This window comes from Haemaphysalis longicornis, unplaced genomic scaffold (genome assembly GCF_048455015.1).
Source record: "Haemaphysalis longicornis isolate Haplotype H1 unplaced genomic scaffold, Haemaphysalis longicornis Haplotype H1 scaffold_75, whole genome shotgun sequence".
NCBI classification, from domain to species: domain Eukaryota; kingdom Metazoa; phylum Arthropoda; class Arachnida; order Ixodida; family Ixodidae; genus Haemaphysalis; species Haemaphysalis longicornis.
Window position 1 is genome coordinate 4,967 of NW_027526434.1, and position 144,179 is coordinate 149,145.

The 144,179-nt window shown below is 47.4% G+C and overlaps 2 protein-coding genes across 7 annotated transcripts; both read left to right on the forward strand.

The window, feature by feature from the left end:
• Positions 1 to 5,947: 5,947 nt before the first annotated feature.
• On the forward strand, positions 5,948 to 87,810 carry LOC144148072 (uncharacterized). Of its 6 annotated transcripts, none has more exons than XM_077679664.1 (21): positions 5,948 to 6,055; positions 9,959 to 10,047; positions 12,252 to 12,341; positions 14,588 to 14,715; positions 21,708 to 21,881; positions 25,161 to 25,216; positions 27,331 to 27,643; positions 28,414 to 28,540; positions 30,573 to 30,661; positions 31,480 to 31,697; positions 33,377 to 33,548; positions 34,941 to 35,119; positions 39,796 to 40,012; positions 41,260 to 41,460; positions 50,381 to 50,525; positions 63,599 to 63,640; positions 75,981 to 76,013; positions 79,383 to 80,337; positions 84,318 to 84,453; positions 85,420 to 85,649; positions 87,431 to 87,810. In XM_077679664.1, the coding sequence occupies exons 1-20, from the start codon at positions 5,994 to 5,996 to the stop codon at positions 85,591 to 85,593; spliced, it is 3,600 nt and encodes a 1,199-aa protein (XP_077535790.1). In that variant the 5' UTR covers positions 5,948 to 5,993; the 3' UTR covers positions 85,594 to 85,649; positions 87,431 to 87,810. The 6 variants fall into 6 exon arrangements, with proteins under 6 accessions (XP_077535790.1, XP_077535791.1, XP_077535793.1 ...); XM_077679665.1 differs by having other exon boundaries at positions 12,255 to 12,341; XM_077679669.1 differs by lacking the exon at positions 5,948 to 6,055 and adding an exon at positions 9,872 to 9,889 and having other exon boundaries at positions 12,255 to 12,341.
• A 29,008-nt stretch (positions 87,811 to 116,818) lies between these two features.
• Positions 116,819 to 135,607, forward strand: LOC144148056 (prolyl 4-hydroxylase subunit alpha-1-like). The gene is made up of 2 exons (XM_077679654.1): positions 116,819 to 117,886; positions 134,534 to 135,607. Exons 1-2 carry the CDS (start codon positions 116,819 to 116,821, stop codon positions 135,026 to 135,028), a joined length of 1,563 nt encoding a protein of 520 aa, XP_077535780.1. The 3' UTR covers positions 135,029 to 135,607.
• The last annotated feature ends 8,572 nt before the right edge of the window (positions 135,608 to 144,179 follow it).

Below are 144,179 nucleotides of genomic sequence, written 5' to 3' on the forward strand. Positions count from 1 at the left end.
GAGACGGTGCAATTGTTGCGTCTGCCTCGACTCCTTATCTTTTACTGGTATTCTGGCTTAGTTTAAAACGTACGTTACGGGTTAAAAAGTTGTGCATTCGACAGCTGGTTGAAGGACGGTGTGCTTATCGATGGGTGGCACTTAAGAGGAGAAATATGACATATCAGTTACATAAACAGTTTGCTGCGTCAATGTAACCCCTGACCTCTCAATTCACCTTAAACACCACTACGACGTTGTTGCTTCCTATTTTCACAGAAAGGCGGCAACCATACCATGAGATGTGGCAAGCAAGTGATGATAACCGGCAATGGTTGATGAGTTGCCTGTACCAACCCCACATAGCAGATTAAGTGCTGTGCATTAGAGATTTTCTTGTTACGTCTCCTGCAGCTGGTTCCCTCGACGCTGTAAACAGCCGGCCATTGTCTATGGGATCACACAACATCTATCACTGCTTCGTTTGCTATGTCCTTATTTATAACAATGTTGCATTGCCTAGGGACAGTTTTGCATGTGGTGCGTGTGAAGGAATGTAAAGCACACTTACAGGCTGGCATGGACACATTCTTTCATTAGTTGTCGATTTTAAAAGTTGTGCGTAAAAGTGGCGCATGATTTGTTTGCAGGTTTTAATTTTCGTGCAGCGACGCTTGCGACTGCGCAGACAGAGCTGAAGTTACGTTTGTGTTAGGCCTGTCGTTAGTACGACAGCACTGAGAAAGTTCAACAGCACGCATTAACTTTTTGATTCGCTACGGGAACTGGACGTGCAATTCCAGCAGTGAGCACCACTAGGATTGAGCAGCCTTTGGGACGTACACTAGGCCTTACAAGTCCACCGCTCCCCTTCCCATGATCTGAGTGGCCAGAACCAAAACTGATGACATGTGCGACAGTGTAATTATTCTTGTATAGTTTGTGGGCTAGCGCAGACTCATAAGAGGAAAAAAAAAAGTGTATTCAGTATTAGTACTCCTGAGAGATGAATGCAAATATGGCAATCGCAGCTGGTGTTAGAAGGGCATCTCACACTCCTGGCAGTCACCCTGAATCGTTCGGTGTGCTCCACAAAGTTTTGGCTGTTCTGTCACGAGGGAATGTCGACTGTCCACTCTGGGAGGGGAAACTAGACTAAGCTGCAGTTGACACAGCTGTCGATGTGCTGTAATGGGAAGGTAATGTTTTTCCTCGAACTTTTCAAATGGCCGAAAAAAATTCATCCAAGCATAAATGGCGGAGTAAACAAAAACACTGGTCTTAAACCAAAAGAACTTTTGTTTTTACAGTTATGAGGATGAAAATTGGGGGGCTTATGTAGTTTTTATTTTCTGATTGTACATACAAAATTTGTTTTTGTGTAACAACTACAGTAAAATTTATTTCGACATTTATATTTGATTTTTTGACAGCTTTTGCGAAAAAACTGCCGGAGGGATGCAGCTGAACAAGGTACCAGTGAACTGCGCACAAATCAAGGAGTGCAATAAGGCTAACATTGTCATTCTATCTGGTCTGTAGCAGAAGTTACGACCGTTTGAAGTTTGAACTTTAAATATGGGAATCAGAAAAACCGGTTTTGCCTCACAGGCCCAAACTTCAAACGGTCACAACTTCTGCTACAGACCAGATAGAATGATAATGTTAGCCTGCTGTCGCTTTAAAAAGCACAGTGTCAAAGAGAGTGTGTGTGTTTATTTTTCGACAGAAGAAAATATTGTGGGCCCATCTGTTAATTACAAGAGTGGCCAGTGGAGGAGATGTTTATTTTCTATCTTTGATTTTTGTTAATATGTAAGAATGAGATTGTAATATCCGGTATTACGATGATGTATGTGGAACTCAGCGCAGTCCTCGAGTAGTCTTAGTGGTCTAATGTTCTGCGACTTGCCCATTAGAGCACGAGTTGCGGAGATTTTGACGGAGGGTTGGCGAATAGCGCAGCCAAAGGTGAAGGACTGGAAGCACTCACACGGGCAGAGGATCCAGAAATGGATGATAAACACGCGTACTGGTTGAGCGTATTCGTTTGTTGCTTGTTGTTTTATGGTCCTTGATGTTGTCGTCAATAAACCGGTAGTTGAAAGTGTAGCACTCTCTCCGTGTCCTTCCTTCCTTGTATTCGCCTTTGACTGTGCTTTTCACCCCCCCCTTTCTTCAACATGCTCGGCCAACTATTTCAACATCGAACCGTATTAGAAAATTGGTGCTGTTGGAACGACGCCAATGCAAAGGTCAGGAAGGATCCCAGAAAAAGTAGCACACCCGGCTTCCCTGCGAAATGCACTTTGTGCGCTCCAGTTTTGAGCCGTGTGTTTGTATAGAATGGAGGGCGATCTCAACATGTGCGCAAATTCCCACTGCTCTCGTGTGTCTAAACTCCAGCTGCTGTGCTTCCCACAAGTCCAACTTTGCAACGTCGTATACCCCGGCTACACTACGGTCTGAATGTCATTTGAACCAAATGGTGTGCTTCAAACGCCATTCAGAATCCGTTGTGCCACACTACAGTTTCGAGGGCATTTGAAAGCTTTCACAATTGCTCGCCGTGCTGTAGTGGCGCTGTTGTCACCCCGTTCCATTTTCGTACAATAATACAACATTCAAATTTAGGAGCAGTCTAAGGCAGTAAAATGAAATCAGATTAGAAGAGAAACCAGTTTTGACTCTAAGGCGGTGGCTGTCTGCGTAGTTGTATTTTTTTTTTTTCGCAACTGACCCACTGGTTTTGAGAGTATGAAAATTAAATATGCTGATTTCATGTTTTAAGTGAATGAACAATGAACAAAGTTCCACACACAAAAATATTTTGTTTTACATATGGAAGTATTATATTTTTCATTGCCGATCGAAGACGCTGCATGCGAGAGGGCTAGAAATGACATTTGAAATCCCAAATGTCTCTCTCGGTGCTCATTTGGCTCGAATGTCATTTGAGCCGAACGGCATTTCAAAACCTAGTGTAGCAGCACAACTTGGCATTTGAGTCAAATGACATTTGGTTCAGATGACATTCGGATGCTAGTGTAGCAGGGGTACTAACAGCCCAGAAACATGGTTTCCACGATTCTCCAGAGGTGTCAGCACCAAGCCCAGTTTTCTCAAAGAAGGGGTGTAAAAAGGTAGCTTGTGGTGCTTCAATAGAACGTAATGTATCTCTGTACCACCTCTTGTTGCGAGGTTCGCGCTCGCGCATGCCGAAGATATGCTCTTCCATTAGAGGCACTGCTCTTAAAAAAACTTTTTTAATTTGTAAGTAAGCTTTGTGAAACTTGTCAGTCTTGCTCTTTTCCCACTGATTTCAAATCTGGCATTATTTTTTCATTTGGTCAATTAGTTACCGAGATAATTAGAGATAATTAGTCATTTCTGGAGGAAGAAATAGGCAAAATAGTGTTAGTCGTAGTACTGTAATCTTTACATTTTCCAACACTATGAACACTGGGGAGTTCAATTAGAGAATTGGTCTTTTGATGCACTGCTTGGAACTTATTTTGCAGCTCATTAAACTTCGGGGGCATCAGTGGCAAGGAACCGTTTCGAACGCCCATTTCGAACACCAGAATTTTGATGAGCTGTAAAATTAGTTCCAAGCGGTGCATCAAGAAACTGATCTTCCTCTTACACTCACCAGTTTTCATAGTGTTAGAAAATGTAAAGATTACAGTGCTATGACCAACACTGTTGTTTATTGTTCCTCCAAAAATGACTAATTATCTCTAATTATCTTGGGAACTGACTGACTTACTCAAAATGTAATGGCATATTTGAAATCAGTGTGGGAAAAGCAGTATGACTTGTGACAAGTTTCACAAAGTTTACTTAAAAATTAAAAGAAATAGTTTTAAGAGCCATGTCCCCCCTTAAGTTGCCAAATACCAGTGGAAACACCTGGTAATGTTTACCTGACAGCACAGTGATATAACAGTGAGATCTTCCGTCTTGGTGTCCAAAATCAGTGTGGAGAGTGCAGGATGTTTTCACACCACATTGTGCGGCTGCGGCAAATAGGCTGTAGTGTCTGTACTTCCATCTCGTATAGCAGCTGCATTGATGGTGCGACAGTACTCTGAATCTTCTCTCAGTGGAACTTAAATGCTAATCTGAACCCTGAAGTGAGCGCTTGCTGGCATATTTGCCGGGGTAATTATTTCAACCGTTTGATTGAATGATCGATGCCATTTTTGCTTGAGATGCAGGACTGGAAATCTCAGCAGTTCCTTTAGTGTTATAGAATCGTATGGAAGATTAGAGACAGGGGTAATTTTTTTTTACGGCTGCCTTTAATGTGTATGGAATAATTTATGCATCATACCCGCTGCGGTGGCTCAGTGGCTAGGGCGTTGTGCTGCTGAGCACGATGTCGCGGATTCGATTCCTGGCCGCGGCGGCCGCTTTTCTGATGGAGGTGAAAAGCAAAAACGCCCGTGTGTATGAGATTTCGGCGCACGTTAAAGATCCCCAGGTGGTCAAAATTAATCCGGAGCTGTCCACTACGGCGCGTCTCATCGCCTGCGTTGCGTCATCACGTTACACCCTACAATTAATCAATTGATTCATGTCACCTGAATGAGATGGCGGTGATGACAGTGGCATTCAAATGGGTTCACTTGACTTTAGGTGACGGTCACTTTTTATTGGCCCGCACTGCTTCAAGCGCATTGATTCTGACCGTAGCTCCGTTATTGTGAGATGCAGACAAATGAGGCAATTGTAAAAGTTGGGTGGGTTTCATCTGTGGCGATGTGGCGGTATACTTGTGATTTCTTTTGTCTCTATGGGGCGAGGCATGATTAGTCTGTTTGATTTTGCCCTTTCAAAAAAAGGTGACGCCTTTGATCTCACTGAGCGAAACTGGTGCTGCATTTAGCAGGCCTTTGTAGTACACTGGACACTTGGGCCAGGCGCAAGCCTTTCTGGAAGCATGGGTGGTGCTCTGGAGGGACTAGCAGTATTTTTCGGGCTTGCTCACTCATTGACAAAGCCTGCATTCACCCATCTTGTATATGTGGGACTCCTAGCAGATTTGCTGCTTGGACCAGACCTGTGGTGACATGTGCAGAATTCAGGGATAGTGTGAGAAGTTTCTGCTGTCACCGTATTCTCTGTTTTGTTAACCGGTTGGTGCAGATAAGTATCTGTTAGTACTGTATGTTCCTTTTAGTTTAGTAGCAAGTTTTTTAGCACAAAAGTGTTTTATGCCGGTGTCCACCAAGATCTAACTGACGTCATGTCCGTCATGGAAATGATATCGCCAGAAAAACTTCTGATTGACACGGCGGCGCCGGAATTCGAGCCGCGAACTCTTTCGCTGCAACGGGAGGTACGAAACGAGCTCCCGACTGCGCTGTGAACAGACACGTGAATAGGACGACAAATGCGCCTTATAGCCTTCCTTTCAGATGGTGCTGCCATCTAGGAGAGGCGAAGCGAAGTAGCGCATCATGACGCTAATGAGTGCCGACAGTTGGCGCCTCGATGCAAGCACCTACGTGTATGGGGGACGCGCAGCGTAAGCTGCGAAGACGCCGACTTGTGGATGTCGTGCTCGGGACATGGCCCGCTGCTCCTTTTGCTGCAGCGGACCGTGTGTTCACCAAACGATTCGCTGACAACCAGTTTGGTTTCGTTTGCACGGCATGCAGGTGCCTGTGTTTTCAGTCGGATTTGCGCGATGCTCCGACGCGTGCAATCCAGTGTCGAACATTGATGCGTCTAACGGTGACATACCGGCGAAATATAAATAGTGGCGTGCAAGTTCATATCGATGCCCAATCAACATTCAGCTGCTCCTGTGAAGGCACGTTTCACTTTCGTGTTTTACCGGTTCCTATGGAAGAGGGAACAACCACATTTCTTTTTATGGTTAAGACTGTTTATTCATTATGGTTGGCAGGGGGTCACTTGGAGCAATCTTGTTCTGTGACCTTCTGCTTCACCGTCAGTGGACTCTGTGATTGACCTGTCGTTTTTCTGTCGCAGATGCCAGTTGAATGGCAGCCATGCCAGGGGTGATGAAAGTGGACAGCTGGGAGGACAGGCACTCTGTGAACAGGTCAGTGCCTCTCCTCTTCGGGGAGAAAAACGCACTCTGGCTTCGCTTTGTGTTTAGTGTCGCTTCAACGCCTGCAGGCTCCACACAAACGTTAATTCATCCATTACCAGCTGTGGGCCTTTAAAGGAGCCATGAAGACAAAACACAAGTTTGAGTTATTCGAAAGATTTCGTGTTTTATAGTGCCCCCAGTGCTTGTCTGAATGTAAATGATGCTTTATTCACTGAGAAATGTATTATTTAAGTTAAATTTTGATATTCCCGCTATATCGTGCGTTTTCGTGGTCTGCAATGACATCAGAGGGCCTTGTTTACCGTTCGTGAACCTAGATGGCGCCACCACACCGTGGCAAGCCGTTTTCTGCCTTTGCTTTGTTTGTGAACGTATTGGTACCAGGCTTGTTTTGTTTATGGAGACAATCGTTTCGTGAAACATGGTGCTTGCTCGACAAATACAGTCATGTAAGATATTGATTGATTGATTGATTGTGGGGTTTTAACGCGCCGACACAACGCAGGTGATGAGGCGCGCCGTAGTGGAGGGCTCCGGATTAATTTTGACCACCTGGGGATCTTTATCGTGCGCCGAAATCTCGTACACACGGGCGTTTTTGCTTTTCGCCTCCATCAGAAAAGCGGCCGCCGCGGCCGGGAATCGAACCCGCGACCTTGTGCTCAGCAGCGCAACATGTAAGATATCGTCGCTTGTGTCAATCGGCCAGTGTCGTCTGAAACAACCCCAAAGCCCCGCAGTCCTGTGCAGCTAAACCAAGCATAGTGCGCGCAGTACCAACAGCAGTATACGCATTGGCACTTTAATGTTTACATGTGCTTTCGTAACTTCCACTGTTTGCCCCACCATTCTGGGGGCTTTAAAAAAAATGTGCCTTAAATTTAAGTGCTAATCGCTCGTTCGGCAAGCTTAAAAGCTCAGCCTAATTTGCGTTTGCTTTTGCTGCCCTCCACCAATCGCAGAGCTGTCTGGTATGACATCCTAGATTCTGTTGCGGGAAATGAGCTAGTGGGTCGCATGGCCATTCCCTTTTTTCCTAATTATGTAGCTTATTTGAGCGAAGTTTACGTTAAAATTGGAGTCAGCATGATTCTAACGAGGCAATCTTTTTAATGAACCAACTTGTGTTTTCTCTTCATGGCTCCTTTATGGGAAAGTGGGGAACGATTGGGCGTGGTTGAAATTCAAGTGTCATCTATTGTTGGCATTTTCAGGTGAATGATTGTGTTTTTCCGGGAGCTTTGATTCTCTTGCTGGTCAAACCAACGCGTGCTAAATCTTTTTCCTGCTTGGGGTAATGCATTGGTCAAGAGTCAGCCGTCTAGCCATGGCAAGCCTAAACTGTGTGGTCGTTTGCGCTCGCAATGTACTGAAAAAATTGTTTTCCAGACCATTCCATTTGGTGGTGAATATTGGCTGGGACGCTTTTTCAGCTGATACCTACTTAAACGGATTGCCAAGGGATTTCTCTGCATATTACAAAGTGTAGCTGCAGGGGAAGTTTTTCATTGCAAGAGAGGGGAGGTTTTGTATTTTTTACAAGAGGATTTATTTGTCACAAACTCTGCAGTAGATAAAACAAATCGTTGCAATCTCTGTACAAAAATCAAACATTAGCAACCTGACTGTTCATGCAGGAGGTTCTCATAGGTTTTTTTAAGGGAGACTTTAAGTGCTCGTCTTAGTGCATCGAGTTTATTTTGTTGGCGCTCCACTTCTCTCCTAAGTGTGCAACTCTTGTTTTTCCGCTTCCTTTAATGCTGCGGTGCTGTTTTGCTGGCAACAGCCTCGAGTGGGGAGAATTTTTTGCATGCCAGCAGAGAGATGACGTATACATTGATAAGCGTTTAGGTATGTCTTTCACTTTCAAAGCAGGAGCTAGAAAGTACCCGAATAACGCAGTGGAGCTTCGTTTTAATACGCGCCGTTATGACTTCATTGCAGACGTCAAAAAACACACAATTTGGCGGGAGAATCGAAATTTTAACCCAAATCGATTAAATTCTCAGTGATTACTGCATCATTTGCTGCTGGACAAGTGCTGGGGGCACTATACAACCCGAAATCTTTCGAATAAAACAAACTTGTATTTTGTCTTCATGTCCCCTTTAAGGATTTGAGTATATCTGCCGGTCACGCATCAACTGTGCTGTGCTTCTGCAGTGGACACTTAAGATTTTTCAGTGAGCTGTCCTTCCACAAGTGTCCTGCTGAACGGCTGTATTACCAGCACATAATCGATGCAGATTCAGAAGAGCTCACGGATCCCAGTCTCGTCATTGTTTTCGAGCATTTCATGCATTGCATGTGTATGCGCGGGTGGAGCCATCTCTTGTCAGTTACTGCTGCTACACCTTCACTCACACAGCGAGGTCACGGGGCGTACATTAATGCTAACGCATTTAAAATAGTTGGGCTTGCTTATTTGAGACACCTTCCTTGAAAGGCAGCGAGCAGTTGCAAGAGTTAACGGTGTACGGTAAAATGGTTTCATTGTCTATACAGTCAGAATAAAAGAAAACACCCTTTTAAAGGGCTTTTTATCATTAATTACACTCTGCACAGTGTTTTTTTTTTGTTTTTTGGTAAGGTGTATGGGTTTCAGTTAGTGCAAATCCATTTACATTGTAGGGTAGTGTGCCGAGCGAGGTCATGTGGCGTGTTGTAACAGCAGCCTTGGCAGAGTTGTCGAGAACAAAAGAGTAACGCTGCCCTCTGTTGTTTGCAAAAAACAACGGGTCGCTGATAGTGGCGATTGCAGCGTGTACTCTTTTTGTGTCACCCTTAGCCAACGTTGGCTTTGTGCGGACCAGTCTGGATACGGGCTATCAACAGAACAGCAGCGTAGGAGTCATGAGTTGTGCGATGTATAGTGGCTGCAGCATTAGAACGGAGTTGGCGTCTATTTTTATATTCTCAACCAAATTTACGGCTACTTTGTCTGTTTGGGGAGTGTCTCAACCAAAGTGCTGACGTTTCTTCTCTTCAAAGAAAGTAACGAGTTCAACACACATATCTAGTTCTTGGTGTCGGGCATTGGGCACTTATGCTTTGACTCAAATGAGCAAAAGGTCCCCATTGTAATGGAAGAATGTTGACGTTGCAGAATTGTTTCGCCTACCATTAAACGAAAAAAAATTTCATGGCCTGTTCTGTATTCTTTCCGGAGCATATCCACAAAGATGCGCTCACGGAAGGCCAAACTTGATTTCAGGAAAGTGCTGTATGAAGATTAATGCCGGAAAAATCAATACCAGAGCAACTTAGCAAGGTTCTTCATGATGCAAGAAACGAGGACGTGTGTGGCTTATTCATGTAGGAGTTCTTACAGTGGTTGTGTGGCTGTACTTTGAGTTCACTGCAGATTTTCCTTGTACGCCCGTTCCTTGACAGAGAAATACCGAATGCCTTTACAAGGCTAGAGTGCGATATACCCCACATCCTTTCACAACGGACACCTTTGGTGAAACAATAGCGTTTGATATCTTAGAGCGACACTCCTTTCAACGGGTGCACTCGAAGCTAACCTTTAGCGTCTTGTGCCCGCTATCTGCCCTGTTGCCCATTCCGGCATCGATGTTGCTCGCTTGGGGCAGTGGGTAATCAGTTGGCATCTCTGCAATGCCGATAAGATTCTTTGCAGGGGCAGACTTTTTGGGTTATCTTTACTCTCGAGCAGAGATAAGCGTCGTAGGAGCCCACAGGGGCGTGTTGCTGCCACACTTTCCTTGTCGGCGGTTTCTCCGACGGGAGGAGCCCGGATTCTTTGGTTTCTTCCCCACAAAGGCGAATTCCTTGCAGCTTTGGTGCAGTGGTGTAGTGGTTTGTGCGTGCCGGTTTACCTGACGGGGTGTCGGTGGCTATTTTGCCGTTGTTCTTGTACCCCCGCAGTGATTACGACCCCTATCTGGTGCACAAGGAACGGCCCGATCACGACATGCGGAGTTCAAGGTCGGCCTACTCCAATGGCTACAGCTCCGGTGGGTACATCGGGTATTTTAGCTTGATTCTGATGATGTGTGGTGTGGTAATACAGAGGTGTGTTGCAGAAGGTGGTAAAATTTATTGCATGGCTGAGGTTGGTGTTGCGAGTTTTGTTTTGTTGTGCTGTTTTTGTTGTTTTGCATTGGTATGGGGATTCGATGAAACAGGGCAGCCGAAACAGCCATTGTGTTGGAAGCAAAACAAAACGGCAACACTGTTTGTGTGGAGCGAGGCTGTCGTGACTTCTGGACAGTTTAGAGTAGCTTTCACGGATGGATACGTAACTGGCCGAGTGACGTCATTATCTCCATGCTGAAGCTTCAAGCAGTGCTTCCAAGGTTTCGCATTCATAAGGCACGAGGGGAGGCGGAGGACTGGCAACTCCTGGTTCTCGATATCAGCAGATAGTCTGCGCATATCTAGCAGCTTGACTTCACGGCGGTCGCACTTGCACGCTTTGCCTTTTCTTCTCGGCAATGTGTGCTTTGGCTAAGGACGCAGGTTTTAACCGAGTCGGGAGGGAATGTCCCCACCCAACTCTGCTTCGGCGGTCTTCCGTCGTATGTTCGCATGTGAGTGCCCTGACCCACTTTGAAAGTGGGCTCTGAATGGTCCGCATACATTGGGTGTAAGCCCAGCCCTGTGTAGTGGAATCGCTTCATACCTCTAAAAATCGAGAGGAAAAAAAAAGGTAACAAAAAAAAAAAACTTAAGGGTGGACACTGGTCTTAAACAACTTCTTTTAATTTTCAAGTAAACTTTGTGAAACTTGTCACTCTTGCTGCTGTTTTCCTGCTGATTTTGTATGTGGCATTATTTTTTCAGCTGGTCAATTAGTTCCCAAGATAATTAGCCATTATTGGTCATAGAATAGACAAAAACAGTGTTGGCCATAAAACTGCAATCTTTATATTTTCCAGTAGTACTGTCAACCCTGGTGAGTGCAATAGTCGAAGCAGTTTTTTGATGCGTCGCTTGGAACTAATTTTACAGCTCATTAAACTTTGGTGGCACCAGTGGCAAGGAACCATTTTGAGTTCCCATTTCAAACACCAAAGTTTAATTTATTTATAATGTGTTTATTTTTTCAATCAAGCATCTTAAGAACACGGACGTGGGCACTGCGCAGCTCTAGAGCAGGGAACAAGCAATGTAGGCTTCAAAGAATTATTAGGGAGCAGCAAAGAGCAGAGGAATGTTTTCCAGATATGCCGCAGGGGCCTTCAATTGGTCGCAGTTACGTTGAAAATTTAGTGAGGTGCTTTTAAATCTCCAAATTGATTTCTCTCAGTTTGCACTTTTTGGCCAACACTACTAGTTTTACAGGGGATTGGTGGATTGATAGTTTGTGTGAAACAAGTACCATGCTTGTTATTTCAATCTTTGTCCTTGTAAGACAAAAAGGTCCAATTTGTGGAATACAAGAAAAACGAGAAACTGTGGTGAGGTTTTGAAAAATTGACATTTCTTCTATAAAAACGACATGAAGCAGTGACTCATTACTCTTGTTTGGTACAACAGACTGTTGTGAGGCTACCTATGCGGAAAAAAAAATGTACGTCTCGTATTTTGGAAATCATAGTGTTTCTAAGCTGCGAATGGTGAGCTGCCCATTGAGTGGCTGCGTATTTATTCAATTATAAGGCGGTGACGATTATAAGGCGAGGGTGCAGTTTGGAGAGCCAAAACATCGCCATATATATGTCTGAGATTCGAATATAAGGCGGGGTATGACTTTGAGACGACGGATTTTGGAAAAAAATTCTTGCTTTATATTCGAATAAATATGTTATATATGTAACTTCATTCACAACTGCACTAAAAGAACTAAAATTTCCATGCATTTTTGTTGAAGTGAGCTGAATCATCGCTTAAAATTAAAAAAAAAAATCGTGCACTTGGTAAGGAATTGGCTCATGAGCTGCGCACCCCCTTTACCGTTGAGGGGGGAGCATTGGCCTGCTCAAAATGGACACCCGAAAGAGATAAAAATCGAAATTGCGCCTGTGGCTCAAAATCAAGGCGGAATTCAGCCAGCTTGTGACACCTTGGAGGTGTTCTGCATTTTGGTTTAGCTTACCTGAGAGGTCTATTCCAAAACCAGTGATTGTGTCCAACATGCATTCATGTTATCTTCAAATGGGATCGCTGCAGGGCTGTTGTGTTTCACTCCCTGACTTTCCCCGTCTTTCCCCCCCAGCAGACCAGCACAGTGACTTTGGGGGGCCTGAGGATGGACCGTCGTACCTCCTCGAGCACCTGGCCACCTTCTCCGTCGGGCAGCAGTACGGTAAGTCTCGGACCGGCGACCTGTCAGCCGTTGGTCGCTTTGCTTGGACGCAGTGTCTTGTTTGAAGCAGGCGCGTCACTGTTTGGGGATGTGAGAGCAGTCCCGGCTTCTCCTTTTTGCCACCTTTTTTCATCATCATCATCATCATCAGGACATCCTTCGGGTGGGAAGAGCAAGTTCACAGTCTCTGTTGCTGCCACTCGTCATTTCAAAAATGGCTGAAGTCCTTGCTGAAATGAAGTGGCCAACCCTGAATCTAATTTATTGGGCATCCAATTTAGGGGGCAGACTGCTCTTTGAGCTATTTTTTTTATTTGCTAATCAATTTTAATGAAACTGCACAGCATTATGGAGTTTTTTTGTGCTGATTTCAAATCCGCAATTAGATTTTTTGCAAGTTGAATATTTTTTGAAATAATTAATGATTAATTGCCATTATTTTGGTCCACAATTGTGAAATAACCACTCCATACAGAATGGTGATTACTCTGTGGCTAGGCAGACAAATGACTAAAGAATACAACGTTGGGAGAACTTTTTTGATTTAGCTATTTTTGGTCATTTTACAATGCACTGACCTTCACTCCTCCTACGCCATGCCTAAGATGGCCCAGAGGTGGTGTAAATTGAACACAGTAATAATTTTTCAAATCCCCCACTTGAAAAATTTGTTTCCAACATTGTATTCTCCACACATTTAGGTATCAGAAGCAAAAAGAAATTACAGTTGTACCTGCTCTCGCTGCCACGATATCCGAGGGCGAAATGCTAGCTTCGCATCGCAAGAAAAGTGCCGTTTCACCATTGAATTCTGCGCGAACTGAGTGTAGAGTGCACTATGAATTGCTGCTTACAATAAAATATGGTGCTTATGAAAAGGAAATTTGCAGACTGGTAGAAATGGCCTTGGATGCCGCAAATGCCATTTTCCAGAAAACGATTTTTTGACCGTTTTTCGGCCCCAAAGACCCATCTGCCCCCTTAAGTAGTCTGCCTTGGCAAAAGTGCTGGTGAGGCCAGGGACTGAAGAATTGATGTCTTTTGCGTTCATGCTGTCGGCTCTGCTATTTGCGTTTGTATTTTGAACCTATGTGCCATGGCATCTCGATGACTAGGCCACCTTCCTACGGCGATACTCACGATTGCAGATGTGGGTCCCTTCTGCAGTGACCGTCCCATTGAGGGAGACCAAATATGAGACATTGAACGCTGCTAAGAAATGAGAAAAGCGAGGAAGACAGCCGTAATTGTGGAAAAGCGTAAACCCACACCTTCCGCTCTAGTGCGTTTTAACCTTATGTCTGCAAACAAGGATGTTCTCATACAGCCATGATGCGTGCAGTGTTGCAGCCGTTGCTGTTTTGACAGGAGCGACTCCTGACACCAGTTGCACAGTATCTGTGACGTTGTACACTGTTGTTGAATCAGAATTGTGTTTCGTGATCTCCCCATCCTTATCCTTCTAAGTGGGTGGAGTGCATTCGGCAGCCATTCTCGGATAATGAACGGCAGTCTACCATTGTCTCTGAAGAAGAAAGTGTATGACAGCTGCATCTTACCGGTACTCACCTAAGGGGCAGAAACTTGGAGGCTCACTAAGAGGGTTCAACTTAAATTGAGGACGACTCAGCAAGCAATGGAGCGGAAAATGATAGGTGTAACATTAAGGGACAAGAAGAGAGCGGAGCGGGTCAGGGTACAAACGCGTGTTAAGGACATGTTAGTAGAGATTAAGAAGAAGAAATGAACGTGGGCAGGGCATGTAATGCGAAGGCAAGATAACCGCTGGTCATTAAGGTTAGCAGAGTGGATCCCTAGAGAAGGCAAGCGTTGTAGGGGGTGGCAGAAAGTTAGATGGGCAGATGAGATGAAGAAGTTTGCGGGGATAAATTGGTTACAGTCGGCACAGGACCGACGTAATTGGAGAATAATGGGAGAGGCCTTTGCCATGGAGTGGGTGTAGATAGGCTGGTGATGATGATGATGATAATCATGATCTTGGAAACAATAGCCTTAAGAAATTGGCTGCATGCAAGCGTGGCCAAACACTAGTAACTTCTTGCACTGCCCAATCGTAACCTCGACCACCTGTATGCTGGCCGTGTTTGTGCCTCTGGTAGTGTGCAAAGTTGTCCCCGTACAAGTTCCAATCAAATCAAATCAAATCGAATGAAGTTTATTATTAGTTCAGTTACTAGTATTATTAGTTTAGTCGCCCACTTGTTCGGCGTTGCCGTCTTGTGCAGCCCTGGAGAGCCCCAAGGACGGACTGCGCAAGCTCTTCCAGATGGAGAAGTCCAAGGGCATCTGGACGCAGAAGATGAAGATGAAGCTGGACCGCAAGTGGGTCATCATCATCGACTGCGAGAACGGGGTGAGCACCATCCTCCTCCTCCTTCGGAGAAACGGGGGCGGGAAACGGAGACTTTAGCTTGCACACTTCAGCTAGTATGATAAAGCCAACATTCAAAAAACATAATTTTTGTCCTTGTACGTAACCTCATTTGCCCTCCCCCTCTCCCTGTTCTCCATTTTTATTGATTCTGCCCTTTAAAAAGGCACAGGAGTGGTATACGTGATGTTCTACATGATCGGTTGCGTTTTATAACTGCGTACCTGTTTCCGGTGCAACCATTGCTTGGCAGCACCAGGTGAAGGTACACTTGGCTAGGTGAGTTCTTTTATTTGAATTTTAACCAAAGAGCCAAATTACTGATCTGTGGTATGACAACACTTCTGGAGTAGTTTGCAATCCCTAACCCGTCTAATGAAAACTGCATCTACCCCTGCTGCCATTCACAATGACCTTCTGATTGTCACTGTGGACGCTGTCGTATTGTAGCTGCTTTAAAATCTTGTAATGCGTAGTCGAGGTTATTGCGATTAATTAAGGGGGGGACATGGTTCTTAAAGCACTTTCCTTTATTTGCTAAGTAAACTTTGTGAAACTTGTCAGTCTTGCTGCCTTTTCCCCACTGGTTTCAAATATGCCATTATATTTGTAGTGGGTCAATGAGTTCCCAAGATTATTAGGGGTAATTAGCCATTTTTGGAGGACTGATAGGCAAAACAGTGTTAGTCATAAAACTGTAATCTTTGTATTTTCCAATGCTATGAACCCTGGTGAATGCAATAAGAGAATCGGTTTATTGATGCACAGCTTGGAGTTCATTTTACAGCTCATTAAACTCTGGTGTTTGAAATGGGCACTCGAAATGGTTCCTTGCCACTGTTGCCACCAAGGTTTAATGAGCCGTAAAATTAGTTCCAAGCGGTGCATCAAAAAAATCGCTTCTCTTATTGCACTCACCAGGTTTCATAGTATTGGAAAATGTAAAGATTACAGTTTTTTGACCAACACTGTTTTGTCTATCGTTCCTCCAAAAATGGCTAATTATCTCTAATCATCTTGGTAGCTGATTGACCAGCTGAAAAAATAACGCCATATGTGAAATCCCCCGCACGGGGCACCTTGAGTAATCTTGGTGACGGTGAGTGGCGACACCGCGTACCCCGAGCCCCCCATACTTAAGCTGTTACCTACCGTGGCGAGAAGTTGAAAGGTGAAGGGTTAGAAGCCGTGAACGGTGGCCGTCGGAGCCCTGGTCAAGCTCCGGCCGATGGGCTCCCTGTCTGTCTATCAGGCTGGGAGCTCCGGGACCTCTTTGACCATCAGGGTAACGTCAAAGAAGAAAGTACCCCAGTTCCCTGCTTTATACTATGCCGCATGGTACTTTCGAAATCCTCTCTTCCAAATGATCGGGCCCCAAAAAGGGCCCGCACCGATGTAATTTTCAAACCTCTGCCCAACATGAAATTTAACACCCCGGACAACTTTCCTCGCTTCTTAGTGATACAATCTAAGAACAAGGAATCTCCAGTTACCTGCAAGTCGGTCTTCTTAATTGCCAAGTTCATTGAGAGTGTAGTTGGCGCGAACTACAAGGCAAAGAAGCTGACATCGGGGGACGTGCTTGTAGAACTATCTACTAAAAAACAATCTGATAGTCTCTTGAACCAGACCGACCTACTTGGCCTTGAAGTAGCTGTAACGCCACACCGGAGCCTTAACAGCTCGCAGGGCGTCATATCTGAGATGGACCTGCTCAATGAAAGTGAGTCTGACCTCCTCGAGGGCATGCGTGACCAGGGCGTTACTGCGGTAAGAAGAATAATGATCAGACGCGATGGCAAAGAAGTAAAAACGAAACATGTGATCCTAACTTTTGACCGAAGTGTCCTACCGGAGTCTGTCACTGCAGGCTTCCTTCATTGCAACGTACGACCTTACATACCCAACCCACGCCGCTGCTTCAAGTGCCAGCGGTATGGGCACAGTACTACCACCTGCCGCGGAAAACTGACATGTGCCAAGTGCGCAGGACATCATGACCCTTCAGAGAACTGTGCTTCTAACGTATTGAAATGTGCGAACTGTGAACAACCCCACGCTGCATACTCTCGGTCATGTGCTAAATTCAAAGCCGAGAAAGAAATCATAAACATGAAGGTCACCCAGAACATTACCTATCAAGAAGCACGACAGAAACACTCAATGTTTTCTCAAAGGTATGCCGATGCAGCTCGCCGGGGGGCGGAGCGGCGTCTAGTCACGGCGGCCACCCAGTACTGCGAAGCAGACTTGGTGCCGTCCCAGCCCCCCCAGGTGCTGCCCAAGGCAGCCCAACCATCTGACACGACACCTGTGGCGCCCGCAAGTGTTGTGTTAGCTGCAAGTGTGAGGAGTGACGGCTCTGCCGTCAATCCTCCTCTTCCGGCTGCCAGACTGCAGGCGGCCATGGACGTAGATGTGGTCGGTCCCACGACCACTTCTGTGTCCAACAAACAGCCGGGGACGGCAGGGGCTCCTGCCTCCACTTCGAACATATCTCGAGGCGGAGCCCGCAAGGACTCCATCTCGTCACTGTCACACCACTCAGATGATGACATGGAGGTAACACCGTCTCTGCCAGTGCCAAAGGCGGAAAGAGAACAGCGCACCATGGCGGGGCGAGGCAAAAAGCCACCAGCCACCCGTGTCACAGGCCCAAGTCAGAACCGATAGATAGTATACATCCAGCCCGAGTCCTCATCTACACCAGGTAAAATCTCCTCCCTAAACATTTATGGTAGCACAAATAATTACACAGTGGAACTGCCGGGGCCTTATTAAAAACCTAGATGATATATATGAAATCCTACACAAAACGCAATCAGCCATCTTATGTTTACAGGAGACACACTTGAAACCTAAGCACACCAATTTCCTGAACCAATACTCAGTATTTAGGAGAGACAGAGATAGCTGCACGCACTGCTCTGGTGGCGTAGCTATAGTTACGCAAAAATCTATCCCTTGCCAATCTCTTCAATTGCGTACCGCCCTAGAAGCGGTTGCAATCCGGGCAATTATTTTCAACAGATTAACAACAATTTGCTCACTATACATTCCCCCTGAATATCGTTTATCTAGCTCAGAATTTGAGTCTCTCATAGATGAGCTGCCGGAACCGTTCCTACTCGTAGGTGACCTGAATGCACACAGCCCACTATGGGGATCTGAACGCACAGATTCCCGGGGCCGCTTGATAGAAAAATTCCTCTTCTCATCCGGAGCTTGTCTCTTTAACAAAAAAGAGCCGACATACTACAACACTACACACAATACATACTCACACATAGACCTGGCGATCGGCTCTTCTGTCCTCTTTCCGGCTGTTGAATGGGAAGTGGACAACCCCTATGGGAGCGACCACTTCCCTGTCATCTTGAAAGGCATTGATAAAGCCCGTAACAGTTCCATCTGCCATAAAAAGTTTAAGGAATCTGGTGCTGATTGGTTAAAATTTAAACAATTATCTCAGCTTTCATACACGTCCTTAAGCTATTTGGGCATTGACGAAGCCTGTGAACTGGTGACTGCACACATTCTTCATGCTGCCGAGAGCTCAATTCCGCAAACATCTGGTGCCACACCTAACACTAGGAGGCCGTGGTGGAATGAAGAGTGTAGGCTTGCACGGCAGGCTCAAAATAAGGCGTGGGGTGTCCTTCGCAGGTACCCCACTACGCAAAACTTGATTTCCTTCAAACGTGCAAAAGCACAAGGAAGACGCATTCGCCAGCAAGCAAAAAGAGATAGCTGGCGCTCTTTCGTGACTTCTATCAACTCGTACACAGATGCAGGCAAAGTATGGAACAGAATTAAAAAGTTTAATGGACGGAAAACACACACCCTACCTTTGGTCAACAGTACAGGCGATACCCTAGAGGACCAGGCAAACACACTTGCGAAATACTTTTCATATGTATCGAGTTCTGCTCATTACACGAATGCTTTCTTACGACACAAAACATCTATGGAGAAGAAACCGATTCGTGATAACAAAAGATCTGACGAACCATACAACACGGAATTTTCCATAACAGAGCTTTTGGTCGCCTTGGGAACATGTAAGGCTTCAGCGCCTGGGGCAGATAGTATATCATACACAATGATACAACATCTGCACCCAGAAACTCTCCGAACACTCTTGCACTTATTCAACAAAATATGGGCGGCGGGATACTTTCCGAGAGCTTGGAGAGAAGCAGTTGTAGTTGCCGTATTAAAACGGGAAAGATGCCTCACTACCTGCCAGTTACCGACCGATAGCTCTGACAAGTTGCTTAGGAAAGGTTTTTGAAAAAATGGTAAATAAGAGGCTAATCCATTTTCTTGAATATAACGGCATCCTGGACAGTTGTCAGGCTGGTTTCCGATCAGGTCGAAGCACAACTGACCAGCTAGTTGCCTTTGAGTCGTATGTCAAAGATGCTTTTATCCACAAACAGCACTGTCTTTCTGTTTTCTTTGACTTAGAAAAAGCATACGATACAACTTGGCGTTACGGCATACTGCTTGATCTCAAGGCATTCGGTGTGTCTGGACATATGCTAAACACTATTGAAAGTTATTTGTCGGAGCGGACATTTAGGGTAAGAGTAGGGACAGTGGTATCAAGAACATACACACAAGAAAATGGGGTTCCCCAGGGTGGAGTATTAAGCTGTACTCTGTTTATAATTAAAATGAATTCACTTGGGAAATCATTGCCACCCTCAATCTCCTACTCAATGTATGTTGACGACGTCCAAATAAGCTTTAGGTCATGCAATCAGTCCATATGTGAAAGGCAGATACAGTTAGGTGTGAACAGGCTTGCAAAATGGACGGAAGAAAATGGTTTTAAATTGAATCCTCACAAAAGTACATGTGTGTTATTCACAAGACAGCGTGGAATTCGTCGAGAACCCGATGTCACACTGAACGGAGAACGGATTGCTGTCAAGAAAGAACACAAGTTTTTAGGTGTTGTACTTGACGGAAAACTAACGTACGTACAGCACTTAAAGAAACTCAAACAAAAATGCCTAAAAACCATTAACATTTTAAAAGTGTTGTCACATCAGTCTTATGGTGCTGATAAAGACTGCCTTCTACGTCTCTTTGTGAGTTTAGTTAGGTCACGTATAGACTATGGAAGTGTAACATACGGGTCCGCGTCTAAAACTGCCTTAAAAATGTTAGACCCAGTACTACATTTGGGCCTTCGCCTTGCCTCTGGAGCCTTCAGGACAAGTCCAATCCAGAGTCTTTATGTAGAATGCGACCACTGGTGCCTAGAGCACCAGCGTGCTTATACAGCACTCCTCTATGCTATTAGGACAACGTCTATGACGAATCACCCATGCAATTCTATTGTGAATGACATCTCATCCGCCCATTTGTATTTAGCGCGCCCGTCGATCCCTGCCCCTGTAGCCTTGCGTGTCAAAGGCCTTGCAGAGGAGATAGGGGTGTCTTTAGATGATGGCATAAAAACCTGTATCGCCGATATAGTCCCACCTTGGGACATGTCAACTATTCATTGTGACACATCCTTTAAACAAATTGACAAGCGTCGTGCACCCCGCGAATTGATTTTACAGCATTTCTTAAGTTTACAACACAGATATCCATGCGCCTCTTTTTACACAGATGCTTCCAAGTCTTCTTCTTCTGTGTCCTGTGCTGCACATGGCCCGGACTTTGCCAGCACAAGGACATTGAACAGAAATTGTAGCATCTTTACAGCAGAAGCCTATGGTATTCTAATCACAGTGGAACACATTACACAGAACAAAATACAACAATCAGTCATCTACACAGACTCCCTAAGCGTAGTAACTGCATTGGATTCCTTTAAGCCCACAAAAAACGTTATTCTAAACCGCCTTTTTAAAGCTCTTATAACTGCCTATAAGTCAAAGCTAAAAATACTTGTTTGCTGGATCCCTGGACACAGTGGCATTCTGGGCAATGAAATTGCTGACCAGAACGCCACTTTGGCGGCCCTACGTAGTGGTGTTGATGTAGCGCAGGTCCCTCACCTCGATCTGAAACCAGTAATCCGGAGGGGAATCCGTAAATGCTGGCAGCACATGTGGGACACACACACAGACAACAAGCTCCACTCAGTAAAACCAAACCTAGGAAGATACACAACAGAAAAACAAAACAGATTCATTGAAGTATCCATTTGCAGACTGCGAATAGGCCACACTTACGCTACACACGCATATCTTTTGAATGGAACACTCCCACCTGTTTGTAACAAGTGTGGGGAACGGCTCACCGTCCTCCATGTATTAATTGAGTGCACATTCTGCAATGAAGCCAGAAAACGGCATTTCCCGAAAATATATACCTACAACATTCCACTACATCCTTCACTGTTTTTAGGAGATGAACCTATGTTTACAAACAAAAGTCTTTTAAGTTATCTTGCAGACATCAAGTTTTTAAAACTCATCTCGTACAGTGCGTGACCTCAGAGCCTACGAGCAGTGAGTGAGGCCCTCATGCTCCCTTTGTCCGCACGTGAAGCCCACTCACGTCGCATGCTCTTTGGCTCGAGGTGCATCACGTTGCACCCATAATCCATTTCAGCCACCATTATGAACATCTTCATGCTTTAGTGGACGGGCCCTCTACACCCATATATACAGTATTTTAAGATGTATCATACTCATTTCATACATATTTTAAGCACAAACATGACTATTGAAAGACCACGTAACATAGTTCTGGCGCTCTTTGGTCTTAGAAACCCTTGCGCCAATAAACCACAAACATACATACATGCATACATATGTGAAATCAGTGCGAAAAAAGCAGACTGACAAAGTTTACTTGAAAATTAAAAGTTGTTTCAAGACCAGTGTCCCCCCCCCCCCTTAAAAGAGCCCGCACAGTTCTTTGAGTCCCCCTCTTTCCTTTCTTTCCCTTGTTCCTGTGGAGTTGCCCGACGTTGCTGATCACCTCGTTCCCCTCTCCGATCACAGGACGTGGTGGAGCGGTTCCCCATGAGCCTGATCAGCGACCCGACGGCCTTCACCTCGGACGACCCGCGGGAGCTGTACAACAACATCCTGGTCTTCGTGGTACAGGACGACCCCGTCTCGGGGGGACAGCCCGAGCACGCCGAGATGCACATCTTCCAGTGCGTCCGCATCTCGGTGAGTCCGCTGCTGCCTCCTCTTTTAGCAACGATGATCTTTAAAGGGGCCATACAAGATTGTTTTATTCGAAAGATTTCATGTTTTATAGTTCCCCCAGCACTTGTACAGAAACAAACGATGCTTTATTCATCGAGAAATTAATCAATTTAAGCTAAAATTTTGATTCTCCCGCCAATCGTGTGTTTCAACACCATTTGCAATGACATCGTAAGAACAGGTCTTTCAGCTAAACTTGGTGTGGAGAAAAGACTTGCTTACGCTTAGTCAACCTAGATGGCGCCAGCACACCGCGGCAAGCCGTTTTCTGCCTTTGGTTCGTTTGTGACCGCATTTGTACCTCGCTTGTTTTTGTTAAGGTAGAAAATAATCATTTCGTGAAACATGGTGCTTGCTCGAAAAATATGGTCACGTAGGACACCGTCGCTTGCGTCAATCAGCCAGTGTCGTCTGAGACAACCCCAATGCCTCGCAGTGCTGTGCATCTAAGCCGAGCATAGCGCGCAATACCCACAGCAGTAAGCATCGGTACTTCTATGTTTACGTGTGCTTTCGTAACTTCCACTGTTTGTCCCACCATTCTTAGTGATATAAAAAGAATGTGCCCTAAATTTAAGCACAAATAGCTCGTTCGGCAAGCTTATAAGCTCTGCCTAATTTGCATTTGCTTTTGCTGGCCTCAGCCAATCCCACAGCTGGCGCGTATGACATCATAGGTTCTGTTGCAGGAAATGAGTGAGTGGGTCGCATAACCATTCCCTTTTTTCCTAATCATGCAGCTTATTTGAGCGCAGTTTACGTTAAAAGTGGTGTCAGTGTGATTCTAACGAGGCAATCTTTTGAATGAACCAAACTTGTGTTTTCTCTTCATGGCTCCTTTAATGACCAAGTGTTGATTGTTCATTGGGCGGCTTACCACGACACCATGCAGAAAACTTGGCCAAACCAATAATAAGCTAGGCGGGGCCGCCAGCTTCGCTGTTTGCCAAGTCTTCGTGCCACTAGTGGGAAAGCTTTTTTTGCACTGCCATCTGGGATTTGTTGCCACTGTGAATAATCGCTGTATGACTGAGAGACAAATGGAGAAAATCAAAGCCCCTTTCTTGAGAGAAAGACGCTAGAAATACAAAGCTTCTCCCCCGTGCAGCCTGAGTCAAAGTCAAAGTCCAACATCCAAACTGATGTTCAGCCATGTCGAAATAGCGCAGTGTGCATGCATGTCGGATTCTTAACACGAGGAACGTAGGTTTGATTCCCACTATGGGGGACGTTTTTTGTAGCGAGAGCTGCAGTGGCCGTATTCTCGCCTATTCGCTGTGACCGGTGGCCGCACCGCGAGCTGAGCTGTTCCTTAGCTGGCAGCAATCCCTAGGGAACCTGTGGCTGCTAGAGAACCTAGTGATTCCCTAGCTGCCACAGCTGGCAGTGCCGCCGAAAATGAAAAATAAACAAAGAAAAATAAATAAATAAAAATAAAAAGAAATAAAAATAAAAAAGAATAAAAATATTTAAAAAATAAAAAATCGTATAAATAGAAGGGGCGGCTCGGTGGTATTTGTCGTCAGATATGGAAAGGGAGTCGGAGAGACTGAAATAAGACAGGATTCATCGTCGGAACGAAATCAAGAGGAGGCAGCGAGCCAAGGAGACGGACGAAGAATGAGCCGCACACCTCGAGGAGCGTCGTAACCGCACAGAGAACCAAGCTTAACTATAACGTTAACCATACTTCTCGCTACGCACACCCCGGCATAACTGAGTTAAGCCACATCCATTTTTTTTCTCCTTTTAAGACGCTTGATGTGCCTTTGTAGAAACCAGGTGTGTAAGTTGGGGTTCGTGCAGTGCGTTTTGGGTGATGGACGACGCCAGCTGCCAGGCATAGAAAGCTTCGCTTTAAAATGGCTTTGGTGAGGTGTCCATCTGGCATCTTGTTGGCTGCTTTTCATGTGTCCACCATCTTTGTTAGCTGAACCGAGAGAATGGGTGTGTACAGTCTTTGTCAAAAGTTCCTGGGCCGTGCGAACCGTATCTGTGCCAGAAGGAATTCAAAGCGCTCAGGCATAACCGGATTATCTTGTGACAGGAAAGAAATAAGGGTGTGCTTGCCTCATTTGTGGCACAAAACATTTCAGTCTCATTCAAGGAGTAAGCCTAGGTAGAATTGTGAATTTTTAATGACCTGTTATCTCTTTTGGCGTGGCCTTGAAACTTTTTGACAAAGGTCGTACGTACTTGCCCTGTTTAAAAAAATGGCGCTGAAATAGTTAGCTGGGCGACAGCAACATACTCGTTTTTGGGTTAATCTTGAGATCAATAAGCTGGTTTCCTGTTGTCTTGGAATTCGTAAATCTGGGGCGATCCTAATCAAGAAATCACCCACATTAATAAGGGTCTTCATCAGGTGTTAATTTTTATGGGCTAGACGTCTGCTATGGGTCCAAATAAGGCCGCGAAAATTTGGAGTTAGCCTGCATGGTTTTATGGGTATAGCTAGCCAGTCGCTAAGGGTTCTGGCCCAAGAACAGAGCACCAGTTGTGTGTAGCAAAGAAGCTGGAGTTGGGCCTGTCCAAGAGAATCGTCGTTAATATTTCGGTGCTACACAAATGGGCTGAGCTGTGCGGAAATCACAAATTGCTCGATGCCTTTTTGACTGCTTTCCTAAGAAGTCACCACATGGCAAACTGGGGGAGGGGGTGTGTTGTTGGCGTAGCGTCGTGCAGAATGCCAGGTGTTTGTGCCATTCTCTAGAAGCAAAGCTTATGCTCGCTTGTTTAGCTTGCTTGCCATTCGTCCTGCGTGTCGAGATTCTTGATTTCACTGAGTTAGGATGCCAGTACAAGTGCCAGTTCACTTTGAAAGTTTCAGCTTCAGTGCTTGTCCCCCTATTGGTTGCCTACAATTTTCAGCGTGTAGGCAGTATGGCTTGCTATGAGGAGTTGGTGCCTGATTACTCTGTGTCTCGATTGTTGGGGCCCAGCCTTTGCTTTGTGTGAAGATTGTACTCGTTTTGGAAAAGACAAAAAAGAAAATTGTGGATGCGTTCGAGATTTTTTTGTCTTATACGGTAGGAAAGTGCATTGCCCTGGCAGTGTAGGACTTAAAAGTGTTCTGTATCTGCTACCCCTGTGTCAGTTTGCTGCTGCAACAGGTTCTCATTTTAGTTCGGTAAACTGCAATTCACGCCATGTCCACTGCAGGCTACGTTTTCGCGAAACATGTTACCTTTGGTTGCTGGGTGCAGCGTTTTTAAAAATCTGGGCTCTTTCTCCTTCCAGGCCAAGGAAGTGGTCGATGACATCAAGGCCTTCATCATGGGCAAGAGCAGGGCCCGGTGAGTGGTGGGCGGATGTGTTTGTGTTCCTCATTCTTATCACCTCTAAATTCACCTGAAAAAGAATTAATGCGTGGAAGTGTAGTTGTAACATGATGCTACTGTTGTGTACACAGAATAGGGTGGGGTGGTCACAGCGGGTGATCACAACGTTAGCTTACTCCTCCCTGCTTTGGTAGTACAGCGGGGATTATTACTGTCAACGGGAATACGCCATTCAGCGGGCTTTCTGTCCTAATCAAAAGTTGCAGGAAGGAAGGTGGTGGCTGAGGTGACCCTTTGCAATGACTGCTTCCATTATGTGTTGGTGGTAATCCCCCTCTGCGGATGAGAGGTGTTGAAGTTGCTATCAATGGCTGTTCAGGTGTCCGAGTGATTTAGAGTTGAGAATCGAGGAAAAGCTGGTGAAACTCGAAGGATGGCAAACGGGGTTGTAGCAGACTTGGCTGAGAACAACTTTTTTCACCAGTAGGGAGGCATCTGGGAATGGCAGCGACTTTGTGATGACGGGACAACGTAGCGATGTGATTCTTGTGGGAGTGTAAAAATTCACGCATCCCCACGAAGTGAAGCATGATGAGTGGGTGAAGCACTGGGGATCGTTCTTACCGTAAATCACCCGTGGCATTGCCCACTTGCGCATGTAAACAAGTGACAACGCATGTGTACAGTATATGCAGTTCCAATGCAATCCAATCCGATACAATTCAATTTAATCCAATCCAATCCAATCCAATCCAAATCCAATCCAGTCCAATGCTCCTCGCGCATGCGCAGCACTGTGCACACGGATGCCAAGAACCGGACACAGCGAGGTCCTAAGGTGCTTTGTCTGTAAAATGAATGCAGGACAAAACAAGGGACAAAGAGGGGTGCTGTCTTTGTCCCGTGGCACTCGTCTTTGTTGGGAACCAGAACCAACTGAAACCAGAACCGGAACCAGAACTTTGGTGGGAACCAGAAAAACTGTTTTTTCTGGTTTTTTCTGGTTCCCACCTTCCAGGCGCAAACTTTAAACGGTCGTAACTTCTGCTACAGACCAGATAGAATGATGGTGTTAGTATTATTGCACTCCTTGATTTGTACACAGTTCACTGGTACCTTGTTCAGCTGCATAACTCCAGCAGTTTTATTGCAAAGGCTGTCAAAAAATCAAATATAAAAATCCAAATATATTTTACGCAAGAACAAATTTTATATATCTAATCAGAATGAAAAGCTACATATGTCTTGCAATTTTTATCATCATGACTGTAAAAATAAAAATTTTTGGCTTAAGACCAGTGTGCTCCCTTAAAAGATCCCTTGCAGAGGTGGTGGAAATTATTCCTCCCAAACCATCTTTTGCCATGGGGCACCTCGTAACCCATGTGCAGTTTAGGCCCTTCAAGGGGGGACGACAGGGGTCTTAAAACAATTTCTTTTGATTTTTAACTATACTCTGTGATACTTGCCAGTCTTGTTGCTTTTTTCCCATGATTTCAAATATTCTATTGTTTTTTGAGCAAGTTAACTAGTTCCCAGGATAATTAGAGATAATTAGCCATTTCTGGAGGAACCATAGACAAAGCAGTGTTGGGGATGAAACTGTAATCTTCATATTTCCTAGGACTGCGAAGACTGGTGAATACACTATAGGAAGCGTTTTTTTAATGCATTGCTTGGAACTAATTTTACAGCTCATTAAACTTCAGTGTTTGAAATGGGCATTCAAAATGGTTCCTTGCCACTGGTTCCACCAAAGCTTTACTCAACTGTAAAATTAGTTTCAAGCGGTGCATCAAAAAACCGATTCTCTTATTGCACTCACCAGGGTTCATAGCATTGGAAAATACTATAAAGATTACAGGCTTATGGCTAATGCTGTTTTGTCTATTGTTACACCAAAAATGACTAATTATCTGCAGTTATCTTCAGAACTAATTGACTTACTCAAAAAATAGTGGCGTATTTTAAATAAGTGGGGGAAAAGCAGCAAGACTGACAAGTTTCACAGAGTTTACTTGAAAATTAAAGAAAGCTGTTTTAAGAGCACTGTCCCCCCATTAAACCCCCTGAAATGTGCATTTGGCAACCTCCTCCTCCTCCCCCTCCCCATCCTCCTCCGCTCACAGGCGCGGCAGCCACGACAGAGGCTCGGGCCTGCCCCCTCCTCCCAGCGTGGCCGCCCCCGAGCCCCCCGTGAATGGCGGCGGTGGTGGGGGCATCAACGTGCGCGAGCAGGTGAGCATCTTCAACGCGGTGTCCCAGGGCTCGCCCCCTCCGCCCTCGCACCTGCCCCCGCCCATGGTGCGGGGGGGAGGGCCGCCCCACGACAAGCTGGAGGCCGCACACCACCCGCGAGCGGCCGGGGGAGCAGGGTACGTGGCGAGGGAGTCCAACGACGAGACCAGCTCCACCACCAGCGAGAAGTACGAGCGCGACGTGGTGAGTGGCACATCTGCGTCGCATTGTCGGCACAAGGGTGGCAATGGAGTGTCGGGCGAGTTGGTATCAGATGACGGGAATTGGCTCGAACTTTCAGACAAACAGCAATGTCGTGTATTTGTTCATCCAAGTTCAAGCATATTCAAGTAGCATGAAGAACAACTGAAGCAGAAGGCTGTTGGGCAAGTTGGTTACTCACTAAGGAATTCATGTGTGTGGGAAACAGACTGGTATTGCCAGGAGCATGTGTTCTGTTTTGTTTATTTATTTGAGCTTTGTTTCGGCTGCGTTATCTGTGTTCAAAGCAAAGCGCGTACTACCTTCCCTTTCCTTTGTAGGCCGCGCAGGCTGTCTAATTTGATAGGGAGAGTGTATTGCTCTATCATCACTAGGGGGGATTGTTCTGCTTTGATCACCGGTGCTCGGGACTTAGTTCGAATGTTCCAGAGGAAATCGCGTGGAAAGATAAATGCCCGCTGGGCAAACACCGCGGCATGCAGTAAGCTGGCACCCGCCTGTGCACACCACATTTGTACAGTGCTTCGTTGCTGCTTGCATGATCTTTTGAGTTTTTAGCCGTGAACAAGTTCGCTCCAATAAACTTTGCCCCTGCAAGGAACTTGTGTCGTCCTCGGCTACTCGAAAATATTTTAGGGGGATGCCGAAGGAGTTGGGAGTAGCCTAGGGGCTCCTTTATCCTGGAGTGAGTAACTCGTCATTGAATAAAGTTATTCTTTCTCTCTCTCTCTCTCTCTCTCCCCCCCTGGCAGGCCATACTGAACCACTGCTTTGACGACATTGAGCGGTTCATCGCCCGCCTCCAACACGCAGCAGCTGCTTACCGGGAACTCGAACGCCGCCGCAAGTCGCGCAAGAACAAGAAGAAGGACCTCGGAGGTGAGATGAGCTGGAAGGTCGCGTGACTCTTCCGCTGCCGTCTGCAACAAAAGGTTCGAGAGTACAGTTGAGCCTCGTTATAATAAAGTAGTATCGGGGCAGCAAATTAGTTTGTTATATCTGATATTCGCTATAACAGTAGAGGTAGAAATCGCCTATAACAAATCAACAGTCTGGCTTGCGCAAAAATACTTGATACAGAAAGGCATTTTGTGAGGCTTCGAACCCACTAAACACTAGGTAAAACTTACCTTTCTTGTTGCATTTTGAGCTCAACGAGCCAGAACATGAGTGCGTGAAATTACAACAGAACAGAGTTCACTTGACAAAACAGGACTGCGTCCGTATTTATTGGATGAAGGATGTGATCTTCGTCTGCTGGCTGGCTACTCGCAGCATTGACCAGGATGAAGTTTTCCACAGTGTCCACTGACAAAAGGGCCTTTACACTTCTGCAGTTTAAGACTTCGGGGGGTTTTTCCAGTTACCTTCTCAGCCTCCTGGTCAAATATTGTTTCATTATATCCAACATCGCATGATTCTCGCAGTTTCAGTTTCGTTATAAAATAAGAAGCGCCATTGAAACAAAGCGCGACCGACCAAGGTCTGTATTTAGTTCGCTATAGCCGACAATGCGCCATATCAGTGTTCGTTATAACCAGCTTCAACCCGTAATACAAGGGTTTGCAGAACACTCATATGATAGGCAAGTCCGAATTGTAGAGGAAATTGAGAAATTAAGAGAGACGGTTCTGGGATTTGCAGCCTTTGAATGGAGCGAATTGGGCCTTTGTACCTGAGTTTACCATAACTACAGTGTAGACTGCTTATTACGTAGTCGTGGGAGCCGCGATACCGCACTATAAACAAAACATGCGTTAATCCAACCATATCGCAAGCTACCTTTCCATCATCCTTTGTTTCACGTCACTCAAGCTAACGCCACTTGAAAACAGAGGTAATGTTCTTTATTTTCGTTGTTGTTCTTTTTTGGCATCAGACGCTGTGGCATGGTCTTACAAACTGCGAGCGCGGGTTTAACTTATACTTTGTTTTGGGAATCTGCGGTTCTTAGCGTCTAGAAAGAGCAGATGCCACAGGGAGGGCAGGGAGGCTTACGTCGGTGAGACAACTTGATAAGAACGCAAGCCGGATTTTTTTGTCTCATCGCACCTTGCGTTTGCGATGCCAAAGGTGTTTGCTTATCGGCTCAACGTACAGACAGTGGAAACCTCTGGCGTCGCGGCTTGGCTCGCTATATCCAGATGTTCGAAAAGCAGATAAGGTGGTTGCTTGTCTGCAGAAGGTTCGAATTGCAGCAACTTACCGCGGCTGGGAAGGAGTGGGTGGCTTGCTATCTCCAGAAGTGTGCTGAGAGCAAGGGCAGTTGGGGTTTTATCACGCCAGTGGAATGTCGCACTCGAACTAAAAGATGCCTATTTTTTTTTTTTTTTTACTCTCTGTGTCTAGGTTAGAGGAAGGAAGGGAGCGCGGGCTGCGTCAAATGGCTGATTCCGTCGTTTTTTTTTCTTTCTCGTGACCCAAAATGATGCCCTAGCTGTGCCGGTCGATCAGCGGACCCACCAAAAAACTCCACTATAAACGGCATTGTGCTTTGCACAACCACGTTATAAGCGGTACGCTTATGCATCAAAAGTTGTATGGGAGGCCTACCGGTGGTAAGAAAAACCTGCGTTATGTCCGGTCCCGCACTGTAAGTGGTTCCGTTATAAATGGTCTAAACTTTATTTGCGTAGTGGGTGCAACTGAGTGTTTTACTTTTGCACACTGATATTGTGGGCAAGTGAGTGCACACAACTAAAAAAAAAATATGGAAATCCAAGAGCAAAGTGGGGGAAAGGCTTTCCCCATGCAATCGAACGCACCCTCAACCGTATGGAAATTTTCTGCCGGAAAAAGCTGTAGTCATTACGCGAGCAAATGCGGTACACTTTACTAGCGCGGAACTGATAGGCCTGCAGCGAAATTGCGTGTTTCCCCCCCTCACGTCACCCTCCTCTTAACACCGCAGACGGCATGCTGAGCATGAGGGCCAAGCCACCGCCTGAGCGGGAGTTTGTGGACATCCTGCAGAAGTTCAAGCTCTCCTTCAACCTCCTGGTGAGCCTTCTTTTTTGTCCCGCTCTTGTCTCTGCTTTTTGCTTCCGGGGACGGGGCCGTTTGTTGCGCTGCAACAACTGCCTTCCCGCAATCAAGCTTGTGAACTCGTGAAGGGGAGAGAATGGCCACCGGTTTTGATGGTTTTGTGGGGGTTGTGCGCACACAACCCTCCAGTTGTTTAAAGTGCATTTCTCTTTGATTTGAATGTGTTGTTTCAATGATCCGGGCTTCATTCAGTATGAGTGGAAGTTCTTTAAAGTTTTACTAACGAACGAGCTGCAGCGTTGTTCTAATCGACGTCGTAGGGAGGTAGCGTATTTTCGCGCATATAACCTGCCCCTGCATATAATCCGCATCCCCACTTTCAGCCCGCCGGGAAAAAAAAAAAAAAAAAAGAAAGAAATCGTCGCGTATGCCCGCACATTTGATACAGGAAAGACTGCACCAAAGCTACTGCTCAAGCAACGCATCACATACAGTGTAGGCAGAAAAAGTGCATATTTAGCAAGTAGAATACACTGACTGCAAAGCGAAAGTCACAATTCACTAATAAAATTCAGCTGTTGGAGTGCGCTCGTCCTTGTTTTTTCTTCGTTGTCCTTGCATGCTTTGCACAATTGCTGCCATGGTCAGTGTTGCTGCGTGGGAGCTTCTCGGCACCACGCGCATTGCCGCAAAGCCTCACTAAAGGAAAAACCCCGCATATTATCGGCAACCCTACTTTGCCACTGAAATTTTTGCGTTTCTTGTGCGGGTTATACGCGCGAAAATGCGGCGCTCTGAGCATTTCTTCCTTCCCCGCCACTGTTCCCCAACAGGCGAAGCTGAAGAACCACATCCACGAGCCCAACTCGCCCGAGCTGGTGCACTTCCTGTTCACGCCGCTGGCGGTGATCGTGGACGCGGCGCGGGACTGCGGCCGGCCGGGCACGGGGGCCACGCTGGCCGCGCGCGTGGTCAGCCCCCTGCTGAGCCGCGACGCCCTCGAGCTGCTGGCCAACTGCTGCACCTCCAAGGAGAGCGACCTCTGGCACAGGTGCGGCCGCGGGGGGGAAAATCCGAGCCTGGGTCACCAAAGGGGCACACTCGCCTTAAAGGAGCCATGAAGACAAAATAAAAGTTGGGTTTATTAGAAAGACTGCTTAGCCCCGATAACAATGATACCATTATCATCGCATTCTTCGAACAAATAACGGAGACATTGAAGAAAACATGTGAAGCAGTCGCGACCCCCTAGCCGATTCCCCGCAACTTTTCTATGACGTCACAGAACCTTGTTTGTGCGATTGGCGGCCGCCTAACTGACCTGTCGTGACAACACATGACTGGACATCTGTAATGGGGCCTCTATAGTTCCATTTGACTGCATCACTTGAATGCCGAAGTGCAGTTCACGCACTGAAAATTATGTTTTATTGTTGGCCCGTATGACGTCATTCTTGCTCATAACACGTCACTGTGGCGCAAAATTTGAAAGTTTTTAAATACTTCTTGCTTTTTTTTTTGTTAAAAAAACATCTTTTGTGGCTCTAATGGAGCTGAGTGAGATACTGAATCCTAGTTCTTTCAAATTGATTGATTGATTGATTGTGGGGTTTAACACGCCGACGCAACGCAGGCGATGAGGCGCGCCGTTGTGGAGGGCTCCGGATTAATTTTGACCACCTGGGGATCTTTAACGTGCGCCGAAATCTCGTACACACGGGCGTTTTTGCTTTTCGCCTCCATCAGAAAAGCGGCCGCCGCGGCCGGGAATCGAACCCGCGACCTCGTGCTCAGCAGCGCAACACCTTAGCCACTGAGCAGTTCTTTCAAATTACACCACGAAGTTGTATTTTCTCTTCATGGCTCCTTTAAACCAAAAAAGTTTATTTTTGCAGTTATGATGATGAAAACTGAGGGGCACGTGTAGATATAAAATTTGTTTTTGTGTAAAACGAATATATTCAAGTTAATTTCATTTTTTCTATTTGATTTTTCTACAGCGTTTGTGAAATAACTGCTGGAGTGGTGCAGCTGAACAAGGTACCAGTGAACTGTGCACAAATCAAGGAGTGCAATAAGGCTAACATCACCATCCTACGTGGTCTGTAGCAGAAGTTACGACCATGTGAAGTTCGGGCTTGGAAGGCAAAGTCAGTTTTTCTGGTTCCCACATTTAAAGCTCAAACTTCAAACTGTCGGAACTTCTGCTACAGACCAGATAGAATGACAGTGTTAGTCTTATTGCACTCCTTGATTTGTGCACAGTTCACTGGTACCTTGTTCAGCTGCATCCCTGCAGCAGTTTTTTCACAAAAGCTGTCGAAAAATAAAATAGAAAAAGTGAGAGTAGCTTGAATGTATTCATTTTACACAAAGAAAAATTTTATATCTACAATTAGAATGAAAAACTTCTCATGTACTCTAATTTTTATCACATCGCGGAAAGGCTTTAGCCCCGCAAGAAAAAAATCACACGTTTGAAATGACGCAAAACAGCTCCAGCATACGAAATTAAAGCAAGCACAAAGAGAACAGAACTCCCGCTGGCGCAGTTTCAGGCAGGGAGCACACAAGCACAGCCAAGGTGGGAAATTCGAATGGCATGGGGTGGTAGCAGTGAGCGGATGACGGCGCTACAGCCCATTGTGGCGAATCACTGCTCTGCACTTACCGACGGCTTTTACGTTAAGTGGAACGGCTTTCATTTCCGTTGTGCCTCTGCCCTTGCAGCCTGGGCGATGCGTGGGTGGTTCCGCGCGACATGTGGAAGGGCTACGAGTCAGAGAGCTACCAGCCGGTCTTCTCCGACGGCTGGGCGCCTGACTGCAGCGGCTCCGACGACCAGGCCCCGCTGCCCCCCACCGCACAGCCCCCGCGCATGCGTCGACGGTCGCAGGAAGAGGTCGGTCCCCTTTTCGCCTTCCCTCTTCTTCCATCCCTTTCTGGACCACACAGACCGAGTGGCTGTCCCTTTCCGATTGGTGGTGCCGGCACACACCATCTGGCCCAATTGCTTTTTCTCTTAATACCAGTTGGATTTTTCCCCCCTGATTAGTGGTTCAGGCCGATTTGCATTTAGCCATGAATTCAAATTTAGCATGCGTTGCATACTTAGACGAGGTACAGGGACAGGGGAAAAGACAGAGGCGCTTGTTATTGTAGCTTCTGAAACCTCTGTAATCGTAGGCGCATTGGTTACACTGGAAAAAAAGAAAAGCGTCTTTTTTGGATCAATTATCTGTCATGACTGCTCGGCATTTTCAATTGCTGATGTGAGAAACGAATGGAAAAATGTTGCAACTTGTGGAAATTTTGGGATAGTCACTGCTCGCTGCTCGCTCCTGTTGGCGTGTGATGGGAGAGTTAGCGGTGATTTTGAATTTCTCTGCTGGTGTGTTTGCTTGTTTGGCTGTGTTTGTCCACGGCCTTCATCTTAGAGCCACAAAATAAGCTGCGCTTAAGACTAACGACACTGACGTGTGCGGCAGCCTTTTTGGTGCCTGACGCCAGGCTGGCCAGCTTTATGCGCCCTATTGCGGCCGACACTGACGGGCGGAATTGGTCCGGGCGCCGCCTGGCAACCATGACAGCTGTGTTTACTTTCCAAAGACTCTGAGCCTTCACGCCGGTGTGCCAGGACCACGCTTGGTTACGCTAGTGCAACTTATTCAGTGGATCTAGGTTACACTAGAGCCGACAGATAAGCCAGTGGCTGTAGGCTACGCTAAGCCACTGTCGTTCTTTCCCAGCCAGAAGCGGAGCAGGCGTTTTTCACTGTCCGGCCAGTTGAAATAGCCTGGTACAAAGCAGTACGGCATTCCCACTCGGCCCGGGGGTTAAAAGCTCACTCTCAACGTGTCACAACGCCGCACTGCACTCCAAAAATCGCGATTTATCGAAGAATGCGCTCACACGGCAACGCACAGGCACCAAAATGTTTCCCCCCGCTTGTTTACTAAAATGTTTACCAAAATCTTTATCCGGAAGGCCCATGGGCCTTCCAGGGTAAACAAATGTCACGTGTCGCGGTTCGACCAGCTGTCGGCGGCGTACAACAATGAGAGAAAAGAGTGCCGATACTCTGAAACCTGATCTGGTGGCTCTACTTCATCCATGGTGTTCTGGTGTGGAGGACCACCTCTCGCTACTGCCCGACTTAGGCGTGCGAATGCCTCAGGCTGTGGAACACCTCCGAAGGAGCCGTTTCTGTTGCAGACACCGGCTGTGTCGCTCAGTGGCCCGCTTTGGGCCTTGCTATCGCCATTCCCACATGCTTGAGGCCCTGTGCGTGCAGGTGGAGTTCCGTGACGTCCCCGACTACCCCCCGCACCGGGGGGGCAACGTGGTGTCGTCGCAGCACGAGGTGGACAGCCGCTACGGGGGCAGCGACTACCTCAGCGAGCGTGTGGGCCCACCACCCATGCAGACGTCCCCCTACGACCGCAGCTTCTCGCCACGTGACCACATGGAGCGGTGAGTGGTCTGATGAGAGTGCCCGGACATGGTCCACGCACTCGTGCGCTTACGGGGGCCGCATTGAGAAAATTACACTTTATTAAAACTAGCCTCAGGGGACTCGCTGAGCTCCGATTCAGTCGCAAAAAGCATTTTTTAGGTGCGGAGTACCTTAGGACCGCACAATGTCCGTCCGCGTCCGTGCACATAGCATTTACAATCGTAAAATATCACACAGGCACCGGCAGGATTCCAGCCTGTGTCTGGTAGAGTAGCCCAGAGTTAGTTTCAGTCGTCTTACCCATTGGGCTACGACCGTGAGTTAGTACCCGAGAGTCAAACGGCTCACTCCCTCACCTGTAACGGTGCGGAGCACCTGAGGACCTCCCAGTGTCCGTCCACGTCCATCTGTGCGCACACCACCATCAAGCGAAAATCAAGCGAATTTCGATTTGAGCCGTGAGTCGCAGTTTCATTTAGGGAATAATCAAGGTGCAACTCACGGCTCAAATCGAATGACGGTCGGGGCGCAAATCGGATGACACTGAGGGCGCAACTTGGATGTCATTTCGAGTCCCCGTACTCCACACCCTCGCCATCATCCACGAAGTGGAGATGCTGCCATTTTAACTCCCCCCCCCCTTCCCCTCCACCCTCCAAAAAGCAAGAAGTATTGAAGAACTTTCAAACTTTGCGCCAAAGTTCCATAATGTGGGAAGAAGTGGCATAACATCGGTCAGCACTTAAAGCACTTTTATCAGTCTGTTAACCCCGTGTTAGCATTAAAAGCATGTTAGCATTCAAGTGAGGCAATTAAGCGGAACCTGAGGCCCCACTGTGGAATCACGCAGTCGTGTTTCCGGGTAATGGCTTGAGTCAATGGTCGCCAATGTAATAACAAGATTCCGTGATGTCATATGGAAGAGTCACTGGAAAGTGGCTGGGGTCTCATCACCACTGCTGCATCCGTTTTCCTTACGGGGGGACGCGGCTTTCAACTTCGGAAAAATGACCAAAACATCGTTTTTTTGAAACCCACATATTTGGCTTCTATGTTTCCTATTCTATGCGTCTGCAAAGTTTTTACGCTGAAAAGCGTCGCAAAGTGGCATAAAAAAATACTTTTGTCAGGCGCGGTGACAAACTATCAGCGCAAAAGGGCGAAAAAACGGCAATTTTCGGAGCGCTCTATCTCCGCAACGGTGCCACCGGGCGCGGCCATTTTGATATGGTTAGATCGGCCGAGCGATCGTCTTTCCAGTTCCGCTCGTCTCTTTTATCTTCGTTCATTCACAAACGCACAAACGGCAGAAAAGAAACGACGCATAAACGAAGCTAGAAATAGATGCTGAAGCGCTATTGGTCCTCCGGTCGGGGCGCAGAACAACGACCCTCCTGATTGGATGTCACGGGCGCAACGCAAGATGGCGGCCGCCTGAGCTGCGTAGCGAGCGGTTCGAGTTCATTTTCGCCGCTTCGCTCGGCCGAGTTTCTGTTCAATCTATGGTATTCAACACGGACGTTATCGCGGTGGGAATGCCGGAGATAACGAGCCAGATTACGGGAAGTTGTGTGGCTCGAAAGGCGGAGGTCATCGAACGCTTCGTGGGGCGCGTGACTATAGTGAACTAGAATAGCGTGACTCTACCGTCGCCAGACCCCGGAGGGTGACGCGGTGTGCGCGCTTGCGATAGCGGTTTGTGAAGTGAACTTTTAGTCGGGTTTGTGATGTTTACACGCTTAGTTATTGCTGTGTTTTGACTGTGGGCTCGCTAGCCTTGAGAAAGAAACGGTCGACGCGTCAAACGCTGCGGCGCGCACGGCATAGCCGACGCGCATTGGAGCAGCACATGACTGGGCAACCGGTTACGATTGAATGCCAGTAGTTGTAATTAATGCCTGCGACGTTAGATTTAATCTTAAAAGCGACCTGACCAGCCATATCAGGTATAATCAAAGTTCGATATGTCGCGGTAAGCGTGCGCTGCAATGCGCGCGAGCCATATCGCCTTTCTTGCGCAACGTTTCCCGTGCACTTGTAATTTTCATGCAAACAGGTTTGAGTTAGTAATATAGGAATAAAAATATGTTCTCTGCATTAAAAATGTACGTTACTGTCGCAGCATTTAACAGTGATTTTTTAGTGAAATTATTGATACCATTGCTTAGGGCATACTGGCTTTGCTGCGAGAAATATTGGATGCCTTAAATGTCAAAAGTAGTAAAAAAATATGCTCTTGCATTGAAGTTGGGAGTTATGCAGAATACTCTACGAAGCTTCAAAGTAGCTCATTTTCATCCTTGTGATATGCAAACTTTTGGCCATGAACACATGCACGTATGAGGACTAAGTTGCTGTGCCAGGCAAGATGATAAAACATAAAAAAAAGCCAAAAATGTTCAAATTTAAGTAAAATAAATGCTTAACTTGTTGCCATGGTGACAACACTGCAAAAGGAGGCTGTTCAGTGTGATACAGCCAGCCAGCTAACCTACTTTGCATTGAAAGCCCATTGAAACCCATCTCCCCCTTCGTTTGGTCTGCAAAGTGGGGTATGTACTCTTCACAGAGGAGCTGAAAATGATGTTTTCTGGAAAGAGAAAGGCTGTAAAAGGCACTCCAATTTCAAGGAAAGGCATTCCAGAAGCCCCATGTTCAAAAGGACATGAAAGGCTAGAACCGTGACGACTTTTGATAAGTGAAACCTATGTTGCAACTTCGGAAGCCGTTTTCTCAAAACAGTTTTTTTTGCCACCTGTGTCACTTGTACCAGGGATTTCTTTGTGACCGCTGGGTCTATTTTGATTCCGTTTCTTGCATTACATTCCTTGATGAACAGTTCAGGTCGCAACACTTTTGGTTTTCCAGATTTGTTTTTTGTGATTTTTTTATTCAAATAATCGTTCACAGTCGACATGCCTATTGCACATTAACCTCTAAAAAAATGAAAACTAAAAACATTGTGTTGTAAAAAAAAAATTCTAAAACTGTCACGACCTCGTCCATTCATTTGGGAATGCAAAGCACTTCGAACAAGTTTTCTATCATGTTTTATAAGTCGCTCAAGCTCGGTACAAGCGGAACAGAAAGAAAATTTAATACATAAAAAAGTTTTCAAAATATTAGTTTGAAATTTTTATGGTGTTATCACGGAAGCATTTCCAGTTGCTGTTCCAATTTTCATCAAAATCCACAAAGAAATAAAAAAGTTGATTTTGAAAGCCACGTCCCCCCTTAATACAGTCCATGCCCGTTACAACAGACCCTCTTAATATGGAAAAAACATCCGCAGTAGCCGAAGTATGCAGTATCTGACCTAAAATGGGGGGGGGAAGGGTATATGAGGGCAAAAGTGGGTATTTTGATCGATATTGCATAGTACAGACACCTTGTTCTTTCTACACACCTGGAGCACCTTTGCACAGTGTTCTGAAAGGCAAAGAATCGCCTAAACACCATTTCCAAACCTTAGCACCGGCACTTGGAAAAGGCCTAGTGCATGCGGTCAAGTGTGTAAAGACGCACGATAATCTGAGCAAATAAAACAAGTACAAACTTTTTAGCGCGCAATTTTTTGGTCTGTGTTGGTGCATACGAATTTCGGATGACACGAATATTTTTCGCGGTCCCGCGAGGTTCGTATCATCGATATTCTTCTGTAACTACGTTTTTAGTGCTCTCTCTCTATTCTGTGACTGCTGATGTTGCGTAGTACGAAACTTGTTTTTCTCAATATTTGTTTTGTTTATTATCATTAACAAAGCATCTTTCGTGGCTGGAAAGGACATCAGTGAGTGACCAAAGGCTGGCTCTTCCAAATTTGGAAGAGGTTGTATTTCGTCTCCATAAGTGAAAGACCACCATAATTTCAGCGTAACACCTGGAACCTCTGGCTGCCGACTGTCTTAGAAGTGCTGGAACATTCAGTTGGACTGAAGCCGACGAATTCCAGCCCAATAATTTCTTCAGTGCGAGTTTCATTACCTGCAGCTAGTTTGCAGCTGATGGTTGTTTAATTCTCTCGGGCGAAGTGCTCAACTAGATTTCAGTAGGCTTTGCCATTAACAACGGAACTTCCCACTTAGTCTGAACCAGGTCTTTTTGCCGGAGAGTGGGTGTTCCGACTGCCTGGCTTCAGTTTTTACTCTAAATGCAATGCGAGTTGTGGTAGCGGAAGCAGGTGGTTTAAAACTTACTCGTCCAAATGCAAATTCCTCATCCATTCCTCATTGAATTAGGTAAAATAAGGTTGGCCGAGTGAGCCATGGGCAGAAGAATGATAGAGATAGGAAGCGAGCATCTTGGATATGGGAGCAAACTCAAGTGGGCGATATCCTATGGCTCAAATCAAGAGAAAGAAGGGAAGCTGGGCTGGGCATGTAATGGGGAGAAGTGACAGCCGGTAAACACAGGGTGACTGCTGAGAAAAGGGGCTAGAAGGAGGGGAAGAGCGATAACTTAGCGTAGAGATGAGGTGAGGAAATTTGGTGACGGAGAATGTGCTCAAACAGCGCTGAATAAGACTGGTTAGAGGCCAGTGGGAGAACCTTTCAGTGGACACAAAAAAGTCCTTCTTCTTCTTCTTCTGATGATGATGGTGGTGGTGGTGGTGATATGAGCTGCCAGGGTTGCTTGTCTGCCTTCGTGTGGCAGCGTAGTGTTCATCCACACTGAATGAACAACACCCTCCTAGGCCCGGCACGCAGACCCCGTCTGAGTCAGACCCCCGGGACCAGCGGTCGGAGCTGAGCGTGGACTCCATGGAAGGGGGGCCCGGAGATCCCCAGCGCCAGTGGCGTGCCTGGGCTGACGCCCTGCGTGACCAGGGGGCCAAGCTAGTGCAGGTGGTCTACCCCCGCACGGCCAACAACGACAAGGAGCTCACCGTCGTGCGCGGGGAGTTCCTCGAGGTGCGACACTCTGACCTCCACTCTTCGTTTTTTTTTTTTCATCACTTTTCGGGGGGACCTTCAACCAATTTATCTTGGCCATGGGCTTACTAGCCCACGTGAAATTAAGTTTTTTATATCGTTGAGAACACATGAGGAATTTGTAAATAAACAAAAGAAGCAATTTTTATTCTGGCACTGAAAGTATATCACATGGCCTCAAAAGCTTTTTAGCCAGCTCAGATTTTAGTAAACTGCACTAAGAAATCTACCAATGCAAAGCTCTTGACATATTGTTGCAATTAGTCTCCTCATTTAAAACGTTTTTTGGGAAAATAGTTTCAAATACTGCTGTTATATTGCACTGAAGCACCAGCAGCACCATGGTCCATTTCACAAGCCACAAGCGCAGTGGATTTTAGACGGTTCTCAACAATCCCCCCACTGAGCATTTCTGAATCGCTGTGAGATTCTACAATTGCCAGCTAAAGAAAAGTGACAACAATAAGTGTTGGGGCTTTGCTGTCCCACCTTCCCAGTGGAAGGGGGGGGGGGGGGGGGTGAAAATGTCCTTCCAAGGCACCCCATACCTATTGTCGCTTGTAGAATGTCGTGGTGAGTAATACATGTGCATCAGTAGGGGCTAGTTCGCACTGCATAGCTGGAGTGGAAAGTGCTTGAACTTACAACAGTAGCAACAGGGAAGGGAGCACAAAGAGAGCAATTGAGGCTGAAACGTTTCATCCTGTGTTGTTGTCTTTCTGTTTCCTGTTGCTGCTATCCTAAGTTTAAGCGCTTTCCACTCGAGCAATACATGCTCAATGGCTGGATTATTAAGACTCCCGGCCACGGTGGCTGCTTTTGTGGTAGAAGCGAAAAGCGAAAACGTCCGTGTTTTCGAGATTTCGGCGTACGTTAAAGATCCCGAGGCGGTCAAAATAATCTGGAGCCCTCCACTACGGCGCGCCTCATCGCCTGTGTAGCGACGGCACGTGATACCTTATAATCAATCAATGGATTATTGAAAACTGCTTTTGAAGTACATGTTAGCTACCGTCCCACAGGCAGGGTAAACTAGAAGCCTAGAGTGGTTCAAACTGACCCCCAGAGGGTGGAGCAGAGTGAGGGGGCCACTGTGATCGTTACCCTCCCCACTGTGGTTATGGTGCGTACAATACTCGCTTCCCTCGCGAGACAGGGGGATTTGAGGATGATGAGTGTTTGGGGCGGAAGTCTGACTCCCGTTGCGCGGTCGTGTCGCGCGACAGATCCTGGACGACAGCCGCAAGTGGTGGAAGACGCGCAACATCCGGGGCCAGGTGGGCCACGTGCCGCACACCATCGTGACGCCCTACCACGCCGACGACAGCGGCAGCGTCGGCGGCGGCTACGAGCGCTCCTCGAGCCGCGACAACTACAGCCGCTCGCCCTACCCGCCCGGGGGAGCCTTCGCGGACATGGGCCTCGAGGTGGGTGCAGGCTCTGGCCTTGTTTGGTGGCCCTCAAGTGAGTCTTGACAGGGACTCGCCTGTTCACATTCCTATGGGACTGACTGCTTCATGACCCACGGGCTTAAGCACCATCGCACACCAATACAAAAAAGCCTTACAAATAAATATCAATGTTCGCAACGGTCTAGTTTGCTTATTTTTGAACTATGTGACTTCTGTACTGAAATAAATGCACAAAACTCTCTTGTGCTAGGTAGCTAGCACCATTTAGTGAAAATTTGGCAAACCAGGATGTGTTTCTTTTTTAATTAAAGAAGTGATATATTTCTAAAAGAGACAAACTGCCATTAGGAACTTTTCTATGGACTTGTAAACCTTTTCGTATTGGGTCATGAAATTACTAAGGCCCATAGGAGTGTGATCCGATGAGTCCCCCTTAACACTTAATGCGGTCACATGGGACAAGACGTGTGTTTAGTGGTACAGTGTAGACCGCCTGTAATGCATGTCACGAAAGCCATGAAAATCCGCACTATGCAAGCAGTACCGCACTATAAACAAAACATGCAAGAATCCAACCAAATCGCAACCTACCTTTCAACCATTCTTTGTTTATCATCGCTCACACGACGGCCTCTTAAAAGCAAGAGGTGTGATGTTTTTTTCGTCTTTCTTTCTACATCAACCGCTGCTGCATGGTCTTGATGCTGCTGCACAGTCTTACAAACTGCGAGCACAGCTTTAACTTGCTTTGTGTTTGTGTTTTGAAAGAGCACGGATGCATTTCGTAGCGTCTGTGCCACGGGATGACGTGATAAGAGTGCGAGCGGGTTTTTTTTTTTTTCACCCCCACCTTACATTTGCGATGTCGAAGGCGTCATCAGCACAACGTGCAGGTAGTGGAAACTTCCGGCATCGCGGCTCACAATCTCCAGATGTTTGAAAAGGGAAAGGGTGGTTGTAACATTCAAACAGAAGCAACTTGCTATCTTCAGAGGTGTCTCAAGCAAGGGCAGTTGTTGTTATCACGTGAGTGCAAACAGAATGCGCAAACTAAAGGGTGCCTTTGTTTTTCTTTTGTGTCTCGAAGTTAGAGGAGAGCAGGGAGTGCACGCAGTGTCAGATGGCTGATTCAGTCTTTTCTTTTTTTTTCAAGACCCTAAAACAATGCTGCAGCCCCAGCTGATTGACTGTGTGCCCAACGCCGCCTGTATAATCCTTTCCTAACGCGTGAGCCGAAAATGGCCAAACAGCCACTCTCCTGTTGCTCTCTCTTACCCTTTCCCGCTCCGTAGGCTTCCTACATGCTTTCATGTCCGCCAGCCAGCGCCGCTTCTCGGAAACTATGCAAAATAGTTGACAGTTTTTCTAGTGTTCCCCAGGCGGCGCTCCCACGCCTTCGGGGCAAGCTGACAGACACACGCTGTAGAAGTGGGTGCAGTGTTTGCAACTCGAGAGCAGTGACGTGAGGCGGGACGTCCGCCGGCGTGCGCCACATACCGGATGAGTGCCTGAACTAAGCGTCCCTACCGCTCCCATTGAAAAGCGGGCGACGCGTTAGGCAATGTTTATACAGGCGGCGTTGGTGCGCCGGTCAATCAGCGGACCTGCCAAAAAACCTTGCTATAAACTGTATTACGCTTCTGGCCACCGCGGCGTAAACGGTATGCTTACGCATTCAGTTCTATGGGAGGCAAACCGGCGGTCACAAAAATTCGTGTTATATCCGGTCCCGCACTATAAGCGATTACCGTATAAACCGGATTATAGGTCGACCCGGTATATAGGTCGACCCCCTACCTTGAGGTGGGAAAAGTTGACAAAAAAAATAATTCGGCACAGAAGCGCACTCACAATGTCTATATTTATTTTCGACGCCCGTCCGCCACTGACACTCACTATGCCTGCCGAAGTCACTCGTACGAGCTCTCAGAGTCGTCCGAGGATGACTGCTTCGCACTGTCATCTTCCATGCCATCAGGCGCGTTGCTGATGGAGCACTTCCTGAACGCTCGTGTAACCATGTCGTCGGGCAGCGACTGCCCAGAGAAGGACACCCAGCTTGACACGGTCGCAACCGGCCCGTATAGGTCTTTTTGTTATCGCCGGCTATCCACTCATTGTACAGTTCGCGGAGCCGGTCCGTGCATGGCCTCCGGAGCGATCGTGAGCGAAGTTCCCGGACGAAGTCCGCCACTTTGTTCTCCAACTCGGGGTGCACCGCTTGACGTCCACGGAACGATCGGTTTCGGGGGTTGCACGCGCACAGCTTAGCTTTCTGGCTCCGCCAGTACCGCACACTTTTCCCCGAAACGCCTAACTGGCGTTGCGCCGCCATATTCCCATTCTGCTCGGTGACTCAATCGCCGTCAGCTTAAACGCCGCGGTGAACTGGCGTCGACTGCCGCCACTCATCTCGGAACAGAGACGTACAAAAATGTACGCACGCACGCACAATAGACGAGTAAAAGACGAAAAACTAGAGAAAAGCGAAATCAAATAAAGGCCTGATAGTGGGAGAGAGCAGCCCGACACGAATGGTGATGGCGACCATGGAGGAAAGAAAAGTTTAGGAGGGAGCGTCACGTGACAATCGTGAAGCCTAGTTATAAAAAATAAAAAGGAAAGACTGATGGGAGGTGTTCTATTCACGTGACAGGCAAGCGGTAGTTCTTTGCGCCTCATGTGGCCTTCGCCGACGCTGCGTGCGTGCGTGCGTCTATCCGTTTGGTTGCCGGGCCGTCCGTGTATTCGAGTTTCGGCGACGAGTCATTGCGCGCAGCTCTGCCTGCAACCCGAAACGCGCAGCGGCCTGATCGTGCGGGCAAAGTGGTCGGACGGGAGAGGCAGAAAACATCTTTGTTTACTGAGCTTTCCGAAGGCAAGCAGTAGTTCTTTGCGCCTCATGTGGCCTTCGCCGACGCTGCGTGCGTGCGTGCGTCTATCCGTTTGTTGCCGGGCCGTCCGCGTATTCGAGTTTCGGCGACGAGTCATTGCGCGCAGCTCTGCCTGCAACCCGAAACGCACAGCGGCCTGATCGTGCGGGCAAAGTGGTCGGACGGGAGAGGCAGAAAACATCTTTGTTTACTGAGCTTTCCAAAGGCAAGCGGTAGTTCTTTGCGCCTCATGTGGCCTTCGCCGACGCTGCGTGCGTGCGTGCGTCTATCCGTTTGGTTGCCGGGCCGTCCGCGTATTCGAGTTTCGGCGACGAGTCATTGCGCGCAGCTCTGCCTGCAACCCGAAACGCGCAGCGGCCTGATTGTGCGGGCAAAGTGGTCGGACGGGAGAGGCAGAAAACATCTTTGTTTATGAGCTTTCCGACCCGTCGAAGTTCACGCCGCAGTCGGAGAGTTGTGTGCCGCCGCCGCGTGCAGAAGTGGAAATGATCTTTTCAACTTCGCCGCTCAGGCAAAGTTGAAAAGATCAACCATTTCAACCATTTCTTTAACCATTTATTGGCAAGGCGCAGTCAGTCCACAATTCAGCAAGGTCCCTCCCAGGCATAATCTAGCATTCGTTTTTTTTTTTTTTTTTTTTTCATATACGTATCGCACCGATCGAGCGGTCCTCAGCAGACAAACAGCCGGCGTACTGCTTGCGACGCGAGGTGGTCACACCCAACATAAGGGTTCTGAACCCGTTGTTTTCCAATGCACTGAAGTAGATAAAAACGTACCATCACGCCAGAGCACCGAAAAGGCGAACGTATGCAAAAGCGCGCGTGAGCGAAACCAAAGCTAGTTTCACCACCTCCCCGCCAACACGACACTCGTTAGGCGCGATAACTCAGCAGAATGCCAAACGCAATCGTCACAGCACACCTGGCAAACACCGCGCAGCTGTAGGCCGCTCCTGCTTGTGAATGTTTACGGCGGCGCGTTCGAGCGATCCAACGTCAGAAGTGAAATTCGGCTTGCAGCTCGTGAGGGTGCTTCGTAAGAAGGCGATCGAAGTCTCGCCTTGCTTTGAACAGCGACAGCGGCAGTACAGTTAAACCTCGTTATAACGAAATTGAAGGGGCGCCGCGATTTGCTCGTTATAGCCAATATTTCGTTATAGCCGTAGCCGACATTTACTGCAAATATTGTGCATTGTAGTTACCTAAAACAAAAAGCGGGCGAAATAGCATCTTGCTGCACGGCGATAGTCAGTAAAATAAACACATTCCGGAGGTAAAAAGGAAAAGTCACGAACCTACTTTATTGCAGTTCAAAACTCGTATTTCAAACAGACTTGGCTACGAAGAAGTCCGTAATTCCTAATGCGAGCGATGGCTCCCTCAGCTGCGGCCGCTACGTTCACGCCATCTTCGCCGCCCTCGTGCGCGCCGAAGTAGCGACGCAGCGCGTCCAGCGCATCTAGTGCCTTTGACGCCGTCCTTAGCGCTTCTTTTCAAGCCATGTGCAACAGCGCTGACGATGGACTCTCGGTTGCTCACGATGGTAGACAGCGTACTCGTCCACACGTCAAAGTCTCTTGCCACCTTTCCACGGAGTGCACCCAATTACCTTCCTTCGCGCCCGATGCGACGGCTTTTGCCGTCTTCTGTTCAAGCGTGATAGCGGTGATAGTCTATCGCTTTCGCTCCCCGCCTGTCGCACTCGCGTTGTTGGAATCACGCCGGCAGTACGATAAAAGATAAGGCTGAAGACTGCCAAAACCCACGCACACACAACTACGCAGCGACGTCGGCGATACGAACAGGGGAGGAGGAGGGGGGTGGGGGGGAGAGGAAGGAGTCTAGGTGGTGTTGCGCAACCGCGCGCGTCGTGTGCATTGGGGTTTTCGGGCTCACCGCGGATAGTCCGCGGATTCCCCGAAGCCCCAGGGATACGTGGGAAAATGGAACGTCGGACTGCTTCTCGGTGAGCCCGCGGTGAGCCCGACACTGTAAATCGAAGGGCCCCATTGTCTGCATGCCGTGCGCAGCGAGAGGAGGGTGGGGGCTTCGCGGGCGCAGCGTCCGCATGGCGCGCCAGCCAGCTTCGCGCGCGTGGCGGGAGTTTTGAACTGCTAATACAGTTGCCGCGTCACGCACTGTTGTAAAATTAACTCAAAATTTAATTTCTCAACGAAATTTGTTCGTTATATCCCGTAACGGGGAAATTTTACCTCGTTAAAACGAGGTTTTAAATTCATTGATTTCTATGGGGACTTTCAAGGGGAATTACGATTTGCTCGTTATATCCATTATTTCGTTATAGCCCGTCTCGTTATAACGAGGTTTAACTGTACTTCCACGATACGAAGCTTGGAGCGCAACGCTGGCGAACAATCTTGTGCGGCGCCTTCGGCGACGGCGCTCGCCTCCTCCTCCACCGGCAGCCAGCCGGAGCCACTAAATGCTACCGCGGGCCTGAGCGTGGTGGATCTTCCATAATGCATTGCGCGGGAGGAGCCCGAGGAGAGGAGAAAGCGGCGTCAGAGGAGGTTGGCTTGCCGAAGCTGGGCCGCCTGACGTCAGGCTCCCTCCTAACATTTTTCTTCCTCCATGATGGCGACGGACTACGCTTGCACATTTTTGCCAGACAACGATTTACATTCTGCCAATGACCGCTATATAAAACGAGGGGTGACTTTCGTGCGGATTTTTTTGGAAAAAAACTCGACCTATATTCCGGTTTATACGGTACGTTATAAATGGCATACGCTGTATATACAAGCCTGAACATGGGGGAAGACAAAAAATGGCGGCATCTCCACTCTGTGGATGATGGCGAGGGTTCAGAGTACGGGGACTTGAAATGACATCCAAGTTGCGCCCCGAGTGACATCCGGTTTGCGCCCCGACCGTCATTCGATTTGAGCCGTGAGTTGCACCTTGATTATTCCCTAAATGAAACTGCAACTCACGGCTCAAATTGCATTTCGCTTGATTTTCACTTAATGGTGGTGTGCACACGGATGGACGCGGACGGACATTGGGAGGCCCTAAGGCACTCCGCACCGTTACAGGTGAGGGAGTAAACCGTTAGACTCTCGGGTACTAATTCACGGTCGTAGCCCAATGGGTGAGACGACTGACACTAACTCTGTCTGGTCTACCAGACACAGGCTCGAATCGTGCCGGTGCCTGTGTGATTGTTTGCTATTGTAAATGCTGTGCGCACGAACGCGGATGGACATTGTGCGGTCCTAAGGTACTCCGCACCTAAAAAGAGCTTAGGAGAGGCCCCACTAGCATTAGGAGAGGTGGGGAGGAAGTCAGGTGGCTCTTTCCACCTCTCCAGCATCCCAGCAATGGTTGACAGGCGGCGGCAGAGCAGACGGTAGTGGCGAGAGCAGAGGCACGGAAGGTGCATGAAAAATACAACCAGAAAACGGTGCTGCTTAAAATGGTGTTTCCGGCTCCAGTGAGGGTGACGTCAGGGACTCCCTCGGGCCGTTTTCCTCCATGCTGGAATAAGCTCGGAAGACTATGGACAAACTTTAGCGCGAGTCCGGAGCGGAGTGTCCTAGTTGTCGTCTGCATATCACTGACCGTCTTGGCCTCCACTGTTTAGCGACAGAGCCCCGTCGCAACATTCCCTCATAGTTTATTGAACTGCAAGTTTAGAGTGCGTAGGCCGTGTTCCGAGCTTTTCGGTTGGTTTTGTGTCTTACAACTGTGTTACGGGGAAACTGGAGTCGGTAGTGGAGGCGGTGGCCTTTGTCACTCTGAGTGACATCGCAGTCATTGGCTGTATGGACAGGTGACTTGGTGGTGTTAACTGTGCACCGTGTAGAGGCTGCATTTGGTAGACAATGCATTGCGAGGCCCTTGGAAGGCCCATGCAGTATTCGGAAAGCAAGCTCAAGTTCTGTCACAAGGCATCCTTTACGTAAGGGTGGGAAAAGGACTGGCCGTGTGATCTAGCAACCTTGTTGAAGGCACCCTTTTCGCAGAAAGTTGGGTAGTTAGGTTAGTTGATTGATTGATTGTAGGGTTTAACGCGCCGACGCAACGCAGGCGATGAGGCGCGCTGTAGTGGAGGGCTCCGGATTGATTTTGACCACCTGGGGATCTTTAACGTGCGCCGAAATCTCGTACTCACGGGCGTTTTTGCTTTTCGCCTCCATCAGAAAAGCGGCCGCGGCGGCCGGGAATCGAACCCGCGACCTCGTGCTCAGCAGCGCAACGCCTTAGCCACTGAGCCACCGCGGCGGGTGGTTAGGTTAGTTCGCGACGGCCATAGTGCGTATGGCGTGTAAACAGGACTGCCCTTTTTACAACCAATAGGGAAGGGGCGGTCGGTTTGAAGCGCTCAGGCCAGCCAGGTCCGTCCGTCCGTGGCTGGTCCCCACAGGGAGCTTACCATATTTACTCAATTGTAACGTGCACCCCTTTTTTTCCCGGAAACTGCGGCGCAAAATCATATGTGTGTTAGAGTCAAATACTAGGCAGGACAGTGCTAATGGTTCCTTATCATTACCGACTTAGCAGGGCAGCCATAATCGCACGCTTCTGCGGTCTACAGCAACACCAAAGTAAAATAAAAAAAAGGGCTCGCAGGGCCTTGCGAGCGCACCGGGTACCAAGAAAAATGAAAAAGAAACACTCTTGCAGATAGCATGCCCAAAGTAGCTTGGCTGCACGTTTCTCTACTTTGCCCCGATGAAGGAGAAAGAGGGTTAAACGTGCGGAGTACCGTTCAGTGCGCCCACTTCTACAGGGGACTGCTGTTCTGGGACGGCCTCTCAATGAAAATGTTTTTCACATTTTCCCGCGTTTTCGTGATTTGAGTTTGAAGGGCAGTTCCCGTGGGTTCTTTGTCATAGAGTATGTCGCGGCTTAAAGGGTGACAAGAGCCTACCTATCACGGTAATAAAGGAATATCTACGAAAGAAAGTTTGGCACACAGCTGAAATGCAGGCTTCAAATTTTTCTTCGCAGATACTTACTCCACCTTGAGAATTTCCCCTAAATCTTGCCGACTAAACGAAATTCTTGCACCCATGAAGGGCTCGTTCTGTGGTCAAGATAACTATTGCATTTATTTTCTTTGCGGTCGCTAAAGTAAGGTGCGCATTATGATCGAGGGCACGTTAGGTTCAAGTAAGCACACTAACATTGCGGCAGATGTTTGGTCGCCACTTTGATCAGGAGTGCAGATGACTACCCCTTGCACGACTCTTCCCCACACTATCGTCTCCTCTCTCACATGTGTAACTTTGTTTTCGCCATGAATTTCGTTCTGGCAAGTGGGTCGTTTTTGCGTGCAGAAAACGCTTCGTACTCTTTAGCTGTGTCAATGTCGTGTGGACGAAACGTGAAATTTGAAAACTCAGCTAAGTTATCGTCATAGTCTTACTTTTCAGTCCAATAAATTCCCGAAAAAGTGCTCTTTTAGCACAAGTTTCGTCTTTGAAAGGGGCTGAAAAGTGTCAGAAGGCAAAAGTTATATTTAAGTTTGGTTTGGGAATACGGGAGTCAGTAAGATTTTAAGAAGAGTGGGAGGATTTTGTGTGAGGCTATTTGAGTACCTGTAGAGAAGCATTTTTTTTTTGTGGTGTTAATACCTACATCAGGGATGTTGTACCATGCTTGTGTGGGGTGAAAATTTTTGCTTTTTTGTTGTTGCATGACAAAGTTGGTTTGTCACAAAATTATTGTGCATAAAGGTGGCGCTGGCGTTATTTTTCCTTTTAAACGGGAAGGGGTAGCCTGCATTGTGTCTGACTTGGATGCTGTCTTCGCCAAGCAGTCTTGGGGGCCGGTTTTGTTTGAATTGGAACGGGGCTGAATATGGCGGGTGGTCCAGTAAGACCACAACGAAGCAGTTTAAAGGGGAAATTGGAACACACTCACTGAGAAGAAACGCATCCAGGCTCAATTATCCGCTGCAGTAAAGTGGTACCTTTCCATGATTTGGAGAAAGCAGGGCATTATCATTCATTTTGCATGCACCTGTGCCTCTGTCTGAAGCCACTGCGGGGCGCTGTCGTCTTCTCGTCGCAGGGTGACTCGTCACCGGCCCACCACGAGCTCGGTGGCGACTCGATGAGCTCCTCCGGCGTGGGGAGTCCGCGTGGAGGAGCCGGCGGACCTCGGCAGCCGCCCGCTCCGGCCGACTGGGTCCGCCGCGAGCGGCAGGGGAAGAAAGGTGAATTCCGATACTTTTAAAGGCCTCGCCCTGCTTCCGCTGTCAGGAAAGCCGCAAGGAAAGGAGGACTCTTCCACGTCCCCCACCCCTCCCAATCCTCGCTACGGAACAAAGTGTCGTTTCCTTTTTCTTTACTGCGCAATCGACGGAACCGCAATTGTGAAAGCCAGGTTCGAGATGCGCCTCCGATCGGTGTCGTCGTCTGCCGTTGTGCTGCTTGAGCAGACGACGCAAAATGGACACTTAGCAGACGACGGTGCTGCGATGAAATGGGGAAAAGTGCGGGGAATTATTTTCCCCGCGGCGGGGACGGCCGCTCTGAACAAAGTCCACGTTGCATTTGTCGACCTCCGGGTGGAATCAGAAACCGTTTTCGAGCTGTTGCGTGTAGTCGGGAAGAAGAGCTGTCGGCCATTGCGCTTTTCGCGAAACTGAATCGACAGCGAGATGCTTTTACCCCCTTGGTGTACGACTAACCTTTCGGAGAAACCAAGAGGGCAGCCCTGACAGCTTTCTTTGTTTCTGTTTTGTGTTCTTTGAGGTTCGCTCTCTTGAAAGTGATTCGCTCTCTTGATTCGCTCTCTTTATGAAATGCTGCCGCGTTATCCCCACCCAGTTAGCGTGAGGAGAGAACACACTTTTTTTTATCTTGAAAAGAACACGTTTTTGTTTTTTCCTCGCTGCCAGACTTGTCCTGGAAGAGTTGTGTGTATACAGGTCAACGATGCAGCAATGCATTTAAGCCTTTTCGTGGCTATGGCATCGGAAATGGAGAACATTTTCGTCAGTTGAAAACACACCACACCCAGAGTTATTCAAATGTCATTTTCTTCCCTTGTTTGTTGTCAGAGAGAAACATCGCACCACCCCTAACAGTCCAAACGTTTAAACTTACTTGGGTAAAAAGTTGCAGAGCAAGGACTGTACTTAATAGGCTGTTTAGGGAACCAAATGTTTGGTGCAGGGTAACGGTCTGCGGGCGACTTCTTTTTTTCCCTCGAGATCAGAATTAATAAAGCGTGGGGTAGTTTGTGAAATATTTTGCATTCAAGATATGTGCCGCAGCACTTTTTTTTTTCTGAATTTGGAGGCAATTATTTAAAAATTAAAAAAAAAAGTGTTTTACTTTGCCTCGTGTCAGTGATCCCATAAACGAGCAGCATTATCAGTTTCAACCGGGTGGTTGCGAAAAGGCCCGTTTTTGTTCTTGTCACTTTTGACGGAAAGACGGGAGGTTGTGTACATCCAAGGAAGGCTCAAGAACACCCTTCTGTACAGATTAATAATTAGATTTCTCTCCCCATCGCCCCCGACAACGTCAAACACTGGCTCGATGTTCGGGAAGCTGTTGGACGCGCGATACCAACGCGTGCGTCCAGAAAGCTTTAACCAGTTGCGACGAAAAGCTTAGCGTGTTGTTCAACCTTGCGAGCAACTCGGGAAAGTTGCTGTAACACATTGAACTTTGTTAGCAACTTGTTGACACTTGTTGGCAACTGCTTCGAGCGTTATCTGTGTTAGCACATTAGCTGTCTTGCTGCTCGTTGTTTGCTGTCGCCTTTCGCAGTGTGTTGTTCTCGCCGCAGTTTGAACCAGTTGTCTGTGCTCCAAGGGCGTTGTTTTGTTTTGTCTTGTCTTGCCCCCGTCTTGTGCAATGCAGCGGCTAGTGTTGAAACACGTAGGCATCCAGAACGGAGAGCACAGTGAATACGGCTACTGTAACGTCGGGTATCCCGATGTGTCGTTTGCACTCGTTAGCCCTGTACTGCTTTTAGTCTTGCGAAAATGTTGATGAACCAACGCGACGCTGTGTGTCAGCCATCGTTTTGATTCAAGTGTTGCATAGCTTAGAGGCGCAGATTGTTTATGAAGGGTCAACCCGGAATTGTTTTTGCTCATATGCTGAGTGAGTTTCCTTGAAAGAAAATGTGGCATGCTTTGTACTGTTTGGTCTGTTGAAGTAAGCTTTTCACAGTAACAGTGGCAATACAGTGATAACAATGTTATAGTTGGTGTAAATTTGGGCCTGAAGTTTGTACCTGTTCACTTGCATGCGAGAAGTTTTTGTAGATGCTTGGCAACAGTAATGTAATCAAAGTGTGTCAACACATTTCGTTTTTGGACACTAGGTGAGATTGGTGTAAGCCGAGAAAGATCAAAGCGTCGTTGTGGTTTCAGACCTCGCATTTCCGAACTTGTATACTGCCAGTTTGACGTTTCGTAGCTGCCACGCCAAGCCAAGCCAAGGCGAGCCGAGGCTGGAGCCAAGCCAAAGCCAAGGCCATAGCCATAGATGATGGCAGGATATTCAGGCAATGTTTTGACGCTGGAAAATGCATTTAAGAGCTAAGCAGTTGGAACACAAATGTTTGCTGAAGTGCGTAGAGGGCATCTTCTGAGCGACAGCTATTGTTAAGTGTGGCAATCAAATAAGTAGAGCAGAGCTTTCCACGCTTTGTCAGTGTTGGTGTCTGCTAGACATGTTACTTAGCGTGCAGAAATGTAGGCTCGAGGCTTTTGACAAAAAGAAGAGGTCTGTCTTAAAAGTGGTGTCTTGGAGTCATGTTGGTGATGTGCTGTGAAGCGTAGCAAATTGTTTGTAGCATTAGTTGTCACTTGCTCAGCGCATTGTGTCTTCTCGCCAACAATGTGTGTGTGTGTGTTGCTTGTAGTTTGTTTGTTGCTGGTGTCTGTCCAGAGTTGTAGGATTCCCTCCAAGGCTTCCTTTTGCTTTCCTCAAAGACGTTCACACTTTTTTTTTAGTTGTTGGTTGATCATTTCACGCCATTGTCGTGTCCCCCGTTTGTCACTTTCCGGAAATCGTTCCGTTTTCCCGCAGCTCGTTTCCGCGGTTCCGTTTTGAGCTGCGTCCATCTTGATGTGTAAGGCTTTACACGTTTTGTGTTGTTGTAACACCGTTGTGGCTTGGTTTATCCTTCGTTTAAAAACAAGATCCCGAGGCTTTTTCTCGGGTTGGCGTGTAGTGAGTTTGACCTTTGATGCGCTGCTTATCAAGCGCGCTGTGAATAAACGCGGCTGCAGCATTCTAGAGTTTTGCTGTGTAAGCAAACGCATGCGGGCCAAACATTCCGTTACCAAGGCAGCAGTTTATTGCCCGTGTTCGTTCTTGGCTTCATTGTATCAACGTTCCGGCAAATTTGCGCGTTTTTATGCGCTCAATGAGAGAGAGTCTTGCCGGGTGTTGCGGACAGCAGAGGTGGTGCGTCAATCGTTGTGACATTCCCATCTCCATGAGGGCAGCTCTTCCACCAAACGTTATTGCGTTGTCGATTCCAGATCGCCGTGTCTAGAGTTCTCCCCTTCTCCCTTTTTCCGTCCTGCCTAACGACGATGAGAGAGTCATGTTCTTCCAAACATTCCCCACTTGTGTACATAGAGGACTACTTTTAAAATTTATTTGCCACTGTTTTGGTGGAACGACATCGCCAGTTTCCGTGGTTTGGAACGGTTGAGGCAGTGCTCGAAAAGAATCTCGTCACGTTCCTTGCGATGTTCTTCGCCGTGAGGTGACGTTTGTGTTGGCAGCTTCGACAGCTGTCGGTTGTAACGGGCGGTTTCGGATTCGTTCCGACCTTTCGTCGTTTCCTCCTGACATGCTGCTACCGAACAAATTTCGAGGCGTGCGAGTTGCGAGTTTGGGGCCAAGGCTTTGTAGGAGAATGCACCTGTTGTACCCCAGAGCCCCCACGGTTGTGTTTGAAATGTGTCGTTACTTGGCAGTCCCAAGTTTCCCGCCAACGCCTCGAAGCTGTACATTGTGGGTTGTTGAAAGGCCGCATCGCGTGTGGCAACGGCAGGAGGTGTATTTCGAACGGCACTTGGCTGTTGTCGATTGCAGAACAAAAAAGTGCCTTAGAGCTTGTTTGTCGGATCGACGGACTGCTTTCTCCGAGCCGGATTCTGGAAGAGGAGTTTTAACTGGCAGAATCGTGCGTTTTGTCTGTCGAGAGAGCGCGTCGGCGATGTCGGCGAGCGGTTTTTGGCGCACTTATCCGAGTGTTAACAGCGCTTTAACGTAAATGTTAACAGAGACATGTTAGCGAGAGAAGATAGATATATATACTTACTATATATACAGAAGTTACACAGAGTGAAGATGCGTATTCCAGAATGCCATTCTGCTGCTCCACGTTTCTCGCATGTCGTTGCGCCCCTTTTAAATAAACTCTTGTTTTTATTTTGTGTTCGCATACCACCTACCTCTCGATTTTTTTTTTTTTACTTTTTTTGTGTGCAGAGCTGAAGAAAAATTATTTGTGTTGTGGTTTAGCCTTGATGTCACATTCCACTGGTCACATTCCAGTTGTCGTGTGTGTCTGCGACGGTTGGCATTCCCTTTTTTTGTTTATTCCCCCCCCCCCCCCCTCTATCTGCGGGCGTGAGTGTCCGCCGTGCTTCTTCTGGGTGTGTTACACTTTTTATCGAGTCTTGTACATGCTGGAGAGGCTGACTGGCTTGCATCAATAAAGTCTTCCCCACCTTACCATTAAGGGGGGACGCGGGGATCAGATTTCGAAAAGTGACCAAAAAATCGTTTTTTCAGAAGTCACATTTTCGGATTGCACGTTTTATATTCTATGCGTTCACAAAGTTTCCCCGCCGCAAACGATCGCGAAGTGCCAAAGAAAAATATTTATATCGGCTGAGGTGGCAAAATATTTCCTCAAAATGACGAAAACACGGCAATTTTCGCAGCGCTGTATCTCCGGAACGACGCTACCGGGCGCCGCCATCTTGGTCGCGTTAGATCGGCCGGCTCTTTAACTTTCGTTTTCCGGTCGCTCATTTTGTCATCGCTCGCTCACAAACGCACAAACGGCAGAAAAAGAAAGATAGTGAAACGAAGCAACCGATAGATGGTAACACGCGATTGGCTGTCCGGCCGCATTTTTTGACACGGCTCTCCTGATTGGGCGCCGCCATGACAGCAAAAACATGGCCGCCGGTCTGCTGCGCATTTTACGCGCACTGCGCTCCCGATGTTTTCAAGGTTTCCCGGTCGACTCGGTAGCAGTTTACTCGTTTTATCTGTTCCGGTACTGAACAGTGACATTACTGTTATCACGGCGATGATACTTGAGATCGTGCGCCAGATAGGGAAGTGCGCGGCTCGAAAGACGCATCGAAAACGTGCCCGCGACGTCGCCGTGGTCTGTCCTTGAGTGGGAAGCGCGGTGCGTGCGCCTACAGTTGCGGTTCGTGAAGCGAACTTTTGGACGCATTGTGAGCATTGCGATGTTATAAAACGCTGAGGTATTGCTGTGTTTCACAGCGTGCTCGCGAGCTTCGGGAATGGAATGACCGACTCGCCAGAAGTTGCGGCGCGCGCTGCATTGGCGCGACGTGTTCGGGCAGCGACCGATAGCGGGATCGATTGCTATTGCACGCGAGTAATAATGATTGATGTACGCGAAGTGAAATTTAATGGGAAAAGCGAAGTGACCAACCATATCAAGGTTACCTAAATTACGATCGTGGGGAACGTGCGCGTAAGGGATTGTAGGGGGGAGGGGGGGGTGCAATGAACCGTCACCCAGCTTATTTGAGAAACTTTTGTCGTGGCTCTAAACTAGTTCGTTCAACGAAGTCTGGGATTACAAAATAATATTTTCAGTGTTAAATAAATTAGAAAAAACGCCGTAAGGGTGCAGCGTTCACAATTCGATATTTTTATTGGGTTTTATTTTTTCGCAGTGTTTGCAATTCTGTTTATTTTGCAATGATTGATTCTCCTGAAGGTGAAGAGCATGGTATGCTAAAATTAATCAATGTTGTAATTGTGTAAAAAAACTATATTCTGCTTTCAAATAGCTCATGTAATGCTTGTGGTGCCCAGATATAACTTTTTGACACTGAACAGCCTCATGTACTAAGCTGTAGCTTTGGCAATGTTATGAAACCAAGAAATCTGCTGAAAGTCTACTGGAACATTAATATAAAACGAAACCATGCCTTACTCTTCATTTTGGAGACAGCTATGCATTAGGCATACATCAAGTAAAGTTTAGGTACCCTAGTAGCCCATAGCGAACTTTGGTATTACACTAGGTGTAAAACTGGTGCTTCTGCCATCTGAAGGCCTGCACATGAAAACCTTCAATTGGCCAGGAAGGCCTCCCAGATTCACCAAATCAAAGGGCAAAGGTCTTTGAGGTTGTCCCCAAGCAAGGACAGCAAGGACTATGCTGCTGGTACAGTTTGAAAAATCGTGAATTCTTCGTAAACTTCAAGAGCCGTTTTCTCAGAAGTGCGTTTTACGAGTTCTTCGTTGCTCGTGGAAAGGATAGCATGGCAACCACTGGACGGATTTTGACACTGTTAGTTTTATTTCAATCCTTGAAGAGTTCTGCAGGGTATGACATTCTCGGATTTTCATTTTAGGGCCTAGATATTTTTTAAGTGACATTTACGGCAAAGTCAGCTGTATACTACTGGGTACAGGTGAAAATAATGTTCTCTGCAAAAAAAAATGAAGGGTGTAAAAAAAATTCGAAGAATGTCATACCCTGTAGTGTTCTTTTGACTACAATTCAAAAGTATTCTGAACTTCCTACCACATGTCAATACCTTGCTAGGCTTTCCACGAGCAGGCAACATGTACGCCTCTGTAACACAAAAACTAATGAAGGTATCGTTCTTAAATTTCAAAATTCACCATTTGGAGTGTTTTCCAATGCGCCTACCAAATTTCATTACTCTATGTCAAAAAATAAAAAAGTTTGCTCCGATCCCCACCTCCCCCCTTAACAAAACTAAGGCCCGTGTCCTGTCTTCTGTCCACTGGCTTCAGTGTGTGCTTTCAAGTGCGTTGAAGCCGTGTTGCTGAGGCTCTGTGAGTGCCTGTTTTGCTAAGGCCACTGACCTGAGATTTGGTGTTTAAAGAAGGGCAGAAGACGGCCGACTATCTTTACTCAAGATAATGGTGTTCAAAAAATACTGAAAATTTACTGTCTTTACTTCCTTAGGCTTATCCTTATCCTTAGGACTATCCTTAGGCTTATCCTTAGACTTATTCTTACTATCCTTAGACTTCGGCTTTACTAAAGATAGAATGTAGGTAGTGTACTATGTTACTACCATCTGTAGCCTGCTAGCTTTACTGAACGGTAGAATGAACACTGAAGATAGCGGATTCAAAGAATGCTGATTATGATGTACTATCTTTGCTTCTACTATCTTTAGTCTATTCAATTTTTACTGAAGGTAGAAGAAATACTGAGATAAAGGTGTTCAAAGAAAACTAAAAATATCTGGTCAATCTTGAATACCGCTAATTTTAGGGTTAATTTTATATCTTGTTTTGATTTTGTTGGCTAATTTGCAGGAAATTTTTTTCCCCCGGAAAAATTGTAAGATTATGCGGAGTTTGGCGATAACAGTAGTAAGGTGATGAATTGGGCTAGTTGGTTCTGCATGTTTGAAAACTGCGCTTGAGGTTACTAAGGACAGACAAACAGACGACGTGGACAGCACGAGCGCGTGCTGTCCACGTCGTCCGTTTGTATTCATTTCAAGTGTGTCCTTAGTAACATCAAGCGCAGTTTTCAAACTTGGCGATAACAGCCATGATAGAAATGCTTAACTTGGTGGTGAAGGTATGAAGTTTTTTTATTAATCACGGTAGTCTTTCTGGGGCTGCTCATACATATGCGAAAATTTTGGTTTGTTTGTCTGTCCCTCAATTCAGCTGCCCGGCGGAAATGTAAAGAATTCTTATATAGGCATATATATACTATTGGCAAATGTATAGGCAAATATTTAGGTTCGTATATAGGCGAAAAAATTTCAGTCAAATAAATCTAGGAATATGCTCCATATTTGACTACATTGTTCAGCAAAAAGATAATGTTATATTTATTTGAGGAAGAAGCAGAAGACTATCGTCTTTGGACGACATTTGCAGCGATGTAAGCAGATACACGGCCAATTTTTTTAATTTGCCATTTCATGTAGCTATTACAAGTTCAGATAGCAGTCAAAGCTGTGTCCTGCTTCATCACCGTCAAACATCATCTGCTCCGTGAGAGACAGTCTCTGAGAGATGCTGCCACCGTTTAATTTTCCTTGCTTTATGGAATGTTTAATTGACTATATAATTGCAAAATAACCTATATTTGGGGTGGTGTGCATCTCGGTTATAGTAAAAGAGATCAGGAGATAAGATAAGAGATGAAAGAGATAAGTAACAAGTGATATAGTAAAAGAGATAAGTTAGTGTAAGAGATAACGGTATAACTTCCAGCATACCATTAATTAATTGAGCGAATATATCTACTTAGGCCAAGTTGTGACCCTGGATCCCAACCATGAGGCAGAGATGATTAGAAGGATAAGGATGGCGTGGATTCGGCAGGCATTCTCAGATAATGAATAGCAGCCTACCATTGTCCCCGAAGAAGAAAGTGCATGACAGCTGCATCTTACCGGTACTCACCTACAGGGCAGAAACTTGGAGGCTCACTAAGAGGGTTCAACTTAAATTGAGGATGACTCAGCGAGTAATGGAACAGAAAACGATAAGTGTAACATTAAGGGACAAGAAGAGCAAAGTGGATCAGGGAACAAACGCGTGTTAAGGACATATTAGTAGAAATTAAAAAGAAGAAATGGACGTGGGCAGGGCATGTAATGCGAAGGCAAGATAACAGCTGGTCATTAAGGGTGACAGAGTGGATCCCTAGAGAAGGCAAGCGTGCAGGGGGTGGCAGAAAGGTAGGTGGGCAGATGAGATCAAAAAGTTTGCGGGGATAGATTGGTCACAGTTAGCACAGGACCGGGACAATTGGAAATGTATGGGAGAGGCCTTTGCCCTGCAGTGGGCGTAGATAGGCTGGTAATGATGGTGATTTACCACTAATATGATGGTGCAGCTTTCTTGCTGCTGTTGATTGGCAGGGGAACGTATGATACGCGTGAGTGCAATCTTAGTTTGTGCCAGGACGTTGGCAGCCTTGGCTGATAGCCAAGGAATTCCATCAGTCACTTGTTACTAAGGGTTTGTCTGATATTATCAGTTAACACCTACTTCTTTTTTTTAACAATTTTTCTTATGCTCTAATGTTGATGCACCTACATTGAAGTGGAACAGTAAACTAAACCTAACCGAGGCACTGAGACAGACGTTTTCAGATGTTCTGACAGCTTCATGCGACTTCGAAGCATAACCGTTAGAATTCTGACATTTTGCCAGGTGTTCTGAACTGTGTGCTAGCTTGATGCAAAAAAAAAAAAAAAAAGCAACCGTGCTAGCTAATGCAGATCTTTGTTTTTCAAGCCACTAGAAGTGTACTACATTACATGCTGGTTTTCCCACAAAGCTTTATGATAGTTGAGGAATACTTAAGGTGGGATACTGCTCTTAAAACAGCTTCCTTAAATTACTCTGTGAAACCTGTCAGTCTTGCAGCTTTTTTCCCCCGCTGATTTCGAATATGCCGTTATTTTTTCAGTTGGTCAATGACTTGCCAAGATAATTAGAGATAATTAGCCATTTCTGGAGGAAGAATAAACAAAACAGGGTTAGTCATAAAACTGTCATCTTTATGTAACCCTGGTGAGTGCAGTAAAAGAATCGGCTTTTTGATGCACCGCTTGGAAAGTTTTGACAGGAAAGGTGGCAGCCAGAAAAACTGGTTTCGCCTTCCAAGCCCAAACTTCGAACGGTCGTAACTTCTGCTACAGACCAGATGGAATGACAATGTTAGCCTTAGTGCACTCCTTGATTTGTGCAAAGCTCACTGGTACCTTGTTCAGCTGCATCCTTCCAGCAGTATTTTTACAAAGGGTGTCAAGAAAATCAAACAAAAATCCAAATGAATTTGAATATAGTCGTTGAATATGAAAAACTACATATGGCCCCCATCATAACTGTAAAAATGGAGCTTTTGATCAAAGAGCCATGCGGCCCCTTAATTATGAACTAGTGGCCACTTTCTTTCAAAGTCTCTATGATGTCGCAGGATCTTGTTTGTGCATTGGTGGCCACCGACTTAAGCTACCTCCATGAAAATATAACTGGGTGGTTGTAGTGGGGCATCCAGTTTTGTTTAAATCGTATTTTTACTTAAATGCTGGTTTGCAGTAAACACATTGATACCTAAGTTTGTAGCATTACCTCTGTAGTGTGACTACCGATGTCATGTAGGGTAAAAATTGATAGTTGCTCAATATTTGCTCTGTTATATTGGTTACAAAAATCTCTTTCATGGCTGCAGTAGAGCTGGGTGGCCAGTTCTTCCAAATTAAACTAGTTTGTATTTTTTTTTTCATGTACTCTTTGAAGAAGTGCCTCCAAGCTAGCTGCTTACGGGAATCCATCTTGTATGAAAATCTGCACAGATTAGCCTGCGCTCGTTCCAGCTACTTCTGGAGGTGCCTGTACATTTAAACAGCTTTTGACAGAGGCCGCTCCTGTTCTACAACCACAGGTTTATCGGGCTGTTTTAGGAAAAAGAAAATGTGCAGGGTTAATTGGAAACGGGATTTTTTCAGTGCGTCTCACATACTCAGATGAAAAAATGCTAATTGGTTTCAAGTGGTCCCAGCTCAACCGGTTTATTAGCCGAAACCTGAGACCAATAGCAACTGGGTTTATTGCTATTGGTCCCAACTGGGCTTATTGCTATCGGACCAGTAGCAACTGGTTCCAGTTGGAACCCGTTGCTGTTGGTTCCACTTGGGTAGGTACGATTGCCAGCAACAAAGGCAGCAAAACAATATTTTACCATCTGAAGTGTGGGTATAATGTAAAGTTTTTAAGTGTTCAGACTTCATCTGCATGTAGTACACGTGACACGTGTTTTGCCACGTGTGTGTGTGACACTGGAAAGGTTGACGGCTGCAAGCATCTGCATCTCTGTAAGACAAGTGGAACTCTTCGGCATCGTAGCAGGCACACACACTGATTGGATGGTAAGATATAAATGGAGATCAGTTTGTTTGCCTCAAGCTCTCTGGAAAGTTTCTTGCATTGGCCGTGCATCGTGATCCCACACTAACATTGCCAATTAACACATGCTTGCCATCTGGTCGACTTCTTAAGATCTTGGAGGAGCAGTTCCTTTGTAAGTACGCAGTGATATGTGCTGCAGTTTTGCAGATATTATAAAACTGGCATGTATTGTAAAGTGGGCATGTTGAAGTACACGGCTGGCCAAATAACCAAGATTGCTTGTTACGCGTGGTTTATGGTGACTGACAACTTCAGATTTGGTTAAAGATGGATAGGACATCATATTCTGAATGTCGGTAGGATGGTGCCGGGTTGATGTTGCCAACAATGTCTGTGGCTTAACAAACCTAAGGTGCCAAAAGGCTATTGCATGATTGTGCATGAGGAAGTGCTTAAGTGTAATTTCTCCAGTGTGGAATGATAACCAAGCCATTTGTTAGAGAACGGCGTATTCATATGCGCTTCATTCGTTAACACCCCAACTAATAATCGCGATTATTCCATCTGCTTTTTGTCTTGTGACACCTTTGTTTCTGCTGAACGCTTGCTGTTTGTGCATGTTTAATTTGTTTTTTTTTAAATCTAATGTTCTGTCCCTCTGCTTAACCCTTTGTATTCCTACATCTTTACACAAACTTTGTAACCCACCTAAGAGTGGTATTGTTGAAAATCCTGAATTCCTGTGTGTGCCCTTAAATGCACAAGTGTATGCGCAAACTTGACAGACCCAGGAAGTATTTGGGATTGGGCAATAACACATTTCAGGCATTTTGTTCCTCGAAGGTTGAGGTCTGAAATTAATTCTGTTAATAACATTTCCTTTTATTTAAGTAAAAACGTAATTCTTAAGCAAAAATCAGTGTTATATGAGATGACCTAAGATATAATAAAGAACAACGAGAAGAACTCTGTAAACAAGCTTCTGGCTTTTCAGTTTTCTGCAACAGATTGAGGGATTAGGATGGTCTAACAATTTTGTCAGAGATTTGAAAGGTGTACTGATACGAATTAAATGCTCGTGTCAAGCTATTTTCGGTGCTATGGGTGCCTACGAGCCCGCTAATCATAGAATGGCACATTAGACGGTCGATAGCAGCCTAAATAATAATTTACTACCTCGTTTACTTATGTCAGGTTCGGGTTCGACTATTTTTTTTATAGACGAACACTGAGACGGCCGCCATGACAGGAGGCCGCTCGTGACGTCACCGCTCTCGTCGCACCGCTGTCTGTGTAGACGCGCTCGCGTGCCCTGACCGGCCGTGGTCTTCCCCATCTCCACGCGCCGGGCAGCATGACGTCAGTCCCAAAGCCGTGACGTGTACACGCGTGGGAACAGCGCGCGCCATCAGCAGCCAGCACGTTGGCGACGACGTCACGGGAGCCCTGACTTTGCTAGTTTGGGACCATGAGGAGTAGATGGCGTCATGATGATGCCGATTGCGAAAGGGTATCCGTACTGAGCTTCCTCGTACGTGCAAAGACTAAAATGGATTTGAAATATGTTAGACTGAGTGCATTTTTACTGTTTAAACTTGCTGGAAGATATCTCCACATACAAAGGAAGCTTTTCACATAGTTATGCCAGCTTTGAAATTTCGTGTAAGTTCTCCTTTAATGGGTGGCCATTAATTCTAGGCTAGCACCAATCGAACATCTTAGAAAACGTACAATAATGCCAAATAAACGACTAAAACCACGTTTACAACGTGTTCAGTCATCTCCTGACAACGGCCTTCACAGTCTTCGCTAACCTTGTAGCAGCCGCACTTAGCATTGCCAAGATCAGTGGCGAGACATGATGGGTACATTATGGGTATATGGACAGGCTTGATGGGTACATGATGGGCTTGATGGGTACATGGGCAGGTCCACGTGATGGGTACATGGGCAGGAGAAATGACACATGACGGGCACTGTAATTGCCAGTCCTTCTGCCCTCGTCTTTTGCACTGTCCCACCACGTCGACAGTGAACTAGTCCGCATTTCCACTCTACAAAGGGGATCGTTGAACCTGCCTCTCGGTGTGACCTTTGTCGCCGAGGGGAAGGAGGAATTGGCGAAGATAACCGGAAGGCTGCCTTTCTCTCCCCCTTGCAGACGCACATCACGGCAGCGATCCCTACGCTTCCCTGGAGAGAAGTGAGTGTGCTTGTTTTTGGCGGTTCTTTCTTTTGGTCTTCCTCTATCACGAGAAATTTTACGGGGCTGAAAATAAAGTGTGTAAAATGCCGCGACAGCATTAAATTACGGCCACACAGTCGATCTTGGGGCAATATAGTGAGAATTTAGAGCAACTCCCCCTCTTTCCGAAACAAACCTTAAGAATTTGTTTTCCTATGGTCCTTTTTTATGAGGCAGGCAAAAAGGGGGCCATCACCCTGGGAAAAGGCTGACATTAAAGCTGTCTGCGCCTCGCCACAACTCTGTCGTGGCCAAAGATTTGTGGGGCTGGGGTCAAGTGATAGGCCCTGCAGTTCTGAGCATTTCACTTCTGTGTTGCTTTGCGAATTTGGGGTATTACGCACCGAACCTAAACCGCCTGAACCTCGGTTATGACTGAGGAACTTGTTTGCCTCGTGCACAGCAGTTTCAAGCATAGAGTTTCATACTAATATATACTAGAGGGAAATCTGGCGCTGCATTCGCGGGCCGCCGTGGGCGGCGCCATTGCAGCTAGCGACGTTCCTCGCCTCCTTGGCTTGGTTAGCCACATGGCTTCTTTTTTGTCTTGGAGCCATAAGGGGTAACATTGTTTTTTTGTTCATCTCGCATGAAGCTTCTAAATAATCCCTGACAAATAAATATTTCTGGAGCTTTAATTTTCTAATAATAAAACAAATTCTATTAATCTGCTACAGTATAATTGTTGCATTTTTTCAGCCAAAGCCAACTTTTGAGCCTGTTCATGAGCCATGCCAAGGACAAGTGGAACGTGCCTGCCCGGTACATGACGGCACGCTCGCTGAAGCGCGGCTACCCTAGACGGTGGCGCCAGATTTCCCTCTAGTGTATATTAGTATGAAACTCTATGGTTTCAAGTAAACACGTGGTGCCACCTGGTAGCGGCGGCGACGTTTTTTCCAAAGAAATCCAAAGGAAATAAACATACAACAGTTCTCTACGAGGCTCAGTTAGAACAACAACCGGAAAATTATTATGCAACTCATTTCCGCGTTTTATTACGATTACAGTTTTTATATCAATATTGTAAGCGCAAGTGACTGCCGAGCTTCCTTCATCGTTTTCCCTCCATTTATTTGTCATCAATGCATCGTCTTCGTCTTCTTACCTCGCCCGTTCATCATCAGCACCTCATCGCCTGGGCGCGGAACGCTCGATCATCATCATCGTGGTTTGAGGTCCCTTCTCGGGTTCGGGCTGCTGCTTGCCGAATAAAGGGCCTTCTCACCTTCAACAAAGCCTTCTCGCCGGAGCCTCTCAATATAAATATTCCTCATGAGTTGTGCGGAATACATGATAAAAAAACTTCCCTAATACAAGCCGACGACACGACGACAGTGCACGGGTCAGCTTCTTGCGATGCTGACGTGCACAAAGCACGTAGTACCTGAGAAGAAATGAAAAGAACAGAACCATAGGGGCATTTGCGCAGGGGCGTAACCAGACATTTTTTTCGGCGGGGGGTGGGGGGGGGGGTTGCGGGTTGTTGGAAGGGCGGAGTTTTGCCGAAAGGAACACTAACCTTGCTTACGCGCTGCCTGGAGAAAATTTAGGAGGGGGTTCTAACCCCCCAAAACCCCTCTGGCTACATCTTTGCATTTGCGTATCTGCACGCTACTTGACGTGCGACCGCTGCGAAAAAATGTGTATTCAACAAAACTGAACGAGTGCTTATTTTTGTAGCTCCCCAAATAACCTTCTGGAGTCAGCGTAACTGTGTGTGTATATGCAGAAGAATGAAATACAGGGAGCATCTCATGTACATGCATGCTTCCGCTGTATACGTAGTCATGCCGGCAAAGTACAAAGAAAGCTTTAAAACGAAAACACAAGAAATGTAAGTGTTTATACCGACACAACAATAACCAGATGGACCCACACCAGCCGCAACTTGGAGACTTACATCAACAGTTTTTTTTTAAATGTCTCTGAACTATCTTAAACATATGGACCTGTACAACTTTCAGTTTGCGTTTCTGCCACAGTAGGTCCAAGGAAACGACTTCAAGTGGAGCTTTGCGCAAAATATTTTTGCGGGCATAGATAACATGCGCAAGCACAGCTACCTACGCTGGCGTGTATTTACCGAACATCACGTACAACTCTGTGAGCTTTGAAACGATCTCCCTTTTTACAAATGGTCTTTTTTCAATGTCACTACGAATGTGAGAGGAACCATTTGTGGAAAACTACAGCTCAGCTGTGCGCTCTACCATGTCCGTTCCCGTGGCTATGTCGAAGAATACGAGGCTAAACAACAAGATAAATAAACGTATAGAGGTTTTCGAGAGAGAATTCCTGACGGTCATCTGCGTCCAAAAATATTCGCATGCTAAGTACGCGTTTATCAAACTATGAACGGATTTAAAAAAAAGCATCAAGCGAAATTTAGTTTTGAGCCCATCCAGCGAAACACATCGTAGTTCCAGCAGTTTCAGGTAGAGTTTTGCTGCGCAGTTGCATTTTCAAAAAATTCCCCCGCATTTCCCCGAGGGGGAGAATGTGAAAGTGCGAATGCACGGTTGTCGGCCCGCTTGCGGCGCTTGCGCTCGGCCCCCGCAGCCCACCGCCTCGCCGCCTTCTCTTCCATCTCTTCCATCGGGTTTGTAGTATCACGTGTACACCACGCAGTTATCAAGCCGCTATAACGCCGCTGAGTCGCCAACGCACGCCGCTGACGACGTAGTTTGAATGCGTTAAAGATATAAGGCGCGTCACTAACACTGATATCACCGTCGCGTCCGTGGCTTATTCGGTAGAGCGTCGGGCTGCGGCCCGCAAAGTCCTCGGATCGAAACCTGGCGCCGGATGCTGTTTCTTTCTTAAATATAGAGGAGCACTGCGGACGCCGCCGCCGGCGGTGGATGGTTTGGGGTCGCTTATAAAGTGCATTCGCATATATATAAGTGCATTAAAAACCTGCTTCTACAAACCTGAAACTTCGGGTTCTTGAAGCCGTATATCCTCGGTGTCGCAATATACACACGAATGTTTCGCCGCTATTCCACACTCACAGTGGGCATTACATCACTTCCTAGCACTGAGAAGGCACAGTGGAGTTTACGCGGGATCAATTCGCTTCTACAAGCACCGCGAAAGTCGTGTCGCCGGTCTTCTCTTTCCTGAGTTGTCTGCCAACTGCTGGGTTATGCCAGTTATGCCCCGACCGGGACCTAAAGCTCAAAAAATCAAAGCGTTGCCAGTGCCGTTGGGTCGTTGCGCCGTCATTTGATGCTCTCGTGGGGGCCCGGGCCCCAAAGAACAGGAGTTTCTCCATTGGTGGAGCGATCACGCCTTCTCTCATACTACACACAATCGCTTCCAGGAGGCGATGAACACCCACACGCACACTTCTGCACTCCTCTTTTTTTATCACAAGTAGTCTCGCGGGGTTTCATCTTTTTAGTCTTTTATTTGGACGGCGCCGCTGGTGCTGAAGTGCTGCTCAGTTGAAGCCGTTACGAAATGGCAGCGTGTCCATGCAGCCCGGAAACAGTCTTGCGCTTGCATGTATACAACTCGTTTCGTTGTGATTGATGAATCGCTTTCCTGTCGCCCTTCCCAAACGTTTTCATTTTATGTAAGTACCGTTTGGCTTTTAGATGCGACGCTGATAGCATCTCTTGTCGGCGGCCCTGTCCTTCCTGCGTGCGTCCGTTGTTTTCCGCACCGCTGCGCCCCTCCTCCTCTCGCCGTGATAGTGCGCCCTCTCCCCCAACATCTGTGGCGCGCGCAGTGCGGCGCGCTCTCTCACTCCACCGGTGGGTGGCGCTGCGCGCTGGGCAAGCGCGCTGTGCGCATGTGCAGCGCCCTCTCTCCCCGCGGTCTCCTCTCCTTCGGGCGCGCTGCGCATACAAGCGGAGTGCCGCGCTCCGGCCGGTCTCTCAGTCGACGGTCGTCCGCTCTACGCTTGCTCTCTCTCTCTCGCATTACCCGACGATTGCTCACGCAATTCGAGTAATCGACCCAACGGAAACGCACAATGGAACCCCCTTCAGCGTCGCATCACACCAGGGTTCCCGCGAGGGGAGGCGGGCGTAATGTTTTGTACCGCATTCCAACAGAATAGCAACCATTCGTTCTTTGTAGTGCTGATATTCGTGCTACGCCGAATGCAGTGCTACGGGACGTCATCTAGCTACTCACAAAAAACAGAGATTACGTTGTTGTCCACAAAATGGCGCTGAATACAGCACATCAGTGCGCCACCAAACCAGCGCACGAGGCCCGTAGATAAATCGAACCGCTTTTTGTTGCACGATTTCCAGCTCATGAAAATATTTTTTATGCTGCGCTTGTGTACTCTAGTTGAGGCTAACGACAGTATCATAGGCTAGTACCTTCACATGTGAAGCTGCGGCTAATATATTATGACACGGGAACCCTAGTTCTCTGGATGCTGACGTGCAAATGTTATTATTGTGACTGGACCAAATCAGTTGGCTAGAAAAAGTAACCCCTAAATATTTATGTTGATCCACCTGTGGTTATTAAGCGTGTAAGTAAATGAATGGATGTTTTTTGTGTTATTTACTTGGAGAAAAACAGATTTGTTACAGTTTAATTTCACGGGCCATTTCACGCACCATTCAGCGACGGCATCAAGGGTATTTTAGAGGCTAACTTGGTCACAAAAGTATGAAATACGTTTGAATAGTACGCAGTTGTCAGCGAATAACTTTAAACCAATCACGAACTGTTCTCGGACAGAGAGATAGGACTGTATTTATTTTACGAGAGCTATTGGCAGGCCAGTATTTTGAAGCTTTAGGATAAGTTTACTGTGTGGAACACGGTCGAAGGCTTTGCTAAACCCTATAAAAATGGACTGATTTGTTCGGCCTTATCAAGTTACGACGCGAGTTCGTGAATAGTGGTTACGAGAAGGGTGAGCGCAGCTAAGCCTTTTCAAACTCCGCACTGGAAAGGCGTCAGAATATTATTAGCTTTTAAGAACGAGAGAATAAAATTTGGTACTACGTGTTCGAAAAGTTTACATATGCTAGAAGATAGTGCAGCAGGTGTGTGCAATGTACCCCTTGTACTTAAAGGAGCCATGAAGAGAAAATACATTTGGTTTAATTTGAAAGAACTAGAATTCAGTATCTCACTCAGTTCCATTACAGCCACAAAAGATGTTTTTTAACGAAAAAACAAAGCAAGAAGTATTTAAAAATTTTCAAATTTTGCGCCACAGTGACGTGTTAAAGGGGCACTGACACAAAAATTTAGCATCTTGTTTTTTTCGTTGCGATAAGTAGCTAGTGACCTACTTATAACCTGTAGAAACCTCCTTTGCTTCAGCGTGCGACGGTTGTTTAATTAGAGGGATTTTAAATGCGGCCAGTCGCAGTTTCGGTTTCAGCGAGTGCCGCGAAACGATGGATTTTGTGGATTTTGTGTGAACAAAGCTGACCACGTGACCGTCGGAGGGATATCACAGAGCAGAGCGGCCGTAGCACTGTCGAATCCGCATCGACGGCAGTTTCTGCGAATGCCCCCAAGTACTGATCTCGTGAGGCGCTTAATTAAAAAGCGACCGTGGATGTGACGCAGGCGCTGCGAGTGCAAATGCTACCGCGGCTAAAGAACGACGCGCGACGCTCGAGACGGTGGGTGGCAAGACGCGCGCTGGGAGCAGCCGGCCGGTCTGCCTACAGGTCCGCCTACAGATGTGTTCGGCTTAGCACTGCGGCGGATATTCGAGTGCCGCTCTCGTAAGCGGTGCAGATGACAATTTTCAATGCAACCCGCCATCGCATCATTAACTCCTTTCTCATGTAAGCCACTATGGTCGGGACTTGGGGACAATTTCGTGCAGCGGTAACAAGCTATCACTCGAGCTACCTGCGCCGGCCTGGGCCACTTCGCGGCCGTGGCCGCCGCCTGCACAGCGACCGTGCGGCTAGCTTAGTGGGCTTTTCGTGCCTCCGGCGCGTTTTCGCATCCAATGGTAATAAACAGTAATAGAAACAGAGTGCCTGGAATCGCTGTAGAACTTTGGTCGCGGCCAGCTGCCCGATTAGCTGACGAAATCACGGCGCCTCCGCCGCCAACGATCGGGTCGTTCGTTCTCGAGAGCAGAAGCTCCGCCCTCCGGCCCTCCGATTGGAGCGGCGAGCCGGGCGAGCCCGCGTAAAACGGCGGTAGTGCGGAATCGGCAAACACAAACTCGTGACGTGTTTGGATGTTGTTTATTTACAATTGCGCGTGGTCCTCTGCTGGCTGCTCGGTTGCGTTTCGCACACTTCAAAATTGATTTTAAATATGTTCTAGGCTGTATTCGCCGCTGATATTTTGCAGATGATGTATATGTGTTCCCACCAATCTATCTCCGACGTTATCTCGCCTTCAAAATTTTGTGTCAGTGCCCCTTTAAGAGCAATAATGACGCCATACGGGCCGACAATAAAACATAAATTTCAGTGCGTTAACTGCACGTTAGCATTCAAGTGATGCGGTCAAATGGAACTAGAGGCCCCATTACACACGTCCAGTCATGTGTCGTCGCGACAGGTCAGTTAGTCGGCCGCCAATCACAGAAACAAGGTTCCGTGACGCCATAGAAAAATTGCGGGAAATTGGCTGGGGGGTCGCGACTGCTTCACACGTTTTCTTCAATATCTCCGTTATTTGTTCGAAGATTTCGACGATATTAGTATCATTGTTATCGGGACTAAGCAGTCTCTCTAATAAACACAACTTTTATTTTGTCTTCATGGCTCCTTTAATGCACCAACCACTGTGCTCTCCGGCCTGTGCTTCCAGTTCAGAAAGGCATGTACCACAGTCGCCGGACGACTGGCAAACGTTCCATACATGCTGTAAGAGTTTGATGCCGCTCTTTCAGCCTCCCATTATTCGTCTGCCCCAGGCAGTGGAGAAGTCCTGTACTGCGTGCTACAAACCCAGTGGTGGAGCCAGAAATATTTTAACAGCGGACCTGTTGTACAAGCCGCAAGTTCGCCGTTGTAGGAAATAATATCAAAAATGGCGCGCACTCGTACGCGCGTTACTCGCGGCGACCGCCGAGTCCCCGGCTCGCGCAGTGGATTTAGCAAAAACAGAAGCCTGGCAAAAACTTTGAGGAGCGTGAAAATGCCGAGCACTACTGAGTGTGTTCCTTGCGGCTACTGCAGAGTCCCCAGCTCGCGCAGTGGCTTTAGCAAAAAAAAAAAAAAAACTGTCAAAAACTATCAGGCGCGAGAAAATGGCGAGGCAACTGCCGATTCCCCGGCTCGCGCAGTGGCTTTAGCAAAAAAAAAAAAAACTGTCAAAAACTATCAGGCGCGAGAAAATGGCGAGGCAACTGCCGATTCCCCGGCTCGCGCAGTGGCTTTAGCAAAAAAAAAAAAGAACTGGCAGAAACTATGAGGAGCGAGAAAATGGCGAGCGCTTCTGAGCGCGTTCCTCGCGGCAACTGCCGAGTACCCAGCTCGCGCAGTGGCTTTAACAACAATAAAAAAACTGGCAAAAACTACAAGGAGCGAGAAAATGGCGAGCTCTTCTGAGCGCGTTCTTCGCAGCAACTACCGAGTACCCGGCTGGCGCAGTGGCTTTAACAAAAAAAAAATATCTGGCAAAAACTTTGAGGAGTGAGCAAATGGCGAGCACTTCTCAGCGCGTTCCTCGCAGCAACTACCGAGTACCCGGCTCGCGCAGTGGCTTTAGCAAAAAAAAAAAGAACTGGCAGAAACTATGAGGAGCGAGAAAGTGGCGAGTGTTCCTTAGCGCCTTCCTCGCGGTAACAGCAGAGTCCCCGGCTCGCGCACTGGCTTTAGCAAAAAAAAAAAAAATACTGGCAAAAACTTTGAGGAGTGAGCAAATGGCGAGCACTTCTGAGCGCGTTCCTCGCAGCAACTACCGAGTAACCGGCTCGCGCAGTGGCTTTAACAACAACAACAACAAAAAAAAAACGGGCAAAAACTTTGAGGAGTGAGCAAATGGCGACCACTTCTGAGCGCGTTCCTCGCAGCAACTACCGAGTACCCGGCTCTCGCAGTGGCTTTAGCAAAAAAAAAAAATATCTGGCAAAAACTATGAGGAGCGAGAAAATGGCGAGCGCTTCCGAGCGCCTTCCTCGCGGTAACTGCAGAGTTCCCTGCTCGCGCAGTGGCTTTAGCAAAAAAAAAAAAGAACTGGCAGAAACTATGAGGAGCGAGAAAATGGCGAGCGCTTCTGAGCGCGTTCCTCGCGGCAACTGCCGAGTACCCAGCTCGCGCAGTGGCTTTAACAACAATAAAAAAACTGGCAAAAACTACAAGGAGCGAGAAAATGGCGAGCTCTTCTGAGCGCGTTCTTCGCAGCAACTACCGAGTACCCGGCTGGCGCAGTGGCTTTAACAAAAAAAAATATCTGGCAAAAACTTTGAGGAGTGAGCAAATGGCGAGCACTTCTGAGCGCGTTCCTCGCAGCAACTACCGAGTACCCGGCTCGCGCAGTGGCTTTAGCAAAAAAAAAAAAAAATATCTGGCAAAAACTATGAGGAGCGAGAAAGTGGCGAGTGTTCCTGAGCGCCTTCCTCGCGGTAAAAGCAGAGTCCCCGGCTCGCGCAGTGGCTTTAGCAAAAAAAAAAAAAATACTGGCAAAAACTTTGAGGAGTGAGTAAATGGCGAGCACTTCTGAGCGCGTTCCTCGCAGCAACTACCGAGTAACCGGCTCGCGCAGTGGCTTTAACAAAAAAAAAAAAAAAAAAAACGGGCAAAAACTTTGAGTGAGCAAATGGCGACCACTTCTGAGCGCGTTCCTCGCAGCAACTACCGAGTACCCGGCTCTCGCAGTGGCTTTAGCAAAAAAAAAAAATATCTGGCAAAAACTATGAGGAGCGAGAAAATGGCGAGCGCTTCTGAGCGCCTTCCTCGCGGTAACTGCAGAGTTCCCTGCTCGCGCAGTGGCTTTAGCAAAAAAAACTGGCAAAAACTATGGGGAGCGAGAAAATGGCGAGGCAACTGCCGAGTCCCCGGCTCGCGCAGTGGCTTTAGCAAAAAAAAAAAGAACTGGCAAAAACTGAGGAGCGAGAAAATGGCGAGCGCTTCTGAGCGCGTTCTTCGCGGCAACTGCCGAGTACCCGGCTCGCGCAGTGGCTTTAAAAACAACAAAAAAACTGGCAAAAACTACAAGGAGCGAGAAAATGGCGAGCGCTCCTGAGCGCGTTCCTCGCAGCAACTACCGAGTTCCCGGCTCGCGCAGTGGCTTTGGCAAAAAAAGCTGGCAAAAAAAGCTGGAAAAAACTATGAGGATTGAGCAAATGGCGAGCGCTTCTGAGCGCTTTCCTCGCGGCAACTGCGGAGTACCCGGCTCGCGGAGTGGCTTTAGCAAAAAAAAATCTGGCAAAAGCTATGTGCTTCTGAGGACGTTCCTCGCGGCAACTGCCGAGTACCCGGCTCGCGCAGTGGCTTTGGCAAAAAAAAAAAAAAACACCATCTTTCCGTAGGGGAACCCTGAGTAGTATGCAAAGCAGCCATGTGGTCGATTCAAGTGCCCATTAGTTTTCAGTTCGTCGTTTCCGTTAGGTTGAGGTACGGTGCTACCCTTATATTTTTAGTTTGGTTTCCATGGTAACTACCACACTTTTCACTTACCAGAACTACGAAATTGGAAATTGCGTTGAGCCCATGGCTGTTTCGCATACTACTCAGGGTTCCCCTACGGGAAGATGATGGAATTTTACTAGATGCGACGGGGCTATGTCCCTCCCTTGTCGTTGTTGCGCCGTCCACACCCCCACTGCGCATGCTCGGCTTGCTGAACGCCCGGTGGTGTCTTACCCTTTAATGGCTCCTGGAGCGACAGTGTTACCGGTGTCTTCCTGGGCCGGCCCGAGATGAGTCGAGCATGCGCAGTGGGGGCGTGGACGGCGCCACAACAAGGGAGGGACATAGCCCCGACCATGAGATGCTGGAGCGACAGTGTTGCCGGTGTCTTCCTGGGCCAGCGGATGAATGGAACACGGACGACGGAGCCGAGAGCAAGATATGCTTTGCATCTAAAAAATATAATCTAGCAAAAACTTTGACGAGCGAGAAAATGGCGAGCACTTCTGAGCGCGTTCCTCACGGCAACTGCCGAGTCCCTGGCTCGCGCAGTGGCTTTGGCAAAAAAAAAATACACCATCTTTCCGTAGGGGAACCCTGAGTAGTATGCAAAGCAGCCATGTGGTCGATTCAAGTGCCCATTAGTTTTCAGTTCGTCGTTTCCGTTAGGTTGAGGTACGGTGCTACCCTTATATTTTTAGTTTGGTTTCCATGGTAACTACCACACTTTTCACTTACCAGAACTACGAAATGGGAAATTGCGTTGAGTCCATGGCTGTTTCGCATACTACTCAGGGTTCCCCTACGGGAAGATGATGGAATTTTACTAGATGCGACGGGGCTATGTCCCTCCCTTGTCGTTGTTGCGCCGTCCACACCCCCACTGCGCATGCTCGGCTTGCTGAACGCCCGGTGGTGTCTTACCCTTTAATGGCTCCTGGAGCGACAGTGTTACCGGTGTCTTCCTGGGCCGGCCCGAGATGAGTCGAGCATGCGCAGTGGGGGTGTGGACGACGCCACAACAAGGGAGGGACATAGCCCCGACCATGAGATGCTGGAGCGACAGTGTTGCCGGTGTCTTCCTGGGCCAGCGGATGAATGGAACACGGACGACGGAGCCGAGAGCAAGATATGCTTTGCATCTAAAAAATATAATCTAGCAAAAACTTTGACGAGCGAGAAAATGGCGAGCACTTCTGAGCGCGTTCCTCACGGCAACTGCCGAGTCCCTGGCTCGCGCAGTGGCTTTGGCAAAAAAAAAAATACACCATCTTTCCGTAGGGGAACCCTGAGTAGTATGCAAAGCAGCCATGTGGTCGATTCAAGTGCCCATTAGTTTTCAGTTCGTCGTTTCCGTTAGGTTGAGGTACGGTGCTACCCTTATATTTTTAGTTTGGTTTCCATGGTAACTACCACACTTTTCACTTACCAGAACTACGAAATGGGAAATTGCGTTGAGTCCATGGCTGTTTCGCATACTACTCAGGGTTCCCCTACGGGAAGATGATGGAATTTTACTAGATGCGACGGGGCTATGTCCCTCCCTTGTCGTTGTTGCGCCGTCCACACCCCCACTGCGCATGCTCGGCTTGCTGAACGCCCGGTGGTGTCTTACCCTTTAATGGCTCCTGGAGCGACAGTGTTACCGGTGTCTTCCTGGGCCGGCCCGAGATGAGTCGAGCATGCGCAGTGGGGGTGTGGACGACGCCACAACAAGGGAGGGACATAGCCCCGACCATGAGATGCTGGAGCGACAGTGTTGCCGGTGTCTTCCTGGGCCAGCGGATGAATGGAACACGGACGACGGAGCCGAGAGCAAGATATGCTTTGCATCTAAAAAATATAATCTAGCAAAAACTTTGACGAGCGAGAAAATGGCGAGCACTTCTGAGCGCGTTCCTCACGGCAACTGCCGAGTCCCTGGCTCGCGCTGTGGCTTTATAAAAAAAAAAAAAAAGAGCTACAGTGCTGTCGTAGAGCGCCACCGCGCATGTAAAAAAAAAAGAAAAACCCGAGCACTAATGCTAACGGTGAAAAGACACCGTGCTTGGGAGAGGTCACCGCGGCCGCCGCATTCTCTAGGAGCCAATATAGATAATTGGAAACATGGCTACGAGTGTGCCACTCCTTCCTGAGATGAATTGCAGATCCCAACGTGAGGAGCTGGCGAAATACGCAGAAAAAATACCGAGCGCACGTGAGCGTGCATCTCGCGAGGAGCGTCCGGCGTCGGTCAGCTTGACCTTAGAGAACACTCTGCCCAGCGTTCGTTGTGCGATCTCCCGCGTGCTGCTCTCCTCGCCAGTTCACGTGAAGTGGGGAGCACAGACGCCGTGTTTGCGATTATGATTGCCGCGAGTTCTAGAACGTGTTAACGCGGTTTCCCTTTGGGCGAGATATGAAAGGCTTCGGATTTAAAAAAAAAAAAAAAAAACGATCCGGGCCTGCCGGTCACGGAGAACTTTCATGGCAAGCACGGACATCTATTTGGGGTGCAACAGCCGGGTCTCTGACGAAAGGAGAGGGGCCGCCAGCCCTTCTGTTCCTCCAGCCTTAAACCACCTGTGCAAGCTGCGCCAATGTTTTTTCTTGCCTTTCGTTTCGGTCCCACCAATTTCAGGAAGGTTTTCTTTGAGCCTGCCAACGGCGAAAGCTGAAGTTCTTGTTACTGAGTAGAAAAACCGGCTCGTTCACGTGCTGAGTGGTGATATGTGTTGTTTTGACTGGTCTTTCTACTCACCAAGTTATCACTCCTTTCGTTTTAGATATCCCACCGGCTCCACCATTGCCGCCCCCTGGTGAGTGTGTGGAGCAGTAGAGGAAAGCTTTACTGGGGCGCTATTCTCGCAACTGTCCCTTTTGAAAACGTCCCTTTTGAGTCCCTTTCATCGTGACGTACTTCCGGTTAAGCAATGAGCGTTGACAGTAGGTTTGTTGGGCTTGCGTTACGTCACTTCCGGTTGTTTGCTTTCAGCCAATCAGGGCTCGCCAAAAGGGACACTTTTGAAAGGGACGCAAAAGGGACAAAACTCGAGAATACCGCCCCTGATGTCGCCATTGCACGTCAAAAAATGACGGAAAGAAATGTGATAATGGTCTTAACGGGGATAAAGGCGAGAACCGCTTACGTGGCCAAAGAAACTGCGGACCATTTCCTCACAGCTGTGCTTTACATGCGAGAGCTCACGGTTGCTGGCGGGTGATTGTACTTCGCTATGCTCTTGAGTTAGTGAGGATAATTGTAATGTGACAAGGTCCTCGCTAAGGACGGGTCTACCAGTGACGTAAGCGAGACTCGCAGAGCGTAACACTAATCAGAATTCAACGCTTTTTGGCCTTAATCAGTGTGGCGCTGTTTGTTTCGAGGGTTAAGATTGCTGTCCATGCTTAATCCTGTGCTCGTCTTAGCATTAATGCCCGTGGATTCACTCGGAATGACATGTTTTTCCACCAGACGTATAACAGTGCCACCGCATACACTGACCCACGGTCGCAGGGTGGGGTTCAGATAAAGCAGTGGTTCTCGACTCTATCAGCCCATGTAAACGCGCATAGCTAGAGTCAGAAAGCAATGGGTCGTGTCCTTTCAAGCTTGTAGCTGGAATAGGTTGACTCCTTTTATAACACCCCTGTGCGCCAGTTTCGTTCTTATGGGCAAAGGGGCGCACTTCGAAGAGGCGAGGCATGGTGGCAGATTCTCCTGCCTATGTTTACTGACCATGGGTTTAATGTGTTTCAACAGGGTGGTACGTTGCGGTAACACTTCGAAGAAAAATTTGATATCCGCCAGAAATGAAGCCCTACGGCCATAAAGAAAAGCTGTGCAGCTTTCTTGGAAACCTTGCAGTTGAAGAAAAATTGGTCGTCCTCCAGGATCCGAATCCAGAAGCACCGCCTAACCGTGCCAGTTGCTCTACCAGCTGAGCTAACCAGGAGGCTACGTAGCACGAGAGCGAATTGAGCGGTCAACTCGAAGTGTGGGAAGGTGCTAATCGACCAGATTTAAGGAAAATCCCCAAGGTGGAGTAAGTTTGGAAGGAAATTTGATAGAGAGACGGCCCTATATAGGCAGTTGTCCCGGGTTCGAATCCTCCTCAACCAGGACGAATTTCTCTTCAACTGCGAAGTTTCCTAGAAAGCTGCACAGGTTTCCCTTGTAGCCGTGCGGCTGCATTTCAAGTGGATGTCAAATTTTTCTTCGCAGAAACTTACTACGCCTTAGGGATCTCCCCTATGTCTGGTCGATAGAGCAACACGTGTGCCCAGTTCTTCACATCTGCAATATCGCCGCCGCTAGCTTTGACAAGAAACCGCCAGCTATTGCCACGGCAGTGGCGGGAAGTACGAAGTTGAAACGGGAAACGCTGCCGAAGTTTTATCTCACGGCAACCCCACTTTTAGACAGACCCACTCACTCCCATCTATGCGGGCTCGGATCTTGACCACTCGGCCCCTCCCCGCTTTATCCATGCCAACAGAGCCGCAGCTGAGCCACCACGCTCAACCTTTACTACGTCGCGGTCAACAAGGCGCTGTGCGTTCCGCCAGAAAACCGAAAACACTAGACGTAAACGAACGACATTAGGCCTAACGTCACTCTTGGAGGTCCAGCGTCGTGAATTGAAAAAAAAAGTGCGGTTGATAGGAATCAGTAAAGCACGAAATTGAAATCGGCAGCGAAATCTGAAGCTGAGCATGATTTGCGGGTGGGCGACTGTTTTGTGGGTGTGCTTCGCGAGCGGCGTCCTACTGGCGGGTGGCTTCGGCAAAGGTGCACTGACGTCGTTTCCTTGGCGGATATGACGTCAGTGAAATCTTGCTGTATCCCAGCATAAACACTTTCGTGTTAAAATATAAAACCCTAAAACCAACAACTCTAACTATAACGTACTCTTCTTAAATACTAAAGGTTGCTTCCCCACAAGAAGACCCTGTGTGCAGGGGTGCACCCTTTACAGGCCGCTTGCTTGGTTGTTGTGGCATCATTTCCGTGACGGATATGACGCCAGTGAAATCTTGGTGTATCCCGGAATAAAACAATTTCGTGTTAAAATACTCACTGTGCACACTGTATTTTAAGCGAATTAGGTTCCGGTTGGTGACGTATTACCTCACGGCGAAACTGTATCTGGTGCTCTTGCGGACACCAGACAGTTGCTACACACCGCATAGAGCATGTTCGCCGTGCGGTGTCAGACAACGCTTTGTGAGCAGGAATGTACACTGCTCTGTCTCTCTCTCTCTTACGATCAGTGCGGCTTCTATACTCTCTGCACGATGACATGGTCAAACCATTGGGCATTTCTTTTGGATAATCCGAGGGATCCTGACCGTGCGCACGTGGAAGATCATGCAAACATCCCGTAAACGTGGTGGTTCGAATTGAATGAATCAGGCTTAAAGGGACCCAGAAAAGCCTTTTGTAAAAGTTACAAACGGCCTTTATTGTCGCGTAGTTCCAATATAGCGATGCAATGCCGTTGGAATTATTGATCTACATTCAGTATCAGCTGCGCCAGAAGCAATTAAGTGCACCTCTCCCCCCTTGCCGATCGATTCCTCCTCCCTCTCTGCTTCTTTCAAAGCAGCTGGAAACACTGGGAATAGCCATGCGACATCGCGACGCTCCACTTCCGTTCTCCGCTAGCTACATTCCTGCGCCTAGGCACGCGTCAATCGCTGCAGACAAGCCTTTGCCTCGGGATCGCGCAGGAAGGAGGAAGAGCAACCGAAAGCCAATGGTAGTGACGTTGCCGGCGACCGGCGATCGGCCGAATCAGGGGGGCGCCTCGCCGTTGCGTCAGCCGCGATCGCTGTTGCGTCACCCGCGGTCGGCGTTGCGTCAGCCGCGGCCGGCTCGCTGCGGCGGCGCGCTCATCGGCTGAAAAAGGCGATCTTCAAAAATTGTTTACAAATTATCCGTACAACGTATGGGGCTCACACTTGGCTCAAAAATCCCCCGTTATGTGTTCTGCCACCTGAATGCATTTGATTGCCACCTTCACAAAGCTTTTCTGGGTCCCTTTAAGGGATGCTCCACAACAAATTAGTTTCCACTTGAAAACACTGCCCGTGTACAAAGAGAGGGTCGCGTCACGTTTTGCAGCAATCTGCTCTGTATCTTTACATTTGTTGCTCTGATTCGTTGCCTTCTCTTCGTTACGCAGAACCTCCACTGCAATCATCGCACGCTTCTAACGTCGTTGAGGAAGATCGCAGAGCTCACGACGAATACAGACGACCATCAACGCAGTCCGAGTACAGCCCGAGGCACTCGAGTGGTGAATACGGCGCTCCACCGCCGTTTCGGCGCAACTCAGCCCCGAAGCGCTCCAGTCAGTACGACGAGACGGACCAGCAAGCTAGACGGGACTACTACGCGAGCCACTCTCCCGAGTTGGAGCCTAGAAGATGGCAAGACTCCGAACGGCGCTCGGGCGACTTCGACACGCTGCCGCCGCCTCCGTCGTCCAACGAGCTCTACTATGCTTCAGACGCATTGACGGGTAGAGAGCGAACCGAGAGCGATCGTTCCTCGCTAAGGAATTCCGGCGACTTCGACGCTACAGCCGTGCATCTTAGATCCGAACGCTACCCGTCGCCTCCCCCCGGTTCAGCTCGGCGCTCGGGCCACTTCGACGCTGCTGGCTCAGCTTCACAAGAGCGAACAAGCTTCATTTCCCGCCATTCCGAATCCCATTCGGCGCGCAGCTCGGGCCAATTCGACTCCACGACTCCGACGCCGCCACCGCCGCCAGCGCAGATGGCAGTGTTTGACTACAGCTACCGCATGCCGGACGACTCTGTACGGGTGCAGACTCGACGGGATGCACCAGAAGCTGTGCCGCCTCCTCCACCCCCGGTCGCTTCCCGGCAGTCGGCGTACCCGGCCGTCACGGAAGCAGCCGTGCATCGCCGCGAGCCGACGACGAGTGCGCCGGGCCCTTCCCAACGCGAGGACGCGTTCGACGAGGAGCTCAAGCTGCGGGTCTCGCTGGGGCCCAAGGGCGGCAAGAAGTGGGGCAAGGCGACGGCGGTGGCCGCGCGCGCCGCGTACATCACCCCCGAGTCCACGGCTGAAGAAGTGCAGGCCTGGCTCGCAGCCAAGGACTTCAGCGACAGGTTTGTACAAATCACTTGGACTCGCAGGTCATCTTTACAAACCGAGCTCTTGAGAGTGCTGGCGAGTGTCTTCGTTAGGTGGGAGTTCCTAATGACACCATGAACTCAGCACATTGGTACGTGCAGAGTCCCGCATGCGTTGAATGACTCTGGTACGTGCAAACGTGGCGACTTGTGCTAGAGGGTAGATCAGGTTTGACCACGTGAGAAAGAGTGAGCGCGGCCCTGCGTATCGTTGGTGAACGCCCCGAATGATTATCCAGCAATGTTTCCATTGACTGCCTTAACGACTCCCACATCGTTCAAAATAAACTACTGATAACTATCGAAACTTGATGCGAAAATTGACTCATGACTCTGAACCTTAAGAAAACATTCGTCGTTTCTTTTCAACACGGGAAATCCTATCCTGCTCTTACATACTTCTTCAAAGTATACCCTCTGAAAGACTAAAAATCATTAGGAATAAACATACCAGATCTTCCTTAGTCGCCTTACATACAAAACATATCTAAGGGGGCAAACCAAGTTCTTGGACACCTCAGAAGAAACACAAGGCTTGCTTCTCCTTCTGTTAAACTTCTGGCATGCCTGCCATTAGTCCGAAACTTTGAACGCTTGCGCCGTCTGGGACCCATGCCAATCTAACCTGTCCAAAACATAATCCGTGCAGACTAGAGCAGGTGGATTTTTATATTCAGATTACTTACGCTCGAAATTAAAGATGTTTATTCTCTCTCTCTCAAATTACTCGTGCCACTCAAGTGTAACCAAGAAGGAAGCCCACCTTCCTAACCTAGAATTGCGACGCGAAGTCGCTAGACTAGTACTCTTCACAAATTCCTTCACTCATTCTCTGGCGCATCTGTTATCATAATCGCGCATGTCGCATATCTTCGCGCACTAGCCACCACAACACCGTTCATCCTGTGCATGCCCGTACGACTGCACACGTTCGCTCATTTTTTGTTCACACAGCCAAGGATTGGAATGACCCTGTGGCCCCCCATGGTCAATAACTAACCAACTAACTAACTAACTAACTAATATAACTAACTAACTAACTAAATAAATAAATAAATAAATAAATAAATAAATAAATAAATAAATAAATAAATAATATTGCAGTAACATACGTGTAAACTTACAAATTGGGCGAGTTTGTAATGATGCATCTTAAAAAACAAACTGCGCGCAAATAACGGGGACACCAACACATAAAGAAAGCACGCGAAGTTTGTTTTCTGAGAGGCATTATACAAATTTTAACATTTTTGGTGGCGGGCTTTAAAGCGGCCATGAGTACAAAATACAAGTTTGTTTTATTCCAAAGATTTCGTGTTTTATAGCGCTCCTAGCGCTTTTCCGGCAGCAAATAATGCCGTATTCACTGAGAAATTGATCAAATTAGGGCAAAATTTTGAGTCTCCCGCCAAATAGTGCGTTTTCAGGACGTCATCAATGAATAAGCGCGCGTATACAAACGAACATGCAAACGAACGTGCACTGCGTGATTCGGCTGCAGCGCTGCTTGTCGTCAGTCTTCCCAGATGGCGCTACCATACTCATGCACGGACCGGTGTCTGCCGTTGCTTTGTTTTTGACAATACTTGCACCTGGCTTGTTTTTGTTACTTTAGACAGTAATCGTTTCGTAAAACACGGAATATCCTCTAGAAACAGGGTCACGTAAGGCAACGTCGCTTACGCCAACCGGCCAGTGCATGTAAGGCATGGAGGAAAGAATCTCAAAAACGAAGGCCGTTTTTCGATTGAAACATTGGGTGAGGGTTGGAATGGGCAAATTGAAGCCGAAATCAACAGCTTAGAACATGACATCGCACCGCGCACCGAGGAATTAGCGACGAAGCTGTTTTCGCTGCGAAGCGGGAGGGCAGGGCGACGCCATGTTAGTCAAATCCAACCGGAAGCAGCAGAGGATAGTGGGAACAAGTGCGGGGCTCAGTGGGCTCAAGTCATGGCGGGACTCAGCTTCACAAATGTGACGTCAGGGCCTCTCCTAACCTTTTCTTTCCTCGATGATGTAAGGCAACTCGAAAGCGGAACTGCTGCGCAGCTAAAACAAGCATAGTGCGCGCAGTACCATCACCAGTACGCATCGGTACTTCTATGTTTACGTGTGCTTTTGTAACTTCCACTATTTATTCCCCATTCTTACTGCCCTAAATGTAAGCGCAAATAGCTCGTTAGTTATGCTGATAAGCTATGCCTAATTTGCGTTTGCTTTCACCGGCCTCCGCTAATAGCAGAGCTGGCTGGTATGCCATCATATATGTTCTGTAGCGCGAAATGAGCTAGTGAGCAGCATGGCCACTCCTTTTTTCCCTAATTATGTAGCTGATTTGAGTGAAGTTTGCGTTAAGAATGGGGTCAGTATGATTCTAACGAGGCAATCTTTCGAATGAACCGAACTTGTGTTTTATATTCATAGTCCTTGTAAGCACGCAGTGCCGTTTTTTAAAAAGACTAGAACATGGCTTTATGATTCGGCCATCTTGATTACACCTTTCGTTTTTTGTAAAACGTTTGTGAACGGCTTTATTTTCTCTCTCTGTTTATTTGAGCTCTCTTGTTACATATAAGGTCTAAAGACTCACTTCAACCACCGAAAGGCTGCGATTTCACAACTATAGAATTTTACGGCTCCAAGAACTTACTGCCCAACTGCAGTACTGAGCAAGAGTGGCAAATACATCTGCCTCTTGTTTGTAGTGTGAACGAGAGAGGGCGCAAACAGCCGGCCTGAACTGTTCTGGGGACCACACTGCTGTTCGAAACTGCATTCGGAAAAGTTTCCATACACTTATTCATGCTTTTGAAATAAAACGTGAAATTGTACCAGCCTTCTCCATTTGGCTTCACCAACAGTTACCTGTTTCGCCTCCGACTGACGACCAACCCGTACTGCGGCAACTGTTCTTCTGCAGAAACCGTTGAACACATTTTATTAGAATGTGGGGCCTACTTGGCCCCACAATGCCATTTTTTGTAGATATTGAACGCCTAGATAAAGGGCCAGTGACTTTGAAGACTATCCTAGGAACATGGACTTTCTCTTAAAAGCAGCTTCAGGCTCTAAAAAGTTTGTTTTCTTGTTTGGAGGACATTGGTCACATTTTACTATTGTGAATTCTGTGACACAATCTGAAAATATTCTGCAAAGCACGTCAAGCCACGCCAGTGTTTTGTTTTCTGCCCAACTCTTTTTGGGGCATGTTTTCCCTACATCTCCGACCCCTAGCAGAAAAGCATGTAGGCGACCGCAAACGCCAGCAAAACTCTCTGCTTTTTCAATAAAGATCCTTCTCTCTCTCTTGTTTGGTTTCTGATATCTGTTCATCCAATTTCCCTAAATATGACTAGTCTTTCCATGCTGATAAAAAATTGGCCGTGTATCTGCCTACTTAATTCCCTGCAAATGTCGTTGAAAGACGATAGTCGTCCGCCGCCATTTGCCCACTAACTTCTCCGCTCCCCCATCCCACCCATCACGCTCCTTCCCTTCCCTCTCCCTTTTCTCGGGGTGAATTCACTGGATGTTTGTTCAGTGCAACTCAATTTTCACGCTTTCGCACTGCTCACGCGCCATTCGTTGGGGGAGTGTGCATATTTTTCTTCATCTTTTCCTTCTGCTTCTACCTGGAACAGCATGAGCGGGAGCTTTGTTCGCTTTCAGCTTACTTTTGTCTAAGGCGTTCGTATAAAGAACTGGCTGGTTGATTTACGTTATATCAGGAGCACAGTGACGGGGAAGGGGAAAGCTACAAGGGGATTGTAAGCCCGGGTGCCGCACTATCATGCATTATCAGGGATGGTGTTGCAGATGCAGTCTGCTGAAGACTATTCTGGGCCATATAGAACACTTTCCTTCCACCCACAGTGCATTGAACGTCCTCTTTAGCTTCCATTCGGCTTAACACGGCGGGTGTGACGACGTCTCCCTCCGTTATCCCACAACAGGGTGAAGGGCCTGTGCAAGGAGTTCACGGGCGAGCACATGTTCGCCCTCACCAAGGAGCGGCTGGAGGAGGCGCTTCCGCAGGCAGAGGCGTCCCGCATGGTCAGCCACCTCACCGTCCAGAAGAACCTCTGTGGCGTGAGTAACCGTCACCCTATACGACAGTCGAAGTGGGGAGTTCACCAAACAGTGCTGCTCATAAACGTGACGGCGGAAAAAGAAAGCATGTCAAACTGTTTGCAGACAACCACTCACACTGCTTATTTTGCAGGAGTATTCATTTCTTTAGGACTACAATAATTATTTCGGGATAACTTACCGAAGCTACAGTTCTCGCACAGAACAAAGGCGGAAACCCACTCTCAGTCAAGGAATGAACTTTGCCGCTCAAAAGATTTCTTTATATCACACCTCTTTATAAAAATAAATTACTTCTTATTTTCTTGTGTTTACTTCTCGTGTGGTTGCAAGCGAGGGAGACTTTAACTTACTGGATGCTTTAAGCTGCTTAGTGGGTGGGGCGCGGGGGGAACATTTTGGTTTAACACTTTAGGCCTAAACTACGACTGATCTCTCTGTTAAGCAATGTGTTTATTGCATATAGATATACAGTTAAGACATGCAGCTAAAAGACACACAACTTTCACTTAGAAATGAAGACCTGTTTATGTAACCAAACGATTTTAACTTGATCTAAAAGAGCGTATGTTCGTGTTTTAAGATAATGAACGTAAACTGGTATTTTCGGCGTCGTAAGTTGCAGACCAATGCAAGGAGTAAGCGGAGTGAGAGCCCACGTAGAAAGTCAAAGTAGCGTTTTTCTAAGCCTTTAAGCTTGCGAACGTCGATTCCCATTATAAATGTTTAACACGGGTTGAACATTGAGAAGGGGGAATGCATCGGGATTTGAATGGTGGAACGCAGTAATGCCATACGAAGGCTTGAATAATTAAAATTCAGTGCCATGGTTAAGCAACGTCAGTGCAGTCGCAGACCTGCAACTACGGGTGTTGTGCCGCCTTAACTGTTCACCCTCATTGCTCTGTACTGTACAAAATTCTGCTAAGATATTTAGTCTGCCTTTTGTACGTATCGCACGCTCAGTACAAGGCGTCCGACAAGGGCAACCAGCTGAGCGAGATTCTGGAGATGCGCCGAAAGCGAGTGGAGGCCGGAGCGCCTGCCTTCCAGGAGACCCCCAAGAGCCCCACCACTATCGCTGTCGTCGGAGCCGCGGCCACGAAGAACACGCACGGCGATGGTGATGGCGACTCCTGAGCCGTGAATGCGGACACTCGACAGAACTCTTGCGCCCAGTGACCGAAGCATGCTAGGTGAGCGCGCCTCACTAGCAAGTTTCGGGTCTATGGTATGCAGAAACAGATAGTGGTACATTTAAGCAGCAGTGGCGAATACATGATACACAATAACACACATACATGCAAACACGCACGGAATGCATGCGGGCATGCACACACGGAGACGGGGAGCGTTTCCCGTGGAACTTGGACCGAGAAATTGAAATCTGTTGTTGTCCGCCAAATAAATTAGGCTGCTGGGGTCGTTGCACCTTCTTATTTACTTCTTGACGCCTAAATGGGATCTACAGCCACGAGATATGTGTGGGAGTGAGGTTGTGTTAAGTACAAGTGTGTTTATGCACTGTAAGTGCGCTGGTTATTTGGCGTGTCCCTTTTTGCAGGCCAGTTCTGGCTCTCTCGGTGCTATGCTGTCCCGCATGCATTGAGACCTCGTTTAGAGAAAAGGGTGCGACACCTCGAATAGAATCTACGAGGATTTGTGCACTGTCTAAGTTACACCTGACTCTATTTATTTGAGTGACTTGAATGATACAGAAAGTCAGACTGTGATGCAGGGGCACGAAGTTCCCACATGGGATTGGCGAAAGATACGTGCACCAGGACCGTCCTAAAGTCTGGGTTTGGGTGTACATATAGCACAAAGGGTATTTCTTGTGAGCACGTCGTTATTTTTGTGCCAGCGAGAAAGAGAGAGAGAGAGAGAGATAGAGAAAGGGAAGAGAGAAATGCATCATTGCACTAGAGCATATAAATATATAGAGAGAATAAACAGTTTACCACTGTGATGCTTAGTCGTCGGCCGGGCAGAAGCTGAGCAGCACGGAATCGCACTGCTGACTGTTAGTGATTGTGCGGCCATTTGTGATCGCCTGCGGGCATTGCCATAACATGTGTGCTAGGTCCACTCGTTCCTGGTATCTATGACACTCGGGTAAGTAACGTGCTAGGTGGCCAATAGCTATACACGAGTGGATTTGTCATCAGCGACTCCAAGTCAGCGATCCTCAATTTTTCACGAGGACACATATCAAGGGAGGCATCCGCAATCCGAATTTCTGGTCTTCACCTCGAAAACCAGACAGGCGTAATTAACCTAATTTGGACCCACGCCCACTTCAGCATTGCAGGGAGCGAGTCGGCCTACAAAGCCGCTCGAGGCTTTACCGACCAAGCGGAAGGCCCCGCCGATGCGGACCTCCTCACTATGTCAGGCAGGGACAGGCTACTGTCATAAGTGACACTACAGGTCATTATCGTTTCGCCCGGGCCCGCTACCCACCCGCTCAACCATCTCTCAGTAAGCGACATTCAATGGTCGGGCGACTCCTACAGACCCACTCTTATCTAATCTACAGCATAAAAGTCGTATTTTCCTGTGGAATTTTTTCAAAGTACTCACGGGCAAACCTGAATCGTTTAGTAGGGCCGCACAAGAAAAGCGCTTGCGTTTGTTACGCCTTTCTGGTTAGTTTAGGAGAAAAGCAGAGTGGAAAGGAGTTTAGCAGTGTTGAAAAACTGCAGCTTCAGAAATTTGAGTAATCGTGTCTGTGTTGATTTTACAAGTCTGACATTGTATGATATGAGTAAGGGCGTAATAAACAATTACAACAATATTAACAACAGCATTATCATCAACAACAACAACGACAACAACTACAAAGTACTAACAACACCAACGTTCGACTTCCGACAACTACGACGTTCCCATTGGTGACTGATGAGCGGAATAAAATGTCTTGTCTTTTTTTTTTTCAGTTATATGTAGCATAAACTATCTTTTGTTCTACTTGCAGCTTCAACCGGAACAAAGCCAGCACTTCACAGAGGCGCGCCTGCAATGCCGCCACTGCGAACAATATTTTAAGCTACGCCAAAAAAAGGCTGCTCGCACTTTGGACATTTGAAAGGAACGCGCAATGAGTATGATATAGGCGATAGTAGGAAACGACAAACAACATGATGCCATGGTGTTGTGACGATATTAGGAAGCTGGCGATTTCAGCAATTTTCTTGAGAAAGGAAAATTACCATGTACGTGCTGCATCGTTGGTAATACTGGTTGCGCAGCAAGCAAAGCCAGATTTCCTGAAATTGAAGTCTGTTGCTAGGCCAGTGTTGTGTGTGCCGCATCGAAGAAGCTTCAGGGGAAAAATAAATGAAGTTGTGCACCTTTCCTAGTTGTGTGAAGTTTCCTTTAATGTGAAAGGCTTACATGCTCCATTTCTTACGTAAAAAGGCGACAACTGTGTTTCGGTGCCCGGAAGATTGTCATGAAAATGCATTATGGAGCTCTGCTGCGCCTCAGAAATAAATAACAAAGAAAAGGAGCTTCTGTTGCCATGCACCGACTGGGCATGCACGCAGCCACGCGGAGGAGCGGCGAGTATGGATCGCCGTTGAACGAGAGAACGCTGCTCGGCTGCCACTACCCTCCACAACCTCTGCTTAAGCAGCTTAATGTGGCTAGGTTGGTTTCGTAGATAGAGCGGCTTTAATTGTTCGATATTCAAAGTGCGCGCCAAATTCTTCTCGCTACTCAGTTTCGTGTAGCGCACCGCTTCTCTTTAACCTGAATTGAAATGAACCGCCAAATCACTTTGCTAGAGTCAGAGCAATCAGCAAAGCTCGATCCCCGGCTTTTGAAAGCGTGAGACACTAGGTTCTCACTCAATTGAATGTTTGCGATTTCCTAATGACAACGTGTAATCAGTAAACACCCCCACACATAATTCAGCAATAATTGTAAGCCGCAATAATAGCAATGTGCTAACTTGCACAGGTTCATAACCAGGACATGACGTCCGGGCCCAGAGAGACAGTTTGGTTCGAGCATAGATTTCTTATTCGTAAACATTAGTAAACCATGTATATGAGGATTCCAGTCACCGTGGCTCACAAAACGGCCTTCTGCTGTAGGGCTATAAGCAGCAGGGCAATGAATGTTCGGCATGGTGTCGAATATTCCCAAGGAAATCTCTTGCAAACAGACGGACTGACTTAGTAGTTGCAAAGAAAATAGGATAAATTTTCCGTGTGTGGGATTTGAACCGCGGCCTTCCTGACTGCGTGGCAAGCATGGGACCGGTAGACCACTAGAACTCTTCGAGGATTCTAGCTGACTAATCGAGATCATAGTAGTTGGCTGATGAACTCGACCTTCAAACGTGTCTTAGCTGCAGTGCACTGCGGCTGACAGGAGTATTTTTAGCGTGACAGTTACTGCAAACTAGCAGTTAGGTGACTCGTAAAGCATAACGTTTCCGTCAATTGCGCCATCGGGGTGATTTGAACCGCCTCTCAGCTGCAGTAATGAAGGAAAGAAAGAAAAAGAGGCAGAGCAAAAAGAATGGTCTTAATAATGAGAGGGAGAGTGGCATCGCTCGGCACGTGCTGCAGAAGCAGATATGGAGAAGCTGTCAATGGACTCCCAACATCCGACATCTGTGAAGCGGGGTCGCGGGGCGAAGGGAGCGCGGCCAGCGGCCAAGCCAGCTCCAAGGGACATAACATCGATAACCACGACGAAGACGTGGGTGTGCGGGAGGAAAACCCGGAGGTCCCACACCGACGAAGCTGAAGCCACTGCGATGGACTCTTCTGCATAAACAGCAGCTGAAACCCCGCAGGGGGCACCTTGACCAGTCAAGGTGTATGCTGAGTAGTGCCACCACGGTCTCGAGCACCGCGGGGGTGCCTACACCTGCAGCCATTTGGTGTTTGCAACACCAGGGACACAAGCACATGTAGGTTGGACCCACCCACGCCGCGGCTGTGCGTGGCTTAGCCGCGTCCGGGGAAAAGTGAATCCTGGTGGCTGAGCCAAGACCAGGGTTGTTTTGGACCTTCACGGTCCCTGGCAGCGGCAACATGCCACTTTGGCCCCCGCTTCCCGCAGACGGTGCCCCGGTCTGACCCGCGCAAGGGGGAATCAGCCAGTAGCCTTTTCCTATCCTCCTCTGAACTCTTTCTCTTTCCTGTTTCCTTTCCTCACCCTGTCCTGTCATCTCATTTCTTCCTTATTTCTACGAATTTCAATGCGGTGAGGGTTAATCCTGTGCAAAGACGTCACTCTTGATCCCGAGCATAGGATTATTGTGGCAAGGTACGGCTAGCGTGTGAAGTGACGTTCCCTTGTTAGGCTCGGTGGTGGGCGGCCGGCCTTGCTACCGAATGTACACCATGCATTTATGGTTTTTTTCGACCCCAAGAAAAACTGATCGGTCCCTGAAAAGGGGCCGCACCGAAGTAATTAGCATCAGAGCAGCTACACTCGTCCAAACCTTTAGCAAATACCTTGTGGTACACTCCGGAGAAGAAAATGCACCTCTAGCAAAAAAAAAAAAATCGGTGTTCCTCATTGCGAAATGCCCCGAGGACATTGTTGGGAAAGACTACCATGCAAAAAAACTTGCCTCAGGCGACGTGATGGTAGACGTACAAAGAAAAAACCAAAGTGAAAACCTCCTGGAACAGGGCACCCTGGCTCAACTAAAAGTAACGGTCACGCCACATCGTAGACTTAACACAACTCAAGGCGTCATCTCTGAACAGGAACTACTTCATGAGAGTGGAGACGATCTCCTCGAAGGGCTGAAAGACCAAGGTGTAACAGCTGTGCGGAGGATAGCTATGGTAGCGCAGGTGAGGAAATCCGAACTAAGCACATTGTTTTGACATTTAACCGCCCAACACTTCCCGAATCTGTCTACGCCGCATTTAATTCCTGTCCGGTGCGTCCATACATACCTAATCCGCGAAGGTGTTTCAAGTGCCCGAAGTATGGCCATGGAACTCTGTCGTGCCGTGGCCGATCCAACTGTGCTCACTGCGCAAGCACTGACCACGCTAGTGGCGATTGTAACAAGCAATAAGTGAAATGCTCAAACTGCTGTGGACCACAGTCTGCCTTCTCACATGCATGTCCATCATTCAAAGGAGAAAAGAAATCATCCAAGTGAAAGTCACTGATAACCTAACGCTCCCACAAGCACGCTTGAAGCACGCCTTGCTATCGAGCAAACGTTACGCAGACGCAGCTCGCCGGGGGGGGGGGGGGGGGGGGGGGCGTCGTCTGGTAGATGCGGGCACCCAGTACAGTAAGGCTGACCTGGACCCGTCGCAGCCGCCCACTCAGCAGCAGGAAGTCGCTTCCATGGCTTCTGCTGCTGCAGTCCGACCTAGTGCTGGGCCGAAGGCCACCAGCACGACTTCTGTCCAGGTAAGCGACGTTGAATTGGCTTCGTCTCGGGCACCTGCGCAACAGCAAAAGGGTGCTCTTTGGCTACTGCCGTTCCAGCCATTCCCACTGTTGTGGCTACGGCCTCTAGCACTAACTCTGTTCCTGACACTCCTTCAACCTCAGAAACCGTGGTTGAGGCCATGGTTGTCTCTCGAAGTACGCCTGCTCCGGAGTCATCACAGGAGCGTCGCGGTGCTACAGGTCGTGGCGAACCGACCAAACCAAAGGCCTCTAAGGTCATTGCCCCTGGAACTGACCCCGCAACCTAAGTGAGCCTGTTCAAAAGGGCCCCGAAACGCGGTCTACTAAACAGAGGAAAAAGACATAATCTTTTTTCTTTTTTGCTGATTTTCATGGCTGCTGGAAGGGTTATGCACTGGAATTGCAGGGGGTTGTTAAGAAATCTTGGCGATATTTATGACATCCACGCGAACATAAACCACAAATATTGGGCCTCCGAGAAACACACCTGCACCCATCACAAACTGCCTAACAGAGTACATTGTTTTCCCTAAGGACAGACAAAATTGCATCCAGCCGTCTGGTGGTGTGGCAGTAGTGCTCCAAAAATCTGTGGCTCGTCAGTTCCTCCAGCTACAGACGTCGCTCGAAGCTGTGCTGTAGCTGTCAGGGCCATAGTTTTTGGCAAACTAGTGAAAGTTTGCTCTTTCTACATTTCACCCGACTATCGCCTGTCCGACGTCGAATTTGAAAACCTCATCAATGGGCTACCTGGACCGTACATCATAACCTGTGATTTTAATGCTCACATCCCAATCTGGGGATCTGTGCGAACCGATGCTCGAGGACGACTCCTTGAAAGGTTTATCACGACATCCGGATGTTGTATCCTTAATAAGAAACACCTCACATTTTACAACTCCACGCATTACACTTACTCAGCAATAGACCTTGCAATTGGCTCTGCAATCAAACTGCCTATGATTCAATGGAATGTAATTAACAGCCCTTATGGCAGTGATGATTTTCCTGTAAAATTAACAGCTGTAAACACTGACTCTCAGGTACAGAACCACTTCTAACATTTAAATTACAAGTGGCTGACTGGAAAACATACAAAGAACTTTCCAGGCCAGCACCTACAACGATAAGCCATTTAGATGTTGAAGCAGCAAGTTCACTGGTTACAACCCACATTCTTGACTGTGCTCAGAAAAGCATTCCAATAAATACTTTTAAAACTCTCCCAAAAATCACACCGTGGCGCAACGAGGACCGCGCGCGTGCACGGCCTGAGCAGAACGAGGCGTGGAAACTTTTGCGTCGCTATCCTACGCCCGACAACCTGCTCAAGTTTGAGCGGGAAAAAGCCAAAGGGAAGCGTACGCGGCGTATGGCAAAAACCGAAAGTTGTACCAGGTTTATACGTCTATAAACTCTTATAGAGATTCTAGGAAAGTCTCCACTGGAATAAAGAAACTAAACTGATGCAAGAGTCATCCTATTCCCCTAGTGAGTAGTGCGTGTGACTCTGTAAAAGATCAAGCAGATTTTCTCGGGAAACACTTTGAACATGTATTCAGTTCTTGCCATTATACACAAACATTTTTACAGTACAAGCAGACAGCAGAGAGTCAGCCCCTTCATCTGAACCAACGCTCGAATGAGGGATACAATGCTCCATTTACCATTCTTGAATTGATGAATGCACTCTCGACATGTGGTAAGTCAGCCCCTGGAGCTGACAGAATCAGCTATGACATGATCAGACACCTACACAGTGACCCCCTGCATGCGATACTCTCTCTCTCTCTCTCTCTCTCTCTCTCTCTCTCTCTCTCTCTCTCTCTCTCTCTCTCTCTAACAAAATATTAAAAACAGGTCACTTTCCATGAACATGGAAAGAGGCTTTCGTAGTACCACTTCTAAACGAAGGAAAAGAATCCTATCTTGCTGCGAGTTACAGACCCATCGCCTTGACTAGCTCTTTATGTAAGCTGCTCGAAAAAATGATAAATCGGCGACTTTTGTACATTCTCGAGTTTAATGGTCTGTCAGACAAACATCAGACAGGCTTCAGGTCTGGAAGGTCAACTACAGATAGCCTGGTTGCATTTGAATCATATCTGAAAGACGCCTTCATCAATAAGCAACACTGATTCTCTGTGTTCTTTCACATGGAGAAGACGTATGATAGAACATGGCGACACGGTATATTGCTTGCAGTCATTTGGCCTTACTGGTAATATGCTAACATTATTAGGGACTATCTCTTTGATAGCACATTTACTGTTCGGGTGGGTAACGTGCTGTCGAGAACCTCTGTTCAAGAAAAGGGTTTACCCCAGGGGGGAGTGCTGAGCTGCGCACTATTTCTTGTTAATACGAGTTCACTAAAAATGTTCTCCCACGAACTGTCTCATACTCCAGTTATGTTGATGACATTCAAGTTAGTTTTGTGTCCTGTAATTTATCGGTATGTGAACTCCGAATCCAAATAAGTGTCAACAGGCTGGTTACATGGGCTGACAAGAACGGGTTTATGTTTAATGCTGATAAAAGTGCTGTTGTGGTATTTTCCAGGCGGCGCGGTGTCCATCCCCTTCCTTGTATTACGTTGCAAGGTCAGCCCATACCAGTGAAAAATGAACACAAGTGTCTGGATATTTTACTTGACCACAAACGCTCATTTATACGGCATATTAAATTACTAAAAACGAAATGACTGAAAAGGATGAACATTTTAAAGGTATTATCACATCAGTCATGGGGAACGGGCACAAAGTGTCTGCTTTCACTTCTAAATAGCCTAGTAAGGTCAAGGATTGACTATGGATGTATTGTATACCAGTCTGCAACCAAAACAGCATTGAAAATGTTAACCCAGTATACCACTTGGGTGTTCGCTTCGCCACAGGTGCATATCGAATGAGCCACATTCCGTCCTTTCACGTTGACTATAATCAGTGGCCCTTGGAGTACTAGCGCACTTACACAGCTCTCATGTATGCTGCAAAGATTGCTTCTATGAAGGAACACCCTTGAACTCTATTGTGAAAAATAACACTAATAAACTCTGAAAATCGACCATCCATAGCACCACCCTTCCTTTTGGCAGTGTCACACCTCTCAAAGGACCTCCAAGTTCCTCTTGTTGAAGTTTACTGCGCCTCCATTCATGAGTTGGTTGCTCCGTGGGACATTTGCCCAATTCAGTGTGACATGTCTTTCAGAGAAATGCAAAAACAAAATGTGCCAAACGTTGTTATTACTTAGCCATTTCTGTCACTCAGGGACAAATACAAGGCAGCTGAATTCTACACAGATGCCTCGAAGGCTTCTTCAGCGGTGTCTTGTGCTGCAAATGGCCACCTATTCACTTTGTCCAAAACAATGAACAAGAACACTTGTATATTTAGTGCACAGGCATATGGTATCCTGCTAGCTTTGAATCACATTCTCCAAAACAAAATTAATAGCTCGGTTATATATCCAGACTCGCTGAGTGTTGTTACAAAGCTTTCATCTCTGAAGGCTGGTAAAAACCCAACTTTTAATGCTGTTCAAAGAGCTCTGTACTTGTTTTATAGTCGCAAGCTTGCTGTCACAGTGTGCTGGGTTCCGGGCCGCTATGGAATTGCTGGAAATGAAGCCGCTGACCAAAGTGCTGCAGCTGATGCCCTTCATGACACCATAGATATAAAGCTGGTTCCTTATCAAGACCTACAACCTTATGTGAGGAGGAACCTGTGAGAGCACTGGAAACAACAGTGGGATAAAGAAATAAGCCCTAAATTACGTGTCATTAAACCTAAAATTGAAAAACCTCCTTCTAAGAAACGTGCTAGATCAATAGAAGTGGCCTGATGCAGACTTAGAAATGGCCACACACGCATCACACATCCATACCTGTTGACTGACACAAACAAGCCCCGGTGCCATCAATGTGGAGGGCAGCTATCTGTCCTTCATGTGCTTATTGAATGCAAGATGTGCAACATTTAAAGGAAACGCCCCTTTAATGAAGTGTACACATATAATATCTCCTTGCACCCTTCAATATTTCTTGCAGACCATCCCATGTTATCTCACAAAAACATTTTTAGCTACCTTGCTTGCGTAGATTTTTTAAAACACATATCTTACTGTCCGTAACCTCACCTGCGCTCATGACATGTAGCGAAACAATGGCGGAACCTGAGGCTCTAGACCTTAGCGGCCTGCACTCACTATGTTTTAATATGACCCTATGCACCATTTCTGTACGTATACTCATTATGTTTAATATGGCCCTATACACCAACTTTCTTGGCAAATTTTAATCTAGTGCCTTTATAACAAATCTTTCTCGTCTCATTCACCATTGCCATGGCGCTCTTTGCCTTTGTCGGACTTGCGCCATTAAACCTGAAATCATCATCATCAGCATCTGGAAACAAGTGCGATCGTACGGTGCCTCTCTAACAGGTAATGCGCAAGCAGTACCGTGTACAAGGCGAGCGAAACACGCCGCGACGAATATACAATACATCATGGCGGTGGACAGAATACTGACATCAATACGGCACTTAAACACTAGTCTTCTTGCATTCTCTGCATGATTAGCAGTTCTCTTATGGCCTGGAAATTTCCCCTACTTGGCCAAACAAGAAGAAACATGCTGCATCGTTTAGAACGAAAGAAGCCTAGAATGAAGAAGACTAAGTTTTGGCAGTTAATGCACCAAAGCTGCACCTGTGCCATGAGGCCCGCCTAGTGGAGGGATATAGATTAGTTTTTACAACCTGTGGATCTTCAACTTGCCCCGTAACCACGGCAAACGTCCCTGCTTGCTTTTCTCCTCCTTCTGAAAACCTGCTGACGCTGCTGGCATGAAGTGGGCACTTGAAGTTGTTCTGTGCTACTCCCTAAAACTTTCCAATCGTTTGCAACCGTTCCCATTAGCACTAGTAGTGTACCTCTAAGAGTAGGGTCGAAATGAATAGGATTCTATAGGATTCTCCGACAGTGTTTAAGAACGCTAGCTGCATCCGTCTAACTCGCGCAGGTTCTCTGAGGCTTTTTTACGTGGCCCAGTTGGGGTCGTAAAACGTCACTGCCATACATAAAGAGAGTAATTTATTGAATGTGAAGAAAACACAGAGAGGCCGGCCTGATCATATATAGTCTCTGACCTACTGCTCTTTGGGGGGGGGGGCAAAGAGCATTGATAGAGAGGGTGAGAGGTATTACGATGGTCATAGAGGTGATAGTATAAGTATATGCAAAATGCCTATGCTAATTGCAGTACATGTTCAATAGTTTACCACAACGGGATTGAGCTATAATCTGAACAGTACATGTTCAATAGTTTACCACAACGGGATTGAGCTACAATCTAGCTGCCAAACCGTCGCTTTTCAAGAATGCCAGCACTGCCTAGAAGGCCGTGTTTGAATACTGCTGGTCTGGCCAGGGTCCCAGCAGAACGTCCTCTGATAATGCCTGATTGTCTAACCGAGCCAACGACGTGAATAACTTTGCACGGTGATGGGCGTAGCAGGGATAGCTTCACAGCAGGTGTTGAATAGTCTCCAGTACGTGACACAATTTACAGTCAGGGTCACTCGAACCACCGATTAGGAGTTGGTAGCGATGCGTAAAAGCTACGCCGAGCCGCAGACGATGGAACAGCGACGAGTAGCTTCGCTGAGTCCCTGGGGGCATCCGAAACCTGCAATCAGGGTCCTTCTGAGCCTTCTGAGGTGGTGGTCAGGGTTGGCCCAGTGATTCATCGTGGCGTCGCGGAGAACAGCGGTGAGAAGAGCGTTCGTGTCTGACCTTGCGAAGGGAAGGCACACGACTACTGCGCCTGCGGAAGCCTTTTTCGTCTCGGAGTTAGCTTATTCTTTGCCCGCCAACCCGCAGTGGCCTGGAACCCACTGAATTGTCAAAACACGGCCTTGCTGCACCGCAAAAGAGCATAGCTCTGCCACTTGTACAGCATGTGCATAATAAGGTCCTTCCCTCATAACACCATTGAGGACCTGGAGCGCTGGTTTGGAGTCACAGAACAGGGTCCAGGCTTGAGGTGGTTCACAAGAGACTACACGAATCGCCTCCGGGATGGCTACCAATTCTGTAGCAGTAGAGGTTGTCTTGTGGTCAGGTGTGAAACGTCGGTTTACTCCCAGGCTTGGAATCACCACAGCCGCGGTTGACCTGGACTCAGTCACAGAACCGTCGGTGTACACATGTATAGTTCTGGCATGTGTGCTTGCCAACAACGCTAAAGTCAACTGTTTGAGATATATTGAGGGCAAACAAGACGTCTTGATATTTCCTGGGATGGAAAGGTGGATTCTGGGTATTGATAGCACCCAGAGACGATTCTGGGAAACCACCATTGGAGCGTCACGAGAGGGAAGTATGTGTTGGGGACGCGAAACTGCTGCCGCAAAACTGCTTCTGGAGCACGTGGCGGGAAGAATCAACCATGGGGGGCGTTCATGCCTCGTCAGACATCGGAGGTAGATGTGGAGTGGTTCGCACGAAAGGAGTGCATCCATCGGATAGACACGTGCCTCGGCAATCGTACCTAGAGTAGAAATACATCGCGGTAGACCCAAGCAGACCCGTAGGACTTGTGCTCGCATACCCTCCAATGTGTGTAGGGATGAATTAGGAAAGCTGGGGACAACTGGCAGGCTATAAAAAAGGTAAACCAAAAAAAGAGCTCGGAATAACTGCAGAAGGGAACTCTCAGATGGGCCCTATTCCATTCCTGCCACGAAACAGAGAACGTGCACAAAGCTTGCAAGTTTTGTCTTTAGCATCGTGATATGTTTTGTCCATGACAGCCCGCGGTCCACAACAACGCCCAGAAATTTCTGATGCTTAACGAACGGAATTAAAGTGCCATCAATGGTAATGGTTATTGATCCATTGACTTTCTGGTGAAGGGAAGAACAGTGCATTTAGCTGGGGACAAGCTCAAGCCTTGAAGGCGCAGGTAACGAGACGTTATCATTGCAGCTCACCGTAGACGCGCTCGCAACTGCGGTCGAGTTACACCAGAAGCCAAGATGCATATATAGTCAACGTACATAGTTACTCTGACAGTTTCAGTCATCTCGTACACGAGGCTGATGAATGAAATGTTAAATAGGGTAGGGCGCAGAACTCCACCCTGCGGAACTCCACGACTGATCTGGTGGTGCCCTGTCTGTCCAGAAGCCGTGGACATGAAGATTTTGCGGCCAGTCAGGTAACTGGAGATCCACGTGTAGATTCGGTTGGCCACACCCTTGGTTTCTAGAGCATCCATAATAGCATTGTGGGCAACATTGTCATATGCGCCTTTGATGTCGAAAAACAGTGCACCCACAATTCGGTGACGGTGTCTTTCTTGCTCTACGGATAATACCAGCTCGATGACACTGTCTATGGAGATCGGCCGCTTCGGAAACCTGTCATATTATCTGGATAAACATTATTGTTCTCCAGAAATAATTCCAGTCTGGCCAGCTCCATTCTCTCTATCACCTTTCCAATGCAGCTTGCCAATGCTATCGGTCTGTATGAGGAGAGCTCCAAAGGGGATTTTTCTGGCTTCAGTAAGGCAACTGCATGACTGCATTTCCAGTTGCTTGGAACACAGCCCGAGGTCCAAGTTGCGTTGAAACAAGATAGGGGGGCTTTTCGGCGTTCTATGCCAAGGCTTCGCAAAACGCAGTACAGGACACCATCAGGCCCTGGAGCAGATGAACGACGGGAGGATGAAAGAGCGGCATCAAGCTTCTGCATCGTAAAAGGGACGTCTAGGCGGTTGTCTGTTGTCTGCGGCGTGTGCCTTTCACTGGTGACGACGGCGTGGGATGAATCAACAAGCATTTTACAGTATGCCTCTGCTACCTTCACTTCACTTTGGACGAGATTAAGAGCCAAAGCCCGAAATTGGTAAACTTGTTTCGGGTGATGCCGAAGACTTCGCACCACTTGCCAGATCCTTGAAAGGGGCTTGCTCAGATCTAACGACTAGGAAAACCGCCGCCAACGATCTCTTCCCAGTTTTCTAAATTGCGTTGTATTTTAAGCTGGATGCGGCGACATTTTGATAGATCTGCTGCAGCTTCAGTTCTCCTGTACTTCTTTGCGCGGCGTCAGATGGCCCGTAGTTGTTCGTACAAGGCATCAAGCGGTGTTCGATGGCTCGAAGTGCGGACGTACGTAGTGCTGGCTCCCATTGCTGACAATATAAGGTCTTGTACATTTGTCTACGTCATAATATCTTTACATAACTTCTCAACTTTTAGCGTGAAGGTCGGCCAGTCAGTACAACGGACCCTAGGGGCATCAGATGGGTGGAACCATTGAAGTCACACGTAAGTTGGTATGTGGTCACTTCCATGGGATTCAACATCAGAGCGCCAACTTACAGATGGTGATAGACTCCTTGATACCACTGCTATGTCCAAACAAATACTGCATGAGAGTCCACGAAGAAAGGTAGGGGAATCATCATTTATAGCAGTTCAGTTGCCGTGTATAAAGTCCGCCATATCTGTTCCTCTCTTGTTAATTGTGGCACTGCCCCACTGGGGGTAGTGGGCATTGAAATCTCCGACTATGATGCGTGGACAAGGGCAGGAGTGCACAATAAAGTCCAGGTACGTGCCGTCAATATCCGCGCCGCGAGGGGGGATATGTAAGCGCCAATGACCGAAACGATCCGAAATTTGTGCGTTAAAGACACACAGATATATACATTAAAGGCAGGCGCAGAAATCGTACGTCTCACGTGGGGTATGTCTTGACGTACGCACATTGTACCTTGCTGGGTAGTCCGTCTATCTGCGACAACAGCTCAACATAACCGGAGAGACAAATTGGGGAAGAAATATTTGACTCGCATATCACGACAACAGGGACTGGGTACTTAAACATACGCTGCTGACAATCAGACATCTTCCCTCGTAGTCCTCTTGCGTTCCACAGCATCAAAAAAGAATTGCGAAGTATCTCCTTAAATAACTGTGTGCTTGTTTGTTGCGCCATGAGAACCCACTGAAGTAGCTCAATGAGTGGCTACAGTGCATCTAGCACCTGCACCGTGATTCTGGCGGGTGGGCTTTGCAGACCAGAGATCAATATTCGCATAGTATTTAGCAGCTGTTTAAGCGTGCGTGAAACCTTCTCATTTGTGAGCCTCTCTTCGGCGTTGTGCGGAGCATGTGGTCGTCTCGTTTCACTGGCCGTCTTGTCCAGTGCAGGAGCTAGTTGCGGCCAGGCAGGCCAGTCTTCCGTAGATAGTTTCGGATGCAGTGTTCGCCCTCGGGGAGGAGTAGGAGTGGATCGTGATTCCACTTGTGTCAGCACTGGTGGGGTTTTGGGTGGTGGTGGTGGTAATGGTGGCGCTGGAATGGTTTGCAAGTCATGGTTGCGGGATGTACTGCGTGACTGTCGATGTCTCCGACGGGAGCTTCGACGACGTCGCTGAGCGGACGCTGCAGACTCTCTGTGGGTAGAGTTTTCTCTGACCATAGTACGCAGAACTCGACGATCATGCAACTTTTTTGGACATTCATAAGACGTTTCCTCGTGAGGGCCCGAGCAGTTTGCGCACTTCAGCGTGCTCTTGGAGCTAGCATGGTCATGAGCATCACCACATCGCTTGCATGCCACGGCATTCTTGCAAGAAGCACTCACATGGCCTAGCTTGTGACACTTGTGGCATTGCAGGGGCCGCCACGCGTACGGACGCAAACGGTGTCGCACGTAGCCTACCTTCACGGACGCCGGAAGTGAATCGCACTGAAACACCACTTTTACGCATCGCAAGCGACCGATGCGATGAATCTCCAGGATGCGGATCGTTGAGGACAGAAGCTGCTCTACGTCTATATCAGAGATGACAGCAGTCGTTGTTTCTCTCACGTGGGCCAAGAAAGAACGTACCTGGATGCTTCCTAAGACTGTAATGGCTTTCAGTGTGTGTGTGATGCCCTCAATGGTCACAGCAACTGTCAGCACGTTCATTCGAGCATTGATCCGGGTTTCTTTAACCTGGTTAACCGCAACCCGGCGAAAGTACTCCGTAAATTTCTGACGGTTCAAGACATTTAAGTTATCGGTCTCCTTGACGGGTACATTACCAACTGTGAAGACCTTCTGAACGGAGGTCCCGGCGCTCATCGTGTCACTTGTCGTTGATGTGCAGTGGAGCTTGCTCTTTAAACTAAACTACGCCCTGTGGCGGCGGTGAATTCACTGTCTGAGCCCATTTCCTCAGTCATAGACCCTTCCGAGGAGGATTCAAAGCAGCCAGCGGGTTCCAAGTTGTCAGCTCCTGACGGCGGTGGCGACACGGACCGTTGTTCAGGGTCTGGTGGACGTGCCGGAACTTTATTACCCATCCATGAAGATATCGTGTCGACAACAAAGTTGTTAAGAGAGTTAAACTTGCGAAAAAAAACGAGAGCTCAAGAAACAGGAGTTTCCTTTTGCTTCTTATCTACCATACATAAAAGCGATAAGAGAAAGTAAGCTTCAAAACACGGGGTCGTTGACATGCGTTTTGACTGGTGGGATATAACGCGCTTCTTTGGAGTCAGGTTGATTACTGTACACAACGCTATTCTAGCAGTCATTTTAAAAGCGGAGCTGTTCTTTGCCGAAGGTTCGGTGTTGCAGAAACAAATACCAAGAAAATGCCGAGCGTTCGTGAGGGCATGCCTCGCGGCGCTGTCCGAGTCCTCGGCACGCGTAGTGGCTCTACAAAAAAAAAAAGAAAATCGAATGTGTCGTCAAGTGGTGCCGGACATGTAACAACAAAGAAACTCCAGCGCTAATGCTATGGATGAAAAGACACCTTTCTTGGGAGAGGTCACCGCAGCCGCTGCATTCTCTAGAATCCATTGTGGATAATTGGAGACATGGCTACGAATGTGCCAATAATTCCTGAGGCGACTCGCAGATCCCGCCACCGCTGCCTGTAGTCGTTGACGGAGGGCTGGTGGAAGTCTACAATGTTGAGGATGACTTTGCATCCACCACTCGCCATGAAGACGGCGACGACCTCTCCGATGCATATGACGAGGATTACTAGCACCAAATCTATGCAAATAAATATTGAGGGAGACGTCAAGGGTAGCCGTCACCCAGAAGAGACGTCGCAGAGGCAGTCGAACAGCGCGTTTATTCTGAGCGGCACCCCAGAACTCCAGGACCAGGAATGATGATGAAGATGGGTATTAGGTAGAGATGAGGTACTGCATGGTGATGATAATTGCTGTGAAAAGCACACGAAGTACCCGGTGAATTCGCCACAGCAGCACAAGGGCACTTGTCCATGTCTCCTCGAAGTGGGCACTAGCGCATCGTACAGATTGATCCTCACAGTATTGATATTGAAACTTAACCATGCGTCTGCGATGCTGACCTGCAGCAGCTTCTCATTCAAGTATTGCGCGTGACTCTAAGGTTCCCCGAATTTTTTTACAGGGGAAATGTGAGCAGACTCATAGCGAAATAAGAAGTTTTGGCTTTCCATTTTGTTATTACTTCAATAATTACCTCCACCATCACCCTTGTATCGCTACGAAGCGGGAGCAATCACGTCGCGCACGCACAATTTTCCGAAGAAACTATGCATTGGTATTTGTGCCGAATCATTGATAGTCAATGGACGTACGGTTATAGCAGGTGTTCAAAGAACTGATAACAACGTTAAGTGTAGTACCCCTCAAAGAGTTCTGTGCTCGTTGATATCATCGCCACACACTTTGTACGAGTCACAAAGGCTCGTGCATGTGTTATATGCGCTTAAGTGACAGCATTGTAACAACTGAGCAGTGCTTTGAAATGGCAGGCTGAAACGTTCAATGGCACGCTAGACACTGCGATGAGAAATTACGGTCAGTAGTGTTGAGACATGCAAGGGGTCTCTAGCTACTCAATGTAATCTTGCAGAAGAACGGAAAACCGGGCGACTTGGAATGGATTAATCTTTCTAGATACGGCGCTAAAGCGAGGAAATACCGAGATGAAGGCGGCATAGGACAGGTCGCCTTGTCCTGTGCTTTAATCTCTGCGCTTCGTCGGTTTAGCACTGTTTTTAGTAGAAATGTAATATTGGAGCATGTGTCATAGAAGCAGAGAAAACTGAGGACGATATTTTTGGAATCACAGGGTCGTTCATTCTAAAACGATGACGGAATAGTCAAGAAACAAAACATCACGAGAAACGTAGACGAATTACAAAAAAATCTACTGTCGCCCTTTCTACGTGCATAAACGTAGTTTACCGGAATTGTCTCATATGCTGCCAGAGGATACTTTCACTTCTGGCCTCTCGAGCTCTCCCCGCATCAGACATTGTTGCTCTGATTAACCTCCGACGGCAACCACAGCGTCATTAGTGTTTGGGATGCTTACGTTGGGCTCGTCTAGACGAAGCAGGGCCGGTCCTTCATGTACCAAGTATAAATCAGCCATACCGACCGGGGCTTAGCCACAACGCCAGGGAACACCGAGACTAAAGTGATCCGCTGTGAGCCGCCGGTGACACCACGATAGTCATGGCCTCATGGGAGCTTTTTGACACGGTGTTCTGTCCGTGGTTGCGTGGAAGCAGTTCGGTATACGATGACAGGCTGTTCAGCATCGTGGCACTGGAGCTCCTTGCTCGCGGCTGACGACAATGATCTCGTGTGAACTTCCGGTGGGAATGATTAGGTTTAATAGGTTCCGGGCTGATGTGGGACCGCTCTCTGAAACTATGATGACCGCCCAGACGGCAGTGGAAGTCCTTGTTGTCAGCTTCTCCCCCACATGCCGCATGAGGCAAGATAATGATGATAGTGATTACAGGTTACAATCGCAGGTTACATCGCAGGTTACATCGCAGGTTACATCGCCGTAAGTTATAGGCCTGCAGGAAACCGGCACGATGGTTAAGCTTCCTGGGTATAACTCATTTCAAAGTTCTAATGATCCCAAGACAGCGTTCCTAATTCAGCGTGATATTCTGCCGAAAGAATTTATTTTGACAGTGAAGACATTCCACATGATCTAGTCGCCTTATACCCCACCAAACAAACTGGCACTCGACCTTATATTCTCAATGTTTACAGCAGTCCTAAGGCACACGGACACAATTTCAATCTCCTTTTCTCTCTTACCAAAAAGGAAATTGTACGCCATGCACTCATCATTGTAGAAGATTTTGATGCACCTGATACAGCGTGTGGCTACCCGGATTGCACAAAAAAGGGCAGACTCTTCTTGGATAAGGTGCAGTTTCATCGAATTACACTCAAAACTGATCACCTTTCACCCACCAGGGTTGGAAATAGCGTCCAGTGGTACTCCACTCGTGATCTAACCTTCACTTTTAATATAAGAAATGCTCATTGGCACTGCACCGACAATTCACTGGGAAGCGTTCAGTAACTCATCCAACTTGACCTTACTCTCATCCGCTCCATGAAGCCGCGCCACAGGCAATCATACATCATTGATTGGGGTGAATTTAGACAGATTCGAGAACAAGACACGGCCATACCTCCCACCTTAGGTGAAGGCAGCCTGCAAGGCTGGGTTCATAATACATTATAAGACGCGCGCTCACCAACTAAGGCGATAGACCCAGGTCTTCCCTCGGACACTGCTGACTGGCGCCTATATCATATGTGGGCTGCTTACAAAGGCACAACGTCAGTGGAGAAAAAAAAAATTGGCTCCAATCTACGCTGTGAAGGTGGTTGGAAAGCAAAGCTTGAAACAACACCCACAACAATTGCCCATGCGACGTCACTTGAATTCACACACATGGCTCTACAAAAAATTCCCCCGCATTTCCCCGAGGGGGAGAATGTGAAAGTGCGAATGCACGGTTGTCGGCCCGCTTGCGGCGCTTGCGCTCGGCCCCCGCAGCCCACCGCCTCGCCGCCTTCTCTTCCATCTCTTCCATCGGGTTTGTAGTATCACGTGTACACCACGCAGTTATCAAGCCGCTATAACGCCGCTGAGTCGCCAACGCACGCCGCTGACGACGTAGTTTGAATGCGTTAAAGATATAAGGCGCGTCACTATCACTGATATCACCGTCGCGTCCGTGGCTTGGTCGGTAGAGCGTCGCGCTGCGGCCGCAAAGTCCTCGGATCGAAACCTGGCGCCGGATGCTGTTTCTTTTTTAAATATAGAGGAGCACTGCGGACGCCGACGCCGCCGCCGCCGCCGCCGGCGGTGGATGGTTTGGGGTCGCTTATAAAGTGCATTCGCACTTAAAAGTGAAACTAGAGATTCTGCCAGCCGTTACCTAGAATTCGCGTTGGCAGCGTCCCGAACGCAGCTGCAGCATCGTCCACGGCTGGGCTAGAGCGGCGGACGCCACCGTTGTAGCCCGGCCGTGAGTCGGGAAAGCGAAAACGGAGAAGTGCATCTTTCGAAGGGTGAGACAGCAGAACCTGGCCATCCTGACGTGCTAGCTTGGGCCTAACCCACCGCGCGACACAAGCGCAGACACCGAAACAATGCGGCATGTGAGCTTGGTGATTCCCATTTATGCCGATTTAAACCAGTTAGCTTAGTAGGTTTGAGAATTGCGAGAAAGCTTAGGGAACTTTTGTAATTACGATTTATCAGAACCTGTTGCTACTTCCGCCTTTTGCAATACTTTTAAAGCGCAACCGAATTGGTAATAACCAATTTAGAATACGGAATTTAGAATTCGTGGCAAGTAGTGCGCAAAAGGTAGGTTTTCTCTAGCGGCCAGATGACTGTATGGGGTTTATACATTTTGTTTTCCCGCCCTGCAAACGAATCCTTAAGGTATGTTTGTCGTGCGACCACTTAATTCCGTGAGTGCGAGTTACCCTGGAGGTGCTGTCAAACAAGTTAACCAAGCCGTGCAAACGCACCGCGCAATGGACGCGAAGCTGCACCGAAAAAGGGCCAAAACAACCGCCGCTGAAGCATACGACAAAGTCGTACCGTGGACGCCGCCGCCTGCGAGCACGCCCTCCCGCGCATGGAACGCTGGGAAATTTGCGGTGCCATCTCTAGTGTGCTCCGTGATTAGAACCCTCCGCCCACCTTCCCCCGCCCGCCGCCACCTCCGACGCTTTAAGAGTTTGTTGTAGCGCACGCTACGAAAGAGCCGTTGGCTGGTAGAGCTAGAAAGCTTTGCTTTAAAACAAACGCAATTGCAAGCTCCGCCGCAAATTAGCCGATTTAGAAACTGCCATTCAGGGACACGCCATTCGCCTATCGTGCGATCAATGGAATGAGTTGTGCGACCAAATGCACGGGAACTTGAGCATGCAGAGTACCTGGTCCCTCTTGAAACACCTGCTGGACCCCAGGCGGTCAAAAACCGAGCAAAATCATCGTCTCACCTCTATCGTTCACAATTTGCCGGGTACGAATGAGGATTCAATCGACAAACTCAGTTTCCACTACATCCCCATGAGAGGCCATTATCTGCTCCCACCGTACAAAGGTCCCAAGAATGAGGACCTCGACGCTGACATCACGGAGGCAGAAGTAAAGAGAGCCCTCCTCGAACTCCGCCCGAGGGCCAGATGGAGTAACAAACAAAATTCTCCGAAATATTGATGATAATTCTATTTCGACTTTCACGGCGTATTTTAACTACTTCTGGCAGCACAGCCCGTTGCCACCGTCCTGGAAGCACGTGAAAATTACCCTCAGTCCCAAGCACGGAAAACCAATGTCCATCGAGCATCGAACATCTCAGACCCGTTTCCTTGACCTATGCACGGGGAAAGTCCTCGAACACTTCCGACTATCTCGCCTGACGTCTCATCTAAACTCATCATGCGCACTCCCGCATTCTATGATAGGCTTCTGATTTCAACTATCGACCAAGGACATCCCCTCATACATTAGACATTTCCTCTCATACATTAGACACAGCGGCCGTCGTGGCTCTTGACTTAATCAAAACGTTCAACAGGGTATCGCACACAGCGATACTTCATGGGTTAGCATATATCAGTCCAGGCGAAGACATGTGCAACTACATCCGTGATTTCCTGACAGATCGCAAGGCTTTCATTCAGATCGGTGATGTTACATCAAGTACCACATCTCTTTCATCCATAGGAGCACCACAAGGTGCGGTGCTATCACCATTGCTCTTCAATATTGCCATTATAAACATTCCGAGGAATCTCGATCAGATCCCCCACCTGCAATTTAGTCCATACGTGGACGATATTACCGTCTGGGTCACAGGAGGCCGTGATGGTCTAATTGAAGAAACCCTCCAACTTAGGGCCCAGACAGTCGCGGACAAAGCCAAACTCTCTGGGCTGACCTTTTCACCTAATAAATTGGAACTCCTACTCATGCCACCAAAACGTGACACTAAAACGCCACCAAATACAGTAGAATCTTGATAAATGAAAATTGCCTAAACGGAATTGCCGCTTAAACGTAACTATAGGCTCTAAGTTGGTTGGTTTTGTATTCAGATAAAGTAAAACGACTCTTTCGCTAGTCGGAACAAGCATTTCCGCCTCACCGTGTAAACGGCACCAAAAATGGAACTTCTTGTCAAACGCATGGCCAGTAGCATCAGCTTTTTCCGGTTTCGGCTGTTTCGTTTTTGTTTTCTTTTCTTAGCCCCGTTGACCTGGTAAGCCTCGTCTCGTTAGTAGTCAGCCATGTTACTGCGAGGAATGCAACATCACAGTTGTTGTTCTAGCCATTCGGTATCGATTCAAGTCGCCGAGGTTACATGGCTTAGCGCATGCCACCTAGTTCGTGCCATCGTGGTGCTATTCGTGCTTCATTACCGCGTTGCCGCCTTCTGAATTCCGTGGCTTGTAATAAGCACTCGCGAAGTCGAGGCCTGAGGCGTGCACACCATGCGCTTACTTTAGAAAAGATAGGACATCATTATTGACTTCGAAGGCGGCTCTTTGATGCATTTTCGTGCATTTTATAGGGCACAGTGACTAATCGTGTCCAAATAAACTTTGTGAATGTTATGCCTAAATTTATTGTAGTTTTCTTGCTTTCTGAAAAACTATCATCTACAGTCCCCTTCTAGAGCTTGGAGGTCCATGAAATGCACTTTTGCACTTTTGTATATCTCTCTCAATAAACGGAACTGTTAAATGGGAATAATCTTTTTGGTCCCTTGAAGTTCCGTTTATGGAGATTCTACTGTAATTGAATCTCCGTGATAATCACCCGATACCAGAGGTACACACTATCAAGACACTCGGAGTGCTCATACAACAAATTCGGGCAAACGTACAATTCCTCACGTAGTTTAACAAGCACGTCACACAGACTATCGGACTGATAAGACGTATAGCTATTTGGCGTCAGGACTTACTAGAAAAAGAGAGGCTATGCTTCATCCAAGCCTTCGTCGTGAGCAAGATCACGTACTATCTTCTGAACGTCGACGTCAGCACTACTGAATTTGAAAAAAATGAACTGCCTCATTCGGAAAGCGTACAAAGCGCGCTGCAACTACCCCTGCATACATTCATTGTCAGAATTGAACATGTAGGGGTGCACAACAGGGCAGAAGAGCTAGTAGAAGAGCATCTTTCTGCTCAAATAGCCCGTCTAGCGACTACCCCTACAGGATTACACATTCTTGACAGACTCCGTCTTAAAGGGACACTGAAGTGAATTTGTCAAGCTCCCGCTTTTGCTTGCACTGCATATACTGGCTCAAATTAGCCTACTTTTCATTGTTTATCCGGTTGACAAATCGGTAATTATTTTACAAAGCGCGAAAGAAGAAAAACTACCATGCGCGGTTTGCGGCGGCCACACCAACTAAGGCTGTGACGACGGGAGGAGACGCACCGTGATTGGACGGTGTCCAAGTTTACCATTCAAACAAGTTTCGGTTTCGGTTCTGTAAAACAACATACTTCACGTGTGACGCATCGTTGGATGGGCATTTTCGATACCTCAGTAATCGTCGTACCGCGCCTCTGCCATGATGTCGGCTGTAAAAATGCATAAGATAAGCCTCCCAGGACGGCTTGGAATCGTAGCAATCACTAGCCGAGGCCTACGCAGTGGATGAACGCCCTTCACGTCCCCGCAGACGCTCAAATGCCATGCGCTTTCCCCTCATCCTCACTCATGCTTGTATCGTAAAAAGTGTGTTCGCAGCAGGCCAAGGGTCTGGTGATTCTGGCCTGTGCCCACTGCCCGCAAGCCGTCGGTGTTTATGGCAACAGCACGCCAACGAGAACTCGCTAGCGTGTCAGTGTCCGCCTGCGCGCGTTCTGTGAACTAGTTCGTAGAGCAGCGAACGTTACGGCCCAAAAAAAAAGGTGAACTCAGAAATTAAAAAAAAAAAAATCAGCCGAAAACGAAAAAGTCAACTTGTAAAATACCCTCGGGGATTCGAACTCGTGATTTGCAAAACACTTGCAACAACATTTCTAGCGCTCCAGACCACTCGGCCACGGGGCAAGCTCGGCTGACCAGGGAAATATAAGGTATATATTGTATAACCAGTTTACACTTTTACTTAGTTTTAGAATTTCAAGCAGCTTAGGTGACTATTTGTTGTACTGCGCTCGTGCAGTAAGCGTCCCCCAAGTTTCCACAAAATGTCACGTCTAGCAATTGCATTTCTTAGATGGAAAAGCTTTCGCAGATGCGTAGTCATGCTGCTGACCGCTGTGTGTGTTCGCCCAGCGCAAAAAAAGTGCTTCCTGCACCCTAGTTTTAGGCTGTACGGTAAAAGTATCAGTTGATTTTATTTCCTTAGTACCTATATTGACTTCGCTGACTCTTCTCCCGCCTTCAAGTGGCCTAAGATTTTCCTACTGGCGTACCAGTCAGCGAAGCGTCGCATGTGCGCTTGTGCAGCGCTTATGTGAAGCGACCTTGACTTGATGCTAGATACAGTGTACAAACTAAGTAAAGAATAGCACATTATTTCATTCACAAACGTGTCCTGGCTTCGTTTCAGGTGAGCGAACGAATTGCGCCGAGCCGTCGGCGGCCGGCGGACGAAACGCTGGGCCGACTGACTCTGTCGGAATGTCGGCGAGCCGTGCAGTATCACAGCCAATTGCCAGCTTCTCTCCTGCTGACGTCACACGAAAAGGCCACAGAAAATGGGCGAGGGTGCAGAGAGGAGGACAGCATCTTAAATGCAGAGCACTTCAGTAACTCACGATGTCACCCGCGTTGGCGTCCGTAGTCCGCACCGCACCCCTCCCTATTATATATAAAAAAAAGTACCATCCGGCGCCAGGTTTCGATCCCTCGACCCTGCGGGCGGAACGCAATGTACATGGTGCTTAACCCACTGCGCCACAAAGCCGACACAGATTGGGAGGCTACGGACGCGCCTTATATCCTTGACTCATTCAAATTACTGCTGACGAGCGCTCTCTCGTCAGCAGTTGCCACAAGTGCAACAACATTAACGTAACGCAAACTACTTAACGTCGTGCGCCCACCGGAAATGCTCTGCATTTGATCGTGCCCCTCGCGAGGGGGATGTTGATGCTACGTCTTGCAGAGATTGAGTGCAACCACCGAGAGCAAGGTCCCACGAGCGGCGCGCGCGCCGTGGACTGGTGGCGCCATCTGTCAGACGCGACGCGAACTACTATCATGGCAGTGCGAAAAACGAACGCGCGAAATACAAACCGGGCTGTTTGTAACATCTCTTGAGTGGGCTTTGCCTTTAGTTTTCTTTTTCTTCTAGACATTGGGTACTTGGTAAGTACAGAGATCAGGCGCACAAGGAACCACTTTTAGAATTGATTTTTCTACTAAACAAATTCGCGTAAACGCGCCCAGAGTGGTCGAAACAGGGCCTAGGGACTCTGGACTACAATTTGCGCTCCTAATCTCGCAATGTTTACAAATCACTCCAGTGTCCCTTTAATATGCCGACTGGGATACACCGGAAGGTCCCCATTCTGCACACCATCCATGCTCAACTCGTAGTTCGGCCACTACCCCGCAATACGCATCCAATATATAACGTGGGCCGAAGAACACAGAGGGTACGAGCACTGGAGAGGCGTCTTCCAATCCACCCAGATATCCACTACGTGAACGCTGCTGAATACCGCCACAATACGCATATATGCGGTACCCTGGATCAACACCCGACACCCCTCCCATCAACTCCCATCAACTCTATCCTGGTGAACACTCCTCACACTCCTCATCCGGGAGAGGCGGCGCAGGTGGCAATAGCGCTAGCGCTGTCGCACAGGCCGACCCCCGCGATTATAATCTCATATTCTAAAACGGCCGTTCGAAATTTCTCTCGTGGACTTATTGCGGCACTCGCCCACAAAATTCTGGCTTAAAATTCCCCAAACTCCCCGGTACAATTAATGTGCACCCCTGCTCATCCTGGCCTCGGGGTTAATGAGGCAGCCCACGTCGTGCTCGATGACTTATAATCCGAGCGGGCCCCAGCCTCGTTCCCTACCATGGGGCCAGATCTGCCAAGGACAGACTGACAACTTACCATGACATTGTCAGTCACGACCGCCTCGCCCGGAGCAAATATCCCCTGCCCATTCTCACCTCACCCACGCCCGGGAATAATTATTGTGCTTGCCGAGCGGTACTTCACCACACCCACCCCTCCCTTTACCCCTCCCCAAATTGTCCTTCCTGTAGCACACGCACCACTGTACCCCACTTCATGTGGGGCTGCCCTAAAGACTTTTTCCCTCTAATTCCTTGCAAGGAGCAGTGGGAGGGGGCGCTGGGTAGCACTGACTGACACAACTCTCTCTCGTAGACAGGGCTACGCGAGTCGCCGCCAGGCTGGAGCCTGTGGCTACCCCGACTCCTTAAACCTGCCGCAAATAATAAAGTTTTGTGTCTTTCTCTCCTCATATCATCGGCGAGGAGCGGAAGGCCAATCTCGTCACCTTCGTCGTGTGGGTGTTTTGCGAATCCGTAAGCTCTCTCATTTCCAGCATGCCATTGTTGATGGGATCCTTTGAATGTCTACGACATGTCCATAATAAAGAATCGGTCTACTGGAGGTATTAAGAAAGAAATTGTGTTGTTGATGCAGGAAATGTCACACTTAAGCAGATGTGATGATAATAGTTGATGACGTTAAAAAAACCGACAGGAAGCCCTGAGAGTGAAAGAAAACGCACACGTGTCAGGAACCTGTAGGCGCTGCGAAAAGTATCTTCGTGTGCATTCCCGGTTTGTTTCTAAAAAAAAGCCTTACTTATCATCGAGTAGTTTCGCCATCGCGGTAAATTTGACGTTGATTTGACGGCAGCTCCGGTACACTTTTGGCAACGCATCGCGTTACTAGCCAGGGCGAGCTCCGACGGTGGCCGTGTTCGCCGCTGCCACCGATGCTGCCGGTTTGGCGCATGCGCTCTCTGCAGCTGGTTCGCGCCTGACCACGTGAATCGCCACGTGAATGCGAGCTTGGCAATGAACGAGAGAGAGGCCTGCCCCTCTTCTCTGAGCGTTTCGCCGAAGCAGGAGGCTTTAAAGGAGCCATGAAGACAAAATACAAGTTCGGTTTATTAGAAAGACTGCTTTGTCCCGATAACAATGGGCCTCCTCGATTTACCAGTCCTGGACGGTCCGCGGGCAGTCCTCGGACTGCCCTCGGACCGGAAGGCTCATAGGAATACAGGGAAAAAAGAGCGCCGGATCGCGTCTCGGGCAGTCCGCGGACGATCCGGGACTGATAATCGAGGAGGCCGAATGATACCAATATCATCGCAATCTTCGAACAAATAACGGAGATATTAAAGAAAACGCGTAAAGAAGTCGCGACCCCTAGCCAATTTCCCGCAACTTTTCTATGGCGTCACGGAACCTTGTTTGTGCGATTGGCGGCCGCCTAAGTGACCTGTCCCGACGACACATGACTGGACGTCTGTAATGGGGCCTCTAGTTCCATTTGACTGCATCACTTGAATGCTAAGGTGCCGTTAACGCAATGTTTTATTGTTGGCCTGTATGACGTCATTGTTGCTCATAACACGTCACTGTGGCGCAAAATTTGAAAGTTTTTAAATACTTCTTGTTTTTTTTTCGTTATAAAAACATCTTTTGTGGCTGTAAAAGAGCTGAGTGAGATACTGAATCCTAGTTCTGTCAAATTAAACGAAGTTGTATTTTCTCTTCATGGCTCCTTTAAGCCGTCTTCGGCAGACGGCGTCTCACCCCCCACGGATATTGTCCGATGACGCGTTTTACGAGGAAAACGCCGGTAGCGGGGCTGCAGCCATAGGCAAAGGCAGACTTTGGACGAAGGTTATTAATAATTCAAGCTAAATCAAAGGTTAACTAAGTGAAAACATGTTTAACCTGGCCATGCTTTCACTTTACAAGCCAAACTTTCACTGTGCGAATCCGGGAATTACCTGGGCTAAGCCGCAGCCATTTTTGTGCTTCTTCCTGCCAGAAGAGATCTCGAGCCAAGTGCAGTTCGTGCAAACATGTCTTCCGCCTATTTTCTTTAGCTTACGTATTGCAATATCTACAATACAGCCAGAAGGAGAGATTTCCATTGTAAATGCTTCCGCTATATTCCGCTGCGAAGCTGTGACCCCGGAGTCTTCCAACAGCCCTCTTGAATGAGTAGTTATCCGAGTACCTGGCGTCTTCTGTATTTTCCACGCAGGCATTTCAAACGGCTGAGAAAGCACAGATTGGTACTTCTTCGTAGTCTTTAGATCGGACTACTTCGTTGCGAATCCCTGACTAGACTGCATTTGCTATAAACGGATTTCTTGCAATTGCTCTGGATTTGTACAAAGTACTACATTATATGACTGAAAGCATTGTATTGCCTGATAGCATGTCGCTGAATTCTGAACTAACTGCCAATTCAGGGTCTGCGCTGTACCACAAGCTTCTGTTTTTATTTCTCGAAGACGGGTAGAATGGTTTTTTTGGCACGGGTTCCCGGCCATACGGGCCTCAGGGGTGAGGAAATAGCAGATAATCTCGCTGATCTTCCTTTCGCAACTCGCTTTCAGTTCGGCATTTCACATCTCTCCGTTTTCGCATCCTCAAGCATAACATATGCGCTCTCGTTTAACGAGGAGTGCACACATTCGAAGATGGATTTCAAAGCTCCCCTTTGTGCGTCGCGGCATTGCGAAGTAATTTTCAACGAGTTGCACTGCGGGAATCCGGATCTCAATTTATATCTCTGTATATCAGGACTTTGCGGGACTAAAATGTGTGCACGACGGCATCCCCGGAATCAGTCGAACATATTTTCTCCACTGCAGCATCTTCTTAGCAGCTAGACATGTGCTCTTGAAGTACCGGTAAACCCGTATGTAACGAAGTTGGCAAACGTTCGCAATTTTTCTTTACATCTAGGTTTTGTTACGCGCAGGTTTCGAATGAAGCAGACACGGAGATAAAATGCTGGACATTAGTGAAGGTGAACTCACCCTCCATGGACTTATTTCACAGAAAAAACTGCGTGATTTGCGCAACCCGCTTTCGCACAAGCTTAGGCCCAAGCTTAGGCCAAAAGAAGCAAGGTCACTTTTTCTCTTATAACAAACGTTACTGAAGTATCAGTTGTGCATTTTGACACAAGGCTCGGCTCAACACAATGATTCGCCAAGCGTACAAAACTGCGCTTTGCCTACCCACTGCTACTGCGACCCACAAACTACTCGCCTTGGGAGTTCACAACACGTGGGAAGAGCTGCAAGAAGCCCATCATTCAGATCAACTACGGCGCCTGCAATTGACTCCCACTGGTCGACAGGCCCTTACAGCATTAGGACTCAATACGATACCCCCGAGGGAACAAAAACAACGCATTCCTCTAGCCCTGCGAGATGGCATCCGGGTGGCCCCGATTCCTCGCAATATGCACGCCAACTACCACCTCGGGCGCCGGGCTGCCCGTGCTCGAGCCCTGACTGCGCGATACGGCGGAGACCCCAGCGCCCTATATACAGATGCTACCCCCTACCCTGGGCGCGCCGGCCACGTAGCCTGCGTAGTTACTCATACTGGCCAATGCGTCACTGCCGCCACTACTACCACAAGCTCAATCGATGTCGCCGAAGAAATAGCCATTGCCCTGGCCGCCATTTCCCGCCCTGACCAAGTAACCATCTTCACCAATTCGCAGACAGTCTGCCGAAATTACCAAATTGGCCGAATTTCTTCATCAGCACTTCACATCCTCAAAAACTGCTCAACGAGCCCTGACATCCGCATCATCTGGGCTCCTGGACACGCCGCCATCCCCGGTAATGAAGCGGCTCACGCAGTGGCTCGCGATATGATACACCGAGCCATTGCCGACGGTGGCCAATGTTTCCCCCTCACGATCAACCCCACCCACTCAATGGCTACATGGAGATTCCCGCGCATCACCGGCAAACTCGCCGTCGTCTCCCACCACCACACTGGCGCCTCTCCAGAGAGGACGCTACAACTTGGCGGCGGCTCCAAACGAATACCTATCCACATCCCACCCGCCTCCACCTCATCTTCCCCACCCAACACTCTTCCCTCTGTGCTCACTGTCCCCAGCCTGGCACCCTCTACCACATCATATGGGAGTGCCAACAAACTCCAGACTTGCCCCCCCTTTCCAACCCAACCTTCGAGCAGTGGAGGGCTTCCCTGGCCAGCCCGGACGGGGATATCCAGCTTAAGTTGGTGACCGGAGCACGGACGGCCAGCCGAAGTCAAGGCATCCCGGACTAGGGAAGCCTTCCACAGGGCGACGCCCACACATCAGCCTCTGCTGGAGAAATAAAAATATTTTCTCTCTCTCTTCGGAGCCTTGACGCATTACAAGGACAAAAATTATGCTGAAAGAGTGACTTTTGCGAATTCGATGCTTTTTACGACACTCACGATTGTAGAGAGGGTAGGGTGCTAGCTGGTATTCTGTATCAGGTGGCAACATCCTTTCTCGCCAGTGGAAACGGCATTTATCTAGCAGCAGCACACATCACCGGGGAACCGATACCACAGACAGAACTGGAGACGCGCGAATACACGCCATTATGACTGGCGAAAACCTCAACTCAGAATTCTGGAACCGAAACCGCACTCATACGTGGAAACGCACGGTAGGTTGCTGTGCGGGAGAGAAAAAAACGTAAAGGGTAGTTATTCGTGCTAGGCGGTGTGGTGTCACGCTACATAAGCAAAACCAGAAGCGACTCCTACGCTAACCACAGGATGGTGCTAGCCACTCAATTCCCTATCATCATCATCATGACGAATTTCATGTTTAACAATTCCAGACCTTCTGTATTGCTACTAGCTCCTTATGGAAGGGCTCGTATTTGTAGAATAGTTCATTTCTCCGGTGGATTTTACAGTAAAAGGGCAGAAAACAATGACTTATCATCTCGCTGACTTCCTTTGGTCAAGGTTAACCACAGCGACGTTTTGTTACACAGAGACCGCAAACACATGTTTCAATGGGGGGCCAGGGGGAATTGAAAAACTTCGTTAAATCCAGCAATTTGTTACACATAGGTCAGTTATATCCAGGTTTGACTGTAGTCAATTAACCGTATCGGGCTGACTCTTTCTATGGCCTGGTTTTGTCCTCTGGGGCAGAATTTTCAAGTACACAAAAAGAGAGGTTGTAAATTGTATTTGAGCTCGTATTTTTGCAACTGGTTGATTGAATGGCTATGGAGGCCATAATTATTTGGAGATACGTTAGTTTGTTTCCACGGCACTGGGTTTAATTTCGAGCGCGCTTTTTTTCTGGAATATAAATTAGGCATACAAGCTACAGACAACGCACAGTCAACAGTTTATGCCGGGCCAATCGCCTCTAGTCCGCACGTTAGAAACGCATTATAATAATCAACCACGAAGACCATAATCATCATAAACGTCTGCATCTCCAGCCGCTCCGAAGACAACGACGACGAAAGCAGGGTCACACTGGCGTTCACACTGGCGTTCACACAGGGTGTCAGGGCGTTCAAACTGGCGAAATAAACCAGTTGCAGCCTAAACGATGTCGTGGCTGGTTGTATCTCCGCCGGTCGCGACACCCCCTATTCGTTGCCTGCTCACATCAGTCAGCCAAGTGAAGAAGAAGATGCCTTCCGTTTGGCCTCAATTCTTCGTGCTCTGCTTGTATTTCGGAAACGCTTTAACCTCGAATGATCTCTTCACGTCCAGCCAGCATCTGCAGGAAGTGCTTGCGAGTGAATCCCTCACCCTGGAAGACGTCTCCTACCTTCTGTTGCGGGAAAAGCGGAGGTTGACTATAGCGAAGCAGCAGCACACCGAATGGGAGAGGGCCGCCGCTTCTCACACCGACCACGACGTCCTGGGCAAGTTCCTCTCGGCGAGTAGTGTCGGTGCCTTCTGGAGAGATGTTCTTGCCCAACGCTCAAATCCAGACGACGGTCCTCTGCGAAATGCCTTCATGTCACCATCGTCTCGCCACTGGTGGCCAACAGATCTGGACCTGAGCGGGGCGGCCGTTTCAGTCTGCAAGCTTCAACAGGTGTACGACATTCCGACGTCCAGGATGGCTGCCATGGCATCCCCTTATATCCTCGCCACTTCCCCAGACGTATCGTTAGATGTCGCCAGGGGTTGCTTCGTTAAAGGAAGGTTCGGCAACACTTCTGCCTGGCTTCAAGCTGCCCTCTTGAACGCAAAAGCACGTAGCAGCACAAGCAGGAGACTGGCTCTGGGTGCCTCTTGGCTTGAAGCGAATGACAAGCGTCGACGAGCATTGATAAAAAGAGGGCTTCAGCCTAGGCATTCGGGGTCACCGCCCAGTGACGTTCGATCGTACAAATCGGTGTGTGTCAGCGGGGGTGACTTCGGGCAGGCGGGGAAGGATCTAGTGTGCCGATCATCGACAGATCCCGTGCATCCTCTGCTCAAGCTGAACCCGCTTGCACTGGAGGTGCTCTCCTTGAAGCCTCGCATCGTCCTTTTTCGGAGCTTCCTGAGCCGATCGGAGTTGACGTTTATCCGGCACAAGTCGGTGACATCGCTGGATCGTGCTCGGCTTTACATCAGTAACGAGCAGCCAAGTGGCGCCAGTTGGGAACGTATTAGTAAGGTAAGCAAAATAGTTTGCACATCTCACCGTCAGCAGAACAGTATTATATCACGTAATCGCTATGGTGCAAAGTAGAGTACAAAGGAGTAGAAGGCAATTTACAACTATCGCCTAATGCTGCTGTTTTGTTTCAAAGGTATGTTTCATCTACATACGTACAATGCCATGAATGGCGATGGTTGGTGAAGAAGCCATTACTCGTTTGATGGGGACTGGGGGAATTGTCCGCTTTTTTGCTCCTCGTGAAAACATTTTCGCTTCAACTGTTTGTATTACCAATGCAAACAAATCGTTTTAAAATACGAAAGCTGTTATTGAAAAACTAGGCAGAAATGACTGAACAAGGTGAGGACTTCTCCCCCAAAAATCTAATGCATCGTATTTGTAAGTTCTCTTCTATGTTGTAAGCGGAGAGAAGCGGCTTTTGAGCCTCTGCTATGGAGAGTATGAGACCAACAACGGTATTTTCGTAAGCCGTGAAACGAGAAAACAAAGCAGGCGTCCCAAGTACTGCATGTGTTTTGAAGTGTATAGGCTTGCCTAGGTGCGCTTGTTTTCACCGGATGCATGTTTTTGAATGTCCTACTTAGCATGGTGGGAAACGTCGTTTATGTCACAACATCTATTTGTTCACAGTCCAATTACAGCCCAATCGCAGTACAACCCATTGGCGCTAGTCCCTCGTGTGTCCGTGAAATGCAGAAGTATAGCTTTCGGGGCCAGTTGCTGCATTCCTACGTTTTGGGAAAATCACCGAGAATACAACGAAGACACCAGGCAAAGAAAGACATGTCATCTAAGATATTTGAACATGTCTTAAATTATGGTGTGACACCTTGAAATGTACCTTTTAACTTCCTCGTTTTAAAGGCGACAATCATGTTTGCTAGATTAACTCTTCTGGAACTAAAAACTCTTCAGTGCCATTAGATTCAAACCACTCTAAGTTGGTAAAAAGAAGAGTAGCACAACTATTTTTCAATAATGCGCTTGAGGAAAGCTGTGGCCGCGTTATTGAGGAGACCCTCCGCCTTCAGATTCTGAGGTTAATTGCTGCAGGTTTTTCGGCATCACTGGTAATTGCGGTCGCTGCGTGTGGGCATATAAATTTCAAAAACGAAATCAAAGAGTGCTAGGTCGCGACAAATACAAAGCGAAGAGAAAGAATGAAGTAATGCAATATATTCAAAAAATGTGACACAATACCGAGAAAATTGGCGGGAGGCATGCAGTACGAGTCATGTTATCCGCTCCGGATAGGCTGTCAGGTCTCCGTAGCTGGCGCGTCGAAAGTGCTGGAAAAAATGAAATCGCCCGAAAAACAAAACTTTTGAACAAGTACGCAAACAGTGTGACGCGTGTGACGTACAGAACTGTGTTGACATGTGGTGAGGCATATATCAGCCAAACGGGCCGATGTGTGAGTAAGCGGTTACGAGGACACTGTGCTTTGATCAATTCTCAAGGAACCGGTCGTCTTGCCTTTCACGGTCGCTAGTACAAGTGTGCACCATGTTTTGAAAATGTAGCTTTTCCGGACAAAGGCATAACGAAAAGGAGGGGAGAGATGCTTGAGGCGTCGTTTTATATGAGACAGCAACAAGAAGCAAAGTGTGCTAGTGTACCTTCCATTGCCTTCAGTGATGTGATTACAACAATTCCTACAAGGCTGACGTTTATTAGGGTGGTGCACTCAGTATGGAGTGTCTTGTTGGGCAAAACGATTTGCGCATGCGTTGCAGTTGGTTGATCGTAGGATGTGCCATTCTTCAATCAAACGTTGAGTTACAAGTCCAGCGCGAGTGTTGTCCTTTCTTTGCCTTGCGCCTGCGCTGTTCCTTCCTTGGTGTTATCCAATCCGTGCAACGTGACCGTGAAGTTGTTTCGGGGGGAAAAAGAAAAAGCATCCCATATAGAAGCTTTCCCGGAAAATTAAGTCTTCTAATTAGCAGACGCCGTTTCCCTGATGCAGAAGATGGCAGCATCCGTTCGCTCTAGATTGCTAATGGAAATCAAGAAACAATGCAAGCCCTTCCGCCCAGTGTAGGTAGAGGAGCAGCGAAGCATAAATAAAATGCACATCGTACACATGGGTATAGAATTGGAGAGGGCAGACAGTTGCGGGAGTTGGTGATCGTACCTGGTGGCGGAACAGCGCCTCTTTTCAGAAATACATGAAAAATGAACGGAAGGAGTCCTTTCCATGAAGCAAATTTGAAGAAAGCAACGCAAAATATTTTGCCATTACCTCTTTTCTTCCAAAAAAGTGTTGTACTGTTAGTGCAATTCTATTGATAATTCACAGTCAATCTCTTTTTCTGCTGGCGTATTTGTTAATAGCTGCGCTGATTGGACACCGAGATTGAGAATGAGTTTTTCTACGCCCACGCGCAGAAAGTACCGGGACAGCACTAGGAAGAATTGCAATGTTGAGCTCTGCCAAATCTCTCGCATTTGCACTTTCAATCAAATCTTTGCCGGAACACTGGGCCCCTAAAGGCGTCAGGAAGACCATAGCTCGTTTGGCGTCTAATGGTAATAAAAAATAAGAGTTCGCTTTTAATGAAGCAAATACAGGTGTGTCTCTATAGTAACTGCACAAATTTCGGATGAAACTTCAAAATAATTCAGGAGATATAAACAAAACACGTGAACGTGTGGCGACTGCCGAGCCACTTCCTGGCGACTCCTCTACGACGTCAGAGAATGTTGTTTCTGCGATTGGCTGCCGGTGACCTTAGCCATGGCGAAGAAACATGACTGGGCGATTGCACATGGCGAGGCCTCTACTTCGGTTTATTGGTATCACATGAATGCTAACGTGTGTTATTCCTGGTACATCATACGTCACTCTTGCGGATACTTCGTCACTGCAGCGCGAAACTTGCAAGTTTTTTTATACGCCTTGCGGTTTCCCTGCTGAAAAAAGGTCTGTTGTGTCTGAATAAAGCTTAGTGAAATACCAGAGGCTACTTCATTCAAATTGAACAAAGTTATATGTTATATGGCGTCTTCTATATGCGGCCTTCTTACACATACGGAAGAAAACAAAGTGAATACGTCGCTCATCAGCTGCTGTTTATGTACAACGCAGCCTGTGTAATACACCATAGTAATACTGCCTGTCGCGGGAGGCGGAAATGGCGAAACAGCCATTCACATTATGCTCTCCGATGGCGGCGCTGGCCTTTGCGTGAGGTCCAGTCCAGGGCGTAGTGCAAGCAGAAGAACTCCACTCGGCAGCGCCGCTGTGCGGCAATTACAAGAAACGATCAGCATGGTTTGCCAAGCCTTCGCGAGGTGGCACTTCGATTGCTTGATAAAAAAAGCCCCCTGAAAAATACAGGGGCCCTATTGAAAAAATAAAGCCGTTCCTCTCAATGTGAAGCGTGTCGAAAGTGCAGAGCAGTGATTCGCCATAATGGGATGTAGTGCCTTTATCTGCCCACTCCCACCACCCAATCCACTTGAAATTTCCAGCCTTCGCAGTGCTCGCGTGACCCCTGCCTGGAACTCGGCCAGCTGCCGGTCTGTTCTTTTAAGTGCACAACACTTTAGACGCTCGCCTTGTCGTCGTAGCTCGCTCGCTGGACCCAAGTAGAGCAACAGGGCGTTCCGTTGCAGCGCTGTCGTCGCGGCGTACCCGAGAGGCTTCGAAAGCTAAGCGGTTTCTGTAGTCAGAAGTGCTCGAAACTCGTGAACCGCTGGCGCTTGTCCTACATCTGCCTGTTGTGTAGCGCAAAAAAAAAACTATAGGTACATTTGAGGGAAAATATACCTAATTAACTGGCAGCGCCCGCGTTCACCTAGTTAAGAACGCTCGTTGGGTTTGTTTTTACTATAGTAAGCGAAAAATGCGGTCGTGCAAGAAAAAAAGGGCGTGTTCTAAACGACGCAGAAAGGCTCCACACGCAAGAAAAAAAATGGCAGGTTCGAAATGCTGCAGAAAGGCTCAAGCCTCGCAAGAAAGAAAATGGCGCGTTCGAAATGATGGAGAAAGGCTTCAGCAGTGCTGGAGAGAGTTGCACGTTCAAAATGACGCAAAACAACTCCAGCATACGACGTTAAAGGGACCCTGCAACACTTACCATCGACTATTCGGAATGTATTTTGGGGTAAAGTCTATGGCCCCAGCAATCTCCTCCCGCAAGAATTATGAAAATCCGTTCATTATCACCGAAACTACGCGCGATGAAAAATCCCGCATAAATGTCCCCTCTCAACTCAACCGCGGACAACATGACGAAAGCTGCGCGCTCTCTCCCGGAGGGGGGGGCGGCGCGCGGCGTTCTGTTCGGCATCCTTCGATATGTCACAGACCGGGGAGTTTCGTCCTTTTCCCCCGCAACGTGGACGGGTCTATTTCCGGTCTGGTGCCACAAAAAAGAAGGCATGGTGGCCTGCTCGCAAGCAAGTGCTCAGGCTGGTAGGGCGTTTTTGGAGCAATAAACGTTTGTTGTCGAGTGGGCTCGTTGAAAATGGAATATTTAGTTTGTCACTCAAACTCCGCGCGCACTCAAAACAAAAGAAACGCCAAAAGCATGCGAGCAGGTTCAGACATAGAAGAGGTTCATACACAGCGCCGACGACGGCTGATCGTCACAGGAAATGCCAGAATTTTGCCGCGAAGTTGACCAGCGACAGCCAAGAGGACAGCCAGGACAGCCATGGCCCGATTGACGTCGCAGAGGCCATGCCAGGGGTGCATAATGAGGGGAATTGAAAAGAGCGCGGTTGGTTTTTCCGCGTCTTTCACGGCGATTTGCGCGCTTACCGCTTCACGTGCACGTGTAAAATTTGGCTCAGGTGTTCCTGCAAGTCTAATCTAAACGTCGCGCAGGTTTACTTGCACTGCACGAAGAGTGTTGCAGGGTCCCTTTAAAGCAAGCACAAAGACAACCGAACTGCCGCTGGCACAGTTTCAGGCAGGGGGCGCGCGAGCACTGCGAAGGCTGGAAATGTGAATTGCATGGGGTGGTAGCAGTCAGCGGATAACGACGGCACCACCCATTATGGCGAGTCACTGCTCTGCACTTACGACAGCTTTCCCATTGAGTGGAACGGCATTAATTTTTCTCGGTACCAGTCCCTTGCAGAGAGGTTCTAATCGAGCCCTCGCCATTCGAATGATAGCTGTCTAGCGTAATAATTTTAGGGACGTTATCGTCTGAGTACTAACGAACATTTTAGGTTGCAGTCAGCGCTATTGTACAAGGGGCTCGTGCGATTCTCCAATTGGAGGCGTAACATCGTAACGAGTGGATGCAGCAGAACCCCAGGTTACGCCCGCGGTCATAGCGAGGCAAAATAGATCTCACTTTCCTGCGGCGTAAGCACACTGCATGCAAGCAGAAGTGGAGAAGGGGTGCTTAGGATTTAAGAGAGACTTAAACGTGCTACGAAGGCCCAGTTCGACGCTAGTGAAACAGAACACAGAGCCTGGCTCGTCAATGGTGTTTTGGGTAATACAATGCTTAGCATTTTTTCATCGACAGCTTGCAAAATACGAATAGTTTGAGGTTTGCGATTTGCTTGGTTCAGTTGGGTTATGGCGCGTAGTTCGAAATGTACAGAGCGCTGAGCTCTACAACGGCCTCAGTATAACTCGCGTTTAAAAAAAAACTTTGCAAACACCATTTTCTTTTCGTCGTACTACTTTCGTGTTGTTCCCGGTGTCCTCCTCACTCCGTTTTTTTCTTTTCTCGCTTACTTGCAGCGTCTGCGTATTATCACCCAGTCACCGGGTCTCAGAAATCTTACCGATTGGTTACGCCACCTTGTCTTGCAGTATCCCCACACTCCATTTATCATCCGTTGGGACTTTAATGCGAAAAGTAATACATGGGGGTATGACTCTACGCATGGTCGGTGCTCCTGCCGTGAGGCTGCCATTGACGATTGTTGTCTCTCTCTTCTTAATGACCCTACGTTAACCACCCACGTCGGTCTTTATCCCGGGCAGAAAAACACTTGCCTGACCTAACCATTGCCACTACAGGAGGGATTCACACTTATAGCCCGTATACCACCACCTGGGGTAGTGATCAGTATCTAATTTTCTGCACTCTCTGAGGCAAGCGCTTCCGCACTCGCCAATGTCGTCCGCGCATTGATTGGCAAACTTCTCGATCCACCGCCTGTGTCCCTCAAAATGCAACCATACCGAAGTTCACTGCTGTCATACGCTCTGCTGTCATACAGCACACGCTACAGAGAAAATTTTATCCGACTTTTCAAGACCTGCATTTGACGCTCATCTTACCGACCTCTTGGAAGCGCGTGCAAACACTCACCACTCACTGTCTAACCAACGACCAACGAACATTGGTATAGTACAACGTGCATTGGCATAGTCTCTGTGCTAAGCTCGGTAAAGAAAGAGGAATTTCCAAGCTGTGGAGCACGTTTCGGAGCTTCTCGGGCAAGCCCAAGGGAAAAACTGCGCTATTCCTTCGCTCATTTTCTGGCACCACCAGTGGACGTAGAAAATCGGCTGATAACGATTTTGTGTACCTCAAGCCCCTCGCAGCACCCCCCCCCCCCCCCCCCCTTCGCTGCCGATCATCACGATTCCGGACGTGGATGCGCATCTCGACGTCCCATTTACCATGGGCGAGTTTACGGCTGCTCTTCACCAGCGCAAACCTCTCTTTGCCCTTGGTCATGATGGTGTGACATGGCAGCACCTGCGTAACTTAAAGGAGTGTGCACTTTTATTACTGCTGAACATGACTAACAGTTACTGTGCCTCTGGTGACTTTCCGAACGAACTCAGACTGACAATGGTTCATCCAATACCGAAGCCGAACAAAGACCCTTCTGTGCTGAGTAACCTCCAGCCTGTTTTTCTCACACCCACGATCTGTAAACTTGTTGAACGCCTGATGAACAACCGGCTTCAGTTTTAGTAAAACCTGGATGTAACGAATTTGACAAAAGCTGGTAATTTTTCGTTACATCGAGGTTTTTGTTTCATGCAGATTTCGACTAAGGCTAGTGAGAATGAAGAAGAAACGAAGCCACAGTGCTAGACAGCAGTGACTACAATCTCATCCTTCGTGTACTTATTTCACAGCGAAAAATTGGGTGATTCGCGCCTCCTGCTTTGGCACGAGCTTAGGCACTCCACGGCACCCCAAAGAAGAGAGGTCACTTACCTGCGTATTTACAAACATAACTTAAGTAGCACTTTCGCCTTTTGACACTTTTCGGCGGCTTAATGCGTTACAAGAACCAAACTTTTGATGAAAGGGTGCCTTTTTGCGAACTTGATGCTCTTCACAGCACTCGATCGATTGTTGACACACTGCTAGCTGGGATAATATACCAGGCGGCTACATTCTCCTTTCTCGCCAGCGGAGACGGTATTTAAAAGTGCGCGCTTTTTTGGAAAAAACACAACTTGTCGTTTTCTAGTAGCAGCACTCATCCCCGACGAAGCGATACCACAGATAGAAGGGAAGACGCGCAACCACACGCCGGCAGGACGGCCTAGCACCTCAAAACTTAACCGCACTCACACGTGCAAACGCACGGTAGTTTGCGGTACGGGCGAAAACAAAACGTCAAGGGTAGTTACTCTTGCGAGCTGGTGTAGGGTCAGGCTACACAAGCAAAACGAGACGTGTCTGCTGTGTTAGCCACGGGATGGTGCTAGCCCCTCCGATTATCATCAGCATAATCATCACCATCATAATCATAATCAAGACGCATTTCTCTAGGCGATTCCAGACGTTTTCGTTGCTGCTTGCTCCTTACGGTAGTTGTAGTATTCGCTAAATTAGTTTATTTCTCCTGTAGATTCTCGAGTGAAAGTGCAAAAAAACAATGACTTATCCGCTAGCCGACTTCGCTACATCAACGCTAACCACCGCGACGTTTCTCTACATAGAGATCGCAAACAAATGCGCTTCAATGGGGCGGCAATAGGGAATCAAAAAACGTCGTTAAATCCAGAAATTTCTTACATAGAAGTTTGATACATTCAGATTTACTGTATTTTTCATATGCACGCTCCTGGTTCTATCCGTCCAGGACTGGCTACCGTCCTCACCTCGGTACTCACGATTGCCTTTGGCTACTACGACGCGGTCTAAACCGTACGTCATGAGCTGGAAATCCAGATTATGTCCTCACTTTTGACGTGCGAAAAGCCTTATAGCTCGATATAGCCTTTTCAAGATAAGGGACCCAAATCTGGGTTCGCAATCGTCTAGAAAATCGACCGATTCGGCCCCCCTGCGCGCCTCCAGGATGGAGCCCCAGGACCTTTCATGTAGATAAGGGCGTTCCACAGGGTTGTGCCCTTGGACGCGTACTTTTCAATTTGGCCATGGAACGCGACGCCCGCAATCTAGATCGGGACACTGCGGCTCGTTTTGCTATCTATTATCTATGCTGACGACCAAGCAGAATGGGTTGAGGCCGCCAACCACGACTGCCCGGATGACATGGCTACGGAATTGCAGGCATGGGTGAACAGCCTTTCAACTACACTTCCAACTCTTGGCCTTAAATTAGCACCCGAAAAGCCCGAATTTATTCTGGTCCACGGCCATCTCCAACTACCCACAAATGTGCATCATACCATCTACATCGGCGACACACCCATTTCCTCCCACTGCGGTCGTATACACTCGCTCGGCTTCCCCCTCGCCAGTCACAACAGCGCTCGAGAGTGCATAAGTCACGTGCGGAAAAATTGGAACCCAATGCTCCACCTAATCTCTCGTCTCTCACACAAATTTGCCGGTGCTCACTAATAGGCGTGCCTCAGGCTCGCTCGGCCGGTAGTGGTCGGTTGTCTCACTTATGGCGCTCCGGCCTACAGCCCATCCTCGACTCAGAAGAAACATTTGCCGGTCCTTTATCGAGACATGCTCCTTTCCATCACTTGACTTCGCAGGCATACCCACCTCAATGCACTTGATGGGCTGCTCCGGTGCCTCTTAAAGAAGAGCTCCTCGCGGAAGCACTCGGGCGACAAACCTTTCGGAGGACAACGCTACAGGGGACTGCCCTCTCCGCTTGGGACTTGCGTATTCTTCCGACACTTCTGCTCGCCTCACCTCCGCAACCGCAGTGGTCACTCCCGCCTGTCACAGTGGTCCATAAACGAAGCGGTATCTCCCGTAATCGACCTGTTGCCAGTGAGAAAGCCCTGGATGGCGTCCTTGCAACAAAATTTTCAGATGAAGCGTACATTTTCACGGACGCCAGCCGTTCGCCTCCCCATATGGGTCTGGTTCGGCGCTGCCCAGCTCGGCTGGTCTGGATGGCTGTGTCATTCGGCCTTGGCAACACTCGTCTCACTTGGAAGCAGAACTTCAGAGCATCCTCAGCGCAGTGGATCACCTGACGTACAGTACTGCAACGCCGCCCCCTCTACGTCTTCGGATCCTCACGGATTCCCATCAGGCACTTCGAGAACTCCGCAAGTCCTTACTTTGATCCCCTAACTCTACACGAAATACAACACATGATCGACATTCTGGCTCGAAATGGGACCAGTGCCAGTTTGGCATGCCTGCCGGGTCACCAGGCTCACATGGAGGAAGCAAGGGAGTATCTGGCTGGTACCCCTCCCATGGACGACGACGCATTGCGCCTCTCTCCTGGCCCTCACCTTCAACTGGACCACGCACGTCATGCTCAAAAATTACGCCTTGCGCATGTTACACCCGCTGGCTACACGGCTCCGGCTCTTCCGATGCATCGCTTTGCGGAAATATTCATAAACAAAACGCAGCCCTCACACACCACTTGATGAGAAAATGGATTCACCCGGCAAGACCTCCACCTCCTTACTGCCTCTACTGCCAAACGTCAGTGTTCGCCACCCTCAATGACTTCATCTGGCTCTGCGCCACAGTTTCTTCGCATCGCCCTATACTCATCAATGCTTTTCCACGTGATGATTCTCAAGACACCCCCCCCCCCCCCCTAAAAGACCCAAATTTTCTCACAGCACTCGGGGTGTTTGGCTTAGAGAGTGGGCTCTCAAGTTTAGTGTAAACCGGGGCCTACCTCGGTCGTAATAGTTTACTCATATGATCTCGACTCTAGCCTGGCTCTGCTGATGTCACTGATCTCTTCTATGACGTTCCCTTCTATGAATTTGAAGTACCGATTATTTGTGCTACTCGGGTACTCCTTCCTTCCTCTTTCTCCTCTTCCTCTATTTTAGGTGCACGGCCTTCCCTTTGAAAGAAAGCATCACAACAACAACTTACATAAAAACCAACCAAACAAGCCTTCCTAACTAAATGAACATATGTTTTGCTTCAAATGTACAGTCGGGGACTAAATTTTGCAGACCACGCGAGCGCATGGCAAAAGCCACCGATGCGCGCTCTGGAGGCCCGGCGCCTGTTGTCGAGACCGGCGCGACGCGCATGCGCGTCCTGTTTTACTCGCAGGCACGCCGATTTTCTCGCTTCCTGCCGCGGTGCTGCAATGGCCACTCAAGCACCGCATAACGACGCCTTTGTAGCATTCTTTTCTTCCCGATGGCACATTTGGGGCCTAACGTGACGATTGCGAGGGCTTTGGCGCAAGTGTTCCTCGCGTCCTGATAAACACTTGCGCGTAATGTTTTATTTGTTTTGTGCTTTATCGTTTATAGACGATGAGACTAGCGGCTTGCGAACGGCGTCCCCGAATGAAGCTCGTACGAAGCACAGTCTTACGGGACCGCGCTACCGACGACGAAATGCCAGCTATATGAATAGCGAACCTTTATTCACCTTGTTTATTGCGTAATTTGGCCACTGAACATATATTCCATCTCGCTCTCCACTGTCCATAAAGTAGGCGATTTGCAAGTTCGATAAAAGAAATTATTTCGGCGTTTTTGGTGCCTACTTCATTACTTACAAATGATAGAAATACGTACTCACATAAATAGCCTGTTCGCTCTGCCCGTCGAATTCGTAAAAATGGCACCTCGGGCTCCCTTTGAATGCCGTAAAATTCGCTACTTTTGAGAAGCTGTCTTTCAAAGGGTCATTTGCCGGCTTACTAATAGGCCAATAGATGCTGTTAGCTGAGGAGATCATGCCTACGGGGGTAATGAATTGATCCAAGGCCGGAGCAATTCTTCAAGGTCGGCTTGCATTGATTGATTATGAGGTTTTAACTCGCCCATGCTACGCAGCCGATAAGGGGCGCCGTAGTTGAACGCTCCGGATTAATTTTGATTACCTGGGAATGTGTAACATGCGCCTCAATTCCGAACACACTTGAGCATTTCCGCTTTTCGCCTCCATCAGATAAGGGCCACCTTGCAGACGCCCAGCGGAGCGGAAGGACCAATCCAACAACGAAACAGGAGGAGTAGCTGATACTTTTTCAGTGGTTAAAGACCCGTTCATTAGTGACAAAAACATTCCGAAGGCCTTAAATAGCGATTACTATTATGTCGAGAAGTAGCGAATAATGTTATGGCATTCTTCGATGGGAACCAGGTGCTGTTTTGAATAAAGCGGACGCGCAGAACGAACAGACAAGTCATATGTCTTTCAATGATTTTTAAGTAAGGAAGTAGGCATTAAAAATAAAACAGAGGATTTCTTTTATAAAACTTGTAAATCGCCTACTTTATGGGCAGCGGAGAGCAATCTGGAATATATGTTCAATGGCCAAATTACACAATAAACAAGGTGAATGATCGCTTTGTGCGTGGCGGAGATTTGTCGGTAGACCTTTGTACCTGGCTGCTGCGTTTGTAAACAGAATTAATTCTCGCGCAATTTCTAGCCCTGTGTTTGGTGAAGTGTTTGTGTTCTGTCCTGTTTTGCTAGGCGAATGTTTTGATATGAAATGAAATAAGGGACGCTGGAGAGTGCGAATATAAGTACGTGTGCGAATATAAGCCTGTATACGTTACACGCACATCGTGTAGTTTTAGCGTGATATTGGTTTTTGTTTCGTTTCTGCAGATGCCGTTTTTTTTCGTCATAATAGTTTTCGGTTACAAAACGTGCACAATATATTGAATGATTGCCGTGCGGGTAGCATTAAAATAAAATAATAAATCGAGTGAATTCCGATAGTTCTCCATTAGATTAAAATGCCATCTGGATGCTTTTTTCGCGTTTCGATTTAGTGTTCAACTTTTCGAACGCTCAGTTTGGTCGTGGAATTTTGGAATGAACAACGTGTATGCAACCCAAATTTCTTTGTAACACGTCAGAACTACACGCATGTCGTAACTGGTACAGTAGTATCAGCAGCGCTGGTTGTGCTTCGTAGTCTTACGGCAGCATCGCAAACGTAAATTAACGATTCAGAACCTAGTAAAAATATTCAGAAATGGCTGTTAAATTTCTGTCACTTATGGAATTTTCAGCTTAGTGAATTTAGTGTGTAACACACCTTGGTGATCAGAGTAACCCAGCATTTGGGAATTCGCAGATTTAAGGCAGAGCATGATTCCGGTGTCTGGCCGGTCGTTTGCTAATTACTTACATGTTGCAGGCTGCTGACTGGTGCAATTTAGACTATGTGTGAATGTGATCGTGCTGTAAAAAGTTCTTGCTCTAATTTGATGCTTGCTGCTGTACAACATATATACTTCAACTAAAAATGTAGGCCTGGCAGGACAAGTGAACAGGACAACATGACGAGTTTTTCAGTGATGTGCTTTTTGAAGGTTTTGTTATGCATATATACCAACTAGCCAACCTCGCCATTCTGCTGCAGGAAGTATACGTCCATGGCAGTGACGCTGTCCGGGTTTGTGCATGTTTCCTTTTGACAGATTTTGTGGACATGGCTTCATCCGTGTATATATTATCACTCCAATCCACCAAGCGGTTAGGATAGACGCAGAAAAATATTTTGCAAGTTCAGATGGGACCTGTAGCTGGGCTAAAATGTCCTCAGAGATATAGTTCTTATATATAGTGGTACCTCACATTAGCTGTCATAGTTAGCGTTAAGGTTGCCTTAGTAGTGCCAATGCTGACATTAAATTATATCCACTCCGCTCTCTTCCTGTCCCTGAATGTTACACCCATCTTCTAGCGTTGTATTGCATGCTAAGTCGTCCTTAATTTAAGTGAAAGCCTTTTAGTGAGCCTGGAAGTTTCTGCCCCGTAGGTGAGTACCGGTAAGATGCAGCTGTCATACACTGTCTTTTTCAGGGACAATTTAAGTGGCCCTTTTGTATTATACCAGTCTTAAAAATCTGTATTAACAACACAGATTTTCCTGTACCTATGCCTAGATTGAAGAATTGGCTTGCAAGGGAGGTGCTACTGCAACAGTCTGCACAAGGCGCGTGCTCAAGCTACTGATGACGGTCAACTTGGCGCAGGAGTTCTCCTGGTTTGGGAAAAATAGAAGCACGGTTTTTTCCACCTGCGAGTGGCATCCTGCATTGTGTGTAACTAGATATCTTTGTGTTGTTAGAGACACCAAATTCTTTCACCAGACAATGTATAGGGCCCAAATTTTTATTGTCAGTCACAACCTGTGCAAATATCAGCTTTGTCGACAACCTGCGGCTTCTTAGTTTTTATTGCTGGAAAAGGTATTAAATTTCTTTCAGCCTTTGGACCATGAAATTTTTACTCACTTTCCAACCAGTCTGATCTGCAACTATTTGGGCAGTTTCTGGCACCGCAACGAAGAACGCAAACTGTTCAAGAATCCCTACCATAACAGATGATGGAGGCATGCACCATCGAACCACCATTGAATCATTTCCGTGCTTCCATGCGTTTTTATTTTGTGTTATTGTTCTTTGAGCGTATCACATGGTGTGAATCACGTAGTCATGTAAATCTGTCTTTTTGTTACTAATATCAATCATTTCCGTGTTCCCCGTTCTTTCGTTTGTTCCCAAATCATATCACTTTGTGTGAAATATTAAAAAAGTGTAACTTTTTGTTTTCCTAAGCATATTTCAATAAGTTGTTTCTATAGTGTTTTGTTGTTTTATTGTTGTCCTGCTATTTCATTAGCTGTGAATCATTTCATCACGTAAATTTCTACTGCTATTGTGACCGCCCTGCAGTCATTTCTTTATACAAACCTTTTCTATAGATCATAACCATTTCCCTAGATGTTGGTTTGTTTAAAGTAGCTTAAATTTGTATGGCACTCACAACCACCACTCAACACCACTTCTGTGTTTCCTAGGTGCTTTTGTTTTATTGTTCCACAAACTTTTCACTATATGTGATCTATTTGGTTTCTTAAATCTGATGTGTTTTTATAACCACCATTCAATCATTTCTTTGTTTTCACACTTTTCTAGCGTTGTTTTTCACCCAATTATTTTAATGTCCGATATTTCAAGTTGCATAACTATCTTGTGCTTGTACCCTGTGTTTACATGTTTGCTTTTCTTCCTATTTTTTGTCAACCTATCTGCTGTGTGTGACTTATTTATAGCCATGAATATTTGTACTATTCTTGTAATTGTACAATTTGTACCCTGTGGGCCATGGTAGATAGGATAGAAAATGAAAGTGCTTGTGTTGCGAAAGCATATTACATAATTTGGAATTCAATATAAACTGTTTTACCTGAACTCGTTTGTGTTTTATGTGTACTTTGAAAGCGTTCGTACTACCCAGCTGCAGGCACTTACAGATAGGATGGGAGACTGTCATTTTAATTAGTTTAATTTTTTTAATTGTTTCTGTGATAGTTTATTTGCAGAAGGCCTGTACAGCCGTGCTGTATGGTACAATTCGATGACGCTACTGTGGTTGCCTTAGTGTCCAGGGCGCTTGTGCTGATCAGGACTGGTTTGCTGTTACTTACTGCCTCTTGTTTTCGATGCGACATTTCTTGTTTAGAGCTGTGCTTCGTGTGCTTCTGCGAGAGTGTGTGTTCAGCTGGGCACTTCACATATGAGACTTCATGCAGTGCAGCACTTCAAAAGTGGAAACACATTAATCTAGAAACCAGGTGACAAGAAACAGCAAACAGTGCTGAATAGCTAGTAAGACATGTATTTGAAGTATAAATGCCCACAACACGTAGGCAACCTTGGAAAGGGGGCTGGCCAAACTTCCAAATAATGCATAAAGAATGTAAATTTCATGCATACAGGTTCATCTCAACAATATCATACTAACGCACACAAGCCATGAATATAAAAAACTAATGCTTGTGCCAAAGACAGAAAACCAATGTAAAACAGACATCTATATACGTCTTGCATGCGTACCACTACAATATCTATAAGACGTACCACTAAAGTAACGTCCCGTAAACAGCATATAAAAGTACCATGAGACGTCTACTGTACGTATTCCTTCGTGTGATTTCGATGGGTTTTTTGCAGTTGTAGGAACGTTGAATATATGTAAATCTGACCCCAACGGTACGTCTCCTATATCGATTGCTGACGTCTCCGGGATATCTGCACGACGTAACGTGGTTTGCTGGGAAAGGTTCGCTATTCATATAGCTGACATTTCGTCGTCGGTAGCGCGGTACCGTGAGACTGTGCTTCGTACGAGCTTCATTCGGGGACGCCGTTCGCAAGCCGCTAGCCTCATCGTCTATAAACGATAAAGCACAAAACAAACAAATAAAACATTACGCGCAAGTGTTTATCAGCACGCGAGGAACACTTGCGACAAAGCCCTCACAATCGTCACGTTAGGCCCCAAATGTGCCATCGGGAAGGAAAGAATGCTACAAAGGCGTCGCTATGCGGTGCTTGAGTGGCCATTGCAGCACCGCTGCAGGAAGCGAGAAAATCGGCGTGCCTGCGAGTAAACAGGACGCGCATTCTCGCCGCGCCGGTCTCGACTACAGGCGCCGGGCCTCCAGGGCGCGCATCGGCGGCTTTTGCCACGCGCTCGCGTGGTCTGCAAAATTAAGTCCCCGACTGTACCTACAGTTTTCTTTGCGCTAAACAACGGGGAGATGAATGACAAGCGCCAGCGGTTCCCTAGTGTCCAACGTTTATGACTATATATAAACCACTTGGCTTGGCTTTCGAAGCGTGTGGGTTATGCCGTTACGACGAAGCGCTGTGCGGCTCTCCTTGGTCAGCGGAGAGCTACGACGACAAGGAGAGACCCTAAATTGATCTGCACTTATAATGCACAGAAAGCATATACGGCGTTGCTATAAAACTCGGCCACTGTACCAGGGTGTACTGCGCAATCGCATTGCTCTTGTCCCACTAGAGCTTCATTGTCGGGAATAGGACCTCGCATGCGTCACCATAGGCGAACTCAGCCTCACCTAAAGCAAATCTGCAGAGGTGTCCAATGTGGCCGGTAGCGTCTGGTGCCCTGTCTAGCACGGCTGAATCTGCTATTGAGCGATGTGTTGTATTCTGCACGCTGTGGCACAGGCGGTGCCGGTTGTTGTGTTTGCACACTGCATGCCCTCTACACGTGTCGCCGCAGCCTGCAGATCCACTGTTTTGAGCTACGGCGAAGCAAGAAATCTCACTTAGTGTGAGCCATGCCTTCAGGTCAAGGAGAGAAGTAAAGAAGCCTGAAGGTCGCGTTGTGCCTAAGTCCAAAAGAGAACTCTCAAAAGTGGGCACAAATAAGGGCTACGTAGTGAGGCTTTTTCAAAAATTTGTGTAGGGAAGACACGTCGCTCTTGAGGCATCCTCACTGAGGTAAGGAATCTTACAAACATTTTTCTGGCTATTGCACTTCGCAGGTTGCCTGGCTGTCGGACACCGGAAATGACGTTCTCCAGAGGATTTCTCGTCGCATAGCCGTGGCTACGAACCTCTCCCTGGAGTCGGCTGAGGAATATCAGGTGTCTAACTACGGCCTCGGGGGCCACTACACGCCGCATGTGGATTCACGTTACTTCCGCCAGATTGCCAGTACACAACTGCAGGAACGAGGCAACAGGCTGGCCACCATGCTGTTCTTCCTTTCCGATGTCATGGCAGGGGGTGCCACGGCATTCGTCGAGTTGGGCATCGCAGTGAAGCCGCGTGCCGGTGACGCCCTCTTCTGGTTCGACGTCGAGCCTTACGAGGGAAGCGACTTCCCTCAGCACTTCTCCTTCTGGCACCAGAAGAGGGCACCCGATTTAAAAACCATGCACGTTGGTTGCCCTGTACTGCGGGGGTCCAAGTGGATCGCCACCAAGTGGATTCACGAGAAGGGCAACGTCGTGGTGAACTACGACTTTCCGGGTTGAGATATGCACCGTCGTAAGGAAAATCGTCTACTGTAACAATTCAGTATGCTTGCTTTAGGTGCTGTTACCAATGCTTATTCCCGGTATTGTATCGACAATTAGCTGGGCTTTGGGAAATGAAGAGTAAAATGACAATTTCCTTCTTGATGCAAGACAGTTTATTTGAATACCAAAGGATGCTAGGAAAACATCTGAAGAGTAATGATTGTTGTCGACGGGAACGCCGTCCTGACAAGGTCGACACGGAGGGGTGGCATTTCTACTTGGCCCCAGGATAGTGGCTTGTACACAATATTCGTCCGAGAGGCCCTATATAGAATGCGCGGGACAAAAAATTGTCACATATCTGAGTCTAGTACTCCACTAAATTTAAAATAATGCAGCGAAGTAACAAAATCGAAAGCATGCAAGAAATCAGTTCATTATTGTTGTGCTTCGTGAAATAGGCTGTAAAGTACAGTTCGAATTTGCAAAAGGCGAAGTTGCATTTAGTAATTGTTTTTTGGCCTACTAGGTGGGTGATCAGTGGCATTTCTAACGGAATGCATTAATTTACTTTGATGACTAACCTTCCGAGATTTCTTTGTGCATGCGTCTTTTTGCCGACGATTACCGTCCTATTAACTCCATTGATGATCACCTATCTCTTGAAAGAGATTTTAACCGTATTTGTAACTGGTTCCACAAATGGTTCATGAAGTCGCTCACAAAATGCGAGGTTGTTACAATAGCCTATTAACCTCCTACCAATTCCACCGTAAACAAGCCAACTCTCAATTGTCTCCATACAGTCTAGTCCACTTACCGTTTAGAAACGATATCGTTTATAAAAATATATGGGATGTAACGATGAACAGCTATGGCCCTGGCAACTTTTGTATTCGTTCTATGGCAAAATAAACCGCTGATTACAATGCTCCAGTGCAACGATATTGGATATAACGATTGAATTTGGTTATATTGTGCACCAAAAGTGCAACAGTAAAACCGCGTCAGTGATGACGCGGTTGCGCAGTCTACTCAGGTAGTGTCTTCTTAGGAGGCCCAATGCGTGACACAATCCCTGAGGGACTTTGTTTCTTCCAAGGACATTTACCTCAGCTAGGTGAAGCACCTATAGGTGTTCTTGGAATAGAAAAGATTTGCGCTAGCTTTACACGCGGCAATCAAAGGTGACCGACTGTGGCTTCTTTTCCGCAAATTAGTACTAGTACGACCTTGCTGGCATGCGAATAAAATGTTCTGAGCTCTGTTCCGTCTTTTTATTTCGCAACCCGCTAACAATTATCGGTTATAACGATGTGATTTCCTTAGCACTTGGATATTGTTATAAGGGTACTAGACTGTACTTGAATAACACTGTGCATTCCCGCAATTCTCCGACGACAATGTAGGGGTTCTTTTTACAGAGAAGCCTGCATGAGTCCCACACATCACGTCTATATTAGTGCTTGCAAATATCCATCAAACCGGTTATCCTGTTAAACCGGCTCAGAGCGACTCCGGCATTGAAAGCCAGTTGTCCGGATACCCTGATTTTAAACAATTAATAATCAGTATTTTCGGTTTCAATAGCCTATTAACCGGATATTCAAACATTCGAATGCCATAATCAGAGCTGGCAACATGCCATTGGTTCGGTTAAACCATGTGTATGATGATATCACGCGACGAAGGCAATATTTTTGTACTATGTAAAAGCAGTGTTTAGCATAAAACTTGCTAATGTTAAAGGAAACTCCCCGCTATGCATTGCTTTAATCTTTAGAGTATAAAACAAAAATCCTGAAATGCGCATGTGCGGGTACTAAACGCTAGCTGGTTTCTGCAGTATTCGCAGTGAGATATTTCGGTGGCGAAACCTTGCTCTGACGTCAGCTAAGGGACTCGCGGCGCTGTCATCTGCTACGCTCGCACCGCTACAACACTCGCCCGGCCGCTGTCGCTCGCTTGTGAAAGGCGTGTGAGAAATCGTCCGCTTTGATGCTTTGATGCATTTAAAATGCGTATTTCCAGTAATTAAGTTGTTTTGCCAGCTTCTGACACCTCTGAATAATTTCAAACTATATCCAGCACAAGTTTGCATCACGCGTGGAGAGAGAGCGAGCATTTTAGGGCATCGCTCAAAAGATCATGTACAACTCAAATTTCTAACTGTATCTGCAAGGTTCAGTGTTCAGAGCTCTTCAATGAGTATTCAAAATGCATAAGCTTCCTTAAAGTATTTTCGAGATGCTCTTATGAAGGCTCCACAGTCTCTCGCTACGCACCAAGCAGTGGGTCCCTACACGCTTATTGCACAGCGAAAAAAAAATGGCTGTCATTTTTTCTTTCATTTTTGTTGACTCGTAACAGATGAATGCTTTTATTGTGCCGAACGCATTATTTTTCTTCACATTCAGAAACGTCTTACTAGAAGGTTTGGGGATGTTTTTCAGGCTCAGAAAGTTAGTGTGGACACTTTGTTCTTGCTGTATGGCACACAGCACCTTCTTCAGAAATTGCCTTTCGTCATTGCTGCCTAGTCAATGCTGCATATCCGCAGCACGTGTTTTATTCAGATGCAAATGCAATGAAAAGGTTTCTGCTCAGCCACCGCGAAACCACGCAGACAACATTGTCCAGGGCACTCGATGGTTGGCTTTCGTGCCCTCAATTTCTATGGTAAACCTCATTATCGTTACGAACGGAATCTCTACCCAAACAGCTAAGACATGTTTCCAGGGGTTGAAGACTTGAAATAATCGCTCGCGAACACAACAAATAGTATACGTGCGTTCTTCATTGTAACAATATTAGAATACAATGAAAATGTACAAGCAACTCTTTATTGTTTTCCAACCCCTTCAGGTGTAAAGAACAAATCCGAGCGTACTCGGAACGACGTTCGATGAATCAAGGACAATTTCTCTATACTTCCTCGTCCTGTACTGAAAAGCCCATCCACTCACCAGCTCGATTTTCGCCATCATTATCATCAACCTGGTTGTGTCAATTGTAGGACGGTACCCTCTCCAGAAGACCTCCAGAAGGAGTGCAAGTTCAGCCCATGCTTCTCCCCGATTAACGCCTCTATTGCGTTCGCGGTTTATTGGAGGCCAATTGGTTAAACGGCTGGTAAACCTGTTGTCCGTCATACACATTATATGACCCGTCCATTCCCATTTCCTTGACCTAATTTAAACTAGAGTTTCTTCCACCCTAGTCAGTTCCCTAAACCACGCGGCTGGTTTCCTATCCCTTTGCGGGAAACCTAGCATTCTCTTTTCCATAGCCGGTTGTGCAGATCTAAGTTTCCATTCAAGTCGTTTCTTGAGACCCCCCAACTTTCTTCCCCGTACGGAATTACTACAAGAACGCACTGAAGAAAGACCGGCTTTTTGAGGGATAGCGAAAGTTTGGTAGTTAGGATACATGAATTCTTACCGGAAGCAGCCCATCCAACGGTAATTCGGCGGGTAATTTCCGTTTTATCGTTTGGATCGGCAGATATGATTTGTCCAAGATATACGTACTGGTTGTACTGTTTCCAAGACTTTGTCACCTACCTGAAAGTCTCGTGTTGGTGCATGCTGATTCAACTTTACCTTCGATTTGTCTTGACTTTTAAGCCTGGTGCTAGACTTTCGGAGCAGAATTGGCAGAGCATGCACCTAGTATCCGTGCTTCTTTCACTGAAGAGGAGAATGTCGACTGCAAACCGTAGGTGGCTGAGATATTCCCCATTAAATCTCACCACTGTTTTTCTCCACCTAAGGTTTCTGAACACATTCTCGAGACAGGCTGCGAATAATTGGGGGGATATTTTGTCGCCTTACCGGACACCTTTTTGTATTAGAAACTCACAAGTTCTTTGATGAAGCTGAAAAGTTCCCGTGCACTTGTTGAACATATCCTTGACGAAAACAATGTACAGCTTGTGTACTCCTTGTTCACGTAACGCCGTTAGTGTTGCTATTGTAGGCCCCGAGTCAGATGCTTTTTCATAATCTATAAATGCCATATACAGCAGAGCATTACACTCTGAACACTATTCGATTAGGTGGTTGATAGCGTGAATATGGTCTAATGTTGCGAAACCTTTCCTGAAACCGGCTTGTTCTCGGGGGTGTTGAAATTACGGAGTGCACTTATGTGATGGAGAATTACCTTTGTAAATAATTTGCTGACCACAGATAGCAGGCTGATGGGCCTGTAATTTTTAAGGGCTTTGGTGTTACCCTTCTTATGTAGGAGAATTGCGTTAGCATTTTTCCATGCCTCTGGCACCATGTGAGAGCTCAAGCACTGCGAGAATAGGGCTGCAAGTTTTGGTAGCATAACGGGCCCTCAGAGGCCTAATATATAAGCCGTAATGCAATCGTCTCCTGCAGCTGTTTCTGTATTCATTGCTTGGAGCGGAGTTGCAACCTCATCCGTGGTAATTGTGGGATTCTGACCGTCACAAGTTACGGAAAAATGTGGTGCGGAATCAGGGGTAGACGCAAACAGCTTTCATAGAATTGCTCGGCTATTTTCAATTTATCATCAATGTTGTTTGTCATCCTGGCATTGGCGTCGCGGAATGCGTACAATGCGTTTGGCAGTAGTGAGTTTTCTCCTCGTTGATTTTAAACTTCCCACGTGTTGAAATGTTGCTTCACCTTTTCCAACAATTAATGCGCGGACGTGGGAAGGCTTTCTATTGTTTATAAATTTGGACAACTCTGCCATTTCTATTCGGTCCCGCACACTGCAGTCTAACATTTTCTGGCGCTTGTCAATAAAGTACTTGGTTTTCTGTGAAAGCTTGGATCCATAAACCTAGGCCTGTTTTTCTCCTACAGCTATTCCTGACTGAATGACCGTATTTTTTAAATAAAAGTGGCAAATCACCTGTGATCACCTGTGATCACCTGTGATCACCATCCTGTGATCACTTGTTTTAAACCTGGCAATTACATGTACGTCGTGTGCCATGCATGGAGTGCCAGTTAAAATGTAGTCAATTTTGTGTTTTACTTCACCATTTGGGCCCTCCCATGTCCACTTCCTATCCGTTCTTTTGAGGAAGAATCTATTCATTATTCGAAGCCTAGAAGCCTATTCCTTTCTGCAGAGGCAACCAGCATTTCGCCGCGGCTGTTTCGAGAGCCCTAGCCAGATTTCCCTACTGCATGCTCTTCTAGCTGGTGTGCTCGAATTTTCGCATTGATATCACCCATAAATATAGCGCAAGGGGTTTTACTTTTTTCATTTCTAATTTAATGTCTTCGTAAATACGCCCACATCGTCATCATCGTAAGTGGATGTAGGCGCATAAGCCTGCGCCATATGCAACGTGTTCTTTTTGTTTAGTCTAATAACGAGAGATGACAAATGATCATTAATGGTATGAACTTCTACCACATTCCCCGCTATGGCCCTATGAACCAAAACCCCTACGCATGAGCGATGTGTTTCAGAATTCCCCGATAACAGAAAATATCTCCACTTGTTGTTTGTTACTATTTTAATCAGTTATACTATTGAATAAATTTTTCCTCCTCTTCCTCAGCGTCCTCCTTCTCCTCGTCTTGAGTGAAGTTTTAGTAGAGCACATACCTCAATATCGGGAAGATATGCCTGTAGGACTAAAAGGGTGTGGGACCTAACTAAAAGGGTTCCACATAAATCTAGGACGACTCAGCGAGCCCTGAAATGGAAGATGATAGGTGTAACATTTTTATTTTCAATTTATGTTTTAGTTTGAATACCCTCAAGACAATTGCATTGAATGGGGTAGTGGGTAAATACAATAAAACAAATGAGAAAACTGTAGTAGAAACAGCAGAACAGAAGTAGTTATAACCTCTCCAAAACAAAGTTTTACAGGTAAATAAGGTAGCAATCTTCCTGTTGCGATGAGAGAAGTGCGGCTGAGGTATGCATGGGTGGCAATTTTTAGCGTTCATTGCAAATATGATCCAAATAAAAAAATATACATTGGACAAGTGAAATTCGTAGAAAGCAATGCAAGGTTTTACATTTACAAAATGCCTTAAAGGTAATAATAGACCCCGCGGTAGGAGACAAATCCGGGTTGCTAATGGTAGCAATATTCGAAGGAAATGGTTCCAGTCGCGAGAGGTACGTGGGATGAAGGAATGAAAAAAAGGGCCTTAATGTTGCAAGAAGGAACGCTAACTTTGTGAACATAATGTAAACGCGAAGATATGTATCAAGGTGCAGTAAGTAAAGCGTGGTGAACCATGCTGTATGAGAATACTTTATGGAATAAGTACGATTGTACAATTTGGTGACGGGACATCAGAGTTGTTAGACCCAAGTTAGATTTCTTTCCCAATACCCTGGCTGCTCGCTGATAGATAGAAAAAAATGAAACGTTTGGCGTTGTTCTGAATCATTTCGAGTTGAAGGTGTAAACGCACAAGTGATTTGAAAAGGAGCACTTTTATCGAAGAAGGGGCTGAAGGAAAATTTTGTGTTATGTAGCCAAGCATGCAGTTGGTTTTGTTGGTGATGCTTTCAATGTGAAGATTCCAAGGTAGGTAAGTAGTGATATGAATGCCCAAGTATTTATAAGTAACCGCTTCAAGAATGTCACCATCAAGGAAATATGAGTGCGCGTTTGTAGTGATGCAGGAAATTCGCATTGATTTGCATTTGCTGGTGTTTAGAACCATCTGCCATGTATTGCACCAATGGGATATGACATTGATGTCAGATTGGCTTGCGTGTATGTCAGTATCGTTATTTATTTCCCGAAAAATGACACAATCGTCAGCGAATAATTGATGATGAGATACATTGATGATGATGATGAGATACATTGGGCAAATCGTCGCTATAGATAAGAAAAAGGAGTGGCCCAAGAGCAGTGCCCTGGGGTACGCCTGAGATAACCGGGGTTAGAGATGAATTTGTGTCATTAGCTGTGACAAATTGCTGGCGATGCACTAGGAAACACTCAATCCAGTTTATTATGGTAGTGTCGAGGCCAATATTTCTTAGCTTGAGCACGAGTAACGCGTGCGGAACTTTGTCGAATGATTTAGCAAAATCGAAATAAACGCAGTCAGAAACTGAATGGTTGTCAAGAATAGAGTGAAGTTTGGGAGTAAACAAAATTAACTGGGTATCGCAAAGAAAGACTTCCGGAAACCATGCTGAGCAGGGTCAAGACATGAATGGGATTCGAGAAAGCTGGCATCACTCCGGTCTCTGTCTCTTAAGGGACAAGAAGAGAGCGGAGTGGATCAGGGAACGTACGCCTGTTAAGGATATGTTAGTAGAAATTAAGAAGAAATGCGTGTGTGCAGGGCATGCGATGCGAACGCAAGATAACATTTGACCATTAACGGTGAATGGGTGGATTCTTAGAGACGGCAAGCGTAGCAGGGGCGGCAGAAAGTTAAGTTAAATGGAGAGATGAGATCCAGAAGTTTGCGGGGATAAATTGGTCGCAGTTACTACAGGACAACCGTGATTGGAGATTTATGGGAGAGGCTTTTGCCAAGCAGTGGGCGTAGATAGGATGATTATGATGATGATGGCTGCGGCAAATATACCGAAACATCTCTCCACGCCTCAACAAACATAGTGGGACTCCTCGATTATCATTTCCGGATCATCTGCGCACTGCCCGAGACGAGATCCGGCACTCAATTTTCCCATGTATTCCCGTGAGACTTCCGCTCCAAAGGCAGTCCTCGGACTGTTCGCGGACGTTCCAGGATTGGTAGATTTAGGAAGCCCAGTGTTACTGTATTTTTGCCATACACGTGACTGTTTTTCCTCAATAAGCCTCCATACTGGTCCGAGGCCTGGTTTAAAACCAGCAAGCTCCTATACACAGGGTAGGTTGTTTGAATCTCAACCTACATTTCTTTGCTCCTTATAGTGCGAGTAGGCATACTTTCATGCCCTGACAACGTAAAGGAATGTGATACAACACTTTTAAGTGTTCGGCAAGGTTGCAAAAACTGTTTTGCGTTACATACGATTACCGGGAGTCGCAATGCCTTCTGCCAAAGCCGACAACCCCGAATGATTGGAATTTGTGTTGGTCTTACATTTTCGCGGTCGTCGGTTATTAGACTCTCGCTGTTCCCTTTCTTCGAAAGATTGCTTAATACAGAAGCTGATGCCTAGCTCCTGCTCTTCGCGCTCTGCAGGGGACCGGCTTTGTAGCAATAGGGCAACACTGGCAATGTTGTTTTTTTCCGTAGCGGTGTCAAAAACTGCTCTTTAAATTTTGCCTTGAGCTAATATATGCGGATTAAACTTTTTATTATTGCAAAAAGTTGCGCATACGTAACTACCAAGAAATGGGTCCAGAAGAAGCGGAAGGACAATGATTCGATGGAAGGACGAAATAAGGAATTTCGGAGGCAAAGAATGGACTCCAGGGGAGTGGGACAGGAGCGGTTGGAGGTGGACGGGAGCGGCCTTCTGCCTGCAGTGGGATCTGAGCAGGCTGATGATATATGATGAAAGCATCATCATCGCCGCATAACCCGCTAACACGGCTCAGTTATTACTTTAACATTTATTGATTTGCGATTTTCCCCGAGACGTTTTAAGGAAATACGGAGTTAACCGGGAAATTAGAGAAGAATACGGACGGAACAAACGCTACACATCAACTGAAAATACAAAAAATTAAATTATGAAAAGGCCGAGCCCCCCAAAATGACTTTTCTGTGAATAAATTTTCTTAGTAAGTAGAATAGAGAGGGAACCGCACCTGTGAATCCATGTCATCGTGATGTGTTATGGGAACACCCCGCTTCTGGCTTTGCCTTTGCATGATAATTGGACTCTTCAGCGGTTTTTGGGATTTTCTTTCTTGACTATGTATTAACACGTCTACGATCTACGAGGTAGCCGAAATCCTCCCTGTTCTGTGGTCGCCGTGAGCCGTGGCAACTGCGCGACTGGTTAAAGAGCAGGCAGTGCTTGATCGCATCTAACTGTGGTCATGCCAAAATCAAAGGAATTTATGACTGATTGGGTAATAAGCCGCAGCGAAAGTTGTACCTGACGCAAAAGTAAACCAACTGTACTTCGACGAAGACCAGATACGTCAGATACGGGCGATTGCGGCCGTCAATATCTTGTATTCGCCCTCGACTGTTTAACGTCACGTTTTCCGTTTTCTTCAAGTATT

Excerpts from the sequence above, each read along its gene's own strand:
- LOC144148072 (XM_077679664.1), top strand. The coding sequence starts at position 5,994 with ATGGCAGCCATGCCAGGGGTGATGAAAGTGGACAGCTGGGAGGACAGG. Across the intron at positions 31,698-33,376 it reads GAGAGCGACCTCTGGCACAG|CCTGGGCGATGCGTGGGTGG; the intron begins GTGCGGCCGCGG and ends CTGCCCTTGCAG. Across the intron at positions 63,641-75,980 it reads CTACGCTTCCCTGGAGAGAA|ATATCCCACCGGCTCCACCA; the intron begins GTGAGTGTGCTT and ends CTTTCGTTTTAG.
- LOC144148056 (XM_077679654.1), top strand. The coding sequence starts at position 116,819 with ATGTCGTGGCTGGTTGTATCTCCGCCGGTCGCGACACCCCCTATTCGT. Across the intron at positions 117,887-134,533 it reads GTTGGGAACGTATTAGTAAG|GTTGCCTGGCTGTCGGACAC; the intron begins GTAAGCAAAATA and ends TGCACTTCGCAG.